Consider the following 144,179-nt stretch of genomic DNA (forward strand, 5'->3'; position numbering starts at 1 on the left):
TACCTGACAGGCAACTCGTTGGATTTATTGCGGCATGCCTGAGCCGCGAAACAAGCACCGGGGCTGTTCACAGCCCTCCTGCATTGACGGTAATTCGGCGGTGCAAAAGGCAGAGGATGCCGGTTTCTGGAGGAATGATAACACGGCGCGGTTGTAAACCTCAGCTGCGCAACCCATTGGGGAAACAATAGTACTACGAATACCATCAGGCCACAGGAGTGGCTGCGCCATACAGGGCGGGACTTCAGTGTTTAAAACAGTACCGAGCAAGAGATTGTGCCTTTCCTGTTCAGTCCAAGCGCCTTTGAAGAAGTGCGGATGCACGAAACATGTCAGGCAGGACTGAATGCTGCCGCAAGTTGTTGGCTTCGCTACGCTGTGTCCTCCATTAATAAAAGTGGCAGAATTTCATCCACTGGTGAGGCTTGTTTCTACCTGACAGGCAACTCGTTGGATTTATTGCGGCATGCCTGAGCCGCGAAACAAGCACCGGGGCTGTTCACAGCCCTCCTGCATTGACGGTAATTCGGCGGTGCAAAAGGCAGAGGATGCCGGTTTCTGGAGGAATGATAACACGGCGCGGTTGTAAACCTCAGCTGCGCAACCCACTGGGGAAACAATAGTACTACGAAGACCATCAGGCCACAGGAGTGGCTGCGCCATACAGGGCGGGACTTCAGTGTTTAAAACAGTACCGAGCAAGAGATTGTGCCTTTCCTGTTCAGTCCAAGCGCCTTTGAAGAAGTGCGGATGCACGAAACATGTCAGGCAGGACTGCATGCTGCCGCAAGTTGTTGGCTTCGCTACGCTGTGTCCTCCATTAATAAAAGTGGCAGAATTTCATCCACTGGTGAGGCTTGTTTCTACCTGACAGGCAACTCGTTGGATTTATTGCGGCATGCCTGAGCCGCGAAACAAGCACCGGGGCTGTTCACAGCCCTCCTGCATTGACGGTAATTCGGCGGTGCAAAAGGCAGAGGATGCCGGTTTCTGGAGGAATGATAACACGGCGCGGTTGTAAACCTCAGCTGCGCAACCCATTGGGGAAACAATAGTACTACGAAGACCATCAGGCCACAGGAGTGGCTGCGCCATACAGGGCGGGACTTCAGTGTTTAAAACAGTACCGAGCAAGAGATTGTGCCTTTCCTGTTCAGTCCAAGCGCCTTTGAAGAAGTGCGGATGCACGAAACATGTCAGGCAGGACTGCATGCTGCCGCAAGTTGTTGGCTTCGCTACGCTGTGTCCTCCATTAATAAAAGTGGCAGAATTTCATCCACTGGTGAGGCTTGTTTCTACCTGACAGGCAACTCGTTGGATTTATTGCGGCATGCCTGAGCCGCGAAACAAGCACCGGGGCTGTTCACAGCCCTCCTGCATTGACGGTAATTCGGCGGTGCAAAAGGCAGAGGATGCCGGTTTCTGGAGGAATGATAACACGGCGCGGTTGTAAACCTCAGCTGCGCAACCCATTGGGGAAACAATAGTACTACGAAGACCATCAGGCCACAGGAGTGGCTGCGCCATACAGGGCGGGACTTCAGTGTTTAAAACAGTACCGAGCAAGAGATTGTGCCTTTCCTGTTCAGTCCAAGCGCCTTTGAAGAAGTGCGGATGCACGAAACATGTCAGGCAGGACTGCATGCTGCCGCAAGTTGTTGGCTTCGCTACGCTGTGTCCTCCATTAATAAAAGTGGCAGAATTTCATCCACTGGTGAGGCTTGTTTCTACCTGACAGGCAACTCGTTGGATTTATTGCGGCATGCCTGAGCCGCGAAACAAGCACCGGGGCTGTTCACAGCCCTCCTGCATTGACGGTAATTCGGCGGTGCAAAAGGCAGAGGATGCCGGTTTCTGGAGGAATGATAACACGGCGCGGTTGTAAACCTCAGCTGCGCAACCCATTGGGGAAACAATAGTACTACGAAGACCATCAGGCCACAGGAGTGGCTGCGCCATACAGGGCGGGACTTCAGTGTTTAAAACAGTACCGAGCAAGAGATTGTGCCTTTCCTGTTCAGTCCAAGCGCCTTTGAAGAAGTGCGGATGCACGAAACATGTCAGGCAGGACTGCATGCTGCCGCAAGTTGTTGGCTTCGCTACGCTGTGTCCTCCATTAATAAAAGTGGCAGAATTTCATCCACTGGTGAGGCTTGTTTCTACCTGACAGGCAACTCGTTGGATTTATTGCGGCATGCCTGAGCCGCGAAACAAGCACCGGGGCTGTTCACAGCCCTCCTGCATTGACGGTAATTCGGCGGTGCAAAAGGCAGAGGATGCCGGTTTCTAGAGGAATGATAACACGGCGCGGTTGTAAACCTCAGCTGCGCAACCCATTGGGGAAACAATAGTACTACGAAGACCATCAGGCCACAGGAGTGGCTGCGCCATACAGGGCGGGACTTCAGTGTTTAAAACAGTACCGAGCAAGAGATTGTGCCTTTCCTGTTCAGTCCAAGCGCCTTTGAAGAAGTGCGGATGCACGAAACATGTCAGGCAGGACTGCATGCTGCCGCAAGTTGTTGGCTTCGCTACGCTGTGTCCTCCATTAATAAAAGTGGCAGAATTTCATCCACTGGTGAGGCTTGTTTCTACCTGACAGGCAACTCGTTGGATTTATTGCGGCATGCCTGAGCCGCGAAACAAGCACCGGGGCTGTTCACAGCCCTCCTGCATTGACGGTAATTCGGCGGTGCAAAAGGCAGAGGATGCCGGTTTCTGGAGGAATGATAACACGGCGCGGTTGTAAACCTCAGCTGCGCAACCCATTGGGGAAACAATAGTACTACGAAGACCATCAGGCCACAGGAGTGGCTGCGCCATACAGGGCGGGACTTCAGTGTTTAAAACAGTACCGAGCAAGAGATTGTGCCTTTCCTGTTCAGTCCAAGCGCCTTTGAAGAAGTGCGGATGCACGAAACATGTCAGGCAGGACTGCATGCTGCCGCAAGTTGTTGGCTTCGCTACGCTGTGTCCTCCATTAATAAAAGTGGCAGAATTTCATCCACTGGTGAGGCTTGTTTCTACCTGACAGGCAACTCGTTGGATTTATTGCGGCATGCCTGAGCCGCGAAACAAGCACCGGGGCTGTTCACAGCCCTCCTGCATTGACGGTAATTCGGCGGTGCAAAAGGCAGAGGATGCCGGTTTCTGGAGGAATGATAACACGGCGCGGTTGTAAACCTCAGCTGCGCAACCCATTGGGGAAACAATAGTACTACGAAGACCATCAGGCCACAGGAGTGGCTGCGCCATACAGGGCGGGACTTCAGTGTTTAAAACAGTACCGAGCAAGAGATTGTGCCTTTCCTGTTCAGTCCAAGCGCCTTTGAAGAAGTGCGGATGCACGAAACATGTCAGGCAGGACTGCATGCTGCCGCAAGTTGTTGGCTTCGCTACGCTGTGTCCTCCATTAATAAAAGTGGCAGAATTTCATCCACTGGTGAGGCTTGTTTCTACCTGACAGGCAACTCGTTGGATTTATTGCGGCATGCCTGAGCCGCGAAACAAGCACCGGGGCTGTTCACAGCCCTCCTGCATTGACGGTAATTCGGCGGTGCAAAAGGCAGAGGATGCCGGTTTCTGGAGGAATGATAACACGGCGCGGTTGTAAACCTCAGCTGCGCAACCCATTGGGGAAACAATAGTACTACGAAGACCATCAGGCCACAGGAGTGGCTGCGCCATACAGGGCGGGACTTCAGTGTTTAAAACAGTACCGAGCAAGAGATTGTGCCTTTCCTGTTCAGTCCAAGCGCCTTTGAAGAAGTGCGGATGCACGAAACATGTCAGGCAGGACTGCATGCTGCCGCAAGTTGTTGGCTTCGCTACGCTGTGTCCTCCATTAATAAAAGTGGCAGAATTTCATCCACTGGTGAGGCTTGTTTCTACCTGACAGGCAACTCGTTGGATTTATTGCGGCATGCCTGAGCCGCGAAACAAGCACCGGGGCTGTTCACAGCCCTCCTGCATTGACGGTAATTCGGCGGTGCAAAAGGCAGAGGATGCCGGTTTCTGGAGGAATGATAACACGGCGCGGTTGTAAACCTCAGCTGCGCAACCCATTGGGGAAACAATAGTACTACGAAGACCATCAGGCCACAGGAGTGGCTGCGCCATACAGGGCGGGACTTCAGTGTTTAAAACAGTACCGAGCAAGAGATTGTGCCTTTCCTGTTCAGTCCAAGCGCCTTTGAAGAAGTGCGGATGCACGAAACATGTCAGGCAGGACTGCATGCTGCCGCAAGTTGTTGGCTTCGCTACGCTGTGTCCTCCATTAATAAAAGTGGCAGAATTTCATCCACTGGTGAGGCTTGTTTCTACCTGACAGGCAACTCGTTGGATTTATTGCGGCATGCCTGAGCCGCGAAACAAGCACCGGGGCTGTTCACAGCCCTCCTGCATTGACGGTAATTCGGCGGTGCAAAAGGCAGAGGATGCCGGTTTCTGGAGGAATGATAACACGGCGCGGTTGTAAACCTCAGCTGCGCAACCCATTGGGGAAACAATAGTACTACGAAGACCATCAGGCCACAGGAGTGGCTGCGCCATACAGGGCGGGACTTCAGTGTTTAAAACAGTACCGAGCAAGAGATTGTGCCTTTCCTGTTCAGTCCAAGCGCCTTTGAAGAAGTGCGGATGCACGAAACATGTCAGGCAGGACTGCATGCTGCCGCAAGTTGTTGGCTTCGCTACGCTGTGTCCTCCATTAATAAAAGTGGCAGAATTTCATCCACTGGTGAGGCTTGTTTCTACCTGACAGGCAACTCGTTGGATATATATATATATAACCTACTGGCGATAGCCAGTAGGTATATATAGTTAGGACCTAGTTTCCATAGGAAATCCACAACATTCTATTAGGAATAACTTTAGCGTCGATTGAGGAACTTGCGTGAAATTTTCCAAAATTTTGGCCAGCTCAGTTCTGCTCTTTCCCTGAAAGGTTGGGGGGGATTCGCCAAGCGGGGGCCGAGAAAAAAAGGGGGTCCCAAAACATATTTTCCCCATGTTAATTTCCATAGGACGTTCAGACACGGCTACAGCCCGAACCGCTGAATGGAATTACACCAAACCTTGCAAAATTGTAGGGACTGGTACACAGAAGTGCCTTTTCTATATTTGGTGAAAATTGATCCAGTGGTTTTTATAAAAATTAACTTACTGTAAGCTTACTGTACTCTGTACCTTCCCGAGTACGAGCTGCATTCTGATTGGCTGCCAATGTCTGTCAACACTCCAAAACAGAAATTGTTGGCAGCCATCTTGTACCTCGGTAGACTGAGGCACAGGAAAGCAGAAAAACAAACGTGTAGAACTCAAAAAGGGGGCAGGGTAGAAGCACCCTGACCCCCTAGGCCTGCTCAGGGGGTCCCACAAGGACCCCCCCAGCCCCCCCCCCAAATTTATTTATTTATTTATTTATTTTTTCCCAAGACTTTATTGAAATTTCCAACAACAGTACATATGTGCGCCTACAACCCTGGGGCCGGCTTAAAAGTTTTCATACGAACGGCTTATATGCATGCGTGCGGGCCACCTCTGGTTGTTGGTATTCTACGGATCTGTCGATTTGCTGGATCCCTACAATCAATTCGTACACGGATGCAGTAACATCTTGCATCTTGTATTTTATGTGAACAAAAACTCAAATTGTGACTCAGTCTTAACACATACATTATTTCTTCTGTTTATCGTTATCAGCACTACCCTGCTATGTGGCGTACCTTCAAGCCGTATATGATTCCACTTCCCCTCCCGCCCGGTTCTTCCCACCTGCTCCCCCCGTATCAGACTTTGCCTACTTTCATTGTGCGTGTTTCTTTCGGTACCCCACTACAATCAAATAACTTCCACCTCATCCTCAGAACTATCAATATTGTCCTCCGGTAGTGGTACGCAGATATCCCCCCTGTAGGTGTTCCAAGGCTGCCAAATCCCATTCCACTTGCGCGGGTTAGCTCTCACCTTGTACACCGCCCTCTCTGTTATCATAAGTATATCCATATTCCTGCTCCATTGCGCCAAGGTGGGGAGCTCTGCCGTCCCCCATTTTTGTGCAATGTCCCGTTTGGCTGTCATGAGGCCTATTGTGGTCCACAGCCTACCATAATATGTTAAGTCAGTAGGTCCCCACACATTCAATAGGCACATACGTGGGTCCCGTGTTAGTGAGGTTTCTAACGTTTGTGCGATGGTACGGAGTACCCGCTGCCAGTACCCCAGGAGGCACGTGCAGCTCCAAAGTGTATGCATGAAAGTGCCTTCTTCACCGCAACCCCTAAGACAATATGGATGATCCGCCCTCTGTAATTTGTGTAGTGTAGTTCTCGTGTAATATATCCTACGTAGGATTTTTAGTTGTACCAGGCGGAACCTAGCCGATATGCCTGCCTCACGTGGGGACGCAGTAGCTGCGTTCCATTCGGAGTCGTAGAACTCCCCGATGTCCTCCACCCATTTATCTTTTAGTTTCCCCAGTGGGTCAGGTAGGTTATTCAGCAGTTTACGGTACGTTAAGGAAGTCGCGCCCTCCTGCATAAAGTCTGTAAGCAGACGATCTTCAAGCGTTGAGGAGTCCGGGGGTATGGTATCTGGCGGGATCACTGCCCGAAGAGCATGTCTGATTTGTACGTATCTGAACAGTTCTGTGTTACTTAATTCATAGTGCTGCTGGAGGTATGTGAATGGGACCACCCCCTCCTTAGACCACATGTCACCCACTGTTGATATCCCAATGTTATCCCACTGGGTGACACCCTTAGTACGTCTCAAGTGTCCCAATGCCTTCGTGTCCCATAGTGGTGTGAGTTTCGTAATGATTCCCTCCTAATGTAATTTCGACTGCGCCTTATACCACAGCTGTACTGTATGTTTGGTGGGTCCTATCAGTTTTGCTGCAGCATGGTACAGGGGCGCTAACAGGCCGTTGGTGCCCAGTTGGGCCCTATCAGCCTTAAATGCCGGGTCATCCTGTGGGGCGTGGATCCATTGGTTGAGAATCTTAAGCTGAGTCGCCCAGTAGTACAATTGCATATTGGGTAATGCGATCCCGCTGTCGTACCAGTTCCTGTTAAGCTTTGCGTGTGCTATCCGGGCTGGCCGGTTCCCCCATAATAAACCTGATATCAGTGCTGTCACCTTCTGAAAATAACTGGGAGGTATTAATGTCGGAGTGTTCTCAAGTACGTACAGAAAACGCGGCAGCGCCATCATTTTAAACAATGCTGCTCTGCCCAACAGCGTCAATGGAAGTCCCCTCCAGTACTGTACGTCATTACGTAGGCGAATGAGAGGGGGTTGTAGATTATGGTTAGAGAACTCTGTGGCATCTCGGGTGACATATATTCCTAGGTATTTGAATGAAATGGTGGCCACTTCCAGAGGGCAGGACTCCGGAAGGGTCGGGAGCGGACCCTTAAGCTCATAAATTGTCGATTTTGTCCAATTAATAGTGTAGCCGGACACCCGCCCATGTGCGTTGCATAGTGCCAGGAGGTTCGGGATACTACTGCCCAGTTCCGTGAGGTAAATCAACATGTCATCTGCGTATAGGGACACTTTATCTTCCCAATCATGACTCCAGCTAATTCCCTTCAATAATGGCGTCTTCCGAATAGTGACTGCCAAGGGCTCTAAAACCAACGCAAAGAGGACGGGCGAGAGTGGGCATCCCTGCCTGGTCCCCCGTGCCAAGTGTATTTCACGTGATATGTGTCCATTTGCTACTATTCGTGCCACTGGGTCATTGTATAGTAACCGGATCCAGGAGATAAAATTGGGTCCAAACCCCATGCGGGTAAGTACTGCAAAGAGGTAGCTCCACTCCACCATGTCGAATGCCATTTTGGCATCCAATGACAGTATTGCTGCCGGTTCCATCAACAGTGGGGTCCTCGCTAGTTCTCCCTGCACTCTACGAAGGTTCAGCGCCGTACTTCTATGTGGCATGAAGCCGGACTGATCCGGGTGGATCAATTGTTCCAAGTACGGCAGAAGCCTGTTCGCCAACAGTTTCGCTAGTATTTTAGCTTCAGGATTCAGGAGTGAGATAGGCCTGTAGGATTTACATTCGTTAGGCGGCTTGCCCGGTTTCGGAATGGCGACTATGGTTGCCATCCGTTGATCAGGGGGCAGTATACCTTTCTCCCTGCTTTCCACATACAACTGTAAAAGGGGTGCACTCAGGGATTCTGACATTGTTTTAAACCATTCAATGGGCACTCCGTTTGGGTCCAGAGCCTTGCCCGAATGGAGTGCGTTAATAGCCAATTGAATTTCATCAGTTGTCAAGTTGGAGTCAAGGTCTTCCGCCGCTTCCCCTGTCAATGTCGGCAGGGGCACATCACTGAGGGGAGCCAGTGCTTCCTCCTCCGTCACAACCACTGCCGGGGTGTATACCTCGCTGAAGTGGTCGGCCAGTGCATCCACTATGTCCTCAGGCCGTGTACGCAGTGCCCCATGGGCGTCCGTAATTTGTAGTATAGCCCTGCTGCCCCCCTGCTTCCTATCAAGCCATGCCAAGAGCTTACTGGCCTTGTCCCCTATGTCATAGACTCTGTGTTTGGTGGCTGAAATGTCTGCCATGGTCAGTCGCCTCAGATGGTCATCGTGGAGGCGTTGACGTAGTTGTAGGGAATGGAGTGTGTCTTCCGATGGGTCCGCCATATGGGCAGTGTTAGCCCTTTCGAGTTACAAGTCCAGCTCTAAAGCCTCCCTCCCCTACGTTCTCTTATGGTGTGCTATCACTGCAATGGCGTGTCCCCTAAACACCGCTTTGTACACTTCCCACAGTACTGAAGGGGACTCGACCGACGTCTGATTCTCCTCACAGTAATGTCGGGTGGTGGTCTTTAAGTCTTTACTAATGGATGGAATTTTGAGATACCCCGGATAGATCGGGTAAATCCTCTTACGAGCCCTTTCTTGACTTGATAGTGTTAAAGTGATCGGTGAATGATCCGAAATACCCCTTGGTTTTATCTGCGCTTCATCTATGGTGAGGAGACCGTTCCCTAACGTGAGGAAGTAATCTATCCTAGACAGGCTATTGTGCGTTGCGGAGTAGTAGGTGTATTGCAGTTGTTCTGGGTGCATTAGGCGCCATACATCCACCAACCCCTGTGCTTCCAGGAAGCCACTGAGTTTGTTGGGGCCGTCTATGTGTGCTCGCACAGGGAACCTATCACAAGTGCTGTGTAATAGTGCATTAAAATATCCCCCTATGATTAAATCCCCTTCTGGGAGCTCTAAGAGGAACCTACCGAGGTCCGGCAGTGCCACAGCATGCAGCGCCGGTGGGATGTAAACCGAAACCACATTCAATGGCCTGCCTTCCCACTGTCCATGAACCGCCGCGAAGCGGCCTTGATCGTCTACCTTGGTGGACTGTGTTATGAAGTGGGAGGAGTTTCGTATCAGTATGCCCGTGCCACGTGACCCTGAGGTGAACTCTGCGTGTGCTATCATGCGATAGCCCCGTCTATACATTGCCTGTCTAGCAGTGCCCACTAGATGTGTCTCTTGTAGAAGGACCAAGGCAGGACCCAATCTCTTAATCCCCTGACAAACCAAACCTCTTTTAATCTTATCGCCCAATCCCCTGACGTTCCAGGACATGATTTGTAGCGGGGCCGTCGGGGTGGCTTGATCTACACTGGCCATGGCGTTGACTTGCATTGGAGCCATCCTAGTACACTTGGAATCAGTCTACCCCTCACCCCGTGGATGGGCCCCACCCGGGGGCGGGCCCACTGCCTCTCACATGGGGCAGTGTGTCCGACCAGGGGCGAGGCAAGTGTGTCCTCTACAGTCACACTTTCGTGCGACCTTTCGTGTGGCTTGTGACGCTTCGCAGCGATAGTGTCATACTGTACCGTGTTATTTTGAGTCAAACCTGTAACTTTTATGATCATACGATCCAGAACAATAACCTTCCCCCTACCCGTGACTGCCCCCCTCCCTGCCCCCCTGCTACACGGACTCAAAACTGCCCGCCCCCCCAACTTAGCAGAGTGCTTGCCCCAACCCCCAAACAGTGTACTTGCACGCCGGGGTGAAGGACTCTCCGGAGTCAGCGGCCCCTCAGTCTTCTCCCCGGAGGCCCAGTGTCCAATGGCGGGCCTTAGGCGTGCAGCACAGTAGATCCAATAGCATGTAAACCTGGAAGTCAGTGTTCTCCGTTGTCCTCATCGCCCACACTGTCTCTCAAGGGTGAGCCGCTCTCCATCCCCCCTCTTGATGCTTGGGACTCCGGATGACGTCCGTTGTTACGACCCTTCTGTGACCTGTTGGATCTCTGAGGATGGGTGGTCGTTCTCCATCCTTCCAGCCAGTCCTGCGCGGATTCTGGGGTGTCAAAGAACCATGTTTTGATATCCGCAACTATCCGCAATCTGTCCGGGAAGAGCATCGAGTATGGGATCTCCCTCGCTCTGAGTTCCTTCTTCACCTCGAAAAACGTTCTTCTCCTGCGCGCGACCTCTGCCGTATAGTCTGGGAAGAAAGCCACAGTGGAGTTCTGGAGCCTAACAGGGGGGGATGCCCGAGCAGCCTGCAAGATGGCGTCTCTATCCCGGAAGTTGAATAGCCGGGCAACGATGGGCCGTGGAGCCGCCCCCGGTTTCGGTTGGCCACCCGGAACGCGGTGGGCCCTCTCCACGGAAAAGAAAGTAGACAGTCCTTTCGGTTTTAGTTCATTTGTGATTAGGCTTTCCCCGTATAAGTCCATGGCTCTCGTACCCTCCGACTCCGGTACGCCAATTATGCGGATGTTATTCCGTCTAGAGCGCCCTTCCTGCTCATCGAGCTTCCCACGCAGTACCTTATTATCTGTAGACAACCTCTCCACCGCCAACTGAAGCTCCGACACATCCTCCACTAGTGATTTCGTTACCATTTCCATGGCATTGACCTTCTCCGTCATTTTATGGAAGTCAGCTCTGATCAATGTGATTTCGGTCGAGATCGAGCCAACAGTTGCCTGTACTTGTGCCAATGCCTGCATCACGTCATCCAGTGTGGCCTTCTTGCCCCCTTGTGCATCCACGGATTTGCCAGCCGTTTCTCTCCCGGTCGTCGGGGAGGTGGTAGGCTTGTCGCATGCATATCGGTCTATCCGGGTCTGCGTGGTACCACTCTTCGGGCCCCTCCCCGCCATGCCGGTGTTTTCCGCAGCCTTCGGGCAATCCCGAGCAGGAGGGCTGCGGCCGCCTCTCCTGTGTTTGATGTTGTTCACTGACGCCTCTGCCTGTATCAGTTGTCGAGTGGGAGGCCTCCTCCTTGCCTTGGGTTGCACGCGATTCAAGGACTGTGTAGCCGCACCACCCCACTCTGCCGGAAAAAAGTCTATATGCAGAGAACTGCTCTGTAATATCGGTTGTCCCCCACTTTCCGGCCTAGGAGCTGTTCCGCCCTCCAGTTCCCAGGCGTAGAGTATAGTGTCTTTGGTCGCCCAGGCACGGTACTGTGTAGGGGTGTCAGACGTCCCTCCGCTCCTGTTTCTGCTAAGGGTGTGCACTGGAAACGTGTGGCCGGACCCACCTGCAGTGTATGACCATTCAGTGCGTGGCGCTTTGTCTCATTGTCTCTAGATCTGGGATGTGCTGCACCACGGGCGCACCGCGTCTGTGTGGGTTAGTCTGGCGCCTTGCGGCACCCACAGCGCCTTAGATTCGCCAGGCAGGGCCAGCGCCCGAGGGGTACCACAGGCCCCGCTAACAGCAACTGCCCGCAGCTCTATGAATTCGGTACAGGCCCACGCAGTTTAGTGGCATAGGCGGAGTTTCCTCAGGCGCCAGGAGCTCAGTGATGCTGGTGCCACAGGTCATCCGGCGTCTCCCTATGCTGGTCAAATCAGGCGTGCACTTCATCCGCCAATGGTGCACGTGGAGAGAGGGTCGGTCTCACCGGCAGCCGCCACCTGCAATCGCCGCGCCTCCCAACCCTGAGTGCGATGCACGCACCCCAGAGAGCAGTCAGCGCATCACCCGCAGTCCCGTCCGCCCTACACAAGATGGCGGCTCACCTCCTCACTGTCTCCTTTCTCGGCAGCCTGCGATGTATAAGTCGGTCGCCGAGGAGAGGGGAGGTATCGGTCAGGCGCTTCCTCCTCACCCTCAATTCAAGGCAATGTTCGCTCCGACCGGTGCACACTCCGGAGTCCAGTGCCCCTTCGCGAAGCACAGTCATTTGGCGGGAACTTCCGGTGTGGGTCTACCGGAGCAGCTCCACTTCCTGCTGGGCAGTGCTGGAAGGACAGTCCCCGGCTTGCATCTGCAGTGTAGGCCACGTCGCAGCTCCGTCTGAAGTCGGCTTCCAGACGTCGGATTTTCTTACAGCTTGCCGCCGCTTGACCCGCCCGGTCCTGGGCTCAGGTTCCCTCCGCAGGGATGGAAAAAAGTGTCGGATCACTGGTCGGATCGTAGGAGAGGCCGCCTCAACCACGGAGCCTGTCCTTTATGCTGCCGCCAACATCGGCTGCTAGCCACGCCCCAAATTTATTTTTGGGAAAAATCGCGGGGTACGTGTGAGATCTGATTGGCTGTCAGCACTTCATCCAAGAAGTGTTGGCAGCCATCTTGGGACCAATATACATGATAACACCTCATTAAAAAGTTTTAGTTACATTATAAATCATTTGTTGATGGTACCATACTCATTTTAGGAATTGTGGTGTGTTCTAAGGTGATTTTACCATGTGAAAAAGCCTTCTGCTGGGATATCATGAATCATGTTTGAAAGAAAACTATTATCTCATGCTTTTCCCACAGTGGTTTGGAAGGGGATCTATAAGCTAAACTGAAAGCATATTTTCTGTAAATTCACATTATCTTTCTCAGTCATGTAAGAATGAAGTCTGACACACTCAGTAAAACATGTTCATCCAACAAGGACAGAGACTGTCAGTTGATTACTTTGTGTTCTACTGCTGCCTCCTAGAGTGTTCTAAAGAACAACTAGAGCGCTAACAGTCTTACTTATTACAAAGGTATGGCACACCTGAAGCCATCTTGATTGTAATAAAGTGGTAACTCTTAAAACATTTAATTTAAAAAGGAACAAAATTAGGGGGTATATTTTGCCATAGAAGTATGATTAGTGCTGCAGAAAGAAAAATTAGGGCACATTTTGAGTGACTTCTCAAATCCTCTTCTATTTCATTAAAAAATTCTGACATGCAGTCTCCTAAGATGGCCACCAGAGACAAAAGAGCCCAAATGTAGCCCAAATATCACCCAGATGTAGCCCAAGTATAGCCCAATGACAGAATGTCCCAGAGTGTTCTAAAGAATAACTAGAGCGCTAACAGTCTTACTTATGACAAAAGTATGGCACACCAGAAGCCATCTTGATTGGAATGAGGGGGTTCATTTTGCCATAGCAAGTATGATTAGTGCTTCAGAAAGAAAAATTAGAGCACATTTTGAGTGACTTCTCAAATCCTCTTCTATTTCATTAAAAAAATTCTGACATTCAGATTGAAACATGCACTTTGAATACCAGCAGCAGACTTCCCTAGTGAGCAGTAGCTTTACTACAGTGATCTAATGAGCAACAAGAGTGCTAACATTCAGAATTTATGGCAAATGTGTGACACTTCTGAATGCCTTCTTGATGGAACCAAAGTAAACAAGCATTGAAAATGCAATAGATCTCGCCCTCGTTTAAGTTAAAGCCATTCTGTTTGTAATGAGGTGGCTTTTTAACTTTGCTTTTATTAGTGTTTTTAAAACTTTCATGTAAATAACATGCATATGTATGCATATATGTATATGTATGCATGCATTTATATTTGTATTTATATAGATATGCAGATTATATATGTTTATATATGTAGGCATATATATATATATATATATATATACACATACATATATATAAATGCATATGCATATATATGCATATATCAGTCAGTCATTATACTTTTATTCAACACATGTATCATAAAAAGTACAAACATATAATACACACATAAATATAAAACCATTTCATCATTTACAGAAATACATTTAAGAGTCATGTGGAAATGTTGACTGAAGAGACATTTTTCAACAGTTTTAACCTAATAATCCAGGTACATGATAAAAACTTTGCAACCCCACAAATAGTAACCATGGAAGAGGTGTTGGAGATGAGGATACGCAAAGCTGATTTGTAATCCCTAACTCCAAGGTTCTTTAATACAGGTTTTAACCATTTGTTCCTGGGTAGGGTATATGCTTTACAGGCGAAAAAGAAGTGGCCTAATGATTCTTCAGGATTTGTACAACCTGGACACTTTATTTCCTCATCCCTCCTTCTGTTCCATCTGGACGTGAAAGTTTTAAGGGGCAATGTTCCATATCTAAATTTCAAATAAAGTGTCCTGTCTCGGGGAATCTGAATAAAATCCAAAAACAATTCTAGCTTTGTATTGCATTTATGGGTCAAAAAAATCTCAGTTAAACGTCCCCAATTTGGGTTCTGTAAAGCCTTGGCCTCAATCCAGTCCCAGTATAGTTTCTTCACCAGTTGTTTTGGTGGAGGAGATTGGGAGGCCCATGCGTCACTTAAACCCACACTGGCTACAAGTTGTTTTAAGACATTTAGCCACTTGATTTTACCTGAAGTGTTTAGTTTTAACATTTCATCTAAGACTAATGCATAATTAGCTAATTCAGGGGTCCTCCTCAAACGAACCCAATAGAGGAGGGGACGAAGCTGGAGAATGTCCCGAATGGACCTCCTACCCAGATCTGCAAATAGAGGTTTGAGTGGGGTGGAGATTGGAAGTGATACCAGGTCCCTCATAAACTTATTCTCAGTTAGGACATGTTCATTGGTGTTCTCAATGCCCCATAATTCTGAGCCATAAACAGCTGAGGCTATTGCTTTTCCCTCATAAACTGACAAAGCAGGAGCAACTGGCCTGCTCACAGAGAGTCGCTGTTTTTTTAAAATAGTGCCGGAAACTCTTTTAAGGTTTAAAATCATTTTGCTTATATGGGGTTCCCACTTCATATTATTATTAATCTTAACACCCAGGTAATCAAACTCTTCGACCACCTCGAGGGGAGATCCATTCAAGGTCAGGTGAATATTCCTGTGTTTCTTCTTTGCGGTCATAACCATTAATTTAGTTTTAGTTGTGTTTATTGTGAGTCCCCGTTCCTGACAGAAAACACTAAACTGGTCAAGGAGAGTTTGGAGACCTGAGGGAGTTTTTGACAACAGAAGGGTGTCATCAGCAAAGAGGAGCGATGGTGTTTTCTCCCCGGCCATAATGGGGGCATCTGCCGGTATCTCTTGCAGATGTTTCACCACCCCATTGATAAAAAGGGAGAACAGAGTGGGGGCCATCACGCACCCCTGCCGCACCCCTCTGTTAACAGGGATACTCTCGGTGAGTTGTCCCTGCATCCCCCAACGTATCCTAGCATAGGTACCCTCATGGAGTTTGATGATAAGATTTACCAAATAGGATGGGAAGCCCATATTCAATAAGACATTCCATAACTTAACACGGGGTATTACATCAAATGCAGTTTTTAAGTCTATAAAAGCCAGGTAAAGACTCCCTCTGGCTATTGACACTGTTTTCCAGAAAACTGCACAGAATCTAAAAACTTGGTCGATTGCTCCTACATTACTTCTAAATCCTGCCTGAAAATGGGACAGGATGTTTTCTTCCATAAGCCAGCCCTCAATCCTGTTTATAATGACCCTACCAACTACTTTTTGAATAACATCAATTAAACTAATTGGTCTGTAGTTGGCAGGGTCCTCTCTCTCGCCCTTTTTAAAAATGGTGACAACTTCGGCACCTTTCCATGAGTCAGGTACTTGGTGACCCAGCTGGATAAGATTCATAATGTTTACGATAAGATCAGCCCAAACCGTTGGATTATGCAGCAATAAATCACCCGGTATTCCATCCGGGCCAGGTGCCTTACCCGGTGTTATTTTTTGGATGGCTTCCTGGACCTCGCGGGGCGTGAACAGTGCATCTGTAAAGCCACAGTTTGGTTGAGCCAGACAGCCAGTATCTATTGTTGGGAGTGCTAGCGCAACTTCCAAGGTGCCTACACCATATAACTTGGAAAAATGGGAATGCCATTGGCACTCAGTTATGTGGTTTGGAATGGGCTCAGCACCACGTCTATCAAGAATATTTATCAATTTCCAGAATACATTGGCGTTTTTCCCATGGGCCGCTTCCTTTAGTGCCTGCCAATGATCCTCTTCCCAATCTTTTTTGGCTTTCGCAATGCTAATGCGATAATCTTGTCTTGCTGATCTGGCTGCTGGTGCATCCTTGTTTTTTATAGCCACGGAGATGGCTTTTCTTTTTTCCCTACAGGAGACAGTATACCAAGGGTTCCCCTTCCTTTGGGTGTGTTTAATCGATGGGCATCCCTTGTTTTTTTTGGAGAAAAACATACTAACCTCTCCTATTAGATTTTTGTACTTAACTGCTAGCGTAGACCCCCGGGGCTGGGGGGAGGTTTGGTGCACTGATGCCAAGGCACTCGAAGCGGCCAAAACTAGAGCTCTAATATTCTCGAGTGTCCCTTCATTACACCTGACCACATTCCATTTAATCCTGCGATTACAGTTAGAAGGAACTAATTCTTTGGTGATCAGCTCATTTGAGACATCTTTACCAATATTATCACCCCAGAACATACCCATACAGAGAGGATTGTGGTCACTGTCAATCCTCTGGCTGACCTCCATATCGCCAAGGTTAGCCCATGACCAAACATCTAGAAGGATGTAATCAATCCGTGACGGGCAGCCTATTCGATTAAAAGTCATAGCGCCCATACGGTCTGATGTAGTGCGGCCGTTTAGGGCCCATAGGTCATGGGCAGACACCAAGGCGTTTAACTGGATGGCTCGAGCAGACCACTTCTTGATTGGGGCCAGTGATAGGGATGGAATAAACTGGTTCCCTAGTTTGTTATGAGAACCCATATATATATGTGTATATGTGTGCGTGTAGAGAGAGGTAGAGAGGTAGAGGTGTAGAGGTAGAGAGGTAGAGGTAGAGAGGTAGAGACTAGTAGAGAGAGAAGTAGAGAGGTAGAGAGTAGTGAGTGAGTAATAGAGAGTAGAGAGTGAGTAGTAGAGAGTGGTAGAGAACAGTAGAGAGAGTAGCAGAGAGTGAGTAGTAGAGAGTAGTAGAGTGAATAGTAGAGTGAGTAGTAGAGAGTAGTAGAGAGTGACTAGTGGATAGTAGTAGAGAGTGAGTAGTAGAGAGTGAGTAGTAGAGAGTAGTAGAGAGTAAGTAGTAGAGTGAGTAGTAGAGAGCAGTAGAGAGTGAGTAGTAGAGAGTAGTAAAAAGTGAGTAGTAGAGAGTGAGTAGTAGAGAGTAGTAAAGTGAGTAGTAGAGTGAGTAGTTGAGAGTGAGTAGTAGAGAGTAGTAGAGAGAGAGTAGTAGAGAGTGAGTAGTAGAGAGTAGTAGAGGGTGAGAAGTAGAGAGTGAGTAGTAGAGAGTAGTAGAGAGTGAGTAGTAAAGAGTGAGTAGTAGAGAGTGAGTAGTAGAGAGTAGAGAGTAGTAGAGAGTGAGTAGTAGAGAGTAGTAGATAGTGAGTAGTAGGGAGTGAGTAGTAGAGAGAGAGTAGTAGAGAGTAGTAGAGTAGTAGAGAATGAGTAGTAGAGAGTGAGTATTAGAGAGTAGTGGAGTAGTAGAGAGTAAGTAGTAGAGAGTAGTGGAGAATATTCCAAAGTTTGGCACAGCACAACTTGCACAATAAGTCCAATCAAATCATATTACTTAGAGTCCTTATTGAAGCGCTGAATCTTGGTGTATATTCATATGCTTTTATTTTCCTTAAGTTTATGTACCACAGCCAGCCGACGCGTTTCGTTCTGTACAACAGAACTTCTTCAGGGCGTTCTTATTTCCTTCAAGTTATGTCGGTATCCTGTTGTCATATAACTAGATATTTCTTCCAAATGTTAGACAAGACGTAAGTACATTCTTATTCAATGTGACTAGGTATCAATTTTACCCACACAATTCGGGAAGACTTGAGTAATTTATAGCATCCTCAAAGTCAGTCTTTCAAAAATTCCAAAGTATAGGACATGATAATCCAAATCCAGATGTTTCTCAAGAAAAGTCATTTTCAATCGTTCGGAATATCGGCGTTTGGGCAGATATGGCCCAGGGACCCCCAGTATGCAAGGGGAATTAGTCCCCCCTCTGCAAACACGCCAGTGGCATGCGTTGCAGAGAGGTGTAAAAAGGGGCATAGCCTCATTACACCTCTGTGCAATGCAGCCCCCTGGCGCATACTGGAGGTTCCAGGTGGGCTAGTTGGCCCCCAGGGACCCCCAGTATGCAAGGGGAATTAGCACCCCCTCTTCAAACATGCACGGGGGCTGCATTGCAGAGAGGTGTAAAAAGGGTGTGGCCTCATTACACCTCTCTGTAATGCAGCCCCCTGGCACATACTAGAGGCTCCTGGTGGGCTAGTTGGCCCCCAGAGACCCCCAGTATGCAAGTGGAATTAGTTCCCCCTCTGCAAACGTGCCAGGGGGCTGCGTTGCAGAGAGGTGTAACAAGGGGCATAGCATCATTGCACCTCTGCAATGCAGCCCCCTGGTGCATACTGGAGGTTCCAGGTGGGCTACTTGGCCCCCAGGGGCCCCCAGTATGCAAGGGGAATTAGTTCCCCCTCTTCAAACATGCACGGGGGCTGCGTTGCAGAGAGGTGAAAAAAGGGGCGTGGCTTCATTGCACCTCTCTGCAATGCAGTCCCCTGGCGCATACTGGAGATTCCTGGTGGGCTTTCAGATCTTATATAGTTAGGAATTGGCATTAAAAAAACCTTTGAAATTCACTGAAAAAAACATAGGTTTCAGGCCTTATATAGTTAGGAATTAGCATTTAAAAAACCTTTGAAATTCACTGAAAAAACCATAGGTTTCAAGCCTTATATAGTTAGGAATTAGCATTTAAAAAACCTTTAAAATTCACTCAAAAACTATAAGTTTTAGGGGTGTTATAGTTAGCTGGACATTTCACTCATACAAAACCATTGAAATTGCTCCTATATAGTTAGTTGTACTAACTATATTTCACGCACCCGCAATCCACTGCTGATGATGACACATATTACATCATTCATGACATGGTCAGTGACATCACTGATGACATCTCAAATGACATCACTGATGACATCATCCAGTGAATGTGGCTCGCTTCGTTATTTAAATATGCATTATATATATAGCAATTTGCATTGAAGAATGAGTGGATATATAAAAATAAATATTTGGATGGAGGATTTAGTAGCAGTGTAATTGACTGTTTACTTGACCAATTTATAGTGTCTCACTAAATATAGTGGATAGTGACTAAACTGTTTGAATATCTGTATCACTTTGTCAGTTGTTGTGTAAACTGGTTTTCCAGTTGGTTACAAGCTATGTGAAAGTCTATATTAGTTATTGATTAGTTAACTGAGTATTTGTATGGGAGAGTGAATGTGTGTGTGGTTCGGTGGGGGGGGGGGTGACTGCCCAAAGATGTGTGAATAGTTGATTCACTAGATATATGAAGTTAAAACTACATGTTCTAACAGTTGTTTGGGTGAGTGAATATCTTTATGGGTGTGGTGATGAGCAAATATATTTCTCAATGGTACATGTCCATCAAACTAGAAAAATAAAAGGCAGTGTATGTGTCAGTTGTTGTATATAAATAAGTATACATAAGACTCAATGATTGTGTGAGTGACTGTTGATAACTTTATACTTTTAATAATGATTTTATAATTCACTAAGTATGACTTACTATCTAAATGAATAGATGAAGTTGTTTTTGTATAAGTGTGTAGCTAAGTAAATATGTAAGTATGATCCATTGTTTGCATAAGTGAGTAGGATGACTTCATATGTGAATAGGATGTGTGCTGGTGTAGAATGTTGATTTAGGTGTATAAGTATTTTTGATAGTGTTCTATTGTTCATTGACAGCATGTATGAGTGAATCTACAGGTAAGTGATTAGATGTGTGTATACATCTATGAATCACTGAGTGGGTTTTTAGATACTTGTATTGCTGTAACAATGGATTCAAATATGATACTCTGTATTTTACAAAGAGTGATGAAAGATTTAACAAGTGTATGAAAAGGTGTATGTGATTGTCACGTGGATGATGTCATCAGTGATGTCATCAGTGATGTCATTTGAGATGTCATCAGTGATGTCACTGACCATGTCATGAATGATGTAATATGTGACATCATCAGCAGTGGATTGTGGGTGCGCGAAATATAGTTAGTACAACTAACTATATAGGAGCAATTTCAATGGTTTTGTATGAGTGAAATGTCCAGCTAACTATAACACCCCTAAAACTTATAGTTTTTGAGTGAATTTTAAAGGTTTTTTTAATGCTAATTCCTAACTATATAAGGCCTGAAACCTATGGTTTTTTCAGTGAATATATATATATATATATATATATATATATATATATATATATATTACCTACTGGCGGTCGCCAGTAGGTATATATAGTTAGGATTTTTTCTCTATGGGATTTTTGAAAATTCTATGTCTAATAACTTTGGCGTTTGTGGACGGAATTGGCTGAAATTTTCAGGAAAATGGCACATTTTGTTTCTGAGCAGCCCTTAAAAATTTGGGGGGGGTTCGTCAAGGGGGGGCTGAGAAAAAAGGGGGGTCCCAAAACGTGTTTTTAAGATTGAGTTTTCCATAGGGCGGTTGGCCTCACTTTTAGCCCGAACGGCTGAATGGATTTGCACGAAACTTGGCAAAATTGTAGGGACTGGTAGCCCGATGTGCCTTTTGTAGGTCTCAATATATGTGCTACAGTGGATTTTGAGAAATTAACGTTTAAAAAAAGATATATATCTGTAACAGCGGACCGGGCAGCGCTCCAGGACGCGTACTTTTCGCGCAACGGAGCTTTGTGAAGCGAAGCTGATTGGTTCTCCGGCGTCTGTCAACATTCCAAACAGTCCGTAGCGGCCGCCATCTTGTCTCTCGGTAGGATCGAGAGACAAGAGGAGGCCAAAGCGAAGGGGCAAATGACCATAAGGGGGAATAGTAGATCCTCGCTGACCCCCTACGTTTGATGTGGAGGATTTAAAAGGGCCCCGCGGGGCAAAAAAAATAATAATAATAATAATCGAACGGCTGAATGGATTTGCACGAAACTTGGCAAAATATTAGGGACTGGTAGCCCGATGTGCCTTTGCTAGGTCTCAATATATGTGCTCCAGTGGATTTTGAGAAATTAACGTTCAAAAAAAGATATATATCTGTAACAGCGCTCCGCTTCGCGTACTTTTCGCGTTACGGAGCTTTGCGAAGCTGATTGGTTCTCCGGCGTCTGTCAACATTCCAAACAGTCCGTAGCGGCCGCCATCTTGTCTCTCGGTAGGATTGAGAGACAAGAGGAGGCCAAAGCGAAGGGGGAAATGACCATAAGGGGGCATAGTAGATCCTTCCTGACCTCTTAGGTTTGATGTACCATTTTGCCAAGTTTGGTGTAATTCCGTTCAGCCATTCAGGCTGTAGACGTATGTAAATGTCCTATGGAAAATTCCATGGGGAAAACACATTTGAAAGTGTTGAAATTTAGAACCAATTAAAATGTTAGTTTGGTTTTGTATTTGTGTGTGATGAAAGTTAATTGGTTATGTATATATTTCAAATGAGAGGAAACCACAGCCATTTTGTGATACTACTGTCTGAGGTACATTTGTGAGGAATTTTTGGTGGTGAATTTCTGGTGTTTGATTTACACAGTACTAACACTTCTCCTACTTTTAAAAAGGTGAGTTGTTAATTTGTAAGGGGAACTATGTTGTACACTTGAAGATAATTTGAAAAATGTTTTCTGTTATTTATTTGCAGTCCTTCTGTTATACTAAATACTTGATAAAGTTAGTTTTATATTATGTATTACTAAAAACGATAAATGAAAGTGATTATTTTTTTCTGCAATTTACAGCAAGCAATTTCAAAATAAAATGGCTCACAATGAAGAGACCGTGGCAATTTCTTTTGAATTGTCCACTACATTGATTGAAATTGAGAGCACCAATAATGAAATATTGTCACAAGGAGGAGATGACTTGTATGATTCCATTAGATTGATTGAAATGGACAGCACCAATAATGAAATATTGGCACAAGGAGATGACTTGAATGATTCCACTACATTGATTGAAATTGAGAGCACCAATAATGAAATATTGTCACAAGGAGGAGATGACTTGTATGATTCCATTAGATTGATTGAAATGGACAGCACCAATAATGAAATATTGTCACAAGGAGGAGATGACTTGAATGATTCCACTACATTGATTGAAATTGAGAGCACCAATAATGAAATATTGTCACGAGGAGATGACTTGAATGATTCCACTACATTGATTGAAATTGACAGCACCAATAATGAAATATTGTCACAAGGAGGAGATGACTTGAATGATTTTTTTGATCAATCTCTTGATGGCGAATTTATCGAATGTTTGGAGACCATAGAGTTACAAGAATCATCATTGCAGACTTTTCATGAGGACATTGCTGATGAGGACATGTTACTAGTTCTTTCAAATTTAGAAAATTCTGAAGAATAAATTTATATTTAGAAATCAAAAATTGTTTGAGACATTATTCATTTTTATTTTTAATTTATGAGGTTGTAGCGAAGTGATTGTAGTATAAAATGAGACTTATAGTATAGAGTGCAACATTTTTATGTTACATGGTAAGTTTACTCATATTTACTTCCCTTCTGCCACTATATTATCTCCAATGTGTATTTGACATCTCTTCTTCATCTCCGGCCTCCTTTCTCTCACTGTGGGGCATATTATCAAGGGGGTTTATCTCCGCTTTTTTGGCTTTAAAAGCCAAGAAAGCGGAGATAAAATTATCTCCCTATTACCAAGCTGTCGCTAACACCAGTTAGTGACAGCTAATAGGAGATAGCGACCATCTTGGGCCCCGCTTTGCATGTCAGTGATATTTATCACTAATGACATGCAAAGTGGGCGTGCCAAGATGTTAGCGACTGGAAACAGTCGCTAACATCGCTATCTCCTATTACCAACTTTTGGAGATATTCGCGCTAAGCGCGAATATCTCCAAAAGCTAACACCTGCCCTGAGCAGTTCTTCACCATGTTATCCAATGGGAGGTGGATAACATGGCTAAGAGCATTTGCTCGATAATGCATGAATATCGCTGACTTTTCAGCGATATTCATGCATTGCGGCCGTTTTTTATCGCATTTGCGATAAACCTTGCTAACAGCAAGGTTTATCTGCGATAAAAATCGCCGATGTGCGGCGATAATTTTTGTCTCTAAACAAGTTAGAGACAAAAATTTTCGCTAGTTGTTGGTAATATGCCCCTGTGTGTCTCCGATGCATCTTATCGCTGCTATTTTGTGTAATTACAGAAGAGAGTAAAATAAAATAGTTCGGAACGTGAAAAGGGGGCAAAGTAGAGTACTCCTCACCCCCTAGGCCTTTTTAGGCGGTCCCAAAAGGATCAGTTTCTGCTTTCCTGAGAGATTATGGTATGAGTTCCATATACCACAATAACTTGCATTACAACGTGCAAGATATCTATCTCCTTTTGGAGATATTCGCGCTAAGCGCGAATATCTCCAAAAAGTAACACCTGCCCTGAGCAGTTCTTAGCCATGTTATCCAATGGGAGGTGGATAACATGGCTAAGAGCATTAGCTCGGTAATGCATGAATATCGCTGAGTTTTTAGCGATATTGATGCATTGCGGCCGTTTATTATCGCATTTGCGATAAACCTTGATAATAGCAAGGTTTATCTTCGATAATTTCTGACGATGCTTAGCGGTAAAAAATTCGTTGGTAAGCATCGTTAGCGATAAATATCGCTTAACTTTGGTAATATGCCCCAACGTCTGTTAACGTTCGATTCGAAGGAAATGAGGAAGTGTTGAAAAACATTGTTTGCGCCATCTTGCCTTTTTTGAAATGCCACACTTTTGTGGTGCACGGCAGCCATTTTAGATGTCTTGACCAGACCCACTCTCTGTACGCTGTCGATTCGTAGCATGGCTCCTCACCCTCGCAAGCATCTTCCCCAGGCACTGGTCACCCCTGCTCTCTGTCTTATGCATGGGCAATAAACCTCCCCCCATCTGCGCTGCTCTTCCCTGAGAATCACACTCTGTGCCCGCCCGACACCTCCCTTTCGCCCTATTCACTACCGCACCCTCTGACACTCCTCTTCCTCTGTGTCCGATTGTCCAGGCTATCAGCTAGCCCTGCAGATGTAGTTTATGGCCCCAGCTGTAAAGAATCACCCCTCTTCAAAGGAGTTATAGTAGATCAAGGCCCACACCCGATGAGATCCGTCACACCACACGTGTTCCTACTATCTGAAAACCATCCTGTATTGTGATTGGGGAGGGGACCGAGCCTGAAGCGGAAGATTCCAGGAATGACTCTTGGTACATCAAAGTTTTTACAATTATGTGTCACATTAAAAATATGTAGCACTCCAACAAAGTAGTAGGAATATAAAACTTTAATAACATATAAATATATACAACAAAACAAAAACAGTAAAAACATTTAAACAACGAAGAGACCGTGGCAATTTCTTTTGAATTATCCAATAGATTTATTGAAATTGACAGCACCAATAATGAAAGATTCTTGTCAGTAGCGGTCTGTTGTGCGAATAGTTCCAAGGCAGCAGAACGCGCTGAAATCTAGATGGCACGAAAGTGATGTCTAGTAAGTTGCCGCCCAGCAAATAACGGCGTGGGGCACCGCGGGGGTGAGTGAGTCCAGTAGGCACCACAGCTATTCTTACCGGCATCGCAGAATTACTGCTGGGGACAATGCCTGTGCTGTAGCAGGGTCACAGCAGAAACAAAAAGGATTTTGTTGAAGATGTTGTTGGTTTTAAATTTGAAAAGAGTTCTGGTGTCAACTGCTATGCTAATGTAGTGGTTAATGTTTTGTTTTCTCTAGAAAATGTAAAAGAGGGGGAGGCAGTCCAAAGTTCCGTTAAAAGGGCAAAGGAAAGGATCGGTGGTTTGAACTATCAGTGAAAAAGGGGAGGAAGTGCAACAATTTTTCCTACCGGGTCACACTGTGCTTTCACCGGAACTGAGGTCTGCAGGATTCTAGTAATTCAAAGTGAGGCTGGCGCCAGCATGGGAGCGCCGACGTCCCGCAGATACAGTTTCGTCACTCCACGGGCGATCATGGCAGTCATTTCCCATCGGGGGTCGGAGACTCCCGCGGCTCCTCTAGAATCTTCAAGGTCATGGAGGACTACGGTGGTGGAGTCAAGCAGTGACCGGGCCATTTCTTTTTGCTGGGCCCGCTCTTGCCAGGTCGACCGCCATTTTGAGAGTTCGGTAGCTACTGGCGATCGCGGGGTCAAATGAGCGGACGGGCTCCACCCTGCCGGGCGAGACGTTGCAGCATGGCCACAGTGGAAGAACCCTTTTCCGGGCGCCTGGAGCGCTGAGGGTGCAGCTGGGAAGCCTCCACCTGGGGAGGCGGGAGAGGCCTGTTCGCACCGTCTCTCCCTCCCAGTGCACCCCACGGCGTCTCGCTTGAGATTTGTTATGGCCGGACCAGGCGATGAGGACGAGGGGGGGGGGGGGAGTCGGAGGCATGTGCAAGACATCCCCCCCCAGTGTTGTCGCAGCCATTATTCATGAAAGAAGAAGTGTCCCGTCCGTCTTCGGGCCGGGCTTCCGGTAGATGTCGGCCGGACGCCCCTGGCTCTGGCCCCATGAACGGGTTTCTTGGTTTATCGGCTGCAGCCGGATCCCGTCGTCCTCGGCCCCCCGACCGTTGGTGGCCGGACCGGAAGAGCATGTGGCGGGAGTACCTGCAACTCTCAAGGGCCACCGCGGCCGGACTGGGAGAGAGAGGGGAGGGTCGAGGAGACATTCCCCCCCCCTGCAACTGTTCAGCGTTGTAAAGGCAATCCCCTGGCCGGGTCCCGCTGGCCTCGGCCTCTCCTCCGGCTACACCCTACGTTAGGATCTCCTGGCCGAGGCGTGGCAGCAGGACCTGCCTTATATGGGCTGCTCCCGGCTGGGCGTAGCCGCAACCCTGCCCCACCTTGGAAGTTTCCAGAGTGGGGGCGGCTGTTCTACTGACTTGCATTTTCCCTAGTCTATCGATTTTTTTGGCGTGGCAGGCGGTGGGACAGCGAGGGGTGATTTGGTTTCTCTTACTGTTTTTCTGGTCTCTCACCACTGGCATATTTTAACGTTTTCTTGTTTCTAGGACATTAATAGGTTTTATCATTACGTTATGTTATCGTTTCTTTGTTCGTTGTTTAATAAAAGTTCATGTTCATCAGTGGCCTACTGATTTTCGTTTTCCTATTCTTTTCTTTCCAGGTTGTTTCATGCTAAAGTTTCTGTTAACAGGATACAGTGATCACTTCGTTATTATTGCATATGTCCTTTTCACTAGGGGTGCTCTCTGGTCGGGCCAGATGACGTATCTCTAGTAAATGGTCCGGGTGAAACAGGTGCATCAATCAGTGGGGAGTAGATAGGCATGACAGATTACAACGGGGGAGAAAGGTCCGCATTACGTACCCTTTCACTACTTGCAAAGATTTTCCTACGTTTATTTGCAAACAGGGAATACCTCCAAAAAGAACTAATTCCCAAACAGTCAATGTTCGGACAATCAATCAATCAATGAGGAATGAAATAGGTACGACGTGTTAAAGGCTTGCGTTACCTACCCTTCACTATCTGCAAAGGGAGAGAGAATATTCCTATTCTTCCTCGTTTGCAGGCAGAGAAGATCCTTAAGAGAACCAACTTCGAACAATTCAATGCTCGATTGAAACAATCAACAAGGGGTACTGTGAACACAAATGAACGCCGCTTATGTACATACGCATTGCTATTTTCAACAGGTTGTTCCTAATGTTTCTATTTTAGCGAGGTCAAAAAGAGATCCCATTAGTGGCCTACTGATTTTGTTCGATTCCTTTTGTTTTTTTACACGATTTTTCGCTATCTGCAAAGACTAAACAGAGTATTGCGACTCTGTGCTTGTTTGTAAATAGAGAATGAACCAAAGAAAACAATCAATCAAATGGAGAGAGAAGCAGGCACGACGGATTACAAAGGGGGCAAAGGGCTGCGTTAACTACCCTTCACTATCTGCAAAGAGAGAGTACTCCTAATAGAAATGAGGGGTGGGGGGCAGCATTCAAAGCAGATCAGTGTGCATAAACACGAAAATGTTTTTACTTACCACGTACTTGACATTCGACAGCTTATGATATTTGCTATTAAAAAAACATTGAAATTCACTGAAAAAACCATAGGTTATAGACCATATATAGTTAGGAATTAGCATTTACAAAACCTTGAAAATTCACTGAAAAAACCATAGGTTATAGACCATATATAGTTAGGAATTAGCATTTACAAAACCTTGAAAATTCACTGCAAAAACCATAGGTTAGAGACCATATATAGTTAGCTGGACATTTTATTGACATAAAACCAATGAAATTCCATATATAGTTAGTTGCACTAACTATATATCGCGCACCCGCAATCCACTGCTGATGATGTCACATATTACATCATTCATGACATGGTCAGTGACATCACTGATGACATCACTGATGACATCTCAAATGACATCACTGATGACATCACTGATGACATCTCATTTGACATCAATGACCACATCACTGATGATATCATTCATGTGACAATACAATGCATCTCCTCACATTTTAATATAACCTCTGTTTCACCCAGTGTTAAAAAGAGTATAATTTTTGAAACCATTGACACACCAATACTAGTTACTACATACGCACTCACTGATTGCTACGTCTACACACACCTTCACTCATTCACCCATACAATCATTCATACATACAATCACTCATCTTTACAACACTATCATATGCACTCATACATCTATACAGACACTCACAGTCTGCCACTCATCCATGGAGTTACTCACACACCTAGTCAGTCCTGTAAAGAATCAATGAGACTTCCATTTTCTTGTCTATACAGTTAAACATAGAGCACCTTACATTTTCAAACATATACTAACACATACTTACCTTCTTATACAATCATTGATACAAGTACAGATTGATCTGCACAGAGTCACACACCTCCCAGCTAGCCACACACACACTCAGTCTCCCATACAAATACTTGGGCAATCAATCAATAACCCATATAGTTAATCATATAGCTACTGATCAACACATGCAGCAGTTTACAGAACAACAGACATAATGATGCACAAATTAAGACAGTTTAGTCACTAACCCATGCACTCAGTGAGACACATTTAATCACTCACTCATACATTCAGTCATGCACCTACTAAATCCTTTGTCCAGACACTTATACTTCCACTCATTCTTCAATATGTAAGACACATTTTAACTTTACAGAAACATACAGTCACTGGATGTTGTCATCAGTGATGTCATCAGTGATGTCATCAGTGATGTCATTTGAGATGTCATCAGTGATGTCATCAGTGATGTCACTGACCATGTCATGAATGATGTAATATGTGACATCATCAGCAGTGGATTGCGGGTGCGCGATATATAGTTAGTGCAACTAACTATATATGGAATTTCATTGGTTTTATGTCAATAAAATGTCCAGCTAACTATATATGGTCTCTAACCTATGGTTTTTGCAGTGAATTTTCAAGGTTTTGTAAATGCTAATTCCTAACTATATATGGTCTATAACCTATGGTTTTTTCAGTGAATATATATATATATAAATCTCTCTCTATATATATATATATATATATATATATATATATATATATATATATATATATATATATATATATATATATATATATATATATATATATATATATATATTCACTGAAAAAACCATAGGTTATAGACCATATATAGTTAGGAATTAGCATTTACAAAACCTTGAAAATTCACTGAAAAAACCATAGGTTATAGACCATATATAGTTAGGAATTAGCATTTAAAAAACCTTATTTTACTCACACAAAACCATTGAAATTCCATATATAGTTAGTTGCACTAACTATATATTGCGCACCCGCAATCCACTGCTGATCATGTCACATATTACATCATTCATGACATGGTCAGTGACATCACTGATGACATCACTGATGACATCTCAAATGACATCACTGATGACATCACTGATGACAACATCCAGTGACTGTATGTTTCTATAAAGTTAAAATATGTCTTACATATTGAAGAATGAGTGGATGTATAAGTGTCTGGACGAAGGATTTAGTAGGTGCATGACTGAATGTATGAGTGAGTGATTAAATGTGTCTCACTGAGTGCATGGGTTAGTGACTAAACTGTCTTAATTTGTGCATCATTATGTCTGTTGTTCTGTAAACTGCTGCATGTGTTGATCAGTAGCTATATGAGTAACTATATGGGTTATTGATTGATTGCCCAAGTATTTGCATGGGAGACTGAGTGTGTGTGTGGCTGGATGGGAGGTGTGTGACTCTGTACAGATCAATGTGTACTTGTATCAATGATTGTATAAGAGAGTAAGTATGTGTTAGTATATGGTTGAAAACGTAAGGTGCTCTATGTTTAACTGTATAGAGTAGAAAATGGAAGTGTGATTGATTCTTTACAGGACTGACTAGGTGTGTGAGTAACTCCATGGATGAGTGGCAGAGTGTGAGTGTCTGTATAGGTGTATGAGTGCATATGATTGTGTTGTAAACATGAGTGATTGTATGTATGAATGATTGTATGGGTGAATGAGTGAATGTGTGTGTAGATGTAGGAATCAGTGAGTACGTATGTAGTAACTAGTATTGGTGTGTCAATGGTTTCAAAAATTATACTCTGTTTTTAACACTGGGTGAAACAGAGGTTATATTAAAATGTGAAGAGATGCATTGTATTGTCACATGAATAATATCATCAGTGATGTGGTCATTGATGTCAAATGAGATGTCATCAGTGATGTCATCAGTGATGTCATTTGAGATGTCATCAGTGATGTCATCAGTGATGTCACTGACCATGTCATGAATGATGTAATATGTGACATGATCAGCAGTGGATTGCGGGTGCGCAATATATAGTTAGTGCAACTAACTATATATGGAATTTCAATGGTTTTGTGTGAGTAAAATAAGGTTTTTTAAATGCTAATTCCTAACTATATATGGTCTATAACCTATGGTTTTTTCAGTGAATTTTCAAGGTTTTGTAAATGCTAATTCCTAACTATATATGGTCTATAACCTATGGTTTTTTCAGTGAATTTCAATGGTTTTTTAATAGCAAATATCATAAGCTGTCGAATGTCAAGTACGTGGTAAGTGAAAACATTTTCGTGTTTATGCACACTGATCTGCTTTGAATGGTACCCCCCCCCCTCATTTCTATTAGGAGTACTCTCTCTTTGCAGATAGTGAAAGGTAGTTAACGCAGGCCTTTGCCCCCGTTGTAATCCGTCGTGCCTGCTTCTCTCTCCATTTGATTGATTGTTATCCAAGTATTTACTGTTTTAGAATTAGTTCTCTTTGGTTCATTCTCTATTTACAAACAAACACAGAGTCGCAATACTCTGTTTAGTCTTTGCAGATAACGAAAAATCGTGTAAAAAAAAGAAAAGGAATCGAGCAAAATCAGTAGGCCACTAATGGGATCTCTTTTTGACCTCGCTAAAATAGAAACATTAGGAACAACCCCTCATGACAAATACAAAACTAGTGAGATGAACTGAACTCCACACAATGATGGCTGCAAAACAGCTCGGCTCCGCCACCCACCCCGCCCAAAATAACGATAAAGAGCGGCTGCCATGATTGGTTGCGGAATGGCCACGACGGAGCTACGAAATGATGCTGCTCTCATGCTAACCCCAGCTTCAGTCTGAAACATCCAGAAACACTGTAGACTACCAATTCGATCAGTTCCGGTAGCGCCCCAATGTAACCCGGTAGAGAAGAACTAGCCCTCCCCTCTTTGACTGATGGTTCTTGTTGCCTGTCCCTTCTGTTCTCATTTAACAGAACTATTTAGCCTGCTGAAAGGGGTTGTGTTCCGACCGCTGGTTGGTGGAGACATTTTGACTATATTCTGGACCTGCGTTGTCGCGTAATGCGTCATATGACGCGCCGCGTTAGCGCATCCGGAAGTCATCCGGGGCGCGCAGCGCGTAACGTAAGCATAACAAGTCATGTGACTTGTTAATAAAACTTTTCATTGGTTCATTTTACTTTTCTTATTGTAATGATGAAAGGCTTGGTCATATGACCTAAAAATTACGCTTTTCATTACTTCCGAACATTATTTTTTCTTAAATATATGTTATAATGTTCCAGACTAATGTACTTTCCCGGAAATTTTACAACTGTCCTGCAAGTAAAATATATTCTTTTTTCGAGAAAAAGAGCGTTTCTTCGTCCCATGATGGAGCCGTTGAGCAAAAGAGGGTCGACCTGCTGTCTTAGTCGCCGATACGCCTGAATATGAGATTCTTATCGATCACTTTATGTTGCAGGAATAGAAAACACAACAGCCCTTGACCATTTATCTTTACTGCGTTCCTTCGTATTATACCTTTTACCCTTCATGTAATTGGTCTTCTTTATTTCACTTGCCTTTTAATGATTCTAAAACAGTGACTATTATTACAAACTTTACCAATGTATATACTACTACCATGTTTTCTTTTAAAAACCTTTATTGTGAAAATTTCATTATACAAATACGAGCCTATAACCACGTGGGCCGGCCACGGAGCAAACTGTAATCGTATGTGATGAGTAGACATTTACACTGTAGAGGAACGTAACGGGCGGGCCATTAGGTTGCAAGAACTAAGGTGTCTAACAGTTACGGAATCGGTGGACGTACATTTTATAATTAAAATACGACAGGGCCAGTTACAATAAAATTATCTAGATATACATTTGCGGGCAAGTACCATGGGTGACGTTAATTCGAACTTTCAACAGTACAGTAATCAATAACACATCAGAACTTAATATCAATAGGGATGTCGAAATATTCAATCAATTCTCGTCCCCGCCCGCCATGTGCTTCAAAACTGCATACGTATCTCGTGATTTCAAGGTTCTGCAACCAGTACACAACAAGGAGTTACGAGTCCCATTTATTCCGGCGCCATTTTGGGCGAGGACGGGCAGGTCCAGGATATAGTCAAAATGTCTCTACCAACCATCGACTATGATGATGTTCATATGCTGTATTTATTAGAGTAACACTCATCTGTCCACATGAAATTAATTTGCCACAATCTAAACATGTCATTTTAATCTTTCCAAAGTTCTTCTAAAAATTTGGGACCGTTTCCCTTGCCTCTGAAGCTCTCAGTGCCACTTCTTTGATGAATGTACTAGCAGGTCAGGGGTTCTCCTCCAAATCTCTCTTTTATGCAGCACTATAATTAATTGGTGCCACCTCTCCATATGACGATGCATGGTATAGTTACCACAACTATATTTTTTTTCGGTTCCTCTGGAGAGTTCATCGTGGCAGATGAAGCGTGTAACGTACCGGGCATTTACCTTTTTTTGCATGTACAGGAAAGGAAAAAAAAATCGAGCGTCCGAGTTCTAAGGTGTCCCAGGGCCATTTTAGTGGAGGACATGATACAGCGATAATGCCCTGGATAAGGACACTTCCTTCGGGCACCCCACGCCGTCTTTCGGCGCAGCATTGTAGGATGGCCACACCAGTGCGGCAACTTGCTAGACACCACCTCGGTGCCATCCGGATCTCGGCGCCCCACTGCAGATGAACTGCCTCCACATGGAGAAGCGGGAGAGGCTCGTTTGCGCCGCCTCCCCCCCCCCCTTCGGGCACCCCACGCCGACTTTCGGCGCAGCATTGTAGGATGGCCACACCAGTGCGGCAACTTGCTGGACACCACCTCGGTGCCAACCGAATCTCAGCGCCTTGTGTTGTCTTCCATTCCGAAAATATTGTTGGCAGCATTTTGAAAGGAAAGACAAACAGCCGTTTGTGGCCCTCACTACACCGTTCTCCTAGTGAGTCTCACATTGTTACATTTAGGAAGAATGTTGAAGAGTAGTATGTTGAAAATCTGAAGCCATTGTTATACAAACTCTCAACCAGCCTTGGATGGAAAAATCCTGAAGAATGTACAAACTGAAAACCAGTTTTTCTCTGTATAGCATCAGCAGCAACGCTTGAGTCAGCTTTGTGTGAAGCCGCCATTTTGATTCAATCAATAGCGTCCCCCTGCACACATTCAGGGACCTGGTCGTGTCTTCAGGTCAAACGGATTGTGGGACAAGATGCACAAAGGAAAAGGAAAAAAGTTCCGCCGGACCCCGGGAGGTGGCCGCCTATGTCATGGGCGATCTTAGGCCACACCAGGGCAATAGTGAAGCTGCAGCAGGTGCAAATAAGCTTCAGACAGTGTTACAAGCGCTGCTCAGAACTCTCAACTATGACACCACCTCGGTGCCATCCGGATCTTGGCGCCTTGTGCTGGTTCCGGCCTATTCACACATCGGTCCGCTACTGACGCCACCTCACAGGCCAACGGGGCACCCCACGCCAACTTTCGGCGCAGCATTTTAGGATGGCCACACCAGTGCGGCAAATTGCTGGACACCACCTCGGTGCCATCCAGATCTCGGCGCGTTGTGCTGCCTTTGGCCCCATTCGCACATCAGTCCGCTACTGACGCCATCTCACAGGCTAATGGGGCGCCCCACGCCGACTTTCAGCATTGTAGGATGACCACACCAGTACAGCAACTTGCTAGACATCACCTCGGTGCCATCCGGATCTCGGCGCCCCACTGCAGATGAAGTGCCTCTCAACTATGAAACCACCACTGTGACATCCGGATCTTGGCGCGTTGTGCTGCCTTCGGCCTATTCGCACATCGGTCCGCTACTGACGCCATCTCACAGGCTAATGGGGCGACCCACGCCGAGTTTCAGCATTGTAGGATGACCACACCAGTGCAGCAACTTGCTAGACATCACCTCGGTGCCATCCGGATCTCGGCGCCCCACTGCAGATGAAGTGCCTCTCAACTATGAAACCACCAGAAAACGCTTGAGTCAGCTTTGTGTGAAGCCGCCATTTTGATTCAATCAATAGCGTCCCCCTGCACACATTCAGGGACCTGGTCGTGTCTTCAGGTCAAACGAATTTGGGACAAGATGCAGAAAGGAAAAGGAAAAAAGTTCCGCCGGACCCCGGGAGGTGGCCGCCTATGTCATGGGCGATCTTAGGCCACACCAGGGCAATAGTGAAGCTGCAGCAGGTGCAAATAAGCTTCAGACAGTGTTACAAGCGCTGCTCAGAACTCTCAACTATGACACCACCTCGGTGCCATCCGGATCTTGGCGCCTTGTGCTGGTTCCGGCCTATTCACACATCGGTCCGCTACTGACGCCACCTCACAGGCCAACGGGGCACCCCACGCCGACTTTCGGCGCAGCATTGTAGGATGGCCACACCAGTGCGGCAAATTGCTGGACACCACCTCGGTGCCATCCAGATCTCGGCGCGTTGTGCTGCCTTCGGCCTATTCGCCACAAGTGCGCACGCAACTCAGCTGCATAGCGAGTGAAACACCAAGGGGCGCCCCACTGCAGCCGAGGAACCTCCATCTTGGGGGCGACGCACAGCATCACATTGCTTTCCAATGCAGTCAGATCCTCAAATAGCCCCCACTGACTGACGCGAACTCACAGGCCAACGGGGCGCCCCACGCCGACTTTCGGCGCAGCATTGTAGGATGGCCACACCAGTGCGGCAAGTTGCTGGACACCACCTCGGTGCCATCCGGATCTTGGCGCGTTGTGCTGCCTTTGGCCCCATTCGCACATCAGTCCGCTACTGACGCCATCTCACAGGCTAATGGGGCGCCCCACGCCGACTTTCAGCATTGTAGGATGACCACACCAGTACAGCAACTTGCTAGACATCACCTCGGTGCCATCCGGATCTCGGCGCCCCACTGCAGATGAAGTGCCTCTCAACTATGAAACCACCACTGTGACATCCGGATCTTGGCGCGTTGTGCTGCCTTCGGCCTATTCGCACATCGGTCCGCTACTGACGCCATCTCACAGGCTAATGGGGCGACCCACGCCGAGTTTCAGCATTGTAGGATGACCACACCAGTGCAGCAACTTGCTAGACATCACCTCGGTGCCATCCGAATCTTGGCATCTCAACGCCTAGTGGTATCTTCCATACAGAAAATATTGTTACGCTACCTTTGGCCCCATTCGCACATCAGTCCGCAACTTAGACATCACCTCGGTGCCATCCGGATCTTGGCATCTCAGCGCCTTGTGGTGTCAGTCAGAAAATATTGTTGCGCTGCCTTTGGCCCCATTCGCACATCAGTCCGCTACTGACACCATCTCACAGGCCAACAGGGCGCCCCACGCCGACTTTCAGCATTGTAGGATGGCCACACCAGTGCGGCAACTTACTAGACACCACCTCGGTGCCATCCGGATCTTGGCGCGTTGTGCTGCCTTCGGCCTATTCGCACATCGGTCCGCTACTGACGCAAACTCACAGGCCAACGGGGCGCCCCACGCCGACTTTCAACATTGTAGGATGGCCACACCAGTGCTGCAACTTGCTGGACACCACCTCGGTGCCATCCGGATCTTGGCGCGCTGTGTTGCCTTCGGCCTATTCGCACATCGGTCCGCTACTGACGCCGCCTCACGTGCCAACGTATTTTCTCCGCATTTTATACCCTATGCCGCATAACAGGTCATGTGACTTGTTTATAAAACTTTTCATTGGTTCATTTTACTTTTGGTTTCCTAATGATGGAAGGCTTGATCATATGACCTAAAAACAACACTTTTCATTGGATGAAAACTTTTTTTTTTTCCAAACGATGAAAGCCCCACCTTGTTTCTGGATGTTTCAGACTGAAGCTGGCGTCAGCATGAGAGCACCACCATCTCGTAGCTCCGTCGTAGTCATTCCGCGAGCAATCATGGCAGCCGCTCCCCACCAGAAGCCTGCAGGAGTCGGGGCCCCCAAAACTTTTGATGAATTCTCAAGGCGGAGGGGACGCTTTCGAGAATGGGGTCCAAGACCTAGCAGACAAGCATCCGATTTCCAAGGTGTCCCAGGGCCATTTCAGTGGACCAGGCCCAAAAAGGAAACAGCCTGCCGCCATTTTGAGAGTCCTGTGACAGCCGCCTATCGCTGCACCGCAAGAGTGGGCGCAACTCAGCTGAATGGCGGATTTTGACACAGTGGACCAAAAACGGACGGAATGGCAACTGAAACGGTAAAGGGGCGCCCCACTACAACAGATGACACTCCACCTGGAGAGGCCCGTTCACGCCGCCTCCCCCGGGGCGCCCCACGCCGTTATTCGGAGCAGCATTGTAGGATACCAAAACCAGTGCGGCAACTTACTGGACATCACCTTGGTGCCATCGTTCTGCTGCCTTGGAACTATTCGCACAACAGTTTGCTACTGAAGACCCACCCCCCGCGACGCCCCACGCCGTTATTTGCTGGGTGGCAACTTACTAGACATCACTTTCGTGTCATCTAGATTTCAGCGCGTTCTGCTGCCTTGGAACTATTCGCACAACAGTTTGCTACTGATGACCCGCCCCACGCCGGAAATCTGGACGTTGTGCTGCGTTGGGACTATTCGCACAGCCGACCGCTACTTCGTTGTTTTTCCCTAAAAATGTTTATATGTTATTACTATTTTTGTTTTCTTGTATATATTTATAAATTATTAAAGTTTTATAATCTTACTACTTTGTCGGAGTGCTATATATTTTTAATGTGACACATAATTGTAAAAACTTTGATGTACAAAGAGTCATCCCTGGAATCTTCCGCTTCACGCTCGGTCCCCTCCCCAATCACAATACAGGATGGTTTTCAGATAATAGCAACGCTTCTGCTGTGACGGATCTCATCGAGTGTGGGCCTTGATCTACTATAACTCCTTTGAAGAGGGGTGAATCTTTACAGCTGTGGCCATAAACTACATCTGCAGGGCTAGCTGATACCCTAGGACCAGCCTGGACAATCGGACACAGAGGAAAAGGAGTGTCAGAGGGTGCAGTAGTGAATAGAGCGAAAGGGAGGTGTCGGGCGGGCACAGGGTGTGATTCTCAGGAAAGAGCAGCGCAGATGGGGGGAGGTTTATTACCCATGCATAAGACAGAGAGCGGGGGTGACCACTGCCTGGGGGAGATGCTTGCGAGGGTGGGGAGCCATGCTAAGGATCGACAGCGTGCACAGAGTGGGTCTGGTCAAGGCATCTAAAATGGCTGCCGTGCACGACAAAAGTGTGGCATTTGAAAAAAGACAAGATGGCGCAGACAATGTTTTTCAACACTTCCTGATTTCCTTCGAATCGAACGTTAACAGACGTTGGGGCATATTACCAAAGTTAAGCGATATTTATCCCTAACGATGCATTGCAAAGATTTTTTTACCGTCAGAAATTATCGCAGATAAACCTTGCTATTATCAAAGTTTATCGCAAATACGATAAAAACCGACCGCAATGCATTAATATCGCTGAAAACTCAGCGATATTCATGCATTACCGAGCTAATCCTCTTAGCCATGTTATCCACCTCCCATTGGATAACATGGCTAAGAACTGCTCAGGGCAGCTGTTACTTTTTGGAGATATTCGCGCTTATCTCGAATATTTCCAAAAGTTGATAATAGGAGATAGCGATGTTAGCGACTGTTTCCAGTCGCTAACATCTTGGCATGCCCACTTTGCATGTCATTAGTGATAAATATCACTCACATGCAAAGTGGGGCCCAAGATGGTCGCTATCTCCTACTAGCCGTCGCTAACTGGTGTTAGCAACAGCTAGGTAATACAGATATAATTTTATCTCCGCGAAGCGGAGCGCTGTTACAGATATATATCTTGTTTTTGAACGTTAATTTCTCAAAATGCACTGAAGCACATATATTGAGACCTAGCAAAGGCACATCGGGCTACCAGTCCCTAATATTTTACCAAGTTTCGTGCAAATCCATTCAGCCGTTCGATTATTATTATTATTTATTTTTTTTGCCCCGCGGGGCCCTTTTAAAACCTCCACATCAAACCTAGGGGATCAGCGAGGATCTACTATGCCCCCTTATGGTCATTTGCCCCTTCGCTTTGGCCTCCTCTTGTCTCTCGATCCTACCGAGAGACAAGATGGCGGCCGCTACGGACTGTTTGGAATGTTTACAGACACCGGAGAGCCAATCAGCTTCGCTTCGCAAAGCTCCGTAACGCGAAAAGTACGCGAAGCGGTGCGCTGTTACAGATATATATCTTTTTTTGAACGTTAATTTCTCAAAATCCACTGAAGCACATATATTGAGACCTAGCAAAGGCACATCGGGCTACCAGTCCCTACAATTTTGCCAAGTTTCGTGCAAATCCATTCAGCCGTAAGATTATTATTATAATTTTTTTTTTTTGCCCCGCGGGGCCCTTTTAAAACCTCCACATCAAACCTAGGGGGTCAGCGAGGATCTACTATTCCCCCTTATGGTCATTTGCCCCTTCGCTTTGGCCTCCTCTTGTCTCTCGATCCTACCGAGAGACAAGATGGCGGCCACTACGGACTGTTTGCGGCCACTACGGACTGTTTGGAATGTTGACAGACGCCGGAGAACCAATCAGCTTCGCTTCACAAAGCTCCGTTGCGCGAAAAGTACGCGTCCTAGGCCGCTGCCCGGTCCGCGCTTACAGATATATATCTTTTTTTAAACGTTAATTTCTCAAAATCTACTGGAGCACATATATTGAGACCTACAAAAGGCACATCGGGCTACCAGTCCCTACAATTTTGCCAAGTTTCGTGCAAATCCATTCAGCCGTTCGGGCTAAAAGTGAGGCCAACCGCCCTATGGAAATTAACATGGGAAAAACGCGTTTTGGGACCCCCCTTTTTTCTCGGCCCCCCCTTGACGAACCCCCCCCAAATTTTCAAAGGCTGCTCAGAAACAAAATGTGCCATTTTCCTGAAAATTTCAGCCAATTCCGTCCACAAACGGCAAAGTTATTAGACATAGAATTTTCAAAAATCCCATAGAGAAAAAATCCTAACTATATATACCTACTGGCGACCGCCAGTAGGTAATATATATATATATATATATATATATATATATATATACATTACCTACTGGCGGTCGCCAGTAGGTATATATAGTTAGGATTTTTTTCCTATGGGATTTTTGAAAATTCTATGTCAAATAACTTTGGCGTTTGTGGACGGAATTGGCTGAAATTTTCAGGAAAATGGCACATTTTGTTTCTGAGCAGCCCCTGAAAATTGGGGGGGGGGTTCGTCCAGGGGGGGTCGAGAAAAAAGGGGGGTCCCAAAACGTGTTTTTAACATTGAGTTTTCCATAGGGCGGTTGGCCTCACTTTTAGCCCGAACGGCTGAATGGATTTGCACGAAACTTGGCAAAATTGTAGGGACTGGTAGCCCGATGTGCCTTTTGTAGGTCTCAATATATGTGCTACAGTGGATTTTGAGAAATTAACGTTTAAAAAAAGATATATATCTGTAACAGCGGACCGGGCAGCGCTCCAGTACGCGTACTTTTCGCGCAACGGAGCTTTGTAAAGCGAAGCTGATTGGTTCTCCGGCGTCTGTAAACATTCCAAACAGTCCGTAGCGGCCGCCATCTTGTCTCTCGGTAGGATCGAGAGACAAGAGGAGGCCAAAGCGAAGGGGCAAATGACCATAGGGGGGCATAGTAGATCCTCGCTGACCCCCTAGGTTTGATGTGGAGGTTTTAAAAGGGCCCCGCGGGGCAAAAAAAAATAATAATAATAATAATCGAACGGCTGAATGGATTTGCACGAAACTTGGTAAAATATTAGGGACTGGTAGCCCGATGTGCCTTTGCTAGGTCTCAATATATGTGCCTAAGTGGATTTTGAGAAATTAACGTTCAAAAAAAGATATATATCTGTAACAGCGCTCCGCTTCGCGTAACGGAGGTTTGCGAAGCTGATTGGTCATTCTGTCACTGGGCTATAGTTGGGCTACATCTGGCTGATATTTGGGCTACATTTGTTTTTTTTGTCCCTGGCGGCCATCTTTGGGCTACATTGGGCTACATTGGGCTTCATTGGGCTACATTGGGCTACATTTGGGCTCCAACATATATATAGGCCAATGTAGCCCAATATATATTTTTCAAAGTTAATTTTCGTAAAAACCACTGGAGCATATATCTTGAGACATAGCAAAGGCACATCGGGCTACCAGTCCCTACAATTTTGCCAAGTTTCGTGGAAATCCATTCAGCCGTTCGAGCTAAAAGTGAGTCCAACCGCCCTATGGAAATGAAGGAAATGAATGGGTAATTTGTAATTAGCAAATAGCTCATCGCAAACTAGGAATGGTAAAGAATCGCTATTTATTCCTTAAAGTTCGCTATTTAGGAAATGCAAAAAACTTTGATGATACATATGGCGGTTCATCTCTAACAAGATAAGAAGCATAGGGATAGATTTATGATGACTGGCGCATCACCAGGGATGTGTTAGTCATTCTGTGCCGCTGTTCCGTCACCTATGGTGTGCTGCATTTACAATGCGGCGCATCATGGGGCAAAAACAGCACAGATGCGTGATGTATCTGTGCCGTAAAGGTGGCGCATTGCTGGAGTTGTATCGCAAGTGTGATGAAGCTCCAGCAAGGGTCGGGGGTGCCCCTGTCGCAGGGTTTCTGTTCTCACACAGAACTGTGGACAGAGGATTGGAACCTCGGCGAATTAGGGTGCCCCAAAACTCACCTTAGTAATCAAAAACCCCTTAGCAAGCTAGGTACAGTGTCACATTGGATATAACAAACTCTCAATGTTTAGACAATCCAGAATATGAACTTATAGTACCTCAGGATACGTGGAACTCATGAACAGTCGGTCGTTATATATTTCTTAGAAACCAGAACATGGAGTTAAGAAGAACACATGTGTATTTGAAATGTTTATTTACTAATGCCGTCTTCTCAGGCGTAGTATCTTAGATAATACAAGTACACATATTATCAGTAGCAAAATTACCAGCATAGTTACTAGTACATAAAAAGCGAATGGTGACAGTATGTTAACATGCTGTAAATGAATAAGAGTTAGCAACACTTATAAGCAGCCGCGGGCCGTGGAGGGAGTTACGGTGGGGCAGGGAGGCGGGGAGGGGGAGGGGCAGGGTGGAGAGGGCTCCACCCTGCCCCTCCCCCTCCCCGCCTCCCTGCCCCACCGTAACTCCCTCCACGGCCCGCGGCTGCTTATATCTCACCCTCCCTAATACACATATTATATTATTTGCTAAGAAGGTCTGTTTGTGTTGGTTTAGGGCGTGCCCATACTTTAGTGTCTTAGATTTGAAGGAATCACATCAGCATACACCAGCTCTCTCTTCATGTGAACCGCATCAACTGTTGTGTATGTGTGTTCGGCAAAGCAATATAAAACCCGCCTCATGCCCAGAATTGGCAGAAGCTGCACTTATGTTATGAGTATGAAGTCGTGGAGATCAGACCTCATAACAATTCTGTATCGTGTTGTTCTTGAAACTTCAGCACTCGCTGTACAGATATAGTTTAACAAGCAAAGCAGATAGTAGAGCAATAACATATTATTCTCATGTAAACCACGATGAACTACTAGGTTGAAAGCTAAAGCAACAACTAAGTGTCGTGTGCAGAAGTTGCAAAAAAGGAAAAATGGCGTTTAAACCGGTAATGAGCCCATGCTAACTTAACACGGTGTAAAGATATCCAGGACCTAGATGACACCTCCCCATGATCCGGAAACGAACTGAATAAGATAATAGAAGTGCCATCTCATGAGAGCAGATTGCAACTTTATATGTGGACGGTCCGCAAGGTAAAACATTAAAAACTAGGAAAATGTAATGCTAAAGAAAAATAAAACAGCCAAGTACTTTATCGAGTCTTAAGCCAATAGGCAAGCTAAATAATAAAAACTTGACAAATAAGTCAATGAATTGTCAATGAAATGCTAGTACTCAGCATATCAAACATGAAAAAGGTCTATGACATAACTGTGTATGCAAAATAAGATGCAACAGCCTCCAATAGGAAGTCACCGTCTTCATCCGAAAAGAGTTCAGCCATCCAATTTAAAAGCGGAAAAGAACATACGTGCTCTCCCAGCACCGGATCCTCTATCACCATCAGAGGACAGCTCGGTGGGTTTTCAAGAAAGCTCTGTTCCAAGAAAGACTGTGTTGCCGCCAGTAAATTCCAGGGACCAATTAGTCCATGCATCAATGCCACAGCCATAATCCTTTCGCCAGGACAAACCAACTCGTGAGTAATGATAGGAGTCATCAGCTGATTAAAGTCGACGTCAGGAGAAACCGGTCCGCAGAGACACAAATCAATGGCCCAATCGAAATCACAGGTCAGGCAGTGAAATACAGGCTGGACACAGGTGAAGTAGGAGAATCGAAAAGATAATCCATATGCCGTGCTTAATATCGCCAACGGCATTGTGCCATAATATTCTAGCATGCGATTGCGGAACAGTGTCAGCAGCTGCAGGGCGGGAGCTTGCACAGGAGGGACATCCATATTTAAAAATGTAAAAAAGCACAAGAGCGTCCGCTGGTAATGCAAGTAAAAATGGGAATCCACGAAGCACAGTGGAAAAAATAGAATGAAAGAAAGCAGGGATGACTCCAAAGATTTTCTCAAATGAAGTCACGAGACCACTGGTAACAACTTTAAAAAAGTGCGCCAGGGCCTTTGTGGAGGACGCGTTAAAGATAGTCCGAACCATCTTGCTGAAATGGAAAGGCGAATCAGTATTGAAAAGGGTCTGCACCTCTGTACGGGTGTTCGCTATGTGAAGCACGAAAGTTTCACGGGCCGAACTCAAGGCCACCTCTCTCTGAGACAAAAGAGCTCTTATTCTTGCCATGCCGTTGAAATCTGCTCCCAAGGTTGGTATTTGTGGCCAGATTGAAAACTCCCTATGTTCATGTGTGGGAGGAAATAGAACATTTCTGCAGCAAATAACCCGTTCACTTACTGTTACGATAAAAGGAATACTTTTAATTAACCCAGAACAATCTTCATTATTGAGCATCAAATAACTACCATTTTCCAACAACTTGAACGTGGGGATGATAGCAGGAACTGGCGTGCCTTGCAACACGCAAGCCATATTTGGTCGGTGTTTGTTGCATGAACCGTGTAACTGTATGTGCCTACACATTAGTGAATGATCTGGCGTCTCAGTGCATTCCTCTCCATTCAGATAAACTTCTTGATCATCTTTGAAACATCTGTATGTGTATGGAAGCGACCAGACCTCATGAAGAAAAGCACTACCTAAAGGTTCATAACGACCTATTGGTATATATTTCATACAATTTGAAAACTTATATAAAGCAAAAGGCAGCGTTATTAAACCGTGGATAAGGCACGTTGCCAAAAAACCCGCAATCATCTGCTGATGATGTCACTGAGCATGTCATGAATGATGTAATATGTGACATCATCAGCAGTGGATTACGGGTAATAGTATCTCTAGTTTACTTCCCTATAGCTGTCTTTCTTTTAACATAAGTGTCTGTTTCCTTCCCTTATACTTACTGTTCTGTTTTAAAAAAAAAAAATTTTGGTTCACTTCCGGTTCGCGTACCGGCGAGCGAACTGGGAAGCGAACTACGAGAAATAGAGGTTGGCACAGTTCCAAATATTGTACCAATTTTTTAATAACGGGGAGGTAGTTCTGAAAAGAACTTTTTTTTTATTGTTTTATATATTTTTTATTATTTTTCTGAACATTTTTTTACTTTTTTTGAATTTTTCTGGTTTTATATTTTTTTTGGTTTTTCTTGGAGGGGGCAATGAAAACGATTCATTGTAAAGGGCTCAACAGGAGCAACAAAACAAAAAAAAAGAATTTATTATTTGGGGCGTTTCGTACAAACTTGCATATGATAGTCAATAGCTCTGTTGATCAGAGTGATGCTTCTTTCTCCGTAGCAAATGAATCCACTGCAATATACGCAGACTTGTTTTACTTCATGAAATCTCGTTTGTATATTTGGCACCATCTCCCTGCCCTCTGGTCCCGTTACTTCCGGTACAACAGATCTTCTGGCCATAATAGGGAGATTATCTAGGTCGTTACGAAACTGTGCAGCACTGTAGTTGTTAGGATGCCACCTAGTCATATGGCGATGCATTGTGTAGTTTCCGAAACTGTATTTTTTGTCGGTCCCTCTGGACAGTCTATCTTGACATATAAGGCAAGTTACGTATCTTGCATTTACTTTTTTCTGACCTTTGGGAATTAAAAAAAATTGCCAAATGAAGTTTTCCTTCCGGTGAGACGTCCTGGGCTCCTCAGGCAAAAAGTGCCTCTCTTCGTGCTCGTCGTCCTGTTCCTCTTCTTCCTCTTCTTGCTGAATTATAACTTCAGCAGGTGGTCCACTCTTCCTTGGATGTGGTGGAGGTGGTGGGGAAGCACCAGCTGAAGCTACTAAAGAAGCCATTGCTCACTGGTAACAAAGGGTCTTTCTCTCACAATGATGAAAGTCAGAGTGAGGAAAGAAGGAGGGATTTTCATCATTTGGGAAAAACAATAGTTCTCAACCAATGAAAAGTGTTCATTTTAGATTATATGACCTAGTCTTACATCATTAGGAAACCAAAAGTGAAATGAACCAATGAAAAGTGTTATTACCAAGTCACATGACCTGCTGTGTTTACGTTAAGCGCTTTGCTTCCAGAAACCTGTGCTTTGCGACTCGGTAAGCGTACCAGTTGGCTAACGTAGCACGTCATATGACGTATCACGCGACAACGCGAAACGTCATGCGGACGGGAGGCGTCACGATGTTGTTTTCTAACGCGGCAGTTGCGGTAAAGAAACGTTTACCGGCTCGCGGTCTATTTCGCGGCATCAAGGTCAGCTAACGGGAAGCTTCCCGATTCGCGAAGCGGGAACGAAGAAAAAAAAATATTAAAAAAAAAAATTATTAATAAGCATATAAAATATATTTTTGGATTTAAAGAAGAATACATTTTACAGCTACAGATATTAGCTGTTAAAAAACCAATGAAATTCACTGAAAAAACCATAGGTTATAGACCATATATAGTTAGGAATTAGCATTTACAAAACCTTGAAAATTCACTGAAAAAACCATAGGTTATAGACCATATATAGTTAGGAATTAGCATTTACAAAACCTTATTTTACTCACACAAAACCATTGAAATTCCATATATAGTTAGTTGCACTAACTATATATCGCGCACCCGCAATCCACTGCTGATGATGTCACATATTACATCATTCATGACACGGTCAGTGACATCACTGATGACATCACTGATGACATCTCAAATGACATCACTGATGACATCACTGATGACATCTCAAATGACATCACTGATGACATCATGACACACCAATACCAGTTACTACATACGCACTCACTGATTCCTACGTCTACACACACATTCACTCATTCACCCATACAATCACTCATACATACAGTCACTCATTATTACAACACTATCATATGCACTCATACACCTATGCAGACAGTCACACACTGCCACTCATCCATGGAGTTACTCACACACCAAGTCAGTCCTGTAAAGAATCAATCACACTTCCATTTCTTCATCTATACAGTTAAACACAGAACACCATACTTCAGTGACATCACTGATGACATCACTAATGACATCTGAAATGACATCACTGATGACATCTCAAATGACATCACTGATGACATCATGACACACCAATACCAGTTACTACATACGCACTCACTGATTCGTACGTCTACACACACATTCACTCATTCACCCATACAATTACTCATACATACAGTCAGTTATTATTAGAACACTATCATATGCACTCATACACCTAGTCAGTCCTGTGAAGAATCAATCACACTTCGATTTCCTCATCTATAGTTAAACACAGAACACCATACTTTTCACACAAATACTAACACATACTTACTCTCTTATACAATCACTGATACAAGTACACATTGATATGCACAGCGTCACACACCTCCCAGCCAGCCACACACACACTCAGTCTTCCATCCATCCAGTCATTCTTCAATATGTAAAATGTATTTAAACTTTACAAAAACACACAGACACTAGATGATGTCATCAGTGATGTCATCAGTGATGTCACTGACCATGTCATGAATGATGTAATATGTGACATCATCAGCAGTGGATTGCGGGTGCGCGATATATAGTTAGTGCAACTAACTATATATGGAATTTCAATGGTTTTGTGTGAGTAAAATAAGGTTTTGTAAATGCTAATTCCTAACTATATATGGTCTATAACCTACGGTTTTTTCAGTGAATATATATATATATATATATACATATATTACCTACTGGCGGTCGCCAGTAGGTAGTTATAGTTAGGATTGGCTACCATAGGAAATCCGCAACATTCTATTAGGAATAACTCTGGCGCCGGTTGAGGAATTTCCGTGTAATTTTCCAAAATTTTGGCCGGCTCCGCTCCGCTCCTTCCCTGGAAGTTTCAGGGGTATTCGTGGAGTGGGGGCTGAGAAAAAACGGTCTGACAAGTCTACAGCCCGAACCGCTGAACGGAATTATGCCAAACTTGGCAAAATTGTAGGGACTGGTACGCAGATGTGCCTTTGCTATATTTGGTGAAAATTGCTCCAGTGTTTTTTTTTAAAATTAACTTCAAAAACACATATATATCTATAGGCGCTCTCCGAGCGCTCACCGGTGCGCATACCGGGGAGCGCACCCGGCGCGCTACGGGAGTGCGCGAGCGGAAATCTGATTGGCTGTAGGGTGTCTGTCAACATTCTAAACAGCCAGGAGAGTCCGCCATCTTGTGTCTCGGTAGAATCGAGACACAAGAGGTGAAAAAGAAAGGGGGAAATAATTAAAAGGGGGCAGAGTAGACACCCCCTTGACCCCCTAGGTTTTCCGAGGGGGGTCTAGAAGGACCCTGAAGGGCAAAAAAACGATTTTTTTTGTTTAAATTTTCGCGGGGTAAGCGCTGGGTGCGTTCCCAGGTGCGCGCTCCGGTACGCGCACCCTGAGCGCACCACAGGGAAAAACAGCCACACTCCTTCACTTATGGTTTCTTTCCTCTTTCAGTCAGGGCCTCATTTATGAGAAACGACGCATCGCTGCGTGAAAGCAGCGATGCATCACTTCTCAGTGCGCTCTCCTTGCGACATTCCTGATGCGTCATATTTAATATATGACGCATTATGTCGCAAGGAGTTACAGATACGTCAGTATTTCTGACGTATCTGTAAGCGCAAAAGTGATGCATTGCTGGAGTGTGTCACAAAAGTGACGCAACTCCAGCAATGCATCCTTTCACATGGGGCCAGCCCCATGTGAAAGGGCCTGCATCAGTCTTATGCCTGCTGTGAGGCAGGCGCAAGATTTTGAGGCAACGGTGTCCTAAAAGTGACGCAGTGAAATCTTATAGATTTCACTGCGTCACTTCTATGACCCTTTCTTGCGTCAATATGCCCCCTTTGCACACATTACACCTGGCGCAGGTATAATGTGGCGCAGGGGTTTACAAAGTGACGCATCTATCTAGATGCGTCACTTTGTAAATATGACTCAACAAGGTATATTTTTTACAGCACTGGTGCGTCACAAAAAGTGACGCACCGGCGGCGTAAAAGTGATGCATGGCCTCATAAATGAGGCCTTCAGTATTCTACTCATGCGTCATATTTAATGTATGACGCATTATGTCGCAAGGAGTTACAGATTTAGTTTAGTTTAGTTTAGTTTAGGGCATTTGTAAAGCGCCTGGTGACGCCAGAAGGCGTGTCCCCGCGCTATGATAAGTGAGCAGTTGCCATCCCCCCCTCCCTCAGGAGCTACCTGCTAAAAAGGTGAGTTTTCAGTTTTTTCCTGAACAGGATTTCTGATGGTTCGAGACGCAGGTCTGGAGGCAAGACATTCCAGCATTTGGGAGCAAGATATCTGAAAGACCTCCCCCCCATTCGTGCCTTCCTAACTCTGGGAACCACCAGTAGTCCCGTCTGAGAGGACCGTAAATTGTGGGTAGGCTCATAGTGGGACACCAGACTCTGGAGTGGCACAGGGGCTTTGCCGCTCAGAATGCGGTGGCACGTTGAGAGGGCCTTAAACTCAACTCTCTTCTCCATCGGGAGCCAATGGAGGGCTTGGAGGGCGGGTTTAGAAGGTGACCTCCTCGGGAGTCTAAGCACGAGCCGTGCTGCGGCATTTTGAAGCACCTGGAGGCGACCCATGACCCTGCCTGAGGCCCCCAGATAGAGCAGATTCCCATAGTCTAAGCGCGAGGTGACCAGGGCGTGCACCAGGGTCCTACGAGCCGAGATGGGAAGCAGATCTAAAACCTTCCTCAGAGCTCTCAGGACACCGAAACACACCCCCGTCACCCGGCCGACCTGCGGGCCAAAGGCAAGGTCCTTGTCAAGCCACATGCCAAGATTCTTGGCCTCCAGACTGGGAGTGGGGACCTCGCCCAGACAGGGTGGCCACCACGCAGGCGACCACGCAGAAGGCCCGCCTCCCACCACGAGCACCTCGGTCTTGCTACCGTTCAACTTTAAACAGTTTGTGGACATCCAGGCTGCGAGATCTTGCATGCAGTTCCTGAAGATGTCCGCTGCAAGGCCGGGGGCACGAGATAGGGAGACGACCAACTGCGTGTCGTCGGCGTAGGACACCAGGTGGAGACCGTGGCCCTCCGCGATGGCTGCTAAAGGGGAGACGTAGATATTGAATAAGGTCGGGCTCAGGGACGAACCCTGCGGTACGCCCTGGCCCAACTCGATCTCCCTCGAGTAGCATTCTCCCATCCTGACTTGGAAACACCTGTCAGACAGGAAGGACTTGATCCAACCAAGCGCAGCACCTGTAACCCCACCTTCACTCAGACACTGTAGCAAGATGGTATGTGCTACAGTGTCGAATGCTGCACTTAAGTCGAGTAGGATCAGAGCCATAGTCTGGCCCTCATCCACGCCCTGTCGCAGTGCCTCCACCGCCGCAAGAAGTGCTGATTCCGTTGAATGACGGGGACGGAAGCCAAATTGCGAGTCGTGGAGTAGCGATGCCTCCTCCACGAACTGCATCAATTGTGTGTTGGCAATTTTCTCCGCTATTTTAGCCATGTAGGGCAAAAGGGAGATGGGGCGGAGGTTGTCGAATTTCTCAAAATTCACATTGGCCTTTTTTTGCAGGGGGAGTACAACTGCCTGCTTCCAAGCCTTGGGGACACTCTGGGACAAAAAAGAGGAATCGAGTAGATTGCGAACATAAGGTTCAAGCACCTGAAAACTACCCTTGAGTCGGCTGGGAGTCGTCGGGTCTCTTGGGGAGCCAGATTTAATTGACCCGCAGATACGGATTAGCTCTTCTGTAGGCGGGGTGGAAAAGGAGGTGAGCTGTCGTACTCCTATCTTTTTGACACCCTTCCCCCATGTGGGGGCGTTATGTGCCTGCTGAGGAAAGGAATTGTAGAGGTTAGTGACTTTATTAGCAAAAAATTCTGCAACACGGTCACAGCCCTCCACAGTGCAGAGTTTTGTGGGCCATGCAGCAGACTTCCCTATAGTGATGGACTTGTAGATTGAGAAGAGCTCCTTAGTGGACTGCTCAGCTTCTTCAATCCTAGCGCAGAAGTACGCTGATTTGCCCTTTCGTAGTAATTTATGATAGCTACGCCTGCAGTTAGTGTATTCAGCTTTAGCGGAGGCGGAATATGCTACCCTCCATTGCCTTTCAGCCCTTTTGCACGCTGCTTTCGCCACCCGCATGTCAGCATTAAACCAGAGAGCAGATCTCTGTGCTCGGCCCCCCAATTTGGCCGCACCAAGTGGGGCAACCAAATCCAGGGCCTCTGTAATACGTTGGTCTAGGTTGGAGTTGATATCTACCACACCTATTCCGCCTGGATGACCTTTGGCAGTTAAAGCCAGATTAAATGCGGGTTGGGAGAATGCTGCCCATCTCCGCCTGGGGTGTTTATCGGCAGGAGGGTCAATCGGAGCAGGTTCTTGACTCCCAATGGTAAATGGAATAAGGTGGTGATACATCAGTATTTCTGACGTATCTGTAAGCGCAAAAGTGATGCATTGCTGGAGTGTGTCACAAAAGTGACGCAACTCCAGCAATGCATCCTTTCACATGGGGCCAGCCCCATGTGAAAGGGCCTGCGTCAGTCTTACGCCTGCTGTGAGGCAGGTGCAAGATTTTGACGCAACAGTGTCCTAAAAGTGACGCAGTGAAATCTCATAGATTTCACTGCGTCACTTCTACGACCCTTCCTTCCGTCAATACGCCCCCTTTGCATACATTACACCTGGCGCAGGTATAATGTGGCGCAGGCGTTTACAAAGTGACGCATCTACCTAGATGCGTCACTTTGTAAATATAACTCAACAGGTGCATTTTTTACAGCACTGGTGCGTCACAAAAAGTGACGCACCGGCGGCGTAAAAGTGACGCATGGCCTCATAAATGAGGTCTTCAGTCTTCTACTCTTACTTTTTCTTTCACTTTCTCTGTCTCGTCACTGCCTTACTCACCTTGTCTCACACTCACTTGTCTTTATCCAGTCTGTATCTCCACTCTTTCCTAAACATCACTGCTCTTTTCTTACCCTTCCACACCCCCGTTCCTTTACTACATTTTCTTCACTTATCCTCATTCCCCATGTTCACTCTCCTTCTCCTCAGTCTCCTTCCCCACACACACCTTCTTTCAGTCCCCCTACTTCACTTCCCTTCCCCTCTCGTCCCTTTCTTTGCTTTCTCACTCATTTTCCTCTCCTCTCTCACTGCACTCCACTTCAGTTACTCTTTTTCATTTTTTTAAGAATACAGCTCTTTGATGAGAATTGGAGGTAGTTCTGAAAAGAACTTTTTTTTTCCTTTTTTTTAACAAAAGCAAAAACAGGGAATGGGAAACTGCTCAACAGGAGCAAAAAAAAATAATCAAAATTAGGGCTGGGGACGGCAGCAGTGGTTCTCTATTGCTTGAACCATGAGCATAACACTTTGTTCCCCATAATAAAGTAGCTGATCACATTGTCTGCATTTAATCGTGGCTTCATTAAAAGCAGGCTGAATATTAGGGATCAGCTGCTCTGGTCGCCCCCTCACCGATGCAGTTGCTCCTCCAGTTGAAGTAGAGGCACCATCTCTTGGAGCCTCTCGTGCCAGAGCCCTGACACTCTCCCGGGCATAGTTCTGGGGATGCCTTCTCTGGACGTGGCAAATCATGGTAGAATTACCAAAACTGTACTTCCTTGTGGGGTCTCCTCGGGAAAGTACAGTATGGCAGATCTTACACTCCACCTTTGGAGCATTTACTTTCTTACGTCCCTCAGGTATATCAAAAAATTTCCAAATACAATGTTCTTTCACCTTCGGCTGAGGAGGCTCTTCATCTATGAATCCATCAGAGTCATCACTGCTGCTGGATGCTCTGGCAGCCATGATAATCCAAAAAAGATTAAGCAGGAAAAAGACAGGTCTTGCAGTCACAAAAGTGAAAGAAGAAGTGAAGGAAATGGGTGGGGAGTTAATTCTTTGTAAAAAAAAACCTGTTAGCAACCAATGAAAAGTGTTATTTTAAGGTCACATGACTTGACACGCTTACACTGCGTGCACCGGAGCGCTTCCGGGGGCGCTTACGCGGCGCAAACGTAGGTGCTTCCGGGGGCGCTTACGCGGCGCGCCTGAATGACGTTTTGGTAGCTTTACGGAAATGCAAAATCATTTTCATTACGTAAATCAAAAATACTGCTTTTATAAGTATGGTATTGAATGTCTTGTATTATTATTTAGTTTTCTTACATATTTTTTTTACGAATGCAGAAATAGCGCTCTCGCTGCGCTCTCGGGAGAGCTTACCAGTGCGCGCACCCTGAGCTCCAAGTCAAAATGATACGGGTAAGCTTACCGGTGCGCGCACCCTGAGCGCACCAAGAGAAAATGATAAAAAAAAGAAAAATACAGTGAACAGATAATTAAAAAAAATAATAATAATTATAATTAATAGTTATAAAAAACAGCTAAGAAAAAAAGAAAAAAAAAACGTAGGTAACAAAGTCGATATACAAAGGAATTAACTTTTAAAAAACTATGAAATTCACTGAAAAAACCATAGGTTTCACACTCGTTATAGTTAGGAATTAGCATTTAAAAAACCTTTCAAATTCACTGAAAAAACCATAGGTTTCACAATCGTTATAGTTAGGAATTAGCATTTAAAAAAACGTTGAAATTCACTGAAAAAACCATAGGTTTCACACTCGTTTTAGTTAGGAATTAGCATTTAAAAAACCTTTCAAATTCACTGAAAAAACCATTGGTTTCACACCAGTTATAGTTAGCTGAACATTTTACTCATACAAAACCATTGAAATTCCCGCGTTATAGTTAGTTGGACTCACTATAACTCGTGCGCCCGCAATCCACTGCTGATGATGTCACATATTAAATCATTCATGACATGGTCAGTGACATCACTGATGACATCACTGATGACATCTCAAATGACATCACTGATGACATCACTGATGACATCTCAAATGACATCACTGATGACATCATCCATATGATAATACGATGCACCTCCTCACACTCTAATCTAACCTTTGATACACCCAGTGTTAAACGCAAACTACCATTCCTGAAATTATTGACACACCAATACCAGTAACTACATACGCTCTCACTGATTTCTAGGCCTACACACACATCCACTCATTCACCCATACAATCACTCATACATACGGTCACTCATCAATAGAACACTATCATATCCACTCATACACCTATACAGACACTTACACACTGACACTCATCCACAGAGTTACTCAAACACCTAGTCAGTTATGCAGAGAATCAATCACAATCTCATTTCCTCAACTAAACAGTTATACACACTAAACCTTACTTATTCAAACATATACTAACACATACTTACTCTCTTTTACAATCACTGATACAAGTACACATTGATCTATACAGTCACGTACGCAATCACAGGCTCTCATGTATAGTCATTTATATATGCCAACTCTCACATGCACTGTGTTTTACATATGTACTTACTTGGACATGGAGCACTGAGATAGCCATTCACTCACCAACACATCCATGCAGACAGTCAACCCCCATACAGCTCTTTCCACATGCACTCTTGAACCCATATACCAAGTGAATCAACTGCTCACACATATATGCACAGATTCACACACCTCAACACATGCAGCAGCTTACACAACAACAGACATACTGATGCACACATTCAGACAGTTTAGTCACTAACCAATGCATTCAGTAAGACACATTTAATCACTCACTCATACAGTCAGTCACGCACCTACTAAATCCTTCATCCAGACACTCATACATACACTCATTCTTCAATATGTTAAACATATTTTAACTTTACAGAAACACACATTCACTGGATGATGTCATCAGTGATGTCATCAGTGATGCCATTTGAGATGTCATCAGTGATGTCATCAGTGATGTCATTTGAGATGTCATCAGTGATGTCATCAGTGATGTCACTGACCATGTCATGAATGATGTAATATGTGACATCATCAGCAGTGGATTGCGGGCGCGCGAGTTATAGTGAGTCCAACTAACTATAACGTGGGAATTTCAATGGTTTTGTATGAGTAAAATGTTCAGCTAACTATAACTGGTGTGAAACCTATGGTTTTTTCAGTGAATATATATATATATATATATATCCAACAAGAGTTGCCTGCAGAGAAAGGGCCAACACAGACAGGTTGAATCTGCCATTCATTTATTTGAGAAGCAGCAAAGGTCAAATGCAGCGGCACAATTTCACAGCATCAAGTCCAGCCCAGCCCAACGCGTTTTGTGAATAACAACACTTCCTCATGGGCTCTGGGCAATGAAAGGCTTTCAGCGAGGCAGTTTCTTAAGCACCTATATGTAAAAGTCAATCCCGCCCTGTTAGGCGTGGCCATCGCAGTGGCCTTCTGGGACCTGTAGTGATTCAAGTGTTACCTCCAGTGGGTTGCCTCGTTGTAGCCTCAAATTGTTCAAAATGAAACCCCAGTGGGTGGCGACACCTTCCCGTTGCTATGCCCTGCTACATGATGCTACTCGAACGGCACTACCTGTCCCAGATGCCGCAGCGACGGTTGGCGCCGCAGCGGGACTGCAAGGCAGCGTGGCACCTTTCGCGGCTCAGGCGGGGCCGCCAAACATATCCAACAAGAGTTGCCTGCAGAGAAAGGGCCAACACAGGTAGGTTGAATCTGCCATTCATGTATTCGAGAAGCAGCAAAGGTCAAATGCAGCGGCACAATTTTACAGCACCAAGTCCAGCCCAGCCCGACGCGTTTCGTGAATAACAACACTTCCTCATGGGCTCTGGGCAATGAAAGGCTTTCAGCGAGGCAGTTTTTTGAAGCACCTATATGTACCAGTCAATCCCGCCCTGTTAGGCGTGGCCACCGCAGTGGCCTTCTAGGACCTGTAGTGATTCAAGTGTTACCTCCAGTGGGTTGCCTCGTTGTAGCCTCAAATTGTTCAAAATGAAACCCCAGTGGGTGGCGAAACCTTCCCGTTGCTTTGCCCTGCTACGTGATGCTACTCGAACGGCACCACCTGTCCCGGATGCTGCAGCGTCGGTTGGCGCCGCAGCGGGACTGCAAGGCAGCGTGGCACCTTTCGCGGCTCAGGCGGGGCCGCCAAACATATCCAACAAGAGTTGCCTGCGGAGAAAGGGCGAACACCGGTAGGTTGAATCTGCCATTCATTTATTTGCGAAGCAGCAAAGGTCAAATGCAGCGGCACAATTTCACAGCATCAAGCCCAGCCCAGCCTGACGCGTTTCGTGAATAACAACACTTCCTCATGGGCTCTGGGCAATGAAAGGCTTTCAGCGAGGCAGTTTTTTGAAGCACCTATATGTAACAGTCAATCACGCCCTGTTAGGCGGGATTTGAGGCTACAATGAGGCAACCCACTGGAGGTAACACTTGAATCACTACAGGTCCCAGAAGGCCAATGCGGTAGCCACGCCTAACAGTAAATTTCTCTTGACATACCCCCTTTGTCCACATCTTCCTACCTTCCTAATCCTTTCCTTCAACAATACACTCCTACCGGTTCTGTTGATATACTTTCCACTCAATGCTGCCGGTGTCACTGCCCCTCATGGTAACCGTATTATTTACAGTAGTGCAGAACTAAGGAGGTCTGCTCATATATCAGACTGTCACCACCGTATTGATCAGACTAGGGACAGTACCAACCTTCCGTGCAATCTAAACAATTTGACAATTACAACATGCACGGATAGAAATATTGCAGCCAATGTTAAGGGAACGGACGCAAATACCTTAATGTCAGGGACCAGAAGGCAAGAGAGTATAGAGCCTTCTTACTCAATGTGCTCTCTTTAAACAAGAATGAGCAACATATGTTTGACCTAATACATGAGTACAAGGTAGACATTCTATTCCTGACTGAGACGTGTCTCACTGAAACATCTAATCCCACAATAGCAACAGCTATACCTCTAGTCGACTCCATCTTCAGAAGGGACTGTTCCTTGGGGAAGGGGGGGGAGGGGAGTTGCAATAATCACCAGGGATGACATCTCGGCTAAGACAATCCCCATGGATGAGATAGCTGGGGCAGAGTGTCTGAGTTTTCACTGTACACTCTCCACCCATCAATCTCTGGCAGGAGTTCTAATTTATAGACCCCCTGGGCATGCAGTGACTTTCTTGAGATCCGTTTCCAATGCAATCGCACCGTTAGCCCCCAGATTTAAACACTTCTTGGTCCTAGGAGACTTTAATGTCCACATGGACAATCCGGACAGATCGGATACCATCTCACTACGTGTGCTCCTTGAGACCATGAACTTATCCCCCTATGTGTCTATGCCTACCCACGATCAAGGCACACCCTACATCAAATCTTTTCTAATACTTTAATACAAACAGAGGAACCTATCCCCTTAGTTTGGACAGATCACTTCTAGATAGGCTTGAAGATACATAAACTAAAAAAATCCGCGCACCCCCTGGAGAAGCGGCCACCTTTTATTTCTAGACCCTTCCATAAATTCACCCCTGATGCCCTGAGCATAGAGCTTGCTTTACATCCCCTTTCCATTAGTGATCATTTAGAGGATGACCGTCAATCTTGAGAACTGACTAAAGCAAGGTATCTGGACCCTTGCCCCTCAGATCTCACGGCCTTGTAAACCAACAAGACAATCCTCACCATGGTTCAATGAAGGCCTGAGGAAATGCAAGAGTTCTTGCAAACACTTGAAAGGAGCGTGGAGGAAAAACTTTAGTGCAGATAGTAAAGAAATATATAAAAAGGCGCTAAAGACCTATCACAATAGAATCCCTGAGGAAAAGAAAACTTTATGTTCGGCTAAAATTGAGACCTCGGGAAACAAGAGCAAGGACATTTTTAATATTGTGAAACACTTCTCCTCTCCTAAAGCTGCTGTCACTAAATGCACCTTGTCGGATAACTGGATCAGCCAGTTAGCCTCTTTCTTCCATTAGAAAGTCTCTGGTATCCAAACATCACTTTCAGCTCCTCAGTGGAAGAGGTGTGGCGCCGTGGCCAGGGTGACTGACTCGGGAATCTGAGGATCACGGTTCGATCACCGGCAGCAGATTAGTCCAGCACCATGTGACTCTGGGCGATAGCTTGCTTAATCTTCCCGACGGCCCCCAGCGCCTAGAGACCCTTGCGGGTGATTGTTCGCGCTTTACAAATGTGGATTATTATTATTATCATACGGAGCAGGTTGATCCTTCCTTTGTACTCCTTACCCCCACTCCGGCAAGCAATGCCTTCTTCTTCCAGTTCTCTTCCATGACTTTAGAACAATCCTTGAAGATAATGAACATTTTTAAATACGGCTCCCTCTGTGACCCATGCCCTGCAAAAACACTAGCTGCCGTAGCTGAGACTATTAAACCGGAGGTCAATGCAGTTCTGAACCTTTATTTGAGCAGTGGCCAGGTCCCCTCCATCTGGAAGAGGGCCAAAATCCTTCCATTGTTAATAACGCAATCTGCAGATTCTACAATACCATCTAACTACAGACCCATTTCCCTCCTGCCTTTTCTTGACAAAACCATAGAAAAATACGTGAACTCGCTGACTACTGAGTTAGTAGAAACCAACAACCTCCTCCACATGAGCCAATCTGGTTTCCGTGCAAATTTACGCTCTGAGACAGCCTCACTCAAAATCTCAGAATCCATCAAAGAGACCCTTGATGCAGGTGGGAGGGCGGCTCTGATCCTGTTGGATTTATCTGCTGCTTTCAACACCGTGCCCCACGGCCGACTCCTACATAAATTGGGGGAGTGTGGCCTGGGTGGCACGTGTTGAAGTGGTTCTCCTCCTTTTTGGAGGAAAGAAGCCAGGCGATCTGGTCTTCCCCTTTTGCTGCCCGCATTCCCCCATTGAAATTTGGAGTACCTCAGGGCTCTATCCTTAGCCCGTTGTTGCTTAATTTGTATTTGGCCCCCCTCGCCCTTGTAGCCGAATCCTGTGGTGCAACAATTATATCCTACGCTGACGATAATCAGCTGTTGTTCACTTGTAAAAAGGGCGAGGACCTTGACGGAGAGAAGATCAGTAAATGCCTATGGGAAGTCTGTAGTGATGAAGGTCCACGCAGGAAGGATGTAATTCTATAAGTCTTTATTGTAGATAACATTAAGTAGATAAGATCTTTCAAGAAGCCCCACCAGGAGCAGCCTGTCTGCTGCTCAGCCCATTCTCAACTGTCACTCCATAGCACACCAGATCCCAACATTCCGAGGTGCATCACCAACATTCTAAGCAGCACTCAGCGCAAACACACTGGCTGAGCAGGAAGTGTACATTGGATAACATGAACAATATGCTTGGATATAAATATCTCTAGGATAGGAGGAATAAACTACATAACCAAACAGATGCAGGATACTACAAAGTCTTTGCCTGGTTCAGACTCAACCAGATACAATGCAATCCGGAGAAATCAGAAGACATTCTTTTTGGCTTGTTCATCTAAGATGCATGGAAATAATGGTGGCCGTCCCGTATGTCACCCCCTCAGGCATCAGCAGGAGTAGTGAAAAATCTAGGGGTAAAGATGGATGTTTCTCTTGCCATGAAAACTCAAGTTCAGTCGGTAGCAGGTACCTGCCACTGCATTTTGAAAATGCTTAGGAAATTTCTTCTCCTCCTGTCGCTCCCCCATAGAAAGACAGTGGTCCAAGCTCTTATTACGTCGAGACTAGATTATGCAAATGGCCTATACCTGGGCCTCCCTGAATGTTTGCTAAATTAACTCCAGGTCACCCAAAATGTGGCAGCTAGGGCCACTCTTATGCTGGGTGCCAGAGTTGAGATTTCCTCCTATCTGAAGAACTTACATTGGCTACTCATTGGCAGCAGAATCCATTTCAAGGTTCTTGTGTTGGCCTTTAAAGCGCTACATGGCACAGGGGCCCATTACATCAGGAAACGGGTGACTTTTTATACTTCTGATAGAAACTTAAGATCGTCACACCAACATCTGATTGCTGTGCCCAAATTTGCTCACTCTCGTAGAGGGGGCCGCACCTTTCAGGTGCAGGTTCCCCGCATTTAGAATGGGATGCCGATAACACTCAGACAGACTACCGACCTATTGTTCTTTAGGAAACAACTTAAAACTTGGCTGTTCCAACAATAATTCATCGGTTGAGCCTGCCCTGGAAGCCGTTTCCCGCACAAACTGCCTTAGCGCCGGGACACTCTGTTGAGTAGCTGCACGCTCTACAAGTATTAAATAACATAACATAACAGAACATGACTGAGCTCGAAGTCTTTAATATCATTGCAAAATTAAAGCTGACCTGACACGCCAAAGACCCACTCCCGACTAAACAGTACATAACCTTAACCATATCATTGCCTCATGTTGGAAAAACATTATTAACACCTCCTTTGCTTCTGGGTGCGTCCCTGACTCCCTTTAACTTGGGCAAATTACTCTCATTCTTTAAAACCTAAAGGCAGACCCTAATGATTTTAATAACCTCCGTTCCATCTCTGAACTCCCACTCCTAGCCGAAACCATGGAGAATTGTGTCTTACTTCAACTCAACAGCCATATAAACAAAACTTACTTGACTCATTACAATCTGGTATCAGGAAAGGCTGTAGTACCAAAACTGCTATGCTGAACATTGCAGACAACATTCATCGTTCTCTAGAGAACGGAGAGGCATGCTTCTTATCCTCCGTGACCTTTCAGCAGCCTTTGATACAGTCAATCATTCATCCTTACTGGAATCTCTCAAGTCTCACTCTGGCCTCAATGGCACTGTCCTTAAGTGGTTCACTTCCTTCCTCCAACACCGAACACAACAAATAAAGTTCAATTCCTGCTTCTCCAGTTCTACATCTGTCCGTCTGGATGTCCCCCAAGGCTCAATTCTCTCCCTCTCTCTCTTCAACCTCTTCATGGAATCCATTACTATGATTCTGAAACAAGCCAGGAACATTCTGAAACAAGCCGGGATCAATCATTATACCGCAAATTTGCATGCATATAAAACAGCCATTCTGGAGGCCAAGAGAGCCTTCTTCGCTAAAAAGGTACTTAACTTTGACAATGGCTCTAAAGAAATCCTTAGGATTGTGAAAGAACTATCTAATTCGAGCCACGTGACACCGCCCTTCGCGGCCACCCAGGAACTCCACAATGACCTACACTCCTTCTTCGTGGAAAAAAAGTTCAAAACTTCAAAAATAGTAGAAACAAAGACAGTATGGTCTATTCCAATTCTTTCTCCCTTAACATCTTCCCTAGTTTAGATATGAAAAGCTTTTTGGATCTTGTAGTAAAGGTCAAATCAGGCTCCCCCAAGGAGGAACGTCCCATTAACATTCTGAAAACAATCTATTGTGCCTTCCCTGACATTATTCTTGAGTTTCTTAATCTTTCATTGTCCCACGGCACTGCACCACCAGCTTTCAAAAAGGCCATGGTCATCTCATTTAAAAAAAAAACAGAGCTTGGATTCCAAAAAACTGGAGAATTACCGACCCATATCACTTCTCCCATTTCCAGCTAAATTGCTGGAGACTCATGTAGCCACCTGTCCTGGTTCTTCTTGGAAGCCACCAAGTTCTTGGACACCCATCAGGCAGGCTTCTGTCCAGCGCACTCCACTGAATCTGTGATTTTATCTGTTATGGAGACCTTAAAGGACAGGCTGACATTGACTGCACTCAGGCTTTGATCCTCCTATATCTGTCTTTTTAGAGGACCGCAAACAATGGGTGTGGCTCTCGCCTTTTAAATCTAACACTGTAGTAACGAGTTGTGGTGTCCCAAAGGGCCCTTCCCTCTCACTGATTCTTTTCAACATATACATACGCCCCCTGATTTCTAGTCTTCGGCAGATGGGGGTAAGGATCTTCAATTATGCTGATGATATGCAGCTAATCTTTGCCCTGGAAAACTCCACTGAATCTAAAGACTTTGTCAGGAGATCAATGTTGCATGTAAATACTTGGATGAACAACAACCAATTAAAGTTAAACTATGAAAAGACTGAGATAATTATTCCCAGTAATAAACTAGTTCACTGGACTCCCTTCTACTGGCCCCCTGAGTTAGGTGTGGCCCCTACTCCTAAACCAGTGATAAAGAGTCTGGGCCTTCATATTAACTTGGATCTCTCTATGAGTGCCCAAATTGGCTCAGTTACATCTGCTGGCTTTGTCCAATTCCGCAAGTTGCATAAGATTCAACATTTTTTTAGTAAAGAGGCCAGTATCCAAATTGCAATAGCCCTTATTCTATCTAAAATTGACTACGGTAATGCCCTTTACTTAGGCCTCCCTCAATACCAGAGACATAGTCTTCAGATGATCCATAATCAAGCAGCGAGAATCATCTACCTTAAGGACAGATGCTGCCACATTACTCCCTTGATTAGAGATCTCCACTGGCTCCCAGTGGCGCAGCGAGCTATGTTTAAAACTGGCTGTATTCTTTTTAAAGCTACTCAGGAACTGGCCCCAGATTCATTGCCTCGCTACTCAGTAAGCACTCACCCCAGCGCACTCTGAGATCTATGCATCAGAATCTTCTGACGGTGCCTAGAATCAGACGTACATGCATTGGAGAGACCTGGTTCTCTTTTCTGGGGCCGAAGCTCTGGAACGTACTTTCTACCTCCCTCAGTGTTGAGGTTGATTACCTGCGGGTCAGGAAACAACTTAAGACCTGGTTGTTCACCTTGGCCTATAACTAGATGCTATTTTGCTTAACTCTTCCCTACTCCAACTCCCCAGCGCCAAGAGACCTGTCGGTGTTCGTGTGCTATATAAATACCCACATAACATAACATAACATAACATTACCTCTATGCTGACAACACCCAACTCTACTACAAAATCAATTCACACAGCGAGGTCCTTCATCTTAACAACACTTTGAGCAAGATTTAATCCTGGTTTTACTCCAACCATCTTAAATTGAATCTTAACAAAACGGAAATCATTCTATTCTCCCCTAAAAGCAACCATCTCCCTATCCAAGGCTGGATCGCTGACCTCAACGCCCTCCACTGTCCGCTCACTCTCTCCAACTCGGAAAAATCCCTAGGCTTCATCTTGGACAAACATTTGGTACCGAAGGACTATATCAATAATGCTGCCAAAGGAGCTCTTTTCACTCTTAAACACCTTAAAAAATCAAACCCTTTATCCTTCAAGATGACTTCAAAGAGGTCATTCAATCACTATTACGGCAACACTACTCTCCCTGGAGCCCTTAAAGTTCACCTGGCCCTCCTCAGAGCCATGCTCAACATGACTGCCAGGCTTATTACCAATTGCATACGGTTAGATCACATCTCCCCCTCCCTCAAATCCCTTAAACGGCTCCCCATTGAAGGAAGATGCATCTACAAGACTGCCTGCCTCACCCATAAAGCTCTTGACTCTCAATCTCCGATTTACTTAGCAAATAAACTCAAAGGAGCGGGCTGCGCCAGACTGATGAGAAGCTCCAATTCTCTTCTCCTTGTTCCCCCACTACTAAAAAAAGAAATGCACCCAGATTCGCTCCTTCTCAGGAAATGCGCCTAGCATTTGGAATGCCCTCCTGAGGGACCTTCGCTGCAACCCCTCCTACCTTGGCTTCAAAAGAGACCTAAAACGTTATCTTCTCAATAAATACTGGAGTCCTTAATTCTTTCAGATTCTGTTATCTTTGGATATCCTGTATCGGTCTTCTTTCAGCTAACATGTGGACCTTTTGTTTGCCCTGTGTTCTCCCTTACTGTTTACTCCTCCCTTTGCTCTCCTTGGTTGCTCATGTACTATGTCAGATCTCACTACATTGCTGTAAATTTCTTTTGGCGTTCTCCCCTGTTTTCTTGTTAACTTGTCTTGACCTTTTCTCAGTTTTCCTCTTCCCTCTTACCACTACAAATGTTTTCTTGTTATATTTTACTGTGTGCTCCTAGGTTATACCTCCCTTATTTTATTTAACTATATAATCCTTTGAATCCTAAGATTTTTGCCGTTCTCCAAATTCAATGGTAAGATTCAATGTTCTTGATTGCATTTTGCATGTAACTACGGTTTTTATTGATATTTATTTATTTATTTTGACATTTAAAAAGCGCACTGTAACCTTACCGGCATCCTGGCGCTATTTGCTTTGCTTCTGCTCCTGTAAAGCGCTCTGATACCTCTGAGTCTAGCCAGTGCTATATAAAACCTTTAATAAATAAATAAATGAGCCTGCCTGAATTTGGCCAGTTCCTGCATGACCAACTGCATTGCTGAAGGACGTTCCCTGCAGGAGGTAGGGCACTTGCAGAGGGTTGTGTGCCGGGCCTGCGCTGAACCACATGCCATACACTGTCGAAGGTGCAGCAGGTGTAGGACACTTACAGAGGGTTGAGCGCAGGGCCTGGCCTCAGGCCTAAAGTGCCCATAACTCGCACCCTCCCCATGTACTGCTGACTACCGCACATATTGCATCACTCATGTCATGTTCTATGACAACATTGACATTATCACTGCAACATCTGAAATTATATTATTCATGGCAACGCTGTGCATGGCAGGGCATGAGTTATAGTTACTTGGGATAACTATAGCTGCTCAATTTCAGTAGATTTGTTAGTTTAAAACAGTATGTTTTTACTGATATTTTACATAACTATAACATCCTTTTACCCTTTGTTTATTTCAGTAAAATTCTCTGTTTTTTTATAAATGTAAAGAAACATATGATTAAAATCCTTAAATATAGCATCATATTATTAACCAGATTTCTATGGATTTTTTATTGCAAGTTGTCCAGTGCCATCAGCACCCGAGCCCCCTCTGCACATGACCTTCAGCCAGGCCCTGTGCCCAACTATCTTCAGGCGCCCTACCCCTCACAGTGCCTGGCCTTTGGTTGTGTGTGGGGTTGGAGCAAGGCCTGTGGCCAACCCCTGCAGGATTTCACAGCTGAGTAACTGATAATACAATATAAAGGGTATCATTTTATGTAAGGCAAACCTACTGTCTGTGTTAAAGGGTCACAACAACAAAATATAAATAGTCAGCTTACTGGCTTTTATCAGGGGTCAACATATCAGCATATATAAAGCAGACCTATTGTCTTTGACAACAAGTCACCAATAATTATGATCAAATGAATATTTTATGAATTCAAACATTGCAATTTTTTAATTAAAGTGATCCTCACAAAACCATTAATTAACAGTTATTAAAACAAGCATTAGCAATGCAATAGGTCTCACATTTTTTTTTAGAGTTAGAGCTATTGGCGCTGTAATGGAAATGTTTGATAGTTATGAAGATGCTGGTTTTTAGCACCCTTTAAGTGCCCTTAAGTAATGTCTCACAGCTGCATTCATTTTTTAGGGTGTTTGTATCATTTGATTTGCAGTAACCTAGAGAAGAAAAAGCAACTAAGTAATTACAGTTTGACCCCCTCACCCACTGGCAATCGGGATCCGTTCACACACTGCTCTTTATGCACTACACACACTGGCTTCATTCACTCCATCTTATAGCAAACAAATTGTGCCAAATGTACTTTTTAATGTCAGTCACTAGGTTCAAAACACATTAACATATGCAACCAATCCAAATATAGCAATAAGCAACAGAAATGTAGTAGAGTAGTAAGTAGGGATACCACTCATCAAAAAATCCTGGTCGCAAAAGTGACAGGTCTGGTCGCAAAAGGCTGGTCGCAATTTTGACAGCTTTTGACATGTCTGGTCTTAAACTTCTGGTCGCAATTTTGACAGTTTAAGACCAGGACTGTTTAAGGCCAGGGTTTGATCTGGTCTTAAACAGTCTGGTCTTAAACTTCTGGCCTTAAATTTAACAGCTCAGCTGCAAAACATGTGGTAATTGTGTATATGTTTAAAAGTGCATAGAAAAACTGCATGGTTGTAGGCTGGAAATGTCTGTGCATTTTTAAAACTGGGGGTTTGCAGCCAGCTGCTGGTTGAACAGCTGCTGGGGCAGTCCTGAGTTCCCCAGCCCAGGGCCTGGGAAGAAGAATGTGCCATGTAGGTGTCAAAGCTGTAAAGGGTCCTCACAAACCTACCTATGGTAATTCTCTAAAAAAAAAAAAAAATAGGTTAATACAAACCCCTTATAGAAAAATAAACCCCAGCCACCAAGGAGCTTTGAGATAAGAAAAAAGACAGGTGGCATGTAGAGCAAAGCTTCCCATGAGAACCTGAAACAGGGTTCCAGCTGTTAGGGTATAATAAACACATCACAAAGCCCCTGGTCCCAATTTTGACAGGTTAGTCCCAAACTTGACATGGCTGGCAGGAAACCCTGGTCCCAAATTTGACACCCTGCTCCCAAACTTGACATGCCTAGCAGGAAAAAACTCTGGCCTTAAAAAAAGACAGGTGGTGGGGTGTAGGATTGGAGGTAGATCCTGTTCCCGGGCTCCCTACTTCCCAGGAGAAGGTGTCACGTAGGTGTGAAGAGTTTTGCGATGGCCCCCATTGTCTAACCCCACTCTTCCCAGGATAGGCCTTGAGTTTGAGTAACAGGTGTCAAAGTAATAAATGTTGTACTGGTTATACTGTACAAGGATAGAAAAAAAGGTTCCCATCCAAAGGCCACCATGACATTGTTCTAAACACCCCTCAAGTCATAAAGGGGTGTGGGGGCTTCTAATTAGCATGCTAGGACAGGTATAAAAAGGCCCCTCAAGGAACACTGCCAAACACCCATTAAAAAAAAAACCTTTGAGGAGCGACTGGCGTGGATTGTTCTGCTGTACCTGGAGGACTCCTGCATCAACAACCAAGTCAGAAAACCTTTGTGGATTTCTACACCATCAAGCCCTTCAAAACCTTGGGGAGTGACTGGCCTGGATTGTTTTGGAGGCACAGAGCCAACCCTTGGAACTTAAGGCAAGAATGGACCTGAGCACCTTTTCTCAGATTGACGCAGCCTGCCAACATGTAAAGAAGGTAAATAATGGATGGCACAATGTTGTATTAGGGTGTACATGTAGTTTTGAAAAAAAAGTTGCACTTTGTAAAAAATAGTACTATGTAGTGTGGATTGTAAACTGTTACTCTTTAAGTCTATGTGTTGTGTTTAATGTGAATAATGGTGACAATGAAGTTTTTACAAGATATGAATTGTAATGTAAATGTACTGTTAATCTTTAAGGCGATGTGCTGTGTTTAATGTGAATAATGGTGACAATGAAGTTTTTTAAAAAGACTTGAATTGTAATGTAAAGGTGTTTAAAATGAATAAAGGTGTTGTTGAAGGATTGAGTTTAAAAGCTATGTGTGTAGGTATTTAATGTTAATGGGGTGGTGACGTAGAGTAGAGTTTGCAGGGTTTGTATTTAAGGGGCATAATGTTGTAGGCCTTAGGAGGGTACATGCAGAAGGGCAACATGCATTTTACAGCTCATAGAAACATTTAACCACACTGTAACGGTACCATAGGGGCTTTAAATAATATACATGGCATATAATTCAAAAATAAATAATGCCTTGTTGTACTCACCAAACCGCTGTAGAGAGTTGGAGGAGTCCAGGGGGGCTCCGGGGTCCTTGCTGCTCGTTGGGGGTCCTGAGGGCCTGTATTTAAAAAGAAAAATAAACCCTGGGTCCAGTTGTCGAGGGGGGCTCCTGGTGGGGCGCCATAGTCCTTTGGGGTGTTGTGGGGCTGTCTCTGTGAGTCCCAGGGGCCACCGTGGCCCGAATGCCCGAGTTTTGAGTTTTTTTAAATACCCACGAGCCCGCTTCTCCATGGCGCTGCTCGGGGGTGTTGGGGCGTGGGTTGTGTGTCCTGGGGGGGGGGGTCTGGGCCCCTAGTGCAGCGTTATTTTTATGAGCAAATGACCCCCTCGAGCTCGCTTCTCCAGGGCGCTGCTCAGGGGGGTGAGGATGTCAGGCCCGTGGTCATAGTGCCGCTTTTTTTTTTTAAAACAATGGCCCGAGCCCGCTTGTGTCAGGCGCTGCTCGGGGGCTCTGGGAGCGGGCTCCGGGTGTCCTGGGGCTCCGGGGGTCCCGAATGCCGAGTTGTGCCTTTGTTTTTTTTTAAAACAATGCCCCGAACCCGCTTCACCATGGCGCTGCTCGGGGTTCTGGGGTCGGGTTCCTGTTGTCCGCGGGGGGCTCCGGGGTCCCGATGGCTGCTTCTGTCCCGCTTTTTTTTTTAAAATAAGCCCCCGAGCACGCTTGCCTTGGGCGCTGCTCGGGGTGCGGGGTCTGATGTCCCTTGGGCCTCCGTGGTCATGCTTTTGAAAAAAAATAATCCCCCGAGCCCGCTTGCCTCGGACGCTGCTCGGGGTGATGGTCCTGGTGTCTCTGGGCTCCGTGCCCCGAGTTCACAGTCTTGCCGCTTTTTTTTTTTTTAAATACCCCCGAGCCCGCTTCAGCATGGCGCTGCCCTGGGGCTCTGGTGCAGGGCTCCGGTGAAAGTATCCACCGACGTAGGGGCCAGGGGGCATTTTCCCACCTGGATCCCTAGGGTCAGAGGCAGCATGGCGGAGTGAGCTTCTCCGGGGCTGCTGTGTAAGGCCCGCCCCACCAGTGATGAGTTGGTGACATCACTGGCGGTGGGCGGACCTTGCACAGCAGCCCCGGTGTGTGTTTTATTATTATTATCTAACGCTGGACTTTACCCGAATGTGTCAGGGCGCTTTACATATGAACCTGCGGCAAAAAACATAAGGACTAAGGATTATATGCGTTACATAAAATATACATACAGAAAAAAAACCTTGAGGCTGCAGGGCAAGGTCCGCCCCTCCACTGATGTCACCAGTGATGAGTTGGTGATATCAGTGGAGGGGCGGACCCTCCCCTGCAGCTCCGAGGTGTGTGTGTGTTTTTTTTTTATTGAGAGTTAGCGCGAACATTACCAGGCTGTGTCAGAGCGCTTTACACAAGAACCTTCTGCAAAACATAAGGACTAAGAATTACAGGTGTTACATAAAAGATACAAACGGAAAAAAATACTGGTTGTTAGCGCAAATTACAAGAGTAGGCGATAAGTTACATGGGCAAACATTTCAATTTTGAGCAAACAAAATACAGGTGTTATCAAGCGGGGCATTACAGGAGGAAAAAGTGACATGTGCACAAATTACAAAACGCAAACGTTAAATTACATGAGGAAAAAAGTGCAATGTGTGCAGGTTACAGGTAGAGGTAAAATACTGCAATACAGGGTAGACACGAAAACGCACGAGAAAAATTACATAGACAATGGGAAGCAATACAAGAGGTAGCAAACAGTGTGTTACAAGAGAAAACAATGTACAGTTAGAGCTATAATACTGTAATATAAGGCAGACACTCAAGCACAAGAATAAGCGTTATGTAGGCAATTGTGGCAATGGCGCACCTATCTAAAGCACGCAAAATGTGAGAGGTATTAAACAATGTGTTACAAGAGAAAAGTGGCATGTACATGTTACAAAAGAGTAACAGGTATATAGGGGTAGTGGTTAAATGTCAGAAGGGCCATGTGTACCTAAAGTGGTTTAACCCATAAGCAAAGAATATGGCGCAGGTTGTTTTTAACATATGTTTTAGCGCAGCACATGCAACGCTTTTTTAAAAATGTGTGTTGATGCACCCCGCTTATCAGGTTTTAAATGTATACCTGAATTGTTTGAAGTTGTGATACTTTTGTTTAAGAAAGGCGTTTACTAAAACCGTTTTTCTTTCTTTTTTAATTTAATGTTTAATACAGATGCAAGACCCTGCAAATGCAACCGTCACCAATGTGCCCCCTGCGCTGGCCCCAGCTGTAATAACTAGCAACGCTGGTCACTTGTCAGCCCCGCAGCCAGGTATATATATATATTTAGAGTTATGTAGTTCTACGTAGTTTTGTACACCAGTCTCTCAGAAGTTCTCTTTTTTTCTAATGGGTTTTCATATATGTATGCTTTTACAGCTTATGACCCTGACCTACAACAAGTTTTTGAAGATCTTATGGTGTACATCGATGCCCAAGACGCTCTGAACACTGTGCAAAACACTTCAGTTCCTACAGGTAAATAAAAAGACCGCTGTTATTTAAACTGCCTAAGACGCTGGGGAGTTGGTGGGGGAGGCCAGAGTCCTGACCCTGAGGATGTATAGAGGTAATCCTCAGAAAGATGCCTAATGTTGGGTAATATTTTTTCTTTACAGGTGTCCCTACGTTATGCCAGGACGTCGTCAAGGTCCAAGAGGCGGCGCAATGTTCAAAAGAAATCCCTTTGAAGAGGAAAGCTTCAACTTCTAAAGTGAGACCACTGTCAAAGAAAGGAGCTGCAAAAATACCTCTATCAGGTGTGTTTTTTACAAAAGGGTGTGAGAAGTACTAGAGGTGTTACAGTCTCTCAAGCAGAAGGGTGCAGATGGTTGTAGCAATGCCTATATAAAAAAGGTGGCTGTGTAGAACGTAGCCCGGTGGTGCTTGTATGTGTTGTTTTTATGCTTTCTCTAATATATATATATATTTTCTGTTTATATTTTAGAAGCGGCTCAGAAACATGTTGCTGAAGAGAGGTCGGCGCAGCCCTTAAGGGACATAACAACAACCGTCCAGAACAACAGAAGCGGTGCAAAAGGCGTGAGTAGGCGTGTACGCCAGGAAAAACTCTCTAAGTACTACACACCAAGCAACACGCTGAACAACCATCTACAACAATCTATTCTGCGCAGGGGTGGGGTCAACACGGGCGGCATGCTTACAAGCCTGGCCTCCCTTAAGAAGAAACATAGGGACTCAGAGAAGCTCCCCAACCCTTTAAAAGGTGTGAAGGCCTGTAAGGTATTCACAGAGCCCCAAACAGAACCGTTAAACCTAAAGAAGAAGACAACGGAGGTGCTCCAAGAGGGCCAGGCAAAGCTCTTAAGCCCTGAGAGGAAAAGCCCTAGCAACCCTGAGCCCCAAGCTAACCCCTTAGATGTATCTATAAAAAAGGATGCTAAGCCCTTGAATGAGGCCTATACAACCTTGAGCCCCAAGGAGGTGGTAGTTGTACCTGTGGGTGTAGAAGAGGCGGCGCCACCACAACCCCCTAAAACATCGCGCCTCTCAAGGAAACACCTGAAGCTGAAACCGGGGGTCCCTAAGCTACAGTTAGCAGAGTCCCTCAGCAACCCTAATGCAACGCCGGATCCACCAAGCGTCCTGAAACCCCAGACAGTGCCAAATAGAATAACTGTTCATGTAGAGGTGCACGCCCCTGAGCAGACCCCAAAGCCGGTTGTAAGTGTTCAGGCCCAGCCTAGGGTCTCAACAGGTGATACTGCGCAACCCCTAGAAGGTCCTTCTAGCATGAATAGCAATGCTCTTGAGGTGTTGAGGGGGTTAGTAGACAACATAGGTAGAACCCCAGAAGCGGTGTACCAGGGGTCTTTGAGCACAGTGGGTTTACAGAACACAGATAACCAGTCCCCACACCCTAACACCGTCATTTCAACTAGGCCCCAGGATTACAATGACACCTCCTCACAATCCTCATACCCTTTGTCCCCGAGTACCCCTCCTGGAGCATACGATCCTACCAGCCCCACGGCCATCCACATGTACACCCCCGTGCCCAGCCCCGCTGCCAACCCCGTGTACAGGCCCGTGGCAAGCCCAGCTGCCAATCCTGTGTACAGTCCTGTGGCCAGCCCCGTGGCCAGCCCCACTGCCAACCCCTTGTACAGTCCCGTGTCCAGTCCCGTGGCCAGTCCCGCTGCCAACCCCGTGTCCAGTCCCGTGTCCAGTCCCGTGGCCAGCCCAGCTGCCAACCCCGTGTACAGTCCCATGTCCAGTACCGTGGCCAGCCCCGCTGCCAACCCCATGTCCAGTCCCGTGTCCAGTCCCGTGGCCAGCCCCGCTGCCAACCCTGTGTACAGTACCCTGTCCAAACCCGCGGCCAGCACCTCTGCCAGCCGCGTGTACAGGTCCGTGTCCATCCCATGGGACATGCCCGTGTACAGACCCGTGTCCAGCCCCGCCCTCGCTGGTGGCAGTATAGATGGTCCTGAGGGGCTGCCTCCATTTATAAGACCTCGCAAGGTGTGCCCCCCTAAGCAGGAACAAGATGGGTCTGTAAACACAGAAGATGTATTGAAGACACATGTAAGAGAGATACAGATGGCTGTTCGAAAATTAAAACGGCAGGCGAACCGCGCAATCATAAGAATGGATATTGGGTATTCCAATCTCAGGAACAAGAGGGAGGCCCAACATCTGGTCTAGAAAAGCCTGGGCCCGTAAAATTTTCATAAATAAGCCGAAGAAGGCGAGAATATGCGCTACCCGCAGGTTTACAAGGACCCCTGAGACAGGTCCCACCATGACCTCCCAAAGTGACACAGCAGAGAACACCTCCACAAATCACACTCCTACTGATGAGGGCCCAGAGCCCTTGTTTTTAGAGAGTGTTAGAAGTTACACTCGCAATGTAGAGAGGTTTAGGGCCGTAGAACACTATGAGGAGTTTAGATTTGTTAACCTACATCAAATAACATCAACCTCTCATGGTGTTCTGGCTATACATCAGGCTGTGCAGGAGCTCATAGAAAGGTTGTTACACGATGTGGGGCCTAATGACTTTTTCCAACTCCGCTTCCAGGGGCAGGGTTTTGACACACCGTTGTTCACCAGGCGGAAGACCCAAGATGTTTTTGACGCTGTGCAATTTTTAGAAAACCTCTCAAGGCTTTTACAGAGTAAGGCGGAACTAGTCGCCTATGGCACGTTTAGAGTCATAGCCCTCATTGTACGGGGGCGTGAGGGGGGTGTTTCCAGACCCTTAAAGAGCGTACTATACAGTAAAATAATTGGCAAGAAACAGAGGTAGCTGATCAACTTTAGCAGCGCCACTGCCAATACATGTCTGGCGGCCAGCATCGTGGGTCTGTTGATGACTCGCAAGACCCCCGACGCTGTCATCATGTCTAGAGCTGCTGAAGCCCATGAGGTTCTTGAAATACCTACTGACCGAATGGTCGGCTTGGGTGATATAGGTCTTTTTGAGAACTATTTCGCCGTGACGGTGAAAGTTCTCTATCACAGCGGTTCCTGGAAGTACTTTACAACCGGGGAACCTGTGAGAAACAAGACCGTATATGTCCTCCACATGGAAAATCATTTTTACGGTATCTTGAACCTTAAAGGTTTTCTGGGGGCCAAGTATGTGTGCGCCCACTGCGACCATATATACAACAATAAAACATACCACCAGTGTGAAATGTGTTGTAAGATGTGTCAGAGGGACGGCTGCATAGAAGACGCTACCCTGAAGGTGAGGTGCGGCACCTGTAGGCTGTTTTGTCGCTCGCAAAACTGTTTGAGCATACACGAGCAATCTTATAGCTGCGTCCCTAAAAAGGACTGTAGCGAGTGTGGGTGGTATGTGGCAGTGGATCACAAGTGCAAAGGTATGATATGTCCCCGTTGCCATGTGTCTTACAAAGCCGGTACCAACCATCAGTGTTATATGGTTAAAGGTCCACCTCAGACCAAGACCGAAGACTATATAGTGTTTGATATAGAGTGCACACAAGAGACGGGGGTACACCAGCCTAACTACATTTACGCACACCATCTAACTTCCGACGACAGTTGGGAGTTTGAGGGACGAACTTGCGTTGGTGATTTCCTAAGCACTTTCATTCAAGCCAAATTCCAAGGATATACCATGCTCGCCCACAACTCGAAAGCCTATGACTCCTTCTTTATTCTACGAGACATGATTCGTGAAAAGATACAGGTGGAACTCATAACCCAGGGGTCTAAACTGATGCTGATGACGGTATGCCCTTTAAAAATACGCTTCATAGACACCCTGAATTTCCTACCCATGAAATTGAGCAAGTTGCCAAAGGCCTTTGGGTTCCCAGGGTGTAAAGGTTATTTTCCACACTTTTTTAACACCTGGGCTAACCAGAATTATGTGGGACCCATGCCACCTCCTGACAGCTACGGGTTTGAATACATGATGCCTGATGAGAAAGTGAGCTTTCTACAGTGGTACTCTGAAAACCGTGAAAAGGAGTTTCACTTTCAAACAGAGTTGAAAGCTTATTGTCAGGCTGATGTAATGATCCTCCGGCAAGCTTGTAACCTCTTCAGAGATGTTGTGGTGTCTATGACTAAAGAAGTCAAGGCCTTGAAACCTAAGACATTGACTAAGAAAGTCAAGGCCTTGACATCCAAAACCCCTGAAATGCAGCAAGCGGTCGAATACATAGACCCATTTCAAAACGTCACTCTGGCATCCATGTGTATGTCCATCTACAAACACATGTTTTTGAGGCCAGAAACTGTCGCTCTAGTACCGCCAGACCTCTATAACGGTAAACAGAAACGTTATTCAACCCCCTCTATCCAGTGGCTCATGTACGTCTCTGAGAAGGAAGACATCCAGATTCAACATGCATTACAGGTTGGTGAATTCCGCCTGGGCCCCTATTACCTGGACGGGTACTCTGTAATTAAGGGTGTGCCGACAGCCTTTGAATTCAACGGCTGTTTTTACCATGGCTGCCCCAAGTGTTACAAGCCCAACGAGTATAACAAAATGCTGGGTGCCAAATTTGAACACTTATACAGACGTACTCTGACAAAGACCCAGTATGTTGAAAACCGGGGCTTTGCTATGAGAGTTCTTTGGGAGCACGAGTGGTTAGACATGTTAAAAACCGACACAGACCTCTGCTCTCTTCTTAAGACTCATGATTTACCCACACCTTTGGAGCCCCGAGATGCCTTATTTGGGGGGCGTACAAATGCCATACAACTGTACAAGGCCGTTGGTGAGGGTGAGAAAATACACTACTATGATTTCACCAGTCTGTACCCTTTTGTGAACAAGATGAAGTTGTACCCGGTGGGTCATCCCACCATCATCTATAGAGATTTTAAGCCCCTAGACGAATACTTTGGGCTTATCAAATGTGAAATCTATCCTCCTAAGCAGCTTTACTTCCCGGTGTTACCATGCAGAGTCGATGGCAAGCTAATGTTCCCCCTCTGCCGAACCTGTGCGGTGCTTAAAGAGGTTGACGGCTGCAGACACACCGATGAACAAAGGATGCTCACAGGGACCTGGTGTAGCATCGAGGTACAAGCTGCCTTAGAGAAAGGGTACAGGCTAGGTAGAGTACACGAAGTGTGGCATTTTAAGAGCACTACAACACAACTCTTTGCCCCCTTCATTAATTTGTTTCTCAGAGACAAGCAGGAGGCCTCAGGGTATCCTGAATGGTGTACTAGTCAGGATGCAAAAGAGAAATACATCGATGACTACTACGCTCACGAGGGTATCCGTTTACGACCCCAGCTGATAGAGGTCAATCCTGCACGCCGACAGTTAGCCAAACTCTGTCTCAACTCATTATGGGGAAAATGTGCACAGCGCACAAACCTTTCAAATACTACCTTAATATCAGATCCTGATGAACTGTTCAAGTACCTGTTTGCCCCATGCTATGAGGTGTCCAGCTGCAAGTTTATCGATGATGATACCGCGGCTTTGTGTTGGAAATATGCCTAAGAGTACCCCACATCGAGTAACAACATAAACATTTTCATAGCCTGCTTCACGACAGCCCACGCTCGTCTAGAGCTTTACGGGGTTATGGATAAGCTCCAGGATCGCTGCTTGTATCACGATTCAGATTCTGTGATTTTTCTGAGCAAGCCGGGGGATGAAGACCCTCCTCTAGGAGATTATCTGGGTAATCTCACCAGTGAGCTAGATAAGGACGAGTATATAAAAGAATATACTTCCTCAGGGCCTAAAACATACAGTTACCGTACCAACAAGAACAAGGTGTGTATGAAGGTCAAAGGGATAACATTAAATGTCAGCAACACCCTAAAAATCAATTTTGATAGCTTGAAGAATCTGGTGCACGAATACACTACAGCAGACGATTCTGAGAATGCTAAAACCATAGTCGTGAACCAGCCCTGCATAGTCAGATCCAAAAAGAAGTGGGAAATCACAACCCAGCCTCTACATAAAACGTTGCGAGTTGTTTTTGATAAAAGGGTCCTGACCACCGACTATAAAACACTGCCTTATGGTTATTAGGCCCATTAGAGAGACAGCCGCCACAGCATGGACACCAGGTTACAGCATCCATTCTCCTGCGTGCTAGCAGGACCCTCAAACTGTGGTAAAAGCTACTTTATAAAAAAGCTCTTAGAAAATGCCAACTCTGCTTTATCACAAACCCCTAACAACATTGTGTGGCTTTATTCATGCTGGCAGCCTCTTTATACATACTTGGACCGTCGGTTCCCCCATATCAAATTTATAGAGGGTATACCGGATAACCTCAACGATGATGAGCTACTACCACCAACCCTTGTAAATATGATAATTGTTGATGATCTGATGCGTGAAGGTGGTGATCATCCAGAGTTAGAGAGAGCTTTTACTCAATATTCACATCATCGCAATCTAAGCATCTGCTACATTGTGCAGAACTTGTTTTATAAAGGCAAGAACAGTAGGTCTATTGCTCTCAACGCTTCATACCTTGTTTTATTTAAAACCCCCCGGGACAAACAACAAATAGCTGTCATAGCTAAACAGATGTACCCCGGAAACACACACTTCTTCATGGAGGCCTTTAACGGCACTACATCAAAACCCCACGGGTACCTGTTGGTAGACTTAAAAAACGAAACTCTAGAAGACTATAGACTAAGGGCTGATATTTTCCCCCAGAGCTACCTGTAGTTTACACCCCAAAGCCCAAGACCAGGCCCTATAAAAAGCAGCGGTGAAGTCTTTTAGAACCATTTACAGGCCAGCCATTATAACGCTCAGTGGTGACCATGTCTACACACCTACGCCGCAATTTAGCTCTCCTGAAAATGCTTGTTACAGCCAGCCCCCAACACCGAAAGGCCATCCTGGGCACCGCTTCTGACGATTTAGTGGCCGCCATTTCAGAAATAGCCCTAAACACCTTAAAAGGCAACGTCCCTATATCAAAGCGTCAGTTACAGGTTCTGAAGAAGAAGAAGGGGCTTATCAAGAAGCTCAGTAATAAAAGGGGCTCACTCATAACAAAGAAGAAACTGGTGAAACAGTCTGGAGGTTTTATAGGTAACTTGCCGGGGATAGCTATACCTGTAATTACAAGCCTCCTCTCGGGTCAGTGATGGATCATGCCACAAAAATGTATCTGGTTCCTAGGCAGCAAATGGAGCAGCTGGGGTCCACCACGGACAATGCCTGGGATATCCGTAGAAATGAGACTCTACGCCTGGATACTGAAATTAAAGACATTTTGAGCAGGACTGATCTAAACTCCTACAACAAGGCTAACCTTTACAACCGCACTCTCAAAAAATTCTTAAATTACTACACCCAGTGGAATACCGAGAAGAACAAGTTGACTCTATATACCCCAGACTCCGAACAACCAGCTGCTCAGGCCCCCGACCCTCAACCCCTACAACCGCCTCCCGATGGTGCGACAGCTTCAGATACCTTTGTTGGAGACATCCTAAAAAATATAGGTCTAAGGCACAGAGGGGCTGCGCAGATGCTGATGAGTAAACTAGCCGCTTCTAAAGACCTAGCCTCTTGGAATGAACGCGGCGAGTTTCCCTACAAGGGCCAACCTGTTGCAGGGTCGCATATGTACGATCTAGTCAAAGGTCTGACACACCCCAAAATCCTAACGCCTCAAAATGCACCGAGAGACTGGGAGCAGTTTCTGAGGGCCGCTGCTGAACTGAATATACCCACCGCGCTTGTTGGTAATAATGAACACCGTCGCCTGCTAGACAATTTGAAGAGTCCCCTACTGCCATCGCCTACAGGTTCTGAAGGCCATAGACTATCTCCTACTTGGTCTACCCCTACACAGCCGACGACATCTCGAAAAAAAAAGACATTGACCCAGCCACCCTTCGCATGGATTTTTTTTTAATTGTGTGTGATTTTTTATTCCTAGGTTTCTGCAGTAAAGTTTTGTCAACTAAATATTTTTAATAAACACCTTGTTATAACTTTACAAACCGTCTCAGTCGTCTTTCAAAAAATCATTTTATGGTGCATGTATATTGAAATAACGAGTCTGAATGCATGTTTTTAAAAAATATAATGTCTTTTATTTTAAACTTTCAACATTAAGCATACAACTGTTATAAACCCTTACAGTTTTGACAAGGTACATATTCTGTTTTCACAGGTCTGACCGACACCCAGGTGTTTTCTTTTACATATTTCGCAACTACACGGTCATTGTTAACAAGATCCCCCGGATATAGACTTAAGAAATTTCTAAACGAAAGACCCTGTGACATTTTACTGATAAAATAAATACAATGTTCCCCGCATGTGATGGCCATGGAATCCTGCACCCTTAGTTTGTTATACTCCACCACAGCTGCAGCTTTTTTCACAAACTTGAATATAGGAGTTGTATAGAGTCTGTGCTCAGGGAACTCTGCGGTACTGTCAAACACTGTAACCTTGTCAACATCTATAAACATGGCCGCCCAATGTGTCCCAGCCTGGTCATGCGGGTCTGTGTTAAAGACTAGGGTGCAGGGTCTTTCTGCCCCTATTTCGCCTGGTAGCCCATCGCTAAGGAAAACACCCAAAAAGTATTTCCTAGCATATTTATGTCTGCTTAAGAAGTCACGTATCTGCACCGTATCCATTTCACAAATGTTTTTAAAGATAGTCAAACAAAATCTGCCTTGTGTGGTTGATCTGAATGATGCTGTCGAATACAGAGAATACGACCATGTTCACATTAGTCGGCAGTGGAGCTGCGAATCGTATTTCAGCTTTTAGATTCCCATTTTTGACCAGGTTGTAGTGATCGCCATCTTCCATGTCCGGTGTCAGGTCGAATGCGAACAGCGTGTATCCACGGCCATAGCCTTCTCTTGACACTGCTACACCGCAGTCCCTTTGATGCTTTCCTGTTATCGAAACCAGTCCCTGATATTCCCTGATGTAATGTCCTGCTTCAAAACTGGGGGTGTAGGGTTTTGCAGGAATCACATTGCCCTCATGGACCAGCGCTGCGTAGTTGATGTTGTAGTGTTTAAAATTGAAGGGGTTTGAGCCATAGGTGCCACTAAAAGCTGTATTGTCCACAAACCCTATGATGATGAGTTTTGGTAGCTGTCCCAGAAATAAATTCTGCTGTTGTGTTAAGCGGGTACCTGCAGGGATGCTGAATACCTTCAGAGCTACTCTTTCCACAGCGTACTTGGCGTTGGATATTTGCAAAGCTTCGGCGTGCGCTAACCTGACGCTCGGGGACACTTTCACTCTCTTTACAAACAGGCTCGTAGACAGTATGTTCAGCTTGTACTGTTCCGCATCCCCGTTGATGAGGCAGAATGAGTCCTTGTTGCGATTGAGCTTGATCTTAAGATCAATGCCGTTGATGAGCAGGTTATCTTGGAAGAAGAGGTCCAAATGTATGCGCCCCAGGAGGTCAAAGGTACGGCTGACTGCAGCATGCCCCGCTCTTTTTATAAAGCCCTTATTATCACCATCCAGAGCTGTGATTTCAAATTGTCCGTGTGTATCCCTGTGAAAGAGAGCAGCTGAAAGTTGTGTGTCAAGGGCGTCGCTACTGTAATTTAGAATGCTCTCAATGTAGGCTCTGTAGGCGTACATGTTATCGTTCTGGGTGATGAGTCGGTCGCCCAGGGTGATGTCCACTTGATTAAACATGGTAGCTAGAGGGTAAGCGATCGGGGCCACTTTAGCGTCATCTTCAATGTTGGTCCCGTCCGCTTTTACGATTTTACACATAAGATGCAGCAGAGTGTTGTTGAGCTCCAAATACATATCCGTGGTCCCTGACACATAAAACTCTATAGGTGCCAGCGGTGTCAATGCTGCTAAAGGTGACACCTCCATGAAGAAGCTGTTTTCGATGCTTGTCTGCGTGGGTTTTAGACTAAACAAGTCTAACTCTGATTTGGCGCACTCTCCAGATCCACAATGTACGAAGGCCATGGCTGTGTTTACAAGGCTTTAAAAAATATTTACTTTAGAGCCGGTTCGCTTCTTCGCAGCTCTCTTCCGTCTTGGAGCTCTTCTTTTCTGAGGGCGTTTTGAAGAGGTCCTCCTTTTTTTATAGGGGCTGGGGGACCCCTGCGTCTGGAAACACGCCGTTTCCTTTTGACACTCGCGCGTGGCTTATACACCAAACCAGCTCCTTCTTGAGGTTGCTTGTTCATGCGCTCTGCAACCGCCGATGTAACAGACCCCACCACCTCCTGGGCAATGTTCGTGGCAGCCGCCTTAACATGAGGCTTTGCAATTTCATAGCCTCTGCTCAGGAAAGGCATAGCTCTTCTAAACAGACTCCTAAAGAATCCCCCTAATCCAGCCCCGTACATAACAGGTGAACCTTGAAAGTACGGTGGTCCTCCATAACCGGCTTGACTTCTGTAATAGTCTCTGTCCATAGACGGATCGCCGTAGGCTTTCATAACCACCATGATGGCTGCTTAATACCCTCTGTCGTGTCTAGGCCATAAATGAAGCTTGACAATAACTTTCCCGTATTTAAAGGCCACCGGCTCAGACTGATCATCGTAGATCATAATTGAAATAGTGTCAAAATGGTTTTTAGAAACTGCGACGTAGTCAGGTTTGTTATATTGTATGTTGACCATGGTATTATTATCACCCTGTACATGCACCCACCTTAACAACGGCGAGTAACTATCACCTATCCTCTGAGACTCTACAATATCGCTGTACACGTAGAGCGTGTAGAACCCCCCATTAATATCGGGGCACGTGTGATCTTGTACCACGGGGCTTTTCATATGTTGTACTGTCCCTAAAATCCTTCTTAATTTACCTGAACAGTTAAACAGGGTGTTTCGATTTATGGATTTAAGAAACACCTTCCTTCTCACATTATCTAGCACCAGATGAATATTCGGATGTGGTTCTATACTGGCTATGGACTTGTTGATGGCTTCGATAATGCTTGTAACGTGTGGGTAGTAGCCGGGCGGGAAGGATGTGTATATGCCCGTGGGGTCCTGTTCCCTCTTGATGTGAAACTTGGTTTCAGCCGCTGTAAATGTATTCCATGTTCTAGGGTATTGTATTTCTGTTAGGACAACCTCCCAGTCCCCCTTCAGGTCCACAGCCTTAGCCAATTTGACGGTGTAATTAGAAATCTGATTGTTGGGGAACATGTCCTTAGAAGTGTTGGATGGTAAGGTTATATAAAAGGGTGTAGTCTACATCGTTGCAGCGGCTTTTAGTTCACACACCCTTCAGGGAGCTGGCAAACACCCAACTGTTAAATTTCTCAGGCCATCCGGGCCATTTGACATATGCCTGGCTCTTAGCACCGGTACCTTTCCTTTTCAGAACCTTTTCAACCCTATACACGCGGTTTGGATCATCGGGCACTTTTTGTAACTCTTCCTTGTAAAAGGATCCCAACACCGTTTCCCCATCGTAGTCCTTTAGCCTGTAAATATACACCCCTTCCTTAAGCTCCACACTTTCCACTATAAATATTTCATCACTAAAGGTCTGTTGGTAACCCTTCGTGAAGACTCCTTTCAGTTTTGAAATCCTAACGTGATCACCATTTTTAAAAAGAGACTTCTTCACCTTTGTACCAAAGTTAGGCCCATACGCGTTTCTCCAGGCAGTTAACGAATTATCAGGTGTTACCTCTTCAGGTGCCATTTTGATGGTCCTATGATAACTGCCATTATATACAGCAAAAAAATCCTGTAGAACATCCACGTATCTGTATATATTGTTGGCCGTAAAATACCGCCACATCTTAGACTTTAAAGTTCTGTTAAACCTTTCTACAACCGCTGCTTTTACCTCCGTGTGTGTTACAAAATGTTGAACATTATGCTGCTTTAATAATTTCTGAAATGACTTGTTTAAGAATTCTTTTCCTGCGTCTGTTTGTAGTTTTTGAGGAATACGCCCCTTATCGAAGATGGCTTTAAAAGCGGCTGTGACGCTAGCTCCACTTTTATCACGCAGCGCCTCTGCATACGCGTACTTGGACAACACATCTATGACTGTTAATATATAACATACACCGTCGTTATGTTTTGCTATATCTTGAAGGCTGATTATGTCCGCTTGCCACTGATAATCTATACACGCATTAACGATTGTGGGTCGCCTCTTAAAACGTCTTCTGGCAGGTTTATGTAGTGAATATGCCTCCTCTCCTGATAACCATGTCTTCACAGCTTCTCTGCTTACCGACTCCTTTTCAGCCACAGCCCTTCTATATAGAGCTGCGCCGCTTCCAAAGCTGCCAACCCCTCTTGTATCATAATAAAGTTTTCTTAACAGGCCCTCCGACATGTTAGCGGGCATTACAGTACAGGAAATGAAAGACGCTTGTTTTGTGTAAGAACATTTTATTAAAAAAGAATGAGTATTACCATATCACAGACATTTTACATTATTACATAGCAAGTACAGCTTACATAAAGGTGTCTTGAGGGTGTAACATTCTACTACATTACTTTAAATACATGCTATAAGGTCACAATACATCAGGACTTATCTATTATAAAACAGCCTTTGTGGTGCCAAGGATACCACTTTTCTGTTAGATACAGATTACACATGCGCCTTTCTATAAGTCTTTGTGCCATCTTTTTGTCACAGCACACACCTGTGCCTGGCATGCTTATTAGTTTTGCGTAGGGGTCGTTGGCATAGCGTATCTCCTTGACTGTCGCCATCATGATTTTCAGCATGTTCGGATGGACAAAACTATTTTCAGCGCTCAGGCCGTGCACCACCCTTAGCAGCTTATACATCTTGTACGGGTCTAGCATACTACATATGTACCGTATTACACGATCTCTGTATGATCCGGATAGACACTCGTGCGGCCCCTGTTCCGGGTCCCTAATACGATGGCCGAAACACAGGCTGTAATAGTCCCTTTTGACGCATGTGTGTACAACCACAGCTGCGAAACCTTTAACACTTGATTTGTCATCAGTGGTGAACCCAACTCTGGTGAACCCTGGCGTTGGTTTTTCAGAGTCGTCGTTCTTAGAACACTCTTCGCACTCCTTAGACATAGGTGTCCCCAGATTTGTGGAACTCCCAGTCTGGTTTGCACAGCATATACAAGACAGATTCAAGCTGCGACCTTTTGCTGTCTGCCCCTGGGCATCAGTTCTTTTCGGTGTTTCATCCTAGGTTCAAAAGATAAATATTGACAACCCGTTAGCGCTAGAAAGACAACAAACGTTCATGTAAAGGGTCTACTCCTAACATTTTTTTTGACTGACCACCACATTTTCACCACCCTCTGCAGCGCCTCTGAAATCTTGTAATATCCATTGGGGACCCTTCATCTTCCACGCTTGTACCAGGCTGTTGCACAACTACTTCCTGAGGACTCGTCATGTGAACATCCGTGGTTTCATAGATGGGTGTGTTAGGAGCTGGTGCTCTCTAGAGGGGCCAAAAGTAAGATTAACGTTTGGTAGTTGAAGAAATAAAATACATCCTTATGCAAAATGGTTGCTCCTAACATTCTAACTCACCTCCACATTTTCAAACCCCGCGACGGCTACTCTGACATCTTGAGAGTCGCTAATATCCATCGGTGATCCCTCATCTTCCACGCTTGTACCAGGCTGTTGCACACTTACTTCCTGAGAACTCGTCATGTGAACATCCATGGTTTCATAGACGGGTGTATTAGGAGGAACTATGGATTCTTCCTCATTCTCCAACTCCAAGAGCATGCTTTGCTCAGACGCCAAGCCGTCACTCGAACACTCGCTAGAGCTGCTGTCACGCTTAATCGGGGGCACCCGGCTCGGCCATTGCTTAACAAACACCCAGCAAAAAGGTTCTCCTTGTTGAGCATTCTCTTCCATTACCGCAGGTCTGGTTCTGTAAAAGCTACTGACGGGGATCTGTGAGCCACCAAACCAATGTTTTCTCTCAAATGGTTTGTAGCTCTTCCTTTCTGCCATGGTGACCCTTCACGTTGTCCAGCGGCTGCTTGCTACACCAGGCTCCTGACAAAGGCTTATATGTATTCAAAGAAATCACCACCCCTAAAAGAGGCTTATACCTCTACACCACAACAGGGACACATGGCCATAGGGCTGCTTTGTCACGCCTCTGCCTCCAAAAACAACCCGCCCCCTGTGACTCATACGCCCCCTTCCGGGACACCTGCCTGCCCTTGTCAACACTCGGGCCACCTGTCACTTGTTTGAGGCCAGCAGTTTAAGGCCAGGACGGTTTAAGACCAGGCCTGAGCACTCCCGGACATGGCCATTTTTGCTGCCAGGCACTCCCGGACATGTCCATTTTTGCTGCCAGAGATGTCAAATTTAAGGCCAGAAGTTTAAGACCAGACTGTTTAAGACCAGATCAAACCCTGGCCTTAAACAGTCCTGGCCTTAAACTGTCAAAAATTGCGACCAGAAGTTTAAGACCAGACATGTCAAAAGCTGTCAAAATTGCGACCAGCCTTTTGCGACCAGACCTGTCACTTTTGCGACCAGGATTTTTTGATGAGTGGTATCCCTACTTACTACTTAGTACGTCAAGCTTTGCAAAGGGCCTTCCAGTGCGCTGCAAAACTTTTTGTGTTTTTAGTAACTTTTGATCTGTAAAAGCTAGAAACAAACTGTTTTGCTGTAAAATCTTCAGTTTATGCAGTGGATGATGGACTATGTGGCAAATTCAGAAAATCTATAACTATGCAAAAATCGTTGTGGCCGCACAATCACGTAATTCCAGTGGCCTTGATATAATCACGCCGCTGGAATTATGCAGCAGGGGAAAAACAAATTATATGACTTGTTTGACTAAATCTTGCAGCAAGAAAAGGCAAATTATGCGGTACACTTAGTGTTACTATTACCTCACTATTTTGGCATTTTTACACATTATACTTTGTGAGCAAAGCTTTTGTCTCAATAGAACCAATTTTACACCCATTTACAGAAATAAGCAACAGAAACTTGACCAGTCTACCTATGCAAAGGACATTGCACTACCCTGCAACATGTATTGCAACGTCTTATTTGTAAGTTTTGATATACAAAAACATTTTTAATGAAATCTGCAGATTAGGTAGCAGATGATCGATTATGTGGTAAATATGGCAAATCCATAGTTATGCGGGAACCGCCACAGCCGTAAAAACGCCTAATTCCATTGGTCTTGAGAGTAGATGGGACACAATGATGGTTTATTAATGCTTAGACGGGCTTTAAACGCAAAGGTTCATATAAAGTGAAAGCACGCCCTCTTTCCATCTGAATACACATATGAATTCTCGGTGCAATTTTATGTTGTCCATTACAGGGAGTGAGGTTTATTCTCAGGGGGTACTTCCACCGTGTACTAAGCGGCGAAGCACACACAGGTCTGTGCTGAAGACGGATGCTGCTGTTGACATGCTAACGTTTTCAAGTATATATTTGTTCCAAAAAGCATGCGCTGATGAGAGGCCCCCCCCACGCCTAGGGGCAGGGGGCCTTTAGAGGCATTTCGTGCGCGGAGCTGAGAGGGAGGCTGGTACAGGGTACCGCTGGTTAAGGGGAGTGGGAGGGGTCATAAGGAAATATGAGGAGGCAGGGCAGGCTGGTAGAGCGTCACTTAGGTATGCAGGCAGCACGGTCCCTCGCCTCCTGCGAAGGTGATAAGAGCACCGGACACAAGGGAAAAGCCTTCTTTGTCCCCTCGCCTCGGGAGCCCAGGGGGTTGCAGTCAGAAGCAAGTTGCGGTAGGCACCGGGGTGATGGGGCCTCACAGCGTAGCAAAGGAGGTCCGGGTCTGGCAAGGTGGGTAATTTAGTGCCGCTTGACCGTCACTTTTAGCAATAAATTTTAATAAGAAGAAGGGTTCATTAAAGGCTACCGGGTACAATGCGGCCCCCGGGGGAAGTGAGGTCGGCAGACCAGTCTTCCCCTGGGGTGTTCGAGTGATATTGAGGCCAGGGTGTAGTTTGAGTAGGGGGTGCAGGGCCAGACTGGGAATCGAAACCGGCCCTGGCAAAGTTCTCGGCCGGCCTCCCCTCCCCCCAGGGGGGGCTTTGGGGGTGCGACCGCGATCCCTGCCAGGGCCGGTTTTCGGGCGATTTTGTCAAAGGGCCGTTTTTGCAGCTATGCTGCAAAAAACGGCCCTGTAACAAAAACGGCCCCCACCCATGCGGGTTTGCCCGGTGCCCGCAATGGCCAGTCCAGGCCTGAGGAGGTGGGATTAGGGGTGGGGGCTAGGGCTAGTTAATTTAAAGGGACAGGGGAGGAAGTCTTTCCTCTTTCTGTCCCAGCGCCAGCAGAGTTATGATAGCGGAAAGTTTGACCACCCTCCCACCCTACAGTTTTGGAGTGGAGAGGGGGTGTTTTTTGGTTGTTAAGCATGCCATGTTTAGGACGGGTTGTAGGGGAGGTGTGGCAGTACTTGGGGGGGGGGGGAGTCCATGACGGGCAGAATCACCCTTCCGAGGAGGGGGATACAGGTGCAGGATGGGGGTGTGGCAGGCAGGAGTGTGATGACGGTAGATGTTGGAGGCGGTTGAATGAGAAGGGTGGAAGTGAATGATAGAAGTGAAGAGGTCGGGCGTGAATTGGGAGTTGAGTAAGTGGAGTATGTTTTTTTTTTTTCAAGTTTATTTCTTTATTTCGGTTAACATAACCATAAAAGAATACAATACAATATTTGAACATTCATCTTAAAATAAAATAGGGTGCCAAAAAGCTGCAGGGATATACATATAATAGACTATTTGGTTTACAGTCAGCTATCTGGGACACATAATTTGTCAAAATAGAGGGTCTTTCAGAGACAATATAATCCATTGGTCGGAATAACATTTTTTTTTTAAATAAATAAATAAGTACAACAAGTAAGTTAAGAAGCCTTAAAAAATATCAGGAACTAGTGTATTAAAAAATAGACGGTGAGCAAACATCCAGTTCATAACAGTCTTGAAACATTATGCAAGGGAGAGTTAAAAAAAAAGTAACTTTAGTACACGACCTTTTTTGTTTGACCTGTTATAGATCGATATGTTAATTTCTAAAACCAGTACATATCTTGTTAATACAATTCTATTACATTTTTAGTCCATGTCTTTTCCTAACTATTGCCACAGCGAAGAGGAAACGACTCAAACTAAATACTATAGTCTGGGATGTATCAGCCTTAAAAACCCTTTTCCCATCTTTAATTTTTCGAAAGCCTAAAAGAAGGCAAATGGGTTTAATCCACTTTTTCCTAGCTTGCAAATAAGCAGGACAAAGACATAAAACATGAGCCTCATCTTCCCTTGGGCCTATGTCACACAATTCGCAGGTGTCAGATTTGGTATTTTCTATAAACCCCTTATCGGAGACCCACTTTGATGTTCTAACTTTAATTTGTAGAATGCCATAGCAATATTTTAGGTACAATGATTTTGCCATTGCAGGCAATATTTCGTCCATAAAGCATTCGAATTGACTTTCAATTTTAACATAAAAAAATTTAAGGGTCAATTTCCCAATATTAGGGTATTGTAATATACAACTGTGGATATATTCCCAGTATCTTGCTTTCACTAATTTTTTAGAAGAATTCGTGAGGGAATCAGGATCTGTCCAAAAGTTGTATAGGCCTAATTTTAAGAACCAATTTTCAATGAGCACTAACCATGCCAGCCGGGTAACATTCTTTATTAGCATTATTTCCTTTAGTGCTTCTCTGTAGTCCAGTAGTTCATCAGTAGACCACAGACGAACCCAGTACAGCAATGGGCGTAGAGAGGCGTGGTCATCAGATCGACGTATATTCAAGTCCCAGTATAGGGGAATTAAGGGGGTGCAACTTGGAACAGCTAAGAGTTGTCTGAAGAACCTGTTTTCTTGTAGAGAGGACATCTCTACCTACATGACCCCACAGTTCTGCCCCGTACAGAGCTGCTGATTGAGCTTTGCACTTGAATAGCTCAATTGCTGGTGAAACTGCTCTGACAAAGCTATTCTTGTGACTTCTAATTATGGGGGCTTGGATTTGTGTTAGTAGTAGCCTCGATTTTTCAGTTTGTGGCTTCCAGTTCATTTTATTCTCATGGGTGATACCCAGATATTTAAAATTTTGGACATATTCAATCTTTTCATTATTTACACTAAATACTTTGTTGAACCCTTTGTAAGGACTAATCGCCATAACCTTAGTTTTGGAAGAATTAATTTCTAGGCTTTTGTCCGTACAATAGGATTGAAACTTATTCAACAAATTTTGTAGGCCTTTCGGGGTCTGTGAAATTAAAATTGTGTCATCCGCAAATAACAATGCAGGAACGGCTTGACCACACAGCTTGGGAGAGTCATGCTCGCAGCGCAAGAGGGTGTGTGGGATGTCGTTTAGATATAAAGAGAAAAGGGTTGGCGCCATAACGCAACCTTGCCTTACGCCTCTCTTTATGTTTATTTTCTCTGTTAGCTCTCCATTGGGACCCCGCCTCACTCTTGCATAATTTCCCTTGTGCAGCCTAATCAGTTGGTAAAGGATGTCACCGGGGACACCCATATCCCTTAATGTTTTCCATAGTTTCCCCCTCGGGACCATGTCAAAAGCCGCCCTGAGATCAACAAAAGCGATATATAGGTGGGAATTCTTTATATTAATGTATTTCCAGATTAAACAAACAAATCTAAAAACCTGGTCCACCGTACTAATCCTAGCTCTAAACCCTGCCTGGTATTTTGTAAAAATTGAGTTCTCCTCGACCCACGTGTTCAACTTACTCAATAATTGTAGAGCAAAAACTTTTTGGAGCACGTCTATCAGACTGATGGGTCTGTAGTGCACTGGATTGAGTCTGTCTCCCTTCTTAAAAATGGTAACAATTTCTGCGCCCGCCAAGTCTCGGGTTTTGGAGCTCATTTTAGAATCTCATTACTGAGCATGTTAATGTATGGAGCCCATATGAGATTCTCGTGTTTCCAGAGATCGCCAGGTATTCTATCTGGACCCAGGGCTTTACCCTGTTTGACTGCATTGATGGCAAGTATGGTATCAGTAAAACTAAATTCTAAAACTGAGTCACAAGTATCTAATTCTATACTCTCATGTGTCCATTTTTCATCACCCTCAGCACACGAATACAGCATTGAGAAGTGATTTACCCAGACACTTTCCTCAAGAAACCTGTCCCTCGATCGGGTTCCATTTTTTGTACCCCCAGCGACAAACTTCCAGAATGAGGATTGGTCTTTCAGTTTACATGCTAAGAGCATTTCCGACCAAACTTTTTTGTCCCATCTCTTTTTTGCTAATAAAATAGTTTTTTTATAGTGCTTTCTTTTGTCCCTAATACTATTTATTTGGTTCCCTTTTACAGCTTTTATTAACTCTGATTTGGCCTGGCGACAGGCTCTATTGTACCAGAGTCCTTGCTTCGGACGGTAATTCTGACCAGATTTGGCACTTTTAGTCCCTTCTAAAAGGATCCCACTAAGCTGCAGCATAATATTCCCATGCACTTCAATTAAAGGTGAACCCTCAGTGTTAATATCAGCTAGAGGTGACATTAATGTAACATAGAGGTCATACATTTTCTTAATCATACCCATACTGCCCATAACAGCAGGTCGTTTTAGGGACCTGCGGTCATTGGACTCTAGGGGATCATCAGATGGGTTATGATAAGAGGAGGCCGGCTCCGTTGGGAACACAAGTACTGAACTATGAGTAGTCAAAATAAGTGGGGAATGGTCACTTTCGGTACGACTATCCACCTTTAAATCCAAAATCATTGGCCATAGACACTTAGAGACCAGTATATAGTCTAAGTGCTTACATAGGAACCTCTCTTAAAAGTAGGTTCACTTGGGCAATCTGTCGGTAAGCTCCCGTTACAGGCACGGAGCCCATATTCCATTATTAATTTTAAGAGTTGGAGGGCACCATTTGTGCAAGGTATAGTATGGCTTACATCAAATATCTTCTAAGCCCATAACTGATTCGAACTTCCTATTGAAGTCTCCTCCTATGATCAGCGCACTTTTGTGGTCTAGGCTAGAAATAATGCTATTTAATTGGGCTATCGTTTCTGATTTTTTATTTGACAACAGTGGTCTGTTATAGATGTTAATAATACAGACTACCCGTCCTTTGATATCTTGGGATTTTATAACCAAGATATCAGGGCTATTAAAGTCTATTTGTTTAAAAACGGCACCCAATATAATTCTTGCCCAGATTATCAACCCGCCAGATGGTCTACCTTTATTTATGTTTAGGGCCGGTATGTAGAATGACCTGTATCCTACTTTAAAGTAGTTATCTACTCCCCAAGTTTCCTGGAATAGAATAAGGTCCCCAGTGTTAATATACTCATGCCATACTGGGTCAGACATATTTTTCCTTATTCCAGCAATGTTCCAGGAAATTATCTTAGCTTCGGCGAGGTCATTACCGTAAAATTGTTTGTGAACCATATTTATATCCCCTTCCATTAATGATGTTGAAGGGTTGGGATTACCCAACCTGTCCAATGACTCTGATCGGGAGCCCTGGTTGGCTACATCCCTTGTATTACACCTAGCCTCAACCCCCTGGGTGTGATTAACTATTATACCTCTTATTAATCTCTCTTTAGTTGTTTCCAGTCAGTCAACCTCTTCTAGCCCATATAATTCTGTGAAGCGATTTTTTGTGGCTACCCGAGGGTAGGCATTAAAACCTCCCAGCAATATCTCATGAGCTCTAGTGTTCACGTGTCCAAAAGATCGCATAGGATTCAAACCATAAAAATAAGTACGATTTTTTATTTGAATGGGGGCCCTATCCATGAAAGAATATTCATTGCAAATGAATCTTACCACATTGGTGTCCCTAAAATTAATAATAACTGTATCACCCTGTATATCTTTTGGTCTGTTTCCTATCCAATTAACCCTTCTTACAAACAGTATTTCTACATTAAGATGTCTGGGAATTGGCCTGTTATTATTCAACCAGAATATCACCTTGTTTTTTAACTCTTGGTAGGATTCTGGTTTTCCATTCTTTAGTTCTGGTACGCTAGAAAGCGCTATTACATAGGGCAATGATTCTGGTGGTAGATCAACCGTTATCAGTGGAGATGACCGCTTGCTATTGTGATTGTTTTTCGGTTTTTGCACATCTTCTGGACAAGCAGCCTTCTCCAATGCGGTTTTACCTAGATTAGTTACTTAGCGTTGTGCAATCTTACTAGGGACTTTTTTAGTCTGATTGTTATTAATCGAATCTTTGCGGGTTACCACCTCTGTGGATTTCCTAGTAGCTGCATCAGGTGTAGTCCCTATAATAGTTACAGGGTCCTTGGGGGGGCTGTGTTTGCCATTCTCCCTCTAACTTCCAGTTTTATCAGGTTTTTTAATGAGGTAAAATGATCTAGGGTTAGCTGTTCGAATTTCTCTAACTTGTCATTTACCATCTTTATCCTTTCAAGGAGAGGGAGGATTAGGGATTTTACAATGTGCTCAATTTGTAACACCGACTCTCCAACATCCCTTGTAGTTTGAATTAGGCCCCCTTGAGCGCCCTCAGCCCCTTCTACACCTCTACCTATTGAAAGCCCTGTTTCAGTATTTGCAGAGTCCACCATTTTTTGTGCTCTTGGTTTCCGCCCTTTTTGTGCAGTTTCTGCTGTTTTCCCTTTTGCAGTACCTCCTAAATCAATTCGATAATGAGGGTGACTATTAGCCTATTGTAAAGAAGGAGAATTGTTACTTACAAATATCTCCTGAGCTGGTATTAAATCATTATTGCTTAGATGGCTGACTTCCTCATTGGTAATCCTACTAGGTGGCCTAGCTGATACATTTGGAGAGGTGCCCTGCATTAGAGACCCCAGTAGGGAATTAGCTGATGCAAGAGAAGATTCCATGATTAGGCCTTTGGGCTGCAAAGACGGTGTTTGCAAGAGCCTACTAGTAATCGAAAATGATCCAGGAAGTAAATCTTGAACTGGAGAAATAGGAATGTTGTTCTCCTCCCTTGGTAGGTCTACATAAGAATCCAATAATATAGAGTCAATAGAATTTGTCTGTAGTCCGGTGATGTTATTGTGTAATTGGGGGAGACACATGTTTGGGGGGAGCGAGAGACGTTTCTCTGTGTTTTCAATTGCAGTTACTACCACCCCAATAGTTTTTTGTAGCATTCTGTCTATAGCAGTCAGGGTTGGTAGTGGAGTAGTAGTGCACTTTTTCTGTCTAGTGCTGGACCGTGTGGCTACAGGGGTGTGTATACCCATTTATTCACAGTGAAACAACCAATGAGTCAGATACAATAAATACCTTTGGTCCACAGCAATGTCCGGATAGGTCTAATCGGGTAAAACCAAGGGGGGTGGCCCAGCCCAGCCTTGCCAGCCCCTGACGGCCGCAGTCGGCCCCGACCTTGTCCCGGGCTTCTCCCGGCGCCGCTCGCACGCGTCCCGCGGTGCGGTCGGCGTTCCTTGGTTTTCAAGTGCCTCCGGGCGCTCCGATGGCGTCACTCGTGCGCCGTGGCCGCCGGGGCACCTGGGGATTGTAGTCCCTGCCCTAACGGCGGTGTTGTAGGCAAGAGAAAGCCGTTCCCCTCACGGCGGTATGGACACACACAGGAGTCGTGGGCACCAACAAGCCGTTCCCCTCACGGCAGGGAAGCGGTAAAATAAGGCATTTGCGTCCTCCAGCAGTTTGGAAAGTGCTCCTGAAATGAAATGAAATGAAATTTAATTTGTAAAGCGCATGGCTGCCCGGAAGCGTCCCAGCGCTAACATAAAAGAACAAAGAGCAAACTGAAGAGTGTACCGTTACTTAGGGGTGATTGGGAAAAAGAAATGTTTTAAGAGACTTTCGAAATTTGAGATGACAAGGTTCCGTTCGCATCCAGCCAGGGAGGGCATTCCACAGCTTTTACGCATTTACCGAGAAACGGCGTCCCCCAGTGCGCACCTTCCTAACTCTGGTAACCTTGGTCAGATTTCCGAGGTCAGACCGGAGAGCCCGAGAAGACTTATAGGGGCAGATCAAACTCCTGAGAATCGGGGGTCCTTTACCCTGGAGAACCTTATGGGTAATACATAGCGATTTGAAGGTAATTCTTTCGCGAATTGGCAGCCAGTGAAGTGCTCTCAGGATTGGTCTAGCCAAAGATCTTCTTGAGGCGCCAGTGAGCAGACTAGCTGCTGCGTTCTGAACCCGTTCGAGGGTATTGATGGTTGCTTCAGGAGCTGCTAAGAACAGGGCGTTGCTGTAATCCAGTCTGGATAGTATTAGCCCCTGGATTAGTAATTTCCTGGAATGGGGGGGCAGGAGTGGGAGAACTTTCCGCACAGACCGGAGTAGGCCAAAACATATGCCTTCGGTTTTCTGTGCTTGCGTCCTAAAGGACAGGTCGGGCTCAAACCATACCCCTAAGCTTTTAATTTTGTCTTTGGGTGCGGGCAACTCACCTAAGCAGGGGGGCCAGATGGATTTGGGGAGAGATGTAAAACCGTGCCCCAGGAGCATAATCTCTGTTTTTGCTCCATTCAGTTTGAGCCGCGAACTGGTCATCCAGGAATATATTCCGGCAAGGCAGGCAGAAAGATTGTCCCAACATCCCTCTTGTTGGGTTAGCGAGACGACTAGTTGGGTGTCGTCCGCATAGGTGACTATTTTAATCCCAAAAGGAGCAACCACCTCCTCCAGTGGGGCCATATATACATTGAAAAGAGTAGGGCTCAGAGAGGAGCCCTAAGGGACTCCACACTGGAGGGGGGTAGATTTGGACATTGCACTGCCTTCCCAGATCCGAAACGTTCGATCATTCAGAAAAGATGTAAGCCATTGCAAGGCCCTGCCTGCTACGCCCAGTCTCGCAAGACGGTGTATTAAGATGTCATGGTCCACCGTATCAAATACTGCACTTAGATCCAGGAGGATCACAACAGCGGATCCTCCTGAATCTAAGATACACCTTGCCTCTTCCGCAACCACTATCAGGGCTGTATCAGTGCCCTGCCCTGGGCGAAAGCCCGTTTGGGAGTTAAGCAGCAGCTTATTGTTTTCCTTAAACCCGGAAAGCTGCTGATTAATCATTTTTTCGGCAATTTTGCCAAGGCCTGGTAGCAGCGAGATCGGGTGGAAGTTGGCCAGGTCAGAGGGATCAAGCCCCCTAAGTGGAGTATGAGAGTGGAGAGTGGATGAGGTGTGGAAGAATTGAAGGGGGGATTGTTAACTGTTTAATTGTGTTTAATTGTGTTATATTGAATTGGTTGTCAACCCTGTCCTAATAAAGGGCCTTTTACGCTAAAGTAACAGCGTGGAGTGGTTATTGCGCGACGTGATGTTTATAAAAGCGCGAAGCGTGCGCTGGGTTGAAGGAGTACTCTGTTAGCTCATCGGGTAAAAACAGGCAGTATTTGGGTTGAGAATGGGGTTCGAGGCCATTGTCCAACCCGTATTGATGAATTTCAAATTATCTATCATCAGCAACAGTGAGTAAAGAGCAGTGGGCGCGCTTAGGCAAGACGGCCTTGATGATGCGGAGAGGCAAATAAGGGTTAATGGGAAGGACCGGAAGGCAACGGGGGAAGAAGCGCTTGGTTTGGAAACAAGCGCGGGATTGGCGAGACGGCCGAGTGTGAGGCGGGGAACGGGGCGAGTTTTGGCACGCTTTGAGGCTCAGCAGGTTTGAAAGTATGCCCGCTTCCCTGGTTAGCTCATTAAGGGGTTCCACACAGTTTACTGCTGACAGTAAGATGTTAACATTAATACAGAGGAGGGAAAAATTGCAGAGAATTGCTGACGCATATCAGTTAAATGCCCCAAATCATATGGTATTTCTGAAATGTTGCTCCGTGATTGCACTACTAAAGGTTATAGGGAGGAGATAAAGCACGCAGAAGTTTAATGGCTGGAATTTTCTCTTCCTTTTATGTCGGCGGGAGGCGCACCACGTGAACATGGTGACAACGGGGTCGCAGGTCGGCGACTGGCAGGAACTGGCAGATGGGCAAGATCTCGATGGCAGCAGACAGTGGCGAAGGTTGCTGCAACTGGCAGAAGCTTGCAGATGGGCACGGTCTCAATGGCAACAGACATTGGCGAAGGCTGCTGTGCTCCGGATGTTAACTAAATCGTAGGCAGTATGCAGATTGGCTCACGGATCCTGCTTCGAAGCGCTGCAAAGCATCTAGCATAGTCAGTGTGAAATTGGTACGGCCGGGCAGATGACACGGAGGATTGGGGGAAAACAGGCGAGTGCGATTATGATAAGCATCGCGCAGGTTAGGTAGCCGCAAGGTGATATGCGGGGCTTGGAAGACAGCACACCGGGCCTTGAGCTCAGCATAAGTTCGTCTAATGTGAGCTGGTACACATAGCGGAAGAAGAAATACAGGTTTCGGCCTTTTAGAACCTCTGGAATAAGGAAATCTGTCCTCGGGGTGGGGGATAGGGCTGTGCAGCGTTGGTTACCATTAGGTGGTATCACCTAAGGCCGGGTACTGTAGACACCCAGTATTAGCGGGGCACAGTACGCCTTAAAACATGCAACCGGGTGGAGGTGCAATTGGGCAGTATGCGTGCTTTCCTTGGAGGCAAACATAAATAAATAAATCGTTGCCCAAGGTAGCGGATGCATCAAAGGTTACAAATATACAGCAGAGATAGGCGGTGAACTTAAGCTACTCCGAAAGGGGAGAGGAAGTGGACATGCAACTAGGGCTGTCGCTATCAGCGCGAGGGAACCAGGTTCGAGTCTCGGCAGAAACGCGTAACATGCGGTGATTCTGGACAAACCACTTAATCCCGTGCCAAAAATGGAATGGGGCTACTAGGAAGATGATACCTTCGGGGCTAGGTAGCGCTATGTAAAACTCAGCACAATAGTTTTCCATTTGGGCTCAGAGAGTTATTCAATGGGTACAGCTTCCAGTCTCGGCAGGGATACATAGTAGGCGTTGACTCTGGGCAGATCACTTAATCCCCCGAGCCGGAAATAGAATTCAGGTGTCCATCGGTAAAGTAACTGGGGCCCATGGCTTAATTTGATGCGATGGTTTTCCGGTGCGCCGCACCAGCATTTAACGCAATAGACTAAAAACACTAATTCTTACCCCCCAAACCGTCCTTGAAGCATTTGGGGGTCTCATACACTTCATGCACTCTGAAGTGGTGCACGTGTAGCAGAGTGTCGGCTAGTAGTTTCTAAGTACTGTTATTGGCAGCGAGGGAAGTGGCAATGGAGGGTGCACCCTGGGGTGGCCTCCTTATGAGGGCCCTGGCACTTATTGGATTACACATTAAGCATTTTGGGGCTCGTAAAAACGCTTTGGTACCTTTGGTTTAGCTCACGCTACTTAAAACTCCGCGCAAGGGTGTCCATTAGTGAGCATAAAGGGGCAGCATAATAATTAATACGTGATTGTAAGACTTAAAAAAAAAAGTTGAGGCTTATACAATTGTCTATTTAAAAGATAATCATCTTATTTTAGGTGCTACTCTCGCTTATAACAGGAAGTTATCTGTTCTCTGGGACAAACAGGGAGCGTTAACCACATTGGGGACAGGCTCGTTACCCTGCCCTGCGCATTAGGACTATAAAAGCCCCTGGACCGTGCAGTCAAGTCCATAATCCCCCTGCTTGCTTAATACATATGGATGCACCCTCCCAGGACCTTTCCGTGAACCTTGTTGATGTAGTCTTTCTTTGATGTCTCGTGTAACACAGTTATCCGAACATGACAGGGAATGGTGTAATGGGCACTCAGGAATTACAGCTATGGAGCAAAATGGTTTCTTCACTGAAAAGTACTGAATTATGGAAAGTGGGATGGGTTTTGTGAACAACCCAGGAGCAGGAGAGCGAGGAGAGCGAGGCACGACAACCGAGAGCTGCAAGCAACGAGCCGCAAGCCGTATCACAGGGGAAATCTGCGGGAATAAGCCGCAGCTGTGTCCCGCCCGCCAGCCAGGTACTGCCTCTGGACGCCCTGTGGACGCCCTGTGGACGCCCAAGACCGGCGTGGGGAGCAGCCGGTTTCGGCTCTTGTCAGAAACTGCATTTTGACCGCATTTCGACTGCCACCCCCACCGTCACCGTCAAGGCGGGTGAGTCGATACCAAGCAGGCGCGGGGGCCGTGGGGGTGTCTTGCCAGCTCTACAGTGGCCGGGAATGGCAATCTAAAGCAGCTGAGGCCATGAACTTTAAGTTAAAAGCGAGAGTAGCAGCAATTTAAAGCGCTAGAAGGTCGGAAAAGCTATAACAAAAGCAGCAAAAGTCACCAATATTAATCGTAAGGCAGCAGGAGCTCCTAACATCAATCTTAAAGCGGCGGATGCAGCAGAGACCCAGGTTAAGTAAGTGGCTCGTCTAATTCATTTCCAGCCTGCACTGAGATAACGGACCTTTTACTTGCCAGAGGGAATCTTCAGACACCGGCACTGCTGCCTGAGGCGCTGCTCCATTGCTGCCTGTCATCCCCCCGCCGCAGCCTCACTTCAACAGCGCTGCCGCAGTGTGGGGGAGACAGGGTAAAAACCACAAGTCCCAGAGGCCTCCGCAACCGGAAGTCGCGTTGAGGCGGAGCGCGCCAGGATAATTCTCTTCCTTCCATTTATTTGTGGGTACAAGACTAACTGTAGCTCAAACATGTCCAAAAGAAATACTTCTGTGGCACCTGAAACACCAACTAACACTATGGACAAGTATCTCGTTCAGGTGATCAATAAGATAAATAATAAACGAAGACAGTCGTTGGGTCTAAGTCAGTCACCTATCTTCCCCTCTACGAGTCCTCCTTTTAACTCACAAATAACCGATGCAACACAACAAGATCCTAGCTGCGCTGCCCCTGAAACCAACTCCCTAGTCAATGTCAGCATGGATATAAGTGGACCAGATGTGGCTGACATGGAGATACATATGGACACAGATCTGGACACACATATTGACATTGTGGTGGAAGAAGTATCGCCTGCAAAGCGGGCGGCCAGGGCAGTTAGAGCATGTCGTAAGACGCAAAATAAACGTGGGGGGGCACGGTCAGGGAAGAATAAAGCTACTCCATTGCCAAAAATTATTGGCAAATGTCGGGAGTATGAGGAGGAAACTACTAGGGAGTTACTGGATGAAGCTTTATTGTCTAAAATATCAGACTTGTTAGAGTTAAAAATTCAGACATTTATTAAGCCACTTATCAGTAAAATTGACAAACTCTCCGCGGTCATAAAGAAATTGGGAGATACTCAAGACACATTAGTTGATGCGATAGGCACTGTTTCAAATAGTGTTACTAAGCAGGATGAATGTCAAAAGATACCTAGTGTGGGTGGGACAGCATCAGATGTGATTCCATTAGAGGCCACCCCACTGGAGAACCCACAAATTGGCCCTATTATCCATGATTTAGCGAAAGAGGTCCCAATAGACCCACCGCTTGTACCAGTACCTTATAGCTTCGAGAATGATTCGTCACAATTTGTAGTAGAAGCTTCTCCATTGGTATTAGTACTAGCAAATGTACCTACCCTACCACCTGGCCAAACAGAATCAACATCATCACTAACAAGTAAGGCATTACACTGGCTGTCAACTAACATGAGGATGGCGCGGGGGGAGAACAGCAGTTAGCTGATGAAGTTAAAACGGCAAGGAGGGTTACATGGATTGGGAATAAGCTTAAAAAATGGAAGGGCGACTGTGTCGTGTTAAATTTCTCAAACTCAGTCGCACTTCCGAATATCCTGTCCAATATTCTTCCCCCGCAACGAAGAAGTGGCACCATAATCCCCCTTACACTGGAATTTTTTTACAAAGAGTTGCAAAAAGAACCCAAACAGAATGCCTTGAAGTCTGTTTGGATGGCAAGAAATAACAGATGGGGTGGGGGACCTATGGCAACCGACACTAATATTGTCCCAGGTAATAGGGTTGGCGCATGGCTAGGTGAACACCAAAAAGCGCCCTGTTTTACTACCCCAGGGCCAAATTGGAATTTAGTGAGTAGACGGGGGCCGTGTAATCATGTCAATGAGTATGGGGTGACACGTAATGGCAATTACGTTGGAGGATGGTTAGGTGACCAGCAGAACTTGCCATACCCCAATACCCCAGTGCCTAGATGGAATACAGCTATAAACGGATGGGGTTTTGGGGCTCCGTCCTATAATTGGGGAATTAGCACTTCCAACAGGTTTGGGGCTTTGGATGGTCTTAATGACTGTGATTGACTCAAGGGGGAAGGGTTTTCCAATGAAGTAAGGGATGCCATTCCCAGGGATAACCCCGAAGCTGAGTTCAATCAAAATGCACTGCATTGCAGGTTAGAACTGCCGCCCGATCACCCCATTAGACAAAATATAGTGTATAATGAATACAGATGTCTCCGAGACTACTAGACAACCCCAGGCACATGCAAATCAAGAAATGTTAGAAATAGATAAAATATTTTGCTGGAATATTACAGGGTTGAGAAAAAATCTATCTGATCCAGCTTGGCACCAATATCTTGCCAGTGGGGACCTTATCCTGTTCCAGGAAGAAGCTTACTCTTGGCCAAAAAAGAATGGGACGAGAGGGTGTGGTCTGACCTGTTAGACGCTTGTAAGCGCAAAGATCAGACTTCCTTCTGGAGCCTTAGTGCTAGAGGCACCAAAGGGGCCTCTGAAACCAAAGATAGATTTCTTGAGGAAAGGACTTGGGTTAGGCATTTCTCTTTATTATATGCTTGTGATGATCCAGGTGATAATGAAGACCGGACTAATATGTACCTTGACTTGGCATTGCATGAAACCCCTCTTGTATTTACCTTGAACGAAACAATTTTAGCAATTAAAGCAGTTAAGCCAGGAAAAGCCCCAGGCCCGGACAGAATACCTGGGGACCTCTGGAAGCATGAAAATTACATTTGGGCACCCTACATTAATTTATTATCTAATGAAATTGCTAGTGGAGCTTCTGTCCCCGAAACTTGGAAGGGGGCAGTGATTGTAACATTATTCAAAAAAGGTGATAGGTCGAATCCCTCGCATTATCGTCCTATCAGTTTGATTGACGTGTTACAAAAAATGTTTGCCCGCCAACTTCTTAGTCGTCTTGCCTTATGGATCGATGACCATTCTATTTTTACGAAGTACCAGGCTGGTTTTAGACCAAAAATAAGCACAGTGGACCAGGTTTTTAGATTTTTATGTTTAGTCTGGAAATACACTTTTATAAGGAGCTCCCACATATATGTGGCTTTCGTCGACTTGAAAGCAGCTTTTGATATGGTTCCAAGGGCAGACCTATGGAAGACACTAAATAATATGGGCGTGCCCGGAAACATTCTACAGTTACTAATTAGACTGCATGAGAATAATTATGCACGAGTCAGATGGGGACCAAATGGGGAGCAAAGTGAGAAAATAAAAATATCCAAAGGGGTAAGGCAAGGGTGTGTAATGGCACCTACCCTATTCTCCCTTTATGTTAACGATATTCCTGACACCCTTTTGGGCTGCGAGCATGACTCCCCCAAACTGTGTGGTGAAGCCGTTCCGGCATTATTATTTGCAGACGACACAATTTTAATTTCTCAGACACCCAGAGGACTTCAAAACCTTTTAAATACATTTAGTTTGTATTGTCATGACAGGAAATTAGAAATTAATTCCTCAAAAACAAAGGTCATGACAATCAACCCTCATAAAGGTTTTAACAAAGTTTTTAAAATAAATGATGAAATTATTGAAGAAGTCCCTAATTTTAAATACCTTGGTATTATTTTAGATAGCAAAATATCATGGAAAACTCAACTAGAAAATGCAAAACTGAGGTTGATTCATAACCAGTTCCCGATTCTAAAAAAGCACAGGAATAGTCATTTTAAATCAGTTTCGCCGGCAATTGAATTATTTAAATTTAAAGCACAATCATTCTCCCTCTATGGAGCGGATCTTTGGGCTTATGCACTCACTGAAGGATACCTTTTTAGTACGCGAGAATTCCTTCATCAGACAGCTCCTAGGTGTACCTGGTTCCACACCATTGACCCCCGTATTGTGGGACCTCAATTTTCGACGCGCAGATGATTATGCTTCTCTTCGCCCGTTGCTTTATTGGGTTCGTCTATGGTCTACAGAGGAGCTGGTAGACTACAGAGAAGCACTGAAAGAGATAATGGCTATAAAAAATACCACCTTTTTGCCATGGTTAGCGTACGTCGAAAAATGGTTTGGAAAACTGGGGCTGAGTAATTTTTGGTCAGACCCAGATTCGCTCACCAATAGCTCAAAAAAGCTTCTGAAACAAAGGTACTGGGAGTTTATTAGTGATTCAGTGTTAGCCAACCCCAATATAGGAACTCTGACTTCAACATTTTTTGAAGTAAAAATGAATATGCAACTAGAGCCCCTTATGGATGAAATTTACCCCCCGTTGGCTAAAAGTTTATATTTAAAATTCCGGTACAGCATTTTGCAAACGAGGGATAGGACAATCAAATGGCACTGTAATAAGGGTGCAAATAGGAATACTGATTCAGTTGTATGTGAGCTTTGTGAAATGGGGTTGAAAGAGGATGAATCTCATGTTTTATTTATATGTCCTGCATATCTTAATGCAAGGAAAAAATGGTTAAAGCCCATATGTAAAATGTTAGGCCTTCGCCATATTGGGGTTGGGCTTAGAATTTTTAAGGGAGATACCTCTCAACCGATAGTGTTCAGTCTGAGCCGTTTCCTCTTATGCGTAGCCTTGATTAGGAAGAGAAAAGGTCTTAAAATCTAATTTTATCTACCTTTGTATTGCACTATCGCTGGCTAGAATTGAATGTATAAGTTAGGTGCAGAGGTAAAATGAACTGGTCAGTCTAACATGATATTGTCTGCTAAATGTTAAAGTATTGCTTGTTTTTAGTGACCCTGGTGCTTGTTTTACATAGAAAATATTTATTGTTTTATTTTGTATATTTACTAAGTGATCTCGTTGGATGAGGCAAGCTGACTATGATGAATTGTCTTCCAATTAAGAAACCCTCAGGGAAATGTAATTGCATACTTTGTATTATTTGCTATATGAAAAATGTGCTGCTAACTGTACCCCAATTTAACTGCGATTTTGTATTCGTTTGTATTTTATTAATTATATGTATTGTATCTTATAAGGTTTTTTTAACCGAATAAAGAATTGAATTGAAAATTGAATTGAATTGAACATGACAGCGCAGGAACTGGCTTCAAGGGAAGCGTTCGAGTTTCCTACTTTAAGGGGCGGTCTCTGGTCTGTAGTTCACTTCTCTACTTTAGCGCCAAATTTACAGATCGCCATCTTGCCGATCTGCGTTCTGTTATTTATTGTGGTGTAAAGGAATATTTGGAAGAGGTTTCTGCTGAGTTTGCAGTCTGGATGGTGCCCATAACTAAAGGTAGGCACCGGAGAGGCGCTCATGTCGGAGTTTGCATTTAAACGCAGTCTAGTGAGAAGCTATCGGTTAATGAGTTCAGAGTGGGGAAAATTAGAGGAACGGTCACTCGTGTCTTCTGTCAGTTGCACATTCAGTTGCACATGTTTGTCATAGAGATGAAATATTCAACAGTTGGAGAGAATATGTCAAAAATGACAACAGGTGGGGGTTTAAGTAATTCGGCTGTGGATTTTTGTTTACATGAGACTTCCCGGGTCTAAACAATTTTAGAATCACTTGAGGTTTTAAGAAGGGGACTTGCACACTGATGCTCACAGCCGAGGAGTCAGCCTGGAAGGATCTGGCTGGTACAAGGTAATCTGCCTGCACCGCACACCACCCCCGTATTGTCTAAAGTTGCCAAGTCTTAGTCTGTGTGTCATTTGCACGTTTTCAGTGCGCTCGGTGTGATATGTCATTGCCTTATATCATGTGTCATGTAAAGCGGTTATGTCCGGGTAGAGAGATGTTACACAGTAATGGTATAGAAATAGTCTTGGAACAATTGCAAACTCTTTAAGTGCTTATGCCGTAACACAAATAACGTTCTTTTATGGACATGAGCGCCATGAAACAATAGTGGTGTTATAGATGTATTTTGTTAGTAGCTCTCCACTTTGTGTGAACTGTGTTATTTTCAAAACATACATCTGTTCTATTCAGTAATGACAAATGATCATTCGCAGTATTCAGCTGGGCATGAAATGCAGCTTTTATGTGGGTTAAATCCATGGTAATAAAGAATTCCTGAGCTACTCAGAAGAGCTCTAAAGTGGTTTCAAAAATACATTAAGCAAGACTGGGAAAAGGAACGTAAGTGCTCGGTGGGAACCCTGGTTTTGGGATGGTCGTGTTATAAAGATAGCTTCCAATTCTAGCTATCGGTAATCGGTTAGACACATAAGGATGGGGGCAGTTAAAAGGGCACCATTGATGCTCATGCATTCCTTGAGGATGTGAAGTAGAGGAAGTCCCATGTAAGTAGCACAGAGGCTTTTGGCATCAAAGACGGAGGAGAGGTTTAAAGCATGAGCAGGCAGTAATTGCCTGAGTCGGGAAGGAAAGGAACATCCGCAATTGCACAGGAGCCTTTTCAATGCTGTTACATTGCCAAAAATAGAGTGGAAGGAACTAAAAATTATCGGCCTGAATATGGATGTATAGTTGTACAACTACAAAGCTTTCAATAGTAGGATAGCTGAATTTAAATGGCCAGTTACGTATATGTTGGGTTGTTCTTTTTCCTTTAAGCGTCAGCAGTCCTGGGTGAAGGAAGAGGGGTACAGCACAATTAACATGGAGTGGGTAAGGCATTTGAAAGGCTCGTCCCACTAACGGGTGGTGAAGTCCTTGGTGAGGACTGAGGTTGCAGCAGCACAATTAGCATGGAGTGGGTAAGGCATTTGAAAGATGTGTCCCAATAACAGGTGGCGATGTTTTGTGGCATAATACACAGGCAAGTGTGGAATGGCTGACAAATTCAATATCAGGGTAGCGGTACTTATGTTGCCAATCACTGACATGCTGGGTTGGCCCTTACGTGAATCGCCATCAGTCTTGGGGGAGGACCGAGGGTGCGCAGCACAATTAGCATGGAATGAGTAAGGCATTTTAAAGGCTCATCTCAGCAACAGGTGGCAAAATTAAATACACAGACAATGTGGGGAATTGCTAAATACTCAAGGAACATTAGGGTAGGTGTACTTAAAGTGCTAGTTGCCTGTATGATGGTTGGCACTGGTCTTAAGCGTCAGCAGTCCTTGATGAGGACGGATGGGGGGGCGCAGCACAAGTAACGTGGAGGGCGTAGGACAAAGTTAAACTTTGGGTCGCTCATCCAAAACCATCAAAAGTGTAGGCAGATGGAGGTCCGATTGTTTTGGACGGTATGTCAGACCACAGCTAGTTTGGATAATGGCTGTGGGATTGCTGGTGCGGTGATTCCTGTATAAGCAGAGCAGGGCACATTTTGGCGCATCGAGAGAGGAGTGAGCGCACAGGGTGAAGGGATTTCAGCATCATTGGATAGAGTTGGGGGAGCTTCAGTTGGGGGGCTCACGGCCCATTTGCAGGGAGCGCTTAATTAGGTAGGCCCATTAAGGATGTGTTGGGGATTCATGCAGGCAGCAATAGCATTATTCCGGCGGGCAGAAGACGGGTGAAGGAGGCACTCTTCTCTACACTCTCAGGGGTAAGGAGCTTCCTTCCGGGCACCATCATGATCTTGGTCGGAGGTGCTTCTACGTCGAATTTGGGGGGACAATGCGCCACAAGAGGCAGTGGACAAGTTAGTGCGGAAATGGAATCGGGAGGGGGAGGAAGTTGTTGGCAGGTTCGCCGATACTCCTCATTATGCATACCATGATTCAGGCATCGGGAGTTGGGGGAAGTTGTTGGCAGGTTTGCCCCGATACGCCCCATTATGCGTACCATGATACAGGCACCAAAATGGGATTGCGCCTGGCAGATGGGATACATCTGTCCAATGCAGGGTTGGAATTATTCTCTACACTATATGGGGGGCCTTAGCGCTAGATCTGGATGGTGGAGCAGCTTTTTGGGGGGAGGACAAGAGTGCCAGTAGGCTCCGTGTCCTGTGGCGGGGTCCCGGGCAAGGAAAATGGCGGGACTCCTTTTGGCAGGGACTGGTCTAATCCTGGAACAGGTAGGGCAGTCCAATAGGGCTCCGGGCTGGCGGGAGAGGGGGCCGTCTTGCTGGTGGTCCTGGACTCTCCGGCCCTGCCCGAGATGCCAATGCTTGGAGGAAGCAACTTTGTGAGAGCTGGTGCGCAGTAAAAGGCACCAAGCAGTGCCCTCGTCGCCGCGTCTAGGGGGTAGACGACAGGCAGTTACCTCAAATGGAAGCAATGGAGGTGGGTTGTGGCCTGCTGGTACAACCCGCATCCCGAGGGGCTCTGGAGATCCTGAATTGTAAATATTATTGTAACCTGCGGTTCAAATGAATATTGCTTAACACAATGTTTATCAAGGAGTGTTGTTTTGGTAATAAAAGTTGGTCAAATGTTGACAATGCCTCAGCAAATAAAGATGCCTTGATGAAAATTAATAAAGACTACGCAATGAAGACCACCCACTGGTATGGTGCCTTTTTATGGTGGGAGAGGAGGGCAAAGTTTTGTGGGGCGAATCACACGTGATACGCCTACTATGAGAGCCCCCCCCCACGCCTAGGGCGGGGGGCCTTTAGTGGCATTTTGTGCACAAGGCGAGAGGGAGGGTGGTACAGGGTACCGCCGGTTAAGAGGAGTGGGAGGGATCGTAAGGAAATATGAGGAGGCAGGGCAGGCTGGTAGAGCGTCACTTAGGTATGCAGGCAGCACGGCCCCTCCCCTCCTGAGAAGGTGATAAGAGCACCGGACACAAGGGAGAAGCCCTCTTTGTCCTCTCGCCTCAGGAGCCAAGGGGGTTGCAGTCAGAAGCAAGTTGCCCACCCACCCATCCCTGTGTTTAAAGGTAGAACTGGCCGGGTCCCGGGCAAGGAAAATGGCGGGGACTCCTGTTGGCGGGGACTGGCCTAATCCTGGAACAGGGAGGGCCGTCCAATGGGGCTCCGGGCTGACGGGAGAGGGTGCCGTCCTGCTGGTGGTCCTGGACTCTCCGGCCCTACCCGGGATGCCGGTGCTTAGAGGAAGCAACTTTGTGAGAGCTGGTGCGCAGTAAAAGGCACCAAGCAGTGCCCTGGTGGCCGCGTCTAGGGGGTAGACGACGGGTAGTTACCTCAAATTGAAGCAATAGAAGTGGGTTGTGGCCTGCTGGTACAACCCACATCCCGAGGGGCTCTGGAGACCCTGAATTGTAAATACTATTGTAACCTGCGGTTCAAATGAATATTGCTTAACACAATGTTTATCAATGAGTGTTGTTTTGGTAATAAAAGTTGGTTGAATGTTGACAGTGCCTCAGCAAATAAAGATGGCTTGATGAAAATTAATAAATACTACGCAGTGAAGACCACCCACTGGTATGGTGCCTTTTTGTGGTGGGAGAGGGGGGCAAAGTTTTGTGGGGCGAATCGCACGTGATATGCCTACTATGTATATTTATTTACAAGTTGTTTTGGTGTTTTTATGAACAAATTACTGAAGTGATAACGAGCAAGTTCACGTAGACCTTTCGCAAAGAGTGATGGAAAAATCAAATGGATTTATTAAATAATGGGCAACAGCCTCTGGCAAAGGAATTAACGTAGAAAAAATGTTTGCTCTGTAAATTGAAACTAATTGGGTCTGGGATTCTCCACCCTCTTAGGCATTATGTGGCCTGACCCGTCTGTAGGCTGTAAATACATTGGAGGGCAGAGCGGGGGGGAGGGGGAGGTTGTACATATATGCAGGAACAAAGGAGGAATCTAGCATTCACTAGTGCCAAAAAAAAGACACTTTTTGTAGATTTTGTTTTAAAAACAAATTAGGGAATGCTTGTTCCAGAAAGTGCAAGCGTACTTTACCCCCTTCAGGGTCCTATTCTGGGATTATAAAATTAAGTGGAAATTCGCACAGATGCTGGCAATAAATCCTGAGCACTAATATGGGTCAGTCAATTGCACGTCTTCAAAGCCAAAGCAAGACTTGATGGCCCACTGGGAAAGTGAAGGTCGCAGACCAGTCTTCCCCCAGGCATTTTGCGCAATGGCCGGAAGGACAAGGTGAAGGGATTAAAAGAGTTGGGGAAGGGAAGGGAGTTGGGAGGGTATCTTCCTGACACCTTAGCACCACCGGGAGGGCAGAAGAAAAGTTAGTTCACACACCCACCCTACAAGTCGTAGGCAAGGGGCTTGGGGGTTTTTGGATTGTTCTTGGCGTGCCAGTTTAGGGCAGGTTGCAGAGTAGCGGTGTTACGGTACTTTGGGTGGGTGGTGAGTCACATATGGGTGGATCCACCCCTCAGGGGGGAGAATGGTACACAGGTGATTGATAGCGTGGCACGGGGGGCAAGGAGCAGAGCAACGGAGGAAAATCAACAGAGGATGCTTGAAGGGCAAGTGAAGGTGAGAATGGGGAGAGGAAGGAGGTCACCGAGTGAATGGGGAAGAGTCAAACAGGTGAGATGGTTTTGAGAAGGCTGAAGGGATAATGACTCGGTATGGGAGGGAGAAAGTATATGCCTTGCATTTATGTACTGTTAATAAAGTCTAAATGATTGTAACTTTGTCCTAATAAAATGGCCTTTGACGCTTCAAGTAACAGCGTGAGTGTAGTTATTGAGCGAACCTAATCTGTGGGACCAGAGCACAATTACAAGGCCCCTTTTCCACAGATCTAGGGGTATGGCCTGCGAATCACAGCAATTCAAACTGTCATGGTCTGCCTCTTCCAGGCACTTACTACAGCCGGGTTTGCGGCTTCCTAACATCTGTCGGAAACGTCACTCAGAACGACAGACCTCCCTCAGCACCGGGAATAAACAATGAGTATTCTACATAGTTGCCAACTGGCTTCGAATCACAAGACTGACATTCAGCCATTGGCGGGTTTTCACCTGTTAGCTCGGAGCACTCTGGGAATTGTAGTATTTTCACCTGCACCATGTTATGTGTGGACCAACACATTTCAAAACTATTAGAGCTGCTGAGCGTGCCCCCGAAGCAAAAAATAAAATGAGAAATACCCCGATAAAACTGGATGACACCCCCAAAATGCTTAGCACTGGTGGCTGAAAAACAGGACTAGCTGGCAGACTCCCTCATGTTCATTTAACCCAGGTTACAAACTAAGGAGTCAGAGGAGCTTGAATATTATGTTCTATTATCATCAACTCAATGGCCTTTGTTTTATGGACAAAGGAAATATGAAAGAGTGCGTCAGCCCCATTCTGAGGCAAAGCTGTCGCCCAGGTACAGACGCTTAGCCCATTGACGTGGAAATCAGGCACGTGCAAGTGCAGCAACTGCTAGATAGATGGAAAAACAGCATGGTGACCTTACTGAAATGAAATGAAATGAAAAGGGGTTTTATTAAGCGCAGCAGCTGCCCTGAGGCGTCCAGGCGCTAGAACTAGGGTAATGCCTTCCAATGAGTCGGTCTGAAGATTAATCTGGCTTAATTAAAAAGGAAGGTTTTGAGCTGTTTGCGAAAACTCAACAGATTGGGATTGGTTCTTAGGTGGAGGGGGAGTGTGTTCCACAATTTAGATGCATTATAGGTGAAGGACCGGCCTCCTGCTCTAGCTCTTTGGATCCGAGGGACTTTCGCCAAAAAGGCGTGAGATGAGCGGAGTTGTTTATTGGGTTGGTAAGGAGAGATCAGAGAGTGATTAATTTCTGGGCCAGATTTCCAATATGCTTGGTGGGCAATGCACATAGATTTAAATTTGACTCTTTCCCTAACAGGGTGCCAGTGCAATGCTCTCAACCCAGGCTTTATCGGGATTCTGCGTGGGATTCCAAGCAGTGTGCATGCTGCACAATTGTGGATCCGCTGAAGTTTTTGCAAACTATACTCAGGCGCTCCAAGATATAGGGCATTACTGAAAACGAGGCGGGATTGGATTAGGCCTTGCATGACTATCTGCTTGGCTTCAAAAGGAAGGAGCGGGAGAATTTTTTTCATCATCCTAATGAGGTCAAAGCAGGTCGCTGACAGTTTGGTTGCTTGTATATTGAAGGTCAATGATTTGTCCAACCACACCCCAAGACTTTTTATGTTGTCTTTGGGGGTGGGAGGAGCGCCCATGCTCATTGGCCCTAACAGCTCCAGGGTGGAGGGTGCTGATGGGCCAAGGAGCATAAGCTCAGTTTTTTCTCCATTGAGCTTCAAGCAGGACTTCGTCATCCATCTCTTGACCTGTTCTAGGCATGTTGTCAGGCTGGTTTGTGGTTGGTGGCTATTCTTTTGCACAAGGGAGACCACTAGCTGAGTGTCGTCCGCGTAGGTAATGATCTTAATACCATCATGTGGACGGACGATCCCAGCAAGCGGTCCCATATATGCATTGAACAGCGTAGGGCTCAGTGATGATCCCTGCGGCACCCCACAGCCCAGAGGCTTACTTGCGGAGACAGAGGCTCCTTCGAAGACTTGGAAGGTCCGGTCGCTTAGGAAGGATTTGAACCAGGCCAAGGCTTTTCCTGATATTCCTAGGTCAAAGAGACGGCACAGAAGAATTTTGTGGTTTACCGTGTCAAAGGCGGTACTTAGATCAAGGAGGATCACTGCCACAGATCCTCCCTGATCCAAGATCCGCCTAGCTTCCTCTGTTACTGCCAACATAGCAGTTTCCGTCCCATGTTTGGGGCGAAAACCCGTCTGGGAAACATCAAGCAAGTGGTTACACTAGAGAAACCTGGTTAAAACGGTGTAAATATGTTTTTCGAGGACCTTGCTTGCCCAGGGGAGCAATGAGATCGGGCGATAGTTGTTAAGATTGCCAGGATCGAGGGCAGGTTTCTTCAGTAAGGCTCGTACCATGGCATGTTTCCAGGTAGGTGGTACTATCCCAGTCATTATGGAAGAGTTCAATAGTTCCATAAGTGTGGGAAGAATAGCTTTGTTGGCTAAGACCAGCGTGCTTGGAGGAGCGGGGTCACATGGGGAGCCAGATTTTATTTGGTGTATTAGAGGCTGGAGTATTTCTGAATCTAGCAGAGGAATATGTTCTAAAATGTTTTGGCGGGAGTCCTCTATTTCTGTAGCTGGGTAAGGTCCTTGGGTGGGGGGCTCTATATCTGGGTCCGGGAAGGAAAGATAGATTGTATTTACTTTGCGAAAAAAGAATTTAGCCAGATCATTACATCGGGAGCGTGGGTTATGGTTGACGGCCGGGGGAGGTGGAAGCCTAATCAGAGTTTTTACTGTCTGATATATCTCTTTAGGCTTGGATCTAGCCGACCTTATTTTCTCGTTGTAATAGACCGATTGTGTAGATTTTATTTCAGATTTATAGGTCCTGATGGCCTCCCTGTAAATGGCTTCATCCGTAGTGGCATAGCTCAAACGCCACGTTTTTTCCCACTGAGCTCCTCTGAGTACCAAGGTGCTATTTTGTGCTGTCTTTTTTGGGCCAGAAGTACAAAGGGGGAGTATGGGATCCAATGAATTTGTAATCCATTTGTTATACTCATTATTATTAGAAAGAGGGTCACAGAGAATTGAGGGTCTGGTAGTGGTAAGAATCTTGGTCCAGTGGTCTATGCGAAGTTTAGGCCAATTTCGTATTTTACGCAGGATAGAGATAGGGGGTAGTGCTTTGTATGTGGTCCAGGTAAAGGGAATCAGAAAATGATCTGTCCAGGGGAGGCGACTGATAGTCCCCACTTTAAGGTGTTCGCAGTTGCTGAATACAGGGTCTAAGAGGTGGTCTTTAACATGTGTGGGAGATGGGACAAGTTGCTCTAGTTGGACTGCAGCCAAGCTTGCTATCATCTCTGTGGCGATGTTGTCAGAAGTGTTATCAAAGTGGACATTGAAATCGCCAAGTAGCGTGAAGTTTGACGGGGAGGTAACCAGCTCTGCCACGGCAGAGGGGAGAGCTGTTTGAAATTGCTTAATTGATCCAGGAGGGCGGTAAATAAGAATGCCGGTGAAGCTATTGTTAGGGGAAAATTCGATGACAAAGGGCATGCTCTCACAGTCAGCGATGGGCTCTGACGAACAGCGGCATACATATGTGTCCTTATATATGATAGCAAGCCCCCCGCCTTTTCCCTGAGTGCGATCTGTACGGGCTATCTGGTAGCCTGGTGTGAGAGCTTTCACCAGGTCAGGCTCAGAGTCTTGGGTCAGCCATGTTTCGGTCAGAAAGACTACATCAGGCGTATGTTCATCCAACAGCAGGGATATTTCTAGGCTATGTTTTGGCAGGGACCTACAATTAAGGAGAAACATACGGTAGTCCCTTGAGTCAGTCTTGGTAAGTGGTCTAGTAAGTTCTATATTACAGTGAGGGCAGAAATGGGGAATCTCAAGAGGGTGAAGCTGGTGACGGCAGCTTGCTATTGTAGGGGTCCGTAGTTGGCGGAGGAGCTCTATGCTATAGTGCTTCCTCGGTCCCAGTAAAGGAGCAGGGGGGGTGGCCCCTGGTCCCGGTCGGGCGCAGACGGGCTTGCCTTTGGCGTGCCGCCGGCGCGCCCACCTGCTGCGCCCGCCCGCTGCGCCGTTGGGGATATGTTTTCATTTTATAGGGATGAGGAATGTGGGGATCAGCCAACAGCTGGTGCGCTAGCCTCTTTCACGATAGCCTCTTTCACGCCTAAGATGGCGTCCAACCCTGTCTGCGCCTGCGTCAGAGCCTACTCGCCTGATCGAGGTGCGTGGTTCTGGCCACGGCGAGGGAGCAAGGATTCAAAAGGTGAGGTTTGTAGCAATCACAATTACACCTAACAAACAATATATTTTTTTAAAAGATTAAAATTGGGTTTGCAGCCTAACCCCCGGCTTCTGCCTCAGGGGAATACAGAGCTAGTTACTGCACCTGATATCGAGGTATGAAGGTACCAGCAAGCCGGAGCACATATCCCAACACAACTTTCCTCATTCCACGTCGATCCTTCAAAGTTCGACAACATGAGCATCACAAAAATGGGTTAAATTGATGTAACTGTATTCCTAGGCGTGGTTAGGGGAGAAACTCACCTTTGATTGCACGCATACGCCCCCTACCGGCCTTATTGAAAATGCATTGATCAAAGCCTTGGTGAAATTGCGCGTGAAGTCGTCGCCAACTGCCCTGAGGGACAGAGGGTCTGGGGTGGATTCTTGCATGGGTTAAGTTGTTGTGCGCAGTACTGAGAGCGATGCAAGCCCCAAGGCTGTGAACTTGGTTCTGGAGAACCTAAAAGTCAGGAACTGAACGGGTCCTCAATGATGGCTTTTGAGGAGCTATGGACAGAGCCGGTCTTTGCTAAGATAGCATCCTGGGTGTGGGTGGAGAGACGTTTGGCACCCTTGCTGATGGTAGTAGATTAAATAAGGAAGCAGGGGGTCCCTTTTGTGTTCAAGGGTCAGTACCTGGATGAGAAGGGACTGGCCCCTGAACATAAACATCCTGGTCCTCCCCCAGCTCACTAAACTACTGATAGCTGCCTCACGCACATAATGGTTTTGTTGATGTGTATCAGCAGGGGGCAGAGGATAAAGGGAGGGCAAGGAATGGGGCTAAATGTATTAAAAACATTTCCCGCCGTATAAGAATGAAGGATTAAAACCACCTTCCCCCTGAAGAAGTGCTGCTCTAGCACGAAATGCATTGGGGTTATCCATTCTACCTTATGTTCATACATGCTCCATGAATTTGCAATGGATTGATTTTGAAAAAGATGTGTTAATCTACATAACAAGACAATTGGTTAAATGGACAGCATTTTGATTTATCAAAGGAATAAACATGTCCATTATGTGCTGAAGCTGATCATTTGATTCAATTTTTTGTTCATCTACTATTACGCACTTTCGTGCACCAAGAGTGCTCAGGACAGATTCTTACTCACTGTAAGACTTCCTCTTTTCTGATTACTAGTGTCACACCTCATGGAACCGGAAGGTGTTTTCCTGAGCACCTAAAAACTGTTTACCTGGTATCACTTTGACCACTTGTTCATCACTTTCCGGAGTGCAGCGGTTCTTTTCCCTTTTGTCCACTGTAAGTGTTCCATTGACCCCACACCTTACCCCACTTTCTGGGTCTCCCCCGTGCCACATAAACCGTCTTCTCCCTGAACATGCACCAATCCATGTTCTCCATCCAAGCCTCGACTTTGGGTGGCCTCAGGGAACCCCACAATTGTGCAATGTCTCTCTTAGCCACCATATTTCCCAGGGTTGCCCACTGGGTCTGTGCAACATTATAGTCAGTTGGTTCCCAAACATTCAGGAGACAACGACTAGCCTCAGGCTGTAGCGCAACACCGGTAGCCTCCCCCATCTTTTTGAGCACCCCACTTCAGAAGGCAGCAACTACGGGACATTCCCAAATTATATGTAAAAAGTCCCGAGCAGCCCACAACCACGCTTACAAAGACCATCCTCTGAATAGCCCATTTTAATCAAACGGGGGCCAGTCACATAGACTCTGTGCAGAATTTTAAGTTGCACCAGCCGGAAGCGGGCAGGAATCGCGACCTCCTTAGGAGATGAAATGAAATGAAATGAAACACTTTATTGTATAGTTAATAAAAACCATTACAAAGTATAAATACGACAATATTCTAAAACACAGAAAATTTACATTGCTGTGTGTGTGATAAAAAGTTATAAAATGAAAGTGTCTTTCAAGTTAAAAAACTTCCAGGTTCAAGCCTTTGCCAGAGTTCTTTGTTTTTTCTCGAAATTGTCAATGAATTTATCTGCTCTGCAAATGAATTGCGGATCTACTGAGCAACGGATTAGTATGATCGCGGACCGGCAGGTGCGTGTTCCATATTCCTTAAATTTGGTTTTTAACCAACTCCAACGTTCCTGGCTCAGAGCTGGGCAGATACAGATCAGGTGGATAAAGTCTTGTCTTCCTGCGCCACATAAACCGCATCCATCACGTTCTTGGGGCTTCCACTTTGGTGACTCGGCATTTGTTGGGAAGCTGCCCAACCTTAAATTAAGGTGTTTCCGTTTGATGAATGGCGAGAGAGCATGGTCTAGGAAGGCTGCCGGTGCTAATTTTTTATATGATTGGATTGTCATCCAGGCATGGGACCGACGACTGAGGTTTGGTTTATCGTCGAGCAGCGAATGCCTGTTGGCAGCCTTCTTTACCAGCTGTTTGAAGGAAAATACTGGAAGCTTAGATTCCCAAAGTGCAGCCAAGTCAGTTAATTCTAGTGACGATTTAAGATACTTGGCGTAGTGAGAGTTGGGACTTTTATTAATTATTGTCCAGATAGCACGATGTAGCGCAATTTCTTGGTTCATCCAGACATCGTACCAAAATATGATGGTCTCGTACTTTTTCAGCAGCACTTGGGATTGCAAACCGAATTCAAGTCTGACTTGTGCGGGGGATGCATTATTAGGTAACGCAAATACACGTTTGTAGACTTTCATTTGAATTTTGTCCAGGAGTTGTATGGCTCTTGCCATGATGTAGTACGCTCCCATAAGCAATTGTTGGGAGTAGCTTAGCTTTTATTATTGTTAGCAGGGGGGAGACCAGGGGGCCTTTAAGTTCGGTCGCCAAGCTACTAAAAGCGTGCAATAGGACCATGCCCTTTTTTTCCATGCTATTGAAATGCGTAGTGAAATTAAGACGCTTGTCCAGTAGTATCCCAAGATACTTGTAGCTTTCAACCGCTTCCAATTTAACATTGTCTATGGTGAAGGTTGGTTGCACTTTGTGGCGTCGGGTTATAACCATAGTCTTTGTTTTTGTGCTGTTTATTACTAGCAAGTTCTGTTTGGTATAGCGGGTCAGTTCCTGTAGTAGACGCTGTAGGCCTATTCTTGTCTGGCTTAGTAGGACCACGTCGTAGCCATAGGACAGGTGTGTTATACAGAGATTACCTAGCCGCGGTGGATGAGCATTGATCTGATCAAGGCATTCTGGTAAATCCGCCATGAATAAATTAAAGAGGTAGGGGGCCAACACACAGCCTTGCTTTAATCCATCAAAGGTATTGATCTTTCGGGTTAGCCTCTGTCCATTGTCGATCTTTACCTGCATCCAGGTGTTACTATACAGGTCAATGATCGGCGTTAGGATTGAGTCTGGCAAGCCCTGCTGCTTCAGTTTGGCCTATAGTAAATTCCTGTTGACACGGTCGAAGGTCACCTTGAAGTCGATGAAACAAGTGTAAAGTTCCTGGTGGTTTTGTAGACTTTTTTCGCCAATCAAGCATAACGCCATTGCATTTACCATAGTGCCTGTTCCGCGACGAAACCCTGTCTGGTTTAACGGGATTTTGGTGTTCGTCTCCGACCATTGTGCTAGATCGGCTAGCACCAGGGATGCGTAGTATTTTGCTTCCGCATCAATCAGGGCTATTAAGCGATAATTAGTTGGATTTTTGCGGTCTCCGCCCTTATAGATGGGATTGATGATGGCACCCCTCCAGCTTTCCGGGACCCTACCTGAGGTTGCTAATTGACCAAAATAAAGTATTGAATTTGCGTGCCCAGAACTTGGGGTCCTCTTTGTAGATTCCCTGCGGAATACCATTCGGCCCCGGCGCACTTTCTTGCTTGCCTTTCTTAATTATTTGTAGTATTCGGCAATCGTCATCTGTCTGTGTTGATTGACCCATGTCTTCATGGCTTGTGGTCATGCCGTTAGTGCTGGAAACAATCGTACTTTTCTGGTTCATAGCTCTTGATGTTTCGGATGCAGTTATTGACGTTGTAATCTGGTTTGCCGTTGGCTTTATTGAGAATGTGTCGACTATGTGTTGGGCCCAATCGTTTTCAGCGATGCATGCCATACTTACGGGTTGTGCTGCTCTGTTGATGGAGTTGACTTGCATCCAGAAAGCCCTGGAATCTGATTTTTATTCTGTTATGCAACAATTTAGCCCAAAAGTCGTTAGCTTTGTTTCTTTTTTCCATCCAGACCAGCTTCTTATATTGTCTCCTTGTCGATCGGACTTCTTGCCAGATGCTTGGGTTTGTCCTTGGACCTTGTACCCGTCTTGTGAGCTTCTGGAGGTGTTTCTTCATGGAGAGTGCAGTTTTTGTGAATTTGGTGTCGGTCTTAGGATTGGTCTTCCTTTTAGCATTACTACTGGACCTTGGTAACTTTTCCAGGAAGTCCGACCAGGTCTTTGAGCATAGGTCCTTGTCTGCAGTGGATGTTTTAAGTAATTTCTTAGCGTCTAACGCTATATGGGGTAGGGTGTTGCTCGTCCACCTTAACCGCTTCAGGTTGATTGTTGAGGTTGTACCTGGTATAGTTGGCGCCTTGACGTACCTGGAGGAACTCAGTTTCATCTCGATGTGTTGCATTGAGTGATCACTGTCTAGTGAACAGATTATTTGAAATTTTTTAATTAGGCTCAGCAGGGGTAGTGTTACTAATGTATAGTCCAAGATGGAGCTTGCGTTGTGGCCTATATAGGTGGTGGCAGGGTGTTTATCGTGAATGGCTCTTCCATTTATTACCCGCAGGCCAAGACGTTCAAGGTCCCACATCAGCTGTCTACCCATTTTATCTGTCTTCTTGGCCGGTATAATCTCCTGAGGTTCAACATCCCACAGTTCATTTGCTACAGAGATGTTGTCCTCGTCTTCAGGTTGGTGTAAAAGGTTGGTGTTGAAATCACCCGTGACAATAATCTCCCAACTTGGGTGTTCGAGGCGGGTGTTGGTAACAACATTAACGACACGGTGGAAGAGGTCCTTTTTGGCCGTTTTTTTCGGGTGGGCGTATAAATTAATTAAGATGATTGTTCTCACCTTGCTTTTTATTATGCTCTCCAGTTTAATGAGTTGCATGTCTGGGGCTGATATGGCCATTTGAGAGGCGCTGATCTTCAATGCAGTGGATATGTATGTTGAAAGTCCACCCCTTGCGCGCCCAAAGCACTGGGGACGCGTCACGCTTTCATGAAAACATAGTCTTCCTGGTACATCAATTGGCTCCAATGACCATGTTTCCTGCAGTGCTATGATGTCGTATTGGTCCCAGGTAGCTGTCTTTCTACTATTGTTTAGGATGTTTTTCGCTCCTGCGATGTTCCAGGAGAGCAACTTTATTAGGGTTCCTTTGGTCTCACCTGCTTCACAGTGGGTTCAATTACCATAAAAGCCCAATGTCTGTCTCCAATGATTGTTAGTGGGAGTTTCAGCCCCCCTGGCACCTTGCAGTACTGAATGAGTGATTCGGCTTTTGCCGTCTTCTCTTTTCCCACATCTTCTTAGCAGGGGTGACGGATAACCCTTTTTTATTTCTTCTTTTAGCGTAATTCACCACTCTTCAAATTTACGCTTTTCCGTGAGAATGTTTTTTACTATTTCTACGTTCCTCCAGGTGGTAAGCGTGCCTTCCTTGGCCACATTGTCCCCTAACATAATGAATTCAAGTGATAATAAATCAGCGGTTGTTAGGTGGCTTAGGCTTGGGATGGAGGATGTCAGATGGAGAATATTCCCTCGATTTAATAGGTCTTGTGTGCCTTGGGGCTCATAATTGGGAATGAAAAGTATCTTTCCTACTGTAACTGTTTGCTTCTCCGTAGGTCGATCACTGCTAATCTGGGCTTTTTCCTTTGATGGGAATTTTGTTGACCTGTGATCCTCATGATCCTTTGCGTTAAGATGGAGGTATTGCGCTATTTGATTGTACCCATCGTTCAGGGTTTGCATGAATGGCGTGTTCGTCATGGCCTTTACTTCCCGGCCTATTCGTTTAGGACCGACCTGTTCTGGGTTATGCCCACTAACTATGGCGGCAGCCCCGGGGCATGGTCCTGCCCATTCCACATTTGTGGTTTCTGTAGTTTGTTGTATGTCATTGTTGCCTGTAAATATCGTGAGTTGTAATTGTTCGTGCATGTTTCTGTCCGCCTTTGTTCTTACTTGTCTATTAGTCTTTTGAGCATTTTTCCTTAACGTTGGATTATCGGTTGGAATGGTGACACTTTTCCCTGCAGTTGAATTAATGCTGGGTATGGTGACGCGAATGGAGGGAGCTTTTTGATTTATGTCCATTCCTTTAATTGCTGTCCGATGGGGTCCCTGATTACTTAGTTCGTTTTTATTATGCACATCGATCCCATTTATAGGATGGCTTTTATCTTCATGGGTAGTGCGCCCTTTTTGACAAGAGATGGACTCAGTTTTTTTTTGGCTTATCCAGCCGAATGTCTGCAGTTTTTTTTTAGCTGTGTATTGTTGCTGGGCCCTTGACCCGGGCTCCAGTCAGTGCCACTTGCGGCGGGCGTTGAACTCGAGAGGTCAGTGTAGCTGGAGTTCCCGGCTCCTGGGGTTTTAAAAAAGACGATCCCCTCTGTATGCGTAATTTTTTTTATTGTCGTCGGTTGGGTCTTGTCCTTGGGGCTTGTACTTAATGATGTTTGTCCCTCTTCTTGATTTTTCGAGTTTTTATGCTCTTTATCTATCCCGATTGATGAGTGGAGTGTCCCCTCTTTAATGTTAGGTTCCTGTTTTGGTTTGATTTTTACCTGATTGAAGATAGGAAAAGCAACCGGCGTCTGCTTATTTGCAGGCGGACAATTTGACATCTGGTTTCTGTTTTTTCTTGCCCGTTTTTTTTGCCGCTTAGTTAGCCCTTTTAGGTCTTTTTGGTTACTTGCCCCATCCTGGTTTGGGTGCTCCATTCCCAATGATTGCAATCGTTGTTTTGTATGATGAGGGGTGTTCCACCTGTTATTTTAGGTTCCTCTGTTGTATCGTCAGATATCATTGTCGGTTTGTTTGGTTTGTTTTTTTCAACCGCTGTTTGCCGTGCTGACACGTCCGCTTGATCTGCATTTGATTTAATCGAGTACTCCTTTTGTGGGCTCTTGCAATTTTCAAAAGAAATAAGGTCGCATCCAATTGGTGTGCTGTAGTTGCTCTGGTTAGAGTGCTTGCATTCCATTAATATGTCTTTAAGTATTGATGGCAGATCCTGTAATTTTTCCAATATTGGGTAGCAGGTACATGACTGGGATGCTGCCCACGGTTGTGTCTGATCCTTGATGATGTTGAAGGTGCTGGCCATGGTATCTAACTTTTTGTTTATATTAGATATGTATTCCGCCATCGTGCTCATAAGATGTATCTGGATGTCGAGTTTGTCTGACTGCATATTGAGGGTTTTAATTGAGGTTTACAATATGCACCCCAGTGCACTGTGCAATGTAATTATTGATTCAAAATTTTTGTTGATGTCGTGCCCTGTTTCGTGCCGGCGCAGGTCCCCTGTGTTGCAGTTGGAAGAAACTCCATGTGGGACTTGCTTTTCAGACATAGTATCATTCTGCCGCACTTTAATCATTTGCCGTGTTCCCGGGCGGGATTCGGGGCTTTTTGTTATTGCTGCATCAGCAGCTGTCGAAACACTTGAAATCTCTATTATTGAGGGTTCCGTATTCGCACCTGCGCCAACCACGTTTGGGGAATCTATTGGTGCAATAGTATCCTCCTCCTGATTCGATCCACTGGATATCTCTACTGTGTTGTTACTTAATGACTCCTTATTCTGAGAATTTTTTGTGCACGCGCCGATGGATGTTACTCCATGGTCCTCCTTTAGATTGACATTTGTTTTGTATGGGATTTTTAATCCCTCAAAGTTGGTTTCGGTTGCTTCCTGGCCCTCCGTTTCGATAATGATTGACTTGCTGGTATTTAATCCCTCCAATTTGCTTTCGGTTGCATGAGGGTCTGAGCAGGCTTTTTGTGTCGTGGTTCCTCCTTTAAAAGTGGGCACTTGAGGTGCCCAACAGGAGTTAAATTCCTTTGTGTTCTCTGTGGATTTATTCATTACTGGAATCATGCGTGAATCCAGTCTTGGGGTTGAATGGCTATATGGAGGCACCTTGTATGCTGGTTCATGTGACAATCCTCGTTTTTAGATTGAGCCACATAACTTCCCGTTATTATTTGACCTTGATTTATAGTATTGGTTGATAGTGATAATGTTACGGAAGTTCTTTCTCTTTTACTCTCTTTTTTGCTAGGTGTGCATCTTATTGTGTGTCCTTCAGCGTAATCCGTGGTCTTAATAAATCCTGTATGGGTTGTTAAAGGTTTCTCTTGTCCTTGCCTTGGAATTAAGTCGTGTTTTTTGTTTTCTTTGTGCACTTGGGCATGAAATTGAAACACGTTTTTCTCCAGAGTGACATGCGCACACTTGGGTGTTTCCTATCTTCCATTGGCCCCGTCTACATTAGTGTTTAAGGTGCTCGGAGGAGTCCTTGTGTCTGTTGACCTCAAATCTACTTTTTTTGGCGACATTGGTTTTTGCAATCCATTCGGTGTTGTCGGCATTGCATATATAGCTGTCATTGGGTCTTCAGGAAAGTAAATTTGCCGGTAGGATTCAGGTTGCTGAAAATTGAGTATACAGGGGATATTAATGATGCGGCCGCACTTCCCTCAGTTTGAGTAGTGGGGGATTTGGTCTTGGCCTTGGCTTTTTTCCTTGCATTATTGGGAGGGTTTGTCCGTGTTCTCCCAGACCTCATTCCTTTTACTCTCTTACCACCTCCGCTCTATTTCCCGCTCCGCCTCTCAGGCCTGTCTGCCCCCTCTGAGTTGGAACAGCTGCCGTCAGGGAGATAGCGAGGTGTTATTGCGGTGTGTGGCGTTGGAGGAATGCTGAAAGACTTAGGAGATGAGATCGCGGACTGCCAATCCTCATCGTCCAATTCAAGACCATCTCGGGTCCATGCGTCCCGGAGGAGCACCAACAAGTCAGTCCTGTCATTAATTAGCTTTTTGTAGATCAAGGAGATAGTACTATCCGGTACATGACCGTCTAGTATTCTATCCTCAAGCAGAGAGGACTCCGGAATGGCTGCACTCTCGGGAAAAACGACCGCAAGACATGACGAACCTGGGCATATCAAAAATATTCCCTGTTACTAAATTGGAACTTGGCTTGTAATTCCTCAAAAGTTTTAAACTTGCCTTTGACCCAGAGGTAACTCACCTTACTAATCCCAATCATATCCCATTTCTCAAATCCTTTTGTTTTCCACAAGCTACCCAGCTTCTCAGAAGCAAAAAGCAGAGTCGCCCGGGTCAGTCGATCTCTCCAACCCATCGCACTGTTTGCGCAGTTCCATATCCGTACCGCAATCTTCGTGGGCCCCAAGAGTTTCCCTCCATCTAGTTTGGAATAAAGCGCTCTATAATAATCTCCCCCCGGCAACAACCACCTGTCTATTGCAAACGCAGGGTTCAATCCGGGGCCATACATCCCATGATTAATGGCCCCCAATTGAGACGCCCAGTAATACTGTTTGATGTCGGGGAGAGCGATACCACCATCATACAATGGGAGCGTCAACTTGGCGAGGGCGATGCGCGAATGCCCATCCCAAATCAACTTCCTCGGGAGACCTTCAATAGCCCAAAAATAGCTCGCGGGGATTACATCGAAGGTGTTCTGAAGAGCATATAAAAAGCGTGGCAATGACATCATCTTAAAAAGCGCTGCACGGCCGAGTGGCGAAAGCAGCAGCTTGCGCCAGCGCCCGACGTCCAGCTTCAACCGGTTTAGTCGCGGGAGCAAATTCTGTTTATGTCGGACAGTCGGGTTCAACGATACGTACACCCCAAGAAACTTAAAACCCGTATGTGTATCTTGGATGGGATAACCGCGCGGCAAAAGAGGGACGTCATCCGAGAGGACATATAAATAAGATTTCGTCCAGTTGATGACTAGGCCTGAATTTCTACCAAAGGATGTGAGGACATCAAACAAAACAATTAACGACTTCCTGGGCGACGTCAGATACAACAGTATATATCGTCCGCATAGAGCGAAATATGATCTTCAAAGTCTAGGGCCCACTGAATACCCTTCATCAATGGTTCCCATCTAATCCACGCAGCAAGGGGCTCAAGAGCAAGGGCAAATAAAAGCGGAGACAATGGACAACCCTGTCTCGTACCTCTTCCAAGAACAAAAGGTTTAGAGACCCGACCATTTACCACAACCTGAGCCAACGGATCCTCATAGAGGAGCTTGACCCAGCTAATAAAGCCAGGACCAAAACCAAACTTGGCCAATATGGCCCACAAATATGGCCACTCCACAGTATCAAAAGCCATAGTGGCATCCAAGGAGGCCAAGATGGCCGGCTCACTCAATGACGAAGTCCTCGTGAGAACGCCATGCAATCGTCGCAGATTCAGGGCCGTATTCCGATGAGGGATGAAACCGGATTGGTCTGGATGAATCAAGTCACTGATCACCGTTATTATACGATTGGCTAATAATTTAGCGAGAATCTTGGGTTCCGCGTTGAGGAGTGATATCGGCCTATAAGATGCACAGCGGTCCCTCGGCTTCCCTTCCTTATGAATCACCACTATGGTCGCAAGACGCTGATCATGGGGGAGGGAGCCTATATCTCGCGATTCCAGGAACATGTTGCGAAGATACGGCGCTACTATATCGGGCGTAGTTTATAAAGTTCAATGGGGAGGCCATTAGGGCCCATTGCCTTTCCCGAACGAATTGAACGAACAGAGAGAGCTACCTCATCCGCGGTTATTATGGCATCCAGCGACTCTCTATCCGAGTCAGACAAGCTGGGCAATGCTATATCGCGCAACAATAAATGGGAGTCTTCCTCCGGCCTATCAGACACGGGGGAGTACACCTCCGGGAAATGCTCCGCAAAACTCTGGATAATCTCCTCGGGTTCAGTCACACGCATACCATCCACTCTCTCAATCATGGGGACAACACGACTAGCCCTCTCTTTTTTGTCCAACCATGCTATCAATTTGCCAGCTTTATCTCCGACATCGTACAACCGACCCTGCTGCTCCCTGCCCATGACTTTCACGGCATCCGTTACCAGCGCCCTGTAGTCGAGTTGTTTGAGAAGCAGAATATACATCCTCTCACGGGTGACGCCCTGTTCTAGATCACGCTCCAACTCGGTGATCTCCGTCTCTAGTCTAACCACCTCCTCACTCCTACTCTTCTTAGCACCAGCAATCAATGACCACGCTTGACCTTGGATGACCGTCTTAAAAGCCTCCCAGAGCGACACTGCAGAAGACACCGATCCCTGGTTCTCAACAAAATATTGGTCGAGGGATTTGACCAGCGCCGCACGGGTCTTAGGAGCACGGAGATACCACGGATTCATTGGGGCCACCCGCCCCTCCGCATATACACGCAACTCCATACGAAGCCACAACGGGGAGTGGTCGGAAATCCCCCGAGCCAGATGTCGGAACTCTGTAACAGAGAGGGCATGCGCAGCTGGCATCAGAATATAATCAATCCTGGAAAGGCTACCGTGTGCACCCGAGTGGAAAGTGTATTGGTTCTGGGCCGGGTGTGGCAGTCTCCAGCAGTCCACCAACCCCAATGTGTCTATTAAGCCACTAGGCCAGTTCTGAGACCCTGCGAGGTCCCTGGGTGGGTATCGATCTTCCCTACCGGAGACAACTGAGTTAAAATCTCCGCCCACAATCAGAGTCCCCTCAGGAAGCCCCAATATTACTCGTCCCAAATCAGCAAAAGTTGTCGACTGCAGACCCGGGGGGACATAAACAGAGAGCAAGGATATAATCTTACTCTCCCATCATCCAGTGATAGCTACGTAGCGCCCCCTATCATCTAAGAGTGTTGCATCTATAGCTAAGGGGAGAGAATTCCTAATTAGGATACCCACCCCTCTAGATCCAGAAGAGAACCCCGCATGGGCAACCAGGCGATACCCTCTCCGGTTCATGGCATGACAAGTGTTACAAATCAAGTGTGTTTCCTGTAACAATACCACAACCGGGGAAAGCCGCTTCAACAATTGCAACACAACCCCTCCTTTTATCCTGTCCCCCAACCCATTCACATTCCAACTCATCAGTCTCAATCCCCTAGCCCCCATCCCAAAAGTGAAAGCAGATCCAACCCCCCTCGGAACTCAGCATCCAAATCAATTGACAGAACCATATGGTGCCTTGCACTGAACCAAAACATACCCATTTAAACTCCTCCCAGCCCCGAACCAGAAACCCGTTACAAATCCCCCACCCTGCGCCCCTTCATAAGACCAAATAGCCACCCCAACTTGCAGTGTGCCTGTCACCCTAACATCAAACTAGTCTACAAAAAGAAACCCTAGAGGAGGAAAGAGTCCCATCAATCGCCCCGCTACCCCCGGGTACGACACAGCAAATCGTACAATAAAATCATTGAACCATAGACAGGGTTATCAATAAAGTTCAGAGACTGGAAACTATGCTCCTATTCCTGCTCCTTCGGGCCACCCTCCGCTCCTCCAGAATGTTCCTCCCTGCCATGTTGGTGTGGCAAAGTGTCAAGCCAATTCCCCACCAGCTCTGGACGATCAAAAAAGTATGTTCGTTGCTCGAGTTCAACGCGTAGCCTGGCTGGAAAGAGCATTGCGTATTTCAGTTCCATCTCTCTCAGTCGGCGTTTGATGCCCAGAAATCCAAGTATTTGCTTTTGGACAGACTGTGTAAAGTCCGGGTAAAAACTTACAGTGGTATTGTCATAAGCCATGGGTCCATTCATCCGTGAGGCCTGCAGGATAGCGCCTCTATCCCTGAAATGAAAGATTCTGGCGATGAGAGGCCGCGGCGGGGCACCCACCTTCGGTTTACCACCCGGTACTCTGTGGGCTCGTTCAACAGCAAAGAACTTGCTCAGACCTTTAGGAGCGAGGTGCTTGATGATGAGATCTTCCACAAAAAGGTTGGCCGCTGGATCCTCTGATTTTTCCGGGACCCCTATGATGCGTACGTTATTACGCCGGGCCCTGCTTTCAAAGTCCTCCAACCGGCGGGCAAAAAAGTAATTCGAGGTCTTCAGGTTGCGGACCTCTGTCTGCAAATCGGACACATCACCCGTGAGGCTGGAAGTTTTCAGATCTAATGACTTGACTTTTTCATTCGTTTTTGCTAAATCCCTACGGATCAAATTAACATCAATGGATACGGTGTCCAGCTTGTGGGCAAGAGTCTCAAATTGTTGGCCGATGGACGCCTTCATCCCGTCCAGGGCACCCATGATGTCTTGCAAAGTCAATTCAATCGATGAGGCCGGGTCCTCCTTAGTACCATCAAGCAATCTACTTGGATCGCCAGGGGATCCTTTAGATTGAGCATATCGATCCATATTGTTCACTTGGGTGTAGCCACCTCGCCGAGTGGTTTTGGATTTTTGCTTGTCGCCATCTGGTTTAGTCGCCATCATGGATAAGGAGACCCTCCAGAGTAGTGGGCAACGAGAGAAAATGTCCGCACCGGGAACTGCAATCCAACCAGCAGTGGCGACCAGAGGGCACAGTCTGTCCAGGCCCGGTATAGACAATCGGAACAGCACCTTTGATCGCTGAGCCGTCAGACAGTTTCTGCAAGTAGAAGGCTCGCTCTCAGATGAGAGCGGACTGGGGCCTCGGAAACAAAAGTGAAAATAGATCAGTGTCTCCTCAGGCCGCTGTTGTTCAACTACTGCCTGGGCTTCATACCAACTCGAGCTCCGGGCAATTCCGCGGGGCAGGCCGCAATATTCAAATTGATGTTATTTCGGTTTCCGATGTCTGATTCAGATTTAGACAACGGTGTCCGCCTCAGCTATGGCTCATCTTCAATAACCCGTCAATGCGATCAGGATAATTTTCAGGATAGATGCCGGAGGTTGCAAGGGTCTCGGGAGCCCTGTGCTCACGTGGCCATCTTGGTTACGCACGAAGCTCCTCCCCCTTAAGACATAATTAAGACAAACTTAAGACAAAATCCTAACTTAAGTCTGTCTTAAGTCTGTCTTAAGTCTGTCTTAAGTCTGTCTTAAGTTTGTCTTAAGTCAAACTTAAGACAAAATCCTAACTTTACTACTACTAAATGCCTTCTGTGAATACCAAAAGTAGTAAGTTTAGGATTTTGTCTTAAGTTAGTTCTGTGAATCGGGCCCCCTGTGTTCCCCGCGAACATCACAAGAGGAACACAAAATTGGCGACAGAGGTGGGAGAACGATTCCCCTATCGTCTCCGTGGTGGCCACGAGTTCAGAGGACAGCACATGGTGCTCGTGCCACAGAGCTTGCAGAAGAGCGCATCGGCTCCTCATCGGGTGCCTGATTGAAGTAGAGCAGTTGCAGTGCCCCCCCCCCCCCCCCCCCCCCCCCACGGTGATCACTTCCTGGAACCGAAAGCCTAGTTCCCATAAGGAGGTGAGCCAGAACAAGTGGTGCAGGGCTTATGAGCAGCAGTAAGGGCGCAGTGAAACACTGCCAACAGTGACTGTTAGCTGCACACTGGAGGACTGGCATCGCATGCAGCCAGCACACAAAGCTTGTTAAGAAAAGATCACCACTGCTCACAAGTTAAACACACTACACAGTGGTTTAGGGCTAACCTACCCATAGCCATAAGTGAACTGGGCAGAAAAGAATAGGAATAAATAAAGAACAGCAATTTATCCCTAAAGTACACCAGTAGCACTGCAAGCTTGTGGTGCTCGGTGGTGCTGTAAACGAAATAAACAACCCAGCCAATGGCCACGATACCCCCCCATGGATGTACAACATTACAACGCATGCTTTTACCATGCATGCTTTTACATCGCATACCATTACAACGCATAGTGCTTTGGGGCGCTAGATAGTGAATAGTTTAATTTACTATTCCAACTCCAGTACCCGTGGATAGTAGGGAAGGTGTTGGATAGTACATTAAACCTATTCCCTATCCTAGAGCGCCCCCCAGCGCAATGCGTTGTAAAAGTTGCGTTGTAAAGGCACTGCATGGTAAAAGTTGCGTTGTAAAGGATGTCCCCCCCCCCATTGAGCCATTCCTGGTGGAGGGTCCACCATCTGCCCAGGCGCCCAAATGGAAGGACTGGGTAGAGTGGTTGCTACTATTCTTCGAAGCCACACATGTGCACAATCACCTAAAGAGAACCATGCTCCTCCATTTAGGGGGAAAAGACATTGATAGAATCGCCAATTCAATAAATGAACCAACCCCCTAAAACACATCTCACACTTATTGGGGCCCTGTCAGCACACTTCAAACCTATGGCGAACCAAGATTATGATCGTTTTGCATTCCGCCAGGTGCGCCAACAAGCAGATGAGTCCATTGACACATTTCACGCTTGACTCAAGGACTTAGCAAGCACATGTGGGTTCAATGATGAGGTTGAAAAGATACGGGGTCAAATCATACAGGGCTGTGCCTCCGAAAATTTCAGACAAAGAATACTGGAGGAATCTAGGAAGCTCCTAGCGAATATCCTGACCCTAGGGCGGACTAAAGAACTGTCAAGGGCGAGGGCAGCACACATGGAAGCGGCCATACAAACACCAGTGAAGGTAGAATCAGTCAATGCAGTAGCGACCCGTCCATCCACCCCATCAAGCCGTAAGGAAGACGGGAAGGCCTCGAGCTACGGGTACTGCAAAGGAAGCCCCACACAATGCTACCGAATGTCTGGCACGTGGCAAAAGGTGTGCAGGGTGTGTGAAAGTGAACCACTTTGAACGAATGTGCAGTTTGCAGAAGAATCGAAGACCCAGGCCTGCAGTTAACCTCATCCCTGAAGTGTGAAACGGAAATAGTGATATGGATGACGATGACTGAGAGCAGTGAACGGTCCACAAAGAATACATGATAGGCACAGCCACTCAAATGTCACGTCGGCTTCTGCAATGTCAAGTGAGATTGGGAGAGCTGGATGTCACAGCAGTTGTAGACACTGGGGCCACCATTAATATAATGTCCGCAGAACTATACAAGGCGATGAAGCCAACTCCACCATTAAATGACATGGCTATCAAAGTCTTTGCATACGGACAAGACCAACCCCTGCTGATGCAAGGAAAGTTCAAGGCGACCATCGCGTCTGGTGCCAACTCCATAAAATCACAAATATACGTGGCGGAAGATGGACAAGACATGCTGCTAGTGTTGCAAGGATCCTGCTCATACACAAAACTGTGCACAGAGAACCAGGACATCAGTGAATTGTGGTGTACCAGAAATTTAAACTCACCTCAGTACCTAGAGAACCCCAACCAGCTAGCATCAGTGTCTCATTAGCTTTTCATCCTAGAGCAAAGTAACCAATGATTAGACAACCTAGAACATGCGACTTAGTACAAACTCAGGAATGGTGGGAAGTGAGAACACTCTTTTGTTGTACTCTCATACCAGTCCACAACAGGAGTAAAGAAGAGACACGGTAAGGTTCAAATATTTATTTTAACGACCTGATCTCATGTGCAGTATCTTAGCCAACATAAGCAGACATATGATTAAAAATAATATGGTCAGCATGGTTACAATTCCATAAAATACAAAAGGAGAAAGCATATTATAATGCTGGTGAAAACAGGTCCTATGGCGCCTAATTTTAACACCCTCCCTATATAGGAACTATGTATTATAAACTAAAGAAGGTCTCTTGGGCTTGTTTTGGGGGACCCATTACCTTTCTGCTCAGTAAGAGTAAATTACATCTGGATCTGCAGACTATGGGCACGATGTAAGTCTAGAGATGCCAAAAACAAAACCTTTTCTCATGTGAAGACCTTCATGAAGGCTAACTTACAAAAACAGCTATGCAGCGTCATGTGCAAAGGCAGCAAAAGGTAAAATGGCGTTTAAACTTCTAATAAGCGATGCTAACATAACATGTATGCAAAAGCAGGCCTTAGGCAATACTACACCCTCCCTTGTTCGGGGAATGCACAATAAAGTGGGCATTATCCATAGAATTTTGCCAAACTTGATAATTGGGAGTAAAAATCAGAATTACAAAGTAACCAAGTCAATGAAAACAGTCACGGGTGGCCATGGTGCGAGAAAAAAAAAACCTTTTTAAAAAAAAATGCTTTAGGCTTGACAGAAATTTTTTTTGGTCACCAGTGCAGTACGTGTCTATGAAGCAAAAAAAGTCACACCTCAATCCAACAGCTTATAGGCACCGTACGTTGCCACTGCCTCCAATAGGAAGTAGTTTTCATAATCCATGAACATTTCAGCCATCCAATTAAGCAATGGAAATGAGCATTCATGTTCTTCAATAGCTGGGCCCTCTAGCACCATCAGAGAACAACTCGGGCTCACTTCGAGATAACTGTGTGCCAGAAAGTAATTGGCCACAGTCCATATGTTCCAATTGCCTAGAACCCCTTGAGCCGCTGCGCAGGCCATAATCCTAAAACTAGAACAATCTATTTCATGAGCAACTAAGGGACTCATTAGTAGATTAAAATCCAGGTCAGGAGACACCATGTTGCAGAGACACAAATCCAGGGCTCATTCAAATCCACAATCCAGGCAATGGAAAACAGGCTGCACGCAAGTGAAGTAGCAAAACCGGAAGGATAAACCATACATCACACTCAGAGTCGCCAGAGGCAGTGATCCATAGTATTCTAGCATCTGGTTTCGAAGCTGGAGCAGCCGGGGCAGATCGTTGTGATGCATAAAATGTGCCCTCTAGCACCATCAGAGAACAACTCGGGCACACTTCGAGATAACTGTGTGCCAGAAAGTAATTGGCCACAGTCCATATGTTCCAATTCTGTCTGTCGCATCCTTTATGCGATAACATAAAGCTCTAGGGTTATCCTGGGGACCCTCTTTGATTTGGCGAAGCCGTAACCTATAACACTCATCGTCAATACCCATACGTTCTAGTATGCACTGTTTTATGTCCAGATAAGGAATGTTCCCGAGGGGGTTTGCAGCCTGGTATGCGGCTTGTAGGTCGCCAGTAAGGAGCGGTCCTAAATATTGTCCCCACCTATCTTCAGGCCATAGGGCGGACCGGGCAAGTCTCTCAAAATTAGATAAAAAGAAATCAGGGTCTTCACCCACTACATACTTCTGTATCACCATTGAGGGAGGGGCGGTATACCCTCGGGGTTGCCCTAAGGCTTTGGCAAGTTTGCCTATGGTGGTCTCCTGGGTTTGACTTTGTCCAGTGAGGGTTTTGTGTAAGGCTTCCCTCTCAGTTTCTGCAGTTTCTAGAAATTGGGCCATAATCTTCTCTAAACGTTCTTGGTCTTCTGCCATTTTATTTTTACTACGGCCTACATTTCCTCTGATCCCACTTCTGACACCAAATGTCGGAGGGACGGTCGAAAAAAAAAGCGAGGAGGCCGTATGGGTTGAATATTGTAGGGTTTTTATTGATTTAAAACAACCCTGTAGGAGGATGATTAAAACAAAATAGAGTCTTGGAACACTTTAGTCTTAGAGCATAGGAATGATGGTTCTCCTGGGATGGTATATCTTCCACAGGGTTTGTCAGGTGGTCTGTAGCTCGCCTCCTCCTCTTGTGGAGTTGTGGCTTCCCCCGGGGTTCAGCTCAGAAATGGAAAAAGAAAACAGGGGTCACTGCCCATATCCTGCTTTTCTTATGTTATTTACCATCGCCACACCGTGTGAAGTTGCGGTCAAGTGATGATGGGAGGTTTATCTTTATCGTGATGTACAGAAGCTTGCTAGGGTCAGAGAAAAGGTGTTTGATAGGAAGAGTTTAGGGTAGAGGTAGGGGAGTGCAGCCTTTGCTATAGGCAGTTTCCTACGGTTTGAACATGCAACTTAAATTGACGGGGTGTGAGGAGGCCATAAACATAACATCCTCCCTCCGACAAGTGCAAACGGTGCTCCCCCTTTTGTTATAGAACCTTGTCCCTTCCCTCCCACACTATTCCCGAAGTACCCGTTGACGTACCAGTGTCAGCCACAACTCTCCTGAGTTGTGGCTTCTCCTGCGTGTCCCCCGGGCACCACCAGTCTTCTGTCCAGATGTCGGGTTCCTTTGGGCTCTTGGGTGTGGTCTCCTTGGGCAGCTCTCCACACGTCGCGGCGTCCTAGACTCGGTCGGCGTCTTCCTCATTGCTCCTTCCAGCTGGTGCGCTGAGGTTTCCTGCTTCCAGCTTTTTCTGCCACTCATGACCTGCTATGCTGCTTCCTGATTGGTCCGGGCTTGGCGTGCTGGTCCTTCCGGAATGATTGGCTTCCGGGTCACTGTGGTCACGCTGTGGGGAGGGGAAAAGAGTCTCTGTTACGGGACTACCAGGGACCCTGTCTTCGTCTTCATGCGGCAGGTAAGGGATCCACTCAGTTGGGCTCGTATCGTGCCCCACCTCACAGTGACCCATGATTAAAACAACTCAAATGGGTATGTTGCGCCCGCTGATACAACAAAAACTACTGCCTGTCCTTCCAAAGAAACAAGGAAATCCTGCAAATGATTCCGTATAGCAACTCGAATGTGCGCCGGAATATCGACCTCCATATCGACACAGTGAAAGAACAGGACAAGGCATTACAAAAAAGGCACAACTGGGTAGTAATTCAATAGCAAAACCGTTTTATATCATCAAGCTTGAACAGACCTATGTCATAATAGGTAGGTTGTACCCGTCACTGCCGTCAACCGGAAACAATAGTGAGGGGGTCGTGGACTGATATAAGCACTACTCAAGAGTCTAACAATAAGACCACACTCGTTGGCGACGCCATGTTGCAAGGATCCTGTTCATACACAGAACTGTGCACAGAGACCCAGGACATCAGTGAATTGTGGTGTACCAGAAATTCACCTCAGTACCTAGAGACCCCCAACCAGCTAGCATCAGTGTCTCATTAGCTCTTTGTCCTATACCAAAGTAACGAATGATTAGACAACCTAGAACATGCAACTTAGTACAAACTCAGGAATGGTAGGAAGTGAGAACACTTTTGTTATACTCTCATACCAGTCCACAACAGGAGTAAAGAAGAGACCCTGTAAAGTTAAAATATTTATTTTAATGACATGATCTCATGTGCAGTATCTTAGCCAACATAAGCAGACATATGATTAAAAATAATATGGTCAGCCTGGTTACAATTCCATAAAATACAAAAGGAGAAAGCATAATATAATGCTGGCGAAAACAGGTCCTATAGCGCCTAGTTTTAACACCCCCCCCTATATAGGAACTATGTATTATAAACTAAAGAAGGTCTCTTGGGCTTGTTTTGGGGGACCCCATTACCTTTCCGCTCAGTAAGAGTAAATTACATCTGGATCAGCTTAGTCTCTCTGCATCCCTGGAAACGAAAATCTTCCAAGTGTGTGAAATCATGGCGAGTGTGTGTATAATAAGGGCGCCAGAATCTGAGTTGGCTCACAGCTGTTATGTTATGTTATGTTAGGAAAAATTTGTAAAGCGCGCAGACACCAAAGGTTTCATGGCGCTAATCAGATGAATGTTGATGCGACGGGCCAAGATTAGTAAGGTTGCATAAAGAGCCATGTCTTCAAGGCCTTTCTGAAGCACAGCAGGTTGTTTCAGAAAGGTTTCAGCTGCCAAATTGTTATGTCTAGAAAGTGTTACTTGAACATGCCAAAAAACAGCTACCATATTTTGATACCTTGGCGGCTTTACCACTCATTGTGCAGACTATGGGCATGATGCAAGTCTAGAGATGCCGAAAACAAAACCTTTTCTCATGTGTAGACCTTCGTGAAGGCTAACTTACAAAAACAGCTATGCAGTGTCGTTTGAGAAGACAGAACAAGGTAAAATGGCGTTTAAACTTCTAATAAGCCTTGCTAACATAACATGCGTGCACAAGCAGGCCTTAGGCCATACTACACTAGGATGCCGGGCGGCAAAAGATCTGGGAGTGGTGACGTTTGCTTTTGGGATTCACCGGGAGACGATCCGCCACACTGTCCGCCTTTGATGGAATTGGGAGACTGAGAGGGAAAGAAGTACATCTTTTTTTAAATGTAAATTTTTTTTGAAGCATTTTATATAGCGCGAACTAGACCGAAGACATCAGGTATCAGAGAGCTTTACGTAGCACCAGTTTATTTACAGAGGACACATTCATTTTTGTTAGGCACGGGGATATAAAGTGATTTGCCCAGAATCATAGGATGTTTAGCGTTGATGCCGAGACTCGAACCCGGTTCCCCAGCTTTGAGGTCGACCGCTCTAGCCGTAAGACTACATCCTTTCCCCAAGATGTAGCCGTAAGGCTACATATAGATCTCACTGTTCAGCCAGTAGCATTACGCCACAGACGTGTAGCATTCCACCTAAGGCCATTAGTTGAAAAAGAGCTAGCCAAACTGGAATCGGACGGAATAACTGAGAAGGTGGCAATGCCCACTCGGTGAGTGTCCCCCATTGTTGTTACTCATAAGCCAAAACAACCGAGGGAGGTGCGGATCTGTGTCGACATGAGACTACCCAATGCCGCAATAAAACTGGAACCTCACCACCAGGATCAACGATCTCGTCGGGGAACTGAGTGGAGCGTGTTGGTTCTCAAAGCTTGACCTTCAATCCGGATATCATCAGTTGGTGCTGGACAAAGGGGCACCCTACATCACAACTTTTTCCACCCACGTTGGCCTGAGAAGGTACACCCACCTGAGCTTTGGGGTATCGAGTGCAGCGGAGGTTTTCCAGAATGTGAATCATGAGCTATTGATGGATCGCCCTATAGTGATGAACATCAGTGATGATACTCTCATTTACGCAAAAACCATCGCAGAGCACAACACCAGGCTGACCCAAGTGCTCCAAAGAATTTAGGGGTCTGGTCTCACTCTTCATCGAGACAAGTGCGAGTTCCTCAAACAGTGGCTCAAATTATTTGGCTATGTGTTCTCAGAGTCAGGTGTAACTCCTTACCCGGACAAGGTGCACAACATAAAAATGGCTCCTGCTCCCACCAATGTCACTGAGGTAAGGAGCTTCCTCAGCATGGTTAACTACTGTGGCCGATTTATCAGAGATCTCACCACCCTCTCCCAGCCGCTTAAGGAGCTCACCAAAGGCTCCGTCCCCTGGGCCTGGGGTCAGGAACATGACGCTGCCTTTCGAGCTGTTAAGGATACGCTGTCTGCCAACACAACCATTGCGTTCTTCGACCCACGGAAACTGACCATGGTTGCTGTGGATGCTGGTCCAAAGGGACTAAGAGCAGTCCTGCTCCAGTGTAGCGGGACTGAAAAAGACTGGACACCGGTGGCCTTTGCCAGTCGGTCTTTGACAGACACAGAACAGAGATATTCCCAAATAAAAAAAGAAGCCATAGCCATCCATTGGGGTGTCGCCATTTCCATTTATATGTGATTGGGCTTCCGTTTGTCGTGGAAACTGACCACAAGCCCCTCCTCTCCCTGTTTGCAGTCACCGCTTCTAAGCTGCCCTCACGAATAGAAAAATTAATGCTGCAACTGCAGGAATACAATTACTGCGTTGAGTACCATCCAGAAGCTCAGAACCCAGCGGACTACCTATCCCGTCACCACAGGGCGGCTACTCCAGAAGAGGAGGATGAGGCTGAAGATGCCCAAGGATATGTTCAGTGCATAACTGCCAGGTCATGCCCCATTCCGTTGTCCATGGAGATGTTGAGGGAAGTAACCCAACAAGATGAGTGTCTACAGCGAACCATACAAATTATGAAGCATGGTTGGTGGCAAAGTGTGGGGAATGAGTGGAAAGTACTCACCACCGAGGCAAAACAAATCATGGAGAGTCTATATCACACCAGGCAGAGCTAAATGAAGAGTCCATGGGATGCCTACTTTGTGGTCATCGTTTAGTAATCCCCTCAGCCCTGACCGCCCAAGTGATCCAACTAGCACATGCCTGGAACTAGGGAATGGTGAAAACTAAAACCCTCCTGAGGAGCAAAATGTAGTTTCCCCTGATGGACGAAAAAGTAGAGGAGGCTGTGAGGTCCTGTCAATGGTTCCAGGCCACTGTAGAAAGCTGCCCACCAGCCCCTGTAATCACGGATTCACAGCCAGAGCACACCTTGGCATATGTCAGTTTGGACTTTGGGAGTCTTCCAGACGAGAGGCACATCTTTGTACTGATTGATGGCCCCTCAAAATATCCTGAAGTGGTGATCCTTCAGTCGTTGAGTGTGAGTGAGGTCATTCAAAATTGGAAAAAGTTCATTCAGGAACTAAGGACTGATAATGGCCCTCTGTTTGAGGGACAAGAAATAGCCAACTATCTGTCATCTCTCGGCATCACCCACAAGAAGATAACCCCAAGGTGGCCCCAAGCGAACGGCGAGGCTGAGAGGTTCATGCGCACCTTAAATAAAGTTATCCGCATTGCTCATGACTGCCAACACTCTTTGGATGTGGCCATTTTCTCATTCCTTCGGGTATACCAACAAACATGGCATTCCACGACTTGAGTGGCTCCAGGAGACCGTTCCATGGGGCGCATCGTTGCAGATTCTATCCGGCATCATCCTCTGTGGCGTCCGGAGTCCACGAAGGAGCATTAAATTCAAGTGCAACGTCAACGTCAAAATGATCACGCCAGTCAGTGACGGAGATCCCAGGCGTCTGACTTGAAAGTGGGTGATCTGGTTCTCCTGCAGAATCGTGCCACCAATAGTAAGTTCCGTTTGGGGTTCGAGAGGGAGCCATGGATCATCACTTATTTGAATGGCACCACCATCACTGCCCAGAGGGGCGCGGAGACAGTCAGGAGGAATGTGTCCTTCTTCAAGCATTTTCATCCATCTCGAGAGGTGCCCTGGTAGGTGAGGGGACCTAAACCGGGTAGAGAACTCTCTCCTGATCCCAATGAGTGGGGAGGTTCCAAAGATGACTGTCCTGACAGCGAGGTTGGATCCTGAGGTGCCGGTGACCAGCCCAAGCCCCCCAGAGAGTTCTGTGGTTTTGCATTCTGTCATTGTGTCTGGGGGCCGAGGGAGCTCTCTGTACTGTCTAAGAAGAAATCCTGAGCCCTCCTGTAGACTGAAGGACCATTTGCCCCAGGCTGACATCTGGCATAGACCCACTAGGTCCTGCCTTTAAAGTCATGACTAGTATGATGTGGTGTGTACACCTACCTACACTACTTGGTTTCCTACTAAACCTCTCTAGTAGTTGTAGTAAGGGTGTGTTAAGCCCTTAACACCTACAACTCCTAAATTCAGTAGAACATATGTATTTTAAGTTTGATTTATATGTACCTACTGGTACCTTAAGTGATTTTTCAAATGATATTCTCAAGATTATCTGGTAAAACAATGCAACCTTTATAGAAAGCTATCCTAGTGGTAGCTGTGGAGAGCAGCCTTCAGGCTAAGACTTAGAAGCGAGTTAAGCAAGTTATTTTACCAGTCTATAATCTCTTGAATGACCAAATGAAAGTACACCACACAAGGTATATATCAAATATATATGTATATATTCTAAACACAACCCTTCTGGTCTCTTTATGAGGTCTGAGGTAAAAGTACAATACAAGGAACTTAATTAGCATACGATAAGTTGCACAGTATACGTTATGTTCTAGGGGCCTCACAAACCATATACTAAAATAGTGGTATAGGAACCTGGGGGCATATTAACAACGGCCAGCGATAATCATCGCTGGCCGTGCTGAGCGATAGTTTTATTATCGCCATCCATCTCTGGTTTTCATCACCCTGGTAGCGCATAATTAACAACACGCTACTCCAGGGCGTTAAAAATTCCAGAGCTAGGGATGTCATCGACCTTTTGCAGGGAACATTGCTGGTTTTCCAACGATGTTCCCTCCAAAAGGGCGATAACCTTGCTGATACGACCCAAAGGGTCGTATCAGCATAATCCACCCCCTATGTAAGGGATGGCTTAGTTGGGATTTTAGCAGACGTTAGATTTTGGCGAAAATGGCTGTTTTTGCCAACATCGAATGTGTGCTAAAATCATGTGGCTTGCCTTGTAAATATTGCGATGTAAACATCAGTGATATTTACAAGGTAGTCCATCTGGGGTATGCCCACTAACGTCCACTTTGCATCTCATTAGAGATGCAAAGGGAGGCATTGAGTGGTGAATGGGATTGCTGAGACCATTGAGCTGCGATGGGGGCACGCAAATTCACCTGTAATATTTCCTTTCCGGATTATTATGAGCTGCATGGGCTGCAGGGGACTTGGCAGAGCATAGTGGACAAAACCTGGTGCGCTTATTATCTGGTCCGGCTGGGATTGGCCTGCTGAGGGTGCGGGGCTCCTCATTTGCCTCCCCCCCTTCTGGTTCCCCCCTCCCCTCCTGTGGGGATGCAGAGACTGGTTCTAACAAGGGGCCGAGGCGAGTGCATTGCTGAGCGGCCGCTGGGCAGCTGCTACTGGAGAGACTCTCTGCAGGGGGACCTGGCAGTGGTGGGCCATGGTGATGGGCTGATCGACATTAGGATAGAGCAGTCACTGCAGGTCTGTGGCCTACAGAATTGCATCATGGGCAAGAAGGACAAGGATCCTAAACCCCCCCAGGCAGGGAACAATGGATCGTTATACCAGGACGGCCCCCCAGCCGTACGATGCCCCGGCGGCTGCACGCTCGGATACAGCCCTCCCGATGACCGCAATACAGGCGTCCCGAGAGGCCCTGGAGAATAAGATTGGAGAGGTGGGCACAGAAGTAACACTCCTACGGCAGGACCTCCTGAATCTCATGGAAAGGGTAACGGAATAAGAAACGAGACTAGAGGAAGCTGAGGACACTATACAAGATATGAGGAAAGGTATGGTGATGCTCCAGTCATCTCATAAGCAGCTGCTGTGGAAGGTGGATGATGCAGAAAACAGGGCAAGACACAACAACCTCCGCTTTGTGGGCTTTAGGGAAGGAATCGAAGGAACAAACATGGCGGAATTCCTGCACTCTTGGCTATTTCGCACTTTTCCAAAAGATAAATTCTCGACCTGTTTCATCATAGAAAGGGCTCATCGAGCACTGCTGGCGAAACCACCGGCGGGAGTGAGACCTCGGCCAGTAATTGCTCGTTTTTTTAATTTTTGGGATAGAGACATGATCCTAAGGGAAGCTAGAAAACTTGGGGAAATCCGTCTAGACAATGCCCAAATAATGATCTTCCCGGACTACAGTCAGGAGGTGCAGAGGCAGAGACGCTACAATGACTCGGTAAAAGCGAAACTAAGGGACCTCCAAATCCAGTACATGCTATCATTCCCGGCAAAGCTAAAGGTGATATACAAGGATAAGACGCACTTTTTTCAAACTCCGGAAGAGGCGTTGCATTGGCTGGAGGAGCGCTCTCCGTTGACGAGACACATAAATGGGGCTCAGAAGTCAACTGATACATAGAGGTCTATGGAAGGCCCCAGGGAGGCGCCAAAACCGCAGAGGTCACGACAGAGGCGTGGAAGCAGAAACCCGGGTGCAACCCCACAGCTGGACCTGTACGGCAGAGGCATAGGAGTACTGCCTCCCTGGACTCTAACCGGCCAACGGGATCCCGATTCCACTGCCTTGCGGAAAAAGCGCAATCAGAGGGGGAGGAAGAACCTCAGTGTTCCTCGTCTGAGGGGGATGTGCCGGGCGTACACTCGTTGCATCCCCTGGAAGGAGCGATAAAAGCGATGGAATCGAGACTACGCCAGAGACTGTGGCATCTCAGGGGGATCCCCGGACTCTAATTCATGATTTAGGGACCAAACTGGCTGACCAAGTAATGGCTATGTTTGCATGGAGCACGCAAGTCGGACACCCCTTCCTGTTTGTTTTGTTCTTTTGATCTAATTCCTATACTGTTATTGCTTGCTCTTGTTTATACCTTTACATGTTGTTCTTAAAGGTTTAGAGCGGGCCTCTCTTATTTTGAGGGGTTGAGACTGGGTGGGAGACAGACCTCCTTCACCCGAAAAGCTTACTCTCTACCAGTCGGCTGGAGATGGGTCTGCAGGGGAGAGGGAGGTGGGGAGGGGGAGATTTCGGGGGAGATTTAACTTATTTTTGGGAAGGGGAGGGGGGAAGGATTGGGTGGGAGTTTGATGGGGATTACAGTTACGTTTTTTAGGCATGTCACTGACGAGAACAGTCCATACATTTGCATACCACACATCGACACCTGCTATCCCACAAGCGTTTTATGAATGATGTCCCCTACAGTGATGGGTAGCCCCCAGACGGTTGTGCAAGTCAGGGGCGGTGTCAAAATCCTAACATAGAACGTGAACGGCCTGGGCAATAAGATAAAGAGGGGGTTGGTCATGTCCTACGTGAGGAGGGTAGGTCCAGACATAGTCCTATTACAGTAGTCCCACCTACAGGGTAAGCGGTGTGGATTCCTGGCGAGGGGGGCATATAAGGCTCTGGCCCACTTGGGGTACACATCAGGTTCCAGAGGGGTTGCTATCCTGATTAAGAAATCCCCCTTTTTGTAGCTACTCAGACATGGACGGACCCACAGGGGACGTATGTAGGGATAACAGGAACATGGGGGCGCCGGAAGATCTTGATCATCTCCATATGCGCACCACCGAAATTACAACCTAGAATCCTGACTGGTCTAGCTGATATCCTACTGAACACACCAGGTACACTTCACGTGGTAGGTGGGGACTTCAATGATGTTATGTCCTCCTCATTAGACAGTTCAAGGGACTGACCTGACGACCAAGTAGTTACCCCTCTGCCAAGAACGATTGACACACTTGGACTGACGGATGTCTGGCGGTGGCTACACCCGGACGTCAGAATGTATTCATATTTCTCAGAGGCCCACAGGGTGTATTCCAGATTAGATTATGTCTTCCTTCCTCGTCATGCCCTTAGCATTGAGGATGTGGCAAAGTATCAAGCGCGAGGAATCTTGGATCATTCACCTCTTCTGGTGAGACTTGGTTGGAGACCCGAGGCTGGAGGCAGGGGCTGGCGTTTGACGGCATGGGATCTTCAGAACAAGGACTTGCTGCGGGGACTTAGGGCGGATATGAAGGTATACTTCGCAGATAATTTAGGATCGGTCCAATCGGGGGTGATTTTATGGGAAGCTTTTAAGACGGTCATGAGAGATAGAGCCCAGAATAGGATAAAATGGGAAAAAAGGAAAGTACAGGACAAACTGCAGGCTCTGGAAGCTCGTATCCTGGAGCTGGAGAGGCGGCATGTGACAGACCGTAACGCGCAGACTCTTAGAGTATTGTTTGACACACAGCAACAGTATAAGGCCCCAGTGACAGAGGAAGCTTAAACTCAGGCACAGGCAACTCTTCACAGACTATAGGGGATAAGTCTGGGAAGCTCCTGGCGTGGTTGAGCCATAGAGAGCAGGAAGCACGATGGGTGGAACAAGTGACTGACGGGCAGGGCCAACTTAGGCGGACAGATGTTCAAATAGTTCAGGCATTCGCCAAATACTACGAGAATTTCTACAAGGCCAGAGACCTGGCAGCGACAGCAGATGTAACGCTTTACCTAGACCTCATTGAAACCCCCGTGCTCCCTGAGGAAGATCAGTTGAGCCTCGAAGAGGAGATTACTATCACGGAGATCAAAGAGGCCCTAGCCAGACTACGCCCGGGGAAATCCCTAGGTCCGAATGGATTACCCGCTGAATTCTTTAAAAAAAACTGCAGATTTACTCAGCGGCCACCTGTTGGCCCTGTTCTGGGGGGCGGTCCAAGAGGGCATGCTCCCACCGGACCTTCGTATGGCCATAATTATTTCTATCCACAAGCCGGGCAAACCTCCCGAGGACTGTGCGTCATATAGCCCTATTTCACTCCTGAATGTGGAGGTCAAACTCCTGGTGACGATTTTGGTGCTTCGGCTAAGACGGGTGATCCCAGGTCTGGTCCACTTGGATCAGACTGGCTTCCTGCCAGACAGGGCAACCAGGTTAAATCTGAGGAGAACCCATAACTGGCTGATGGAGGTGTGTGACCGACAGGATCCCCACATGTTCCTGTCTTTGGACACGGAAAAAGCGTTTGACGCAGTTCACTGGCCCTTCCTGGAGGGAGTATTGACCAAGTTCGGGTTTAGTCCCAAGTTCAGGAAGTGGGTGAACCTTCTATATACAGACCTGAGAGCTAGGGTGAGGGTTAATGGGGTGCAAGCAGCGGACTTCCCTATACGGAGAAGGACCCGGCAGGGGTGTCCCCTCTGTCCGCTACTGTTCCCCCTTACCATAGAGATTGTGGCGTGTGAAATAAGACAGGAAAGTGGGATAAGAGGGTTTAAATTTACGCAGACGGATACGTCCGAGGAGTAAATCTCGCTCTATGCAATAATATCCTCTTATATGTTACCCACCCAGCTGTTTCGATCCCACTGCTATTTACCCTACTGGGCTGTTATGGCTCTTATTCAGGGTATATGAATAATTGGCACAAATCAATTTTGTATAGCCCCAGAGGGGGGGGGGGCCCTATTGCCCGGCAATCTTCGGGTCACAGATGAAGGGTTTACATATCTGGGGATATATGTGACAAGGGATAAAACGATCTCCTATCAGACAAACATTCAGCGAGTACTCACAAATTTTGTCAATGATGCAATTAGATGGAAGACGCTCCCCCTCAAGATTTTAGGCCGCGCTGCAATGTTCAAAATGATAACGTTGCCGCAGTTTCTTCATGCCCTACAGAATGAATATTTCCCTCTTCCCCGACAGGTTTTTAAAGATATAAACGCCGAACTCCGGTCATTGCTCTGGTTGGGGAAGCAATCCAGGATAGCCCTAGAGACTTTGCAGAGTAATCAGTATAATGGGGGAATCTCCTTGCCAAATATTGAAACGTATTACTGGGCAGAACACTTATCGCCGATAAATGATTGGCTTCACGCCCCGGCGGATCACCCCACGTATAGACTGGAGAGAGGGATGATGGCGCAACACACCTGTTTGCACTATATCTATGGGGGTAGAGGGAAAGAGAGACGCTCTCAGCAACACGGGTTTCAGTGGAGGTGTGGGTGAGGGCGACCACGGCGATTGGCTGGACACACAAACCTACGAAACAGACCCTGATATGGCACTGCGCATGGCTAAAGGAGCTGCATAGGTTGAGGGGGTTTAAAAGGTGGGATGACATTGGCATTTCTGTACTGGGGGACTTGTTGAAAAGGGGAGATTTGAAGTCCTTCCAGGCGCTGAGGGTGGAACATGGGCTGCATCACACCCAGTGCCTGAAATATGCGCAGCTGCGTCATGCTTGGAGGGCAGAGAAGGCGCTCTCATGTCCCCTTCCAGAGTACGCCCCGCTTAAAGCGCCGTCTACTGCAGGTGCACGTCCCGAGCAAATTAGTCTCTCGGACCTATAAAACTTTGATTAATAATATGCCTGATGGACTGGTGAAATTGAGAGAAGCATGGGAACTAAACTTGGGAGAGATGGACACGCTCGACTGGGAGACAGCCCTGATGCATCTCAAGGAAGTTGCACTAATGTCCCGCCTTAGGCACATACAATATAAAATTCTGCATAGGATTTATTATGATAGGCAGCGACTGCACAGAATGGGGCGTGCTAGTGCTACTTACTGTCTGAGATGTGGGCATGTGAAGGGAGACTTTTATCATACTATCTGGGAATGTGGTGTAATCCAGCAATACTTGGCCAAGATCTTAAGGGAATTAAGCGAGATACTGGAGATGGCCAAGTGGAGCCTAAATTGGTTCTTCTGGGAATACCGAATCATGTGGATCTGAATCGCCCACTTCTTATTTTTGTAACACTGGCCTTGGTGGTGGCTAAAAGGGACGTGGCCCGGGCGTGGTGCGCTCCCACCCCTCCCCAGCTAGATGATTGGAGACGGGGCATGGACATGTACATGGCAGCAGAAAGGGTCACCTACAAGGCCAGGGGGTGTCCCAAGAAGTTTACCAGTGGTATGGGGAAAATGGAGATGATACTATGGATTAGATGGGGGACTGTGAAAGAAGGAGGAAAGGTCACTCTGTTATTCTGGTTACCTGCGGGGTGTTCCCTGACTAATCTGTGCAATATGGAGACAGGTGGGGCATCATTTTATTACTGTGTAGTATTACTGGTGGGACTATGGGTATGGTGGGTGGGGTAGAGGAGGGTGGATGGGGGCAAGGTATGGAGGATGGATTCATGTGGCATGCTTGTTAGGTTTATGCAGTTTTTTGAACTGGGAAATGCATGGCGCACCTTGTGTGCCCCAGGAAGTGTCTGAAAAGCATTCACTGAATGCAACCCACCCTGCCCCAATACACTAAAGCCTGTCTGGGGAGGTGCCAGCACCTCCCTGGACAGGAAATCTTTTGTCCAGGCCTCCCCTGCCGGAGCTTCATCCAGCAGCAGGAGGGCAGACTCATGTCTGTGGCATCAGCATCCATTTTATGATGCTGGGGCTCTGTTTAACTTTAACCGGGTGTGTACATGTCTTCTCCCTCTAGAAGGGTGAATGCTACCCCTGCCACCAGAACTGGGGGGGGGGGGGTAGTGTTACAAAGCATTAACCTTGAGGATTATAATGCACTTAAGAGTATATAGTATGGCTATATCATAGAACAGCTATAAGGAGGTATTTCCGAAAGCTGCAGAGGGGCTCAGCTCATGCTAAGGCACCCTCTCACACAAAACCAAGCACCATGCCTTCAGGATTGTCAAGGCCTGCCATAGGAGTGACTTATAGGTTAATAAGTGTCTATATGTAAAGGTAGATATGGGTATACTATATCTAAGTAAGGGGTGCTTACACCACTTTGCTCAGGATGCAAGTGCAGACCTGTGGTGCAATTTTGGAAGGCTAATCAGGGGTGGCATAATACATGCTTCAGCCCCTGGTAGGCCTCAGGGGTACCTATGCCCTGGGCACCTAAGGTACCATATACAGGTACTCACAAGGGTGACCCAGTAACCAATCTGGTATGTACCTAAAGTACATGGTATGAATTTAGAGAGAGAGAACAGCTAGGCTGTGGTCCTTATTAGCAGGGCCACAGCCAGACTAAAATCGAAAAAAACAGTGAAACACAGCAAAAAGTGGGGGTAACCATAGGAAGCAGACCCTACTATCCTACACTGAGTATCAGAGGTGTTTGTGGTGTTTTAGATTCTGTTTGGGGACGTGTCTTAAACTCTGTTGGCCACTTTGCTCTTCATTTGAACTGGACTCACCTGGCACCAGCTCCTGGGATTTTCATCGTTGCCCGCATCATCCTGACGGGACGGCCGCGCCGCTGGTCCTGCTGGCACGGACACGGGCAGCCAAGGAACTACATAACCCGGCATCCTTCGGTGGCGCACGTCATCAGCGTCACTTTCAAGCACCAGGAGGCGCTTAAATTCGCTTCCTGTGACCCGCAGCGCGGGACGCACGCGGGCGTGCCTGGGCCAAGCCAGGGCCAAGGGAGGCCCGTCCGCTCCCGTCAGAGCCCAGAGGAGGCCGGGCTGGGCCACACCATTGACAATTTCCACTTTATACTGTAAGCACTCATTTGCTTAGTTATAAATATCTAGTGTAATGTTTGTTACTTGTTTAGTTCTGTGGCTACCTAATCATGAGTAAAAGAAAGATGGGGGATGGGGTCGTGGGTACACTCGCCGCTTTCCTAAGTAGAGCAGAATCTGTGCTGATGCAAGAAAACCAGATAACTGAGCGTAGGCTCTCAATGGAACCAGTGTCTTCTCAGGGCAGCTGTGCGCCTTTAGTTCAGCTATCTCAACCATTGTTCGGAAATTAATCTGATCCTGACAGTCATAGAACATCACCCCATACGGTATGCTATGAGATAGTTCCGCAACTCCTGGAACTTCTCAAGACCAGGGTAGTACTCTAAGTCCCATAATGGTAAAAACCAGAGAAAAGAAAGTTGCAGGGGGGATTGGGGTGGAACCTCCTTCAAAGAAAAAGAATGGGCAAGGTACATTAAAGAATAAGCTAGTGCTCCCGAGTAAAAAATCTAGGAGAGCAGCCATCTCTGGGCAGACGGGAGGTTCTACTCAGGTTGATAAATTCGCTGCAAACTCAATACTGAATTATATTGGGGCACCTATAGAGCAGGCCACTGAAAATACCAGCATTACCCATCCATATTTCCAGCTCAACACGGAGGAGTTGTGTTCCCTATAAAGAGAGCAAATAGCAGCAATTATAGACCCAACACTCAAAAGACTGGACTTTGTTGACGACAGGCTAAAAAAGATTGAATAAAGTCTTACCTGTAATGACCAAAGGAATCCGGTTCTACCCATTGTACATGGGAACAGGGGGGTGTGTAGTAATATATCAAGTGTCGAAAGTGGTGTGCAACAGGCTAATTCTGCCAATGACTGCCTAAGCTCTGCACCAGGGCCATCTGTGACAAGTACCGATCATAATCCTATCACAAGTTTAAGTAATGGCCTTTCAACTATGTCGACGCAGCAGCGAGTGGTTGAAGGGATAAGAAGGAGGCAGGATGAAAGAGGCAGGGTACTGATGGTGACACCAATCCACACTTCAGTCTTCACCTTCCACCAGAGGTCACGCCATACACAGTGGTCCTAGCAAATGTGCCTATGCTTTCCTTAGGCACTCGGGAGCACTGGTCGACTCTCAAAAAGAAGGCCCTACACTTCCTAGGTAAAAGGACAGGTATTAGAGATCAGTTGTTTGAGGAATTCAAACTGGTGCGACGTATTAACTGGATAGGTCAATCACGCAAATCCATGGTAGGAGATTGTGTTGTACTTAGCTTTGGATCACCATTATTGGTACACCACATTTTGG

This window comes from Lissotriton helveticus, chromosome 11 (genome assembly GCF_964261635.1).
Source record: "Lissotriton helveticus chromosome 11, aLisHel1.1, whole genome shotgun sequence".
Taxonomy (NCBI): Eukaryota; Metazoa; Chordata; class Amphibia; order Caudata; family Salamandridae; genus Lissotriton; species Lissotriton helveticus.